The 127,719-nt window shown below is 31.6% G+C and overlaps 18 protein-coding genes across 38 annotated transcripts; 6 read left to right on the top strand and 12 right to left on the bottom strand.

Annotated features, from left to right (window-relative positions):
- Positions 1–7,141: 7,141 nt before the first annotated feature.
- Positions 7,142–11,569, bottom strand: LOC126678769 (phospholipase D beta 1-like). The gene is made up of 10 exons (XM_050373671.2): positions 10,270–11,569; positions 9,766–9,882; positions 9,462–9,656; positions 9,030–9,281; positions 8,885–8,953; positions 8,635–8,782; positions 8,405–8,553; positions 8,027–8,206; positions 7,720–7,917; positions 7,142–7,629 (listed from the first exon to the last, which is right to left on the bottom strand). Exons 1-10 carry the CDS (start codon positions 11,227–11,229, stop codon positions 7,336–7,338), a joined length of 2,562 nt encoding a protein of 853 aa, XP_050229628.1. The 5' UTR covers positions 11,230–11,569; the 3' UTR covers positions 7,142–7,335.
- Positions 11,570–12,861: 1,292 nt separating this feature from the next.
- On the bottom strand, positions 12,862–18,201 carry LOC126678845 (homeobox protein knotted-1-like 7). Of its 3 annotated transcripts, none has more exons than XM_050373757.2 (6): positions 18,114–18,201; positions 17,418–17,698; positions 17,189–17,309; positions 13,811–14,001; positions 13,452–13,583; positions 12,862–13,201 (listed from the first exon to the last, which is right to left on the bottom strand). In XM_050373757.2, the coding sequence occupies exons 2-6, from the start codon at positions 17,694–17,696 to the stop codon at positions 13,061–13,063; spliced, it is 864 nt and encodes a 287-aa protein (XP_050229714.1). In that variant the 5' UTR covers positions 17,697–17,698; positions 18,114–18,201; the 3' UTR covers positions 12,862–13,060. The 3 variants fall into 3 exon arrangements, with proteins under 3 accessions (XP_050229714.1, XP_050229713.1, XP_050229712.1); XM_050373756.2 differs by lacking the exon at positions 18,114–18,201 and adding an exon at positions 17,978–18,104; XM_050373755.2 differs by lacking the exon at positions 18,114–18,201 and having other exon boundaries at positions 17,418–18,104.
- A 7,846-nt stretch (positions 18,202–26,047) lies between these two features.
- On the bottom strand, positions 26,048–31,277 carry LOC126677647 (uncharacterized). 2 transcript variants are annotated; one of them, XM_050372371.2, is made up of 12 exons: positions 31,030–31,277; positions 29,828–29,946; positions 29,632–29,738; positions 29,437–29,524; positions 28,068–29,157; positions 27,911–27,965; positions 27,669–27,750; positions 27,414–27,494; positions 26,974–27,078; positions 26,832–26,881; positions 26,538–26,655; positions 26,048–26,321 (listed from the first exon to the last, which is right to left on the bottom strand). In XM_050372371.2, the coding sequence occupies exons 1-12, from the start codon at positions 31,220–31,222 to the stop codon at positions 26,232–26,234; spliced, it is 2,178 nt and encodes a 725-aa protein (XP_050228328.1). In that variant the 5' UTR covers positions 31,223–31,277; the 3' UTR covers positions 26,048–26,231. The 2 variants fall into 2 exon arrangements, with proteins under 2 accessions (XP_050228328.1, XP_050228329.1); XM_050372372.2 differs by lacking the exons at positions 26,048–26,321; positions 26,538–26,655; positions 26,832–26,881; positions 26,974–27,078 and having other exon boundaries at positions 27,448–27,529.
- Positions 31,278–50,216: 18,939 nt separating this feature from the next.
- Positions 50,217–56,737, top strand: LOC126679533 (agamous-like MADS-box protein AGL19). 2 transcript variants are annotated; one of them, XM_050374581.2, is made up of 8 exons: positions 50,217–50,236; positions 50,570–50,774; positions 54,804–54,888; positions 54,985–55,037; positions 55,243–55,342; positions 55,584–55,625; positions 55,749–55,790; positions 56,420–56,737. In XM_050374581.2, exons 2-8 carry the CDS (start codon positions 50,593–50,595, stop codon positions 56,540–56,542), a joined length of 627 nt encoding a protein of 208 aa, XP_050230538.1. In that variant the 5' UTR covers positions 50,217–50,236; positions 50,570–50,592; the 3' UTR covers positions 56,543–56,737. The 2 variants fall into 2 exon arrangements, with proteins under 2 accessions (XP_050230538.1, XP_050230537.1); XM_050374580.2 differs by having other exon boundaries at positions 50,234–50,323.
- Positions 56,738–69,195: 12,458 nt separating this feature from the next.
- LOC126677077 (protein STAY-GREEN homolog, chloroplastic-like) lies at positions 69,196–71,392 on the top strand. Of its 2 annotated transcripts, XM_050371525.2 has the most exons (5): positions 69,197–69,443; positions 69,570–69,743; positions 70,120–70,287; positions 70,572–70,932; positions 71,030–71,392. In XM_050371525.2, exons 1-4 carry the CDS (start codon positions 69,318–69,320, stop codon positions 70,926–70,928), a joined length of 825 nt encoding a protein of 274 aa, XP_050227482.1. In that variant the 5' UTR covers positions 69,197–69,317; the 3' UTR covers positions 70,929–70,932; positions 71,030–71,392. The 2 variants fall into 2 exon arrangements, with proteins under 2 accessions (XP_050227481.1, XP_050227482.1); XM_050371524.2 differs by having other exon boundaries at positions 69,196–69,443; positions 70,572–71,392.
- A 113-nt stretch (positions 71,393–71,505) lies between these two features.
- On the bottom strand, positions 71,506–76,042 carry LOC126677076 (protein FIZZY-RELATED 1-like). The gene is made up of 10 exons (XM_050371523.2): positions 75,290–76,042; positions 75,087–75,209; positions 74,884–74,988; positions 73,721–73,900; positions 73,439–73,501; positions 73,141–73,335; positions 72,399–72,500; positions 72,252–72,314; positions 72,050–72,118; positions 71,506–71,920 (listed from the first exon to the last, which is right to left on the bottom strand). The coding sequence occupies exons 1-10, from the start codon at positions 75,821–75,823 to the stop codon at positions 71,867–71,869; spliced, it is 1,488 nt and encodes a 495-aa protein (XP_050227480.1). The 5' UTR covers positions 75,824–76,042; the 3' UTR covers positions 71,506–71,866.
- Positions 76,043–79,143: 3,101 nt separating this feature from the next.
- LOC126678122 (uncharacterized) lies at positions 79,144–80,475 on the bottom strand. Its single transcript, XM_050373006.1, has one exon. The coding sequence runs from the start codon at positions 80,195–80,197 to the stop codon at positions 79,274–79,276; it is 924 nt and encodes a 307-aa protein (XP_050228963.1). The 5' UTR covers positions 80,198–80,475; the 3' UTR covers positions 79,144–79,273.
- A 1,188-nt stretch (positions 80,476–81,663) lies between these two features.
- LOC126678748 (expansin-A18-like) lies at positions 81,664–84,144 on the bottom strand. The gene is made up of 3 exons (XM_050373647.2): positions 83,837–84,144; positions 82,580–82,892; positions 81,664–82,443 (listed from the first exon to the last, which is right to left on the bottom strand). Exons 1-3 carry the CDS (start codon positions 84,081–84,083, stop codon positions 82,131–82,133), a joined length of 873 nt encoding a protein of 290 aa, XP_050229604.1. The 5' UTR covers positions 84,084–84,144; the 3' UTR covers positions 81,664–82,130.
- Positions 84,145–87,515: 3,371 nt separating this feature from the next.
- Positions 87,516–89,279, top strand: LOC126678750 (histone deacetylase complex subunit SAP18-like). The gene is made up of 6 exons (XM_050373648.2): positions 87,516–87,729; positions 87,829–87,861; positions 88,002–88,112; positions 88,198–88,293; positions 88,687–88,755; positions 88,839–89,279. The coding sequence occupies exons 1-6, from the start codon at positions 87,568–87,570 to the stop codon at positions 88,869–88,871; spliced, it is 504 nt and encodes a 167-aa protein (XP_050229605.1). The 5' UTR covers positions 87,516–87,567; the 3' UTR covers positions 88,872–89,279.
- Positions 89,253–92,137, bottom strand: LOC126678747 (PGR5-like protein 1A, chloroplastic). 2 transcript variants are annotated; one of them, XR_007640722.1, is made up of 11 exons: positions 91,867–92,137; positions 91,654–91,769; positions 91,159–91,255; positions 90,964–91,064; positions 90,797–90,853; positions 90,534–90,610; positions 90,398–90,449; positions 90,033–90,143; positions 89,852–89,949; positions 89,628–89,752; positions 89,253–89,500 (listed from the first exon to the last, which is right to left on the bottom strand). XR_007640722.1 is itself a non-coding variant. In XM_050373646.1 (11 exons), the coding sequence occupies exons 1-10, from the start codon at positions 92,036–92,038 to the stop codon at positions 89,683–89,685; spliced, it is 951 nt and encodes a 316-aa protein (XP_050229603.1). In that variant the 5' UTR covers positions 92,039–92,136; the 3' UTR covers positions 89,253–89,500; positions 89,677–89,682. The 2 variants fall into 2 exon arrangements, 1 of the variants encoding a protein (XP_050229603.1); XM_050373646.1 differs by having other exon boundaries at positions 89,677–89,752; positions 91,867–92,136.
- A 1,292-nt stretch (positions 92,138–93,429) lies between these two features.
- Positions 93,430–95,257, top strand: LOC126678744 (leucoanthocyanidin dioxygenase). Its single transcript, XM_050373641.2, has 2 exons — positions 93,430–93,923; positions 94,567–95,257. Exons 1-2 carry the CDS (start codon positions 93,430–93,432, stop codon positions 95,132–95,134), a joined length of 1,062 nt encoding a protein of 353 aa, XP_050229598.1. The 3' UTR covers positions 95,135–95,257.
- Positions 93,468–96,772, bottom strand: LOC126678745 (glyoxylate/hydroxypyruvate reductase HPR3-like). Of its 5 annotated transcripts, none has more exons than XR_007640719.2 (3): positions 96,257–96,772; positions 95,463–96,120; positions 93,468–94,059 (listed from the first exon to the last, which is right to left on the bottom strand). XR_007640719.2 is itself a non-coding variant. In XM_050373643.2 (2 exons), exons 1-2 carry the CDS (start codon positions 96,734–96,736, stop codon positions 95,596–95,598), a joined length of 1,005 nt encoding a protein of 334 aa, XP_050229600.1. In that variant the 5' UTR covers positions 96,737–96,772; the 3' UTR covers positions 94,427–95,595. The 5 variants fall into 5 exon arrangements, 1 of the variants encoding a protein (XP_050229600.1); XR_007640717.2 differs by lacking the exon at positions 93,468–94,059 and adding an exon at positions 94,427–95,196; XR_007640718.2 differs by lacking the exon at positions 93,468–94,059 and adding an exon at positions 94,427–95,169.
- Positions 96,773–98,168: 1,396 nt separating this feature from the next.
- On the bottom strand, positions 98,169–101,990 carry LOC126678746 (glyoxylate/hydroxypyruvate reductase HPR3-like). Of its 2 annotated transcripts, none has more exons than XM_050373645.2 (2): positions 101,486–101,990; positions 98,169–98,804 (listed from the first exon to the last, which is right to left on the bottom strand). In XM_050373645.2, exons 1-2 carry the CDS (start codon positions 101,921–101,923, stop codon positions 98,280–98,282), a joined length of 963 nt encoding a protein of 320 aa, XP_050229602.1. In that variant the 5' UTR covers positions 101,924–101,990; the 3' UTR covers positions 98,169–98,279. The 2 variants fall into 2 exon arrangements, with proteins under 2 accessions (XP_050229602.1, XP_050229601.1); XM_050373644.2 differs by lacking the exon at positions 101,486–101,990 and adding an exon at positions 99,289–99,825.
- A 3,175-nt stretch (positions 101,991–105,165) lies between these two features.
- On the top strand, positions 105,166–110,479 carry LOC126678003 (uncharacterized). 2 transcript variants are annotated; one of them, XM_050372847.2, is made up of 9 exons: positions 105,168–105,370; positions 105,854–105,958; positions 107,272–107,501; positions 107,578–107,829; positions 107,909–107,985; positions 108,097–108,436; positions 109,103–109,159; positions 109,913–109,974; positions 110,090–110,479. In XM_050372847.2, the coding sequence occupies exons 2-9, from the start codon at positions 105,868–105,870 to the stop codon at positions 110,142–110,144; spliced, it is 1,164 nt and encodes a 387-aa protein (XP_050228804.1). In that variant the 5' UTR covers positions 105,168–105,370; positions 105,854–105,867; the 3' UTR covers positions 110,145–110,479. The 2 variants fall into 2 exon arrangements, 1 of the variants encoding a protein (XP_050228804.1); XR_007640657.2 differs by lacking the exon at positions 110,090–110,479 and having other exon boundaries at positions 105,166–105,370; positions 108,097–108,484; positions 109,913–109,930.
- A 909-nt stretch (positions 110,480–111,388) lies between these two features.
- Positions 111,389–122,254, top strand: LOC126677445 (uncharacterized). 9 transcript variants are annotated; one of them, XR_007640520.2, is made up of 10 exons: positions 111,389–111,632; positions 111,709–111,824; positions 111,903–112,534; positions 113,011–113,071; positions 113,215–115,768; positions 116,664–119,080; positions 119,322–119,423; positions 119,937–121,111; positions 121,215–121,503; positions 121,623–122,254. XR_007640520.2 is itself a non-coding variant. In XM_050372060.2 (3 exons), the coding sequence occupies exons 1-3, from the start codon at positions 111,513–111,515 to the stop codon at positions 112,387–112,389; spliced, it is 723 nt and encodes a 240-aa protein (XP_050228017.1). In that variant the 5' UTR covers positions 111,389–111,512; the 3' UTR covers positions 112,390–112,871. The 9 variants fall into 9 exon arrangements, 1 of the variants encoding a protein (XP_050228017.1); XR_007640518.2 differs by having other exon boundaries at positions 113,212–115,768; XR_007640515.2 differs by having other exon boundaries at positions 113,011–115,768; positions 116,664–116,743; positions 116,892–119,080.
- Positions 113,404–116,529, bottom strand: LOC126677443 (subtilisin-like protease 4). Its single transcript, XM_050372058.1, has one exon. The coding sequence runs from the start codon at positions 115,761–115,763 to the stop codon at positions 113,493–113,495; it is 2,271 nt and encodes a 756-aa protein (XP_050228015.1). The 5' UTR covers positions 115,764–116,529; the 3' UTR covers positions 113,404–113,492.
- On the bottom strand, positions 116,930–119,240 carry LOC126677441 (subtilisin-like protease). Its single transcript, XM_050372057.1, has one exon. It carries the CDS (start codon positions 119,222–119,224, stop codon positions 116,930–116,932), a length of 2,295 nt encoding a protein of 764 aa, XP_050228014.1. The 5' UTR covers positions 119,225–119,240.
- On the bottom strand, positions 119,757–122,064 carry LOC126677444 (subtilisin-like protease 3). Its single transcript, XM_050372059.2, has one exon. It carries the CDS (start codon positions 122,062–122,064, stop codon positions 119,920–119,922), a length of 2,145 nt encoding a protein of 714 aa, XP_050228016.1. The 3' UTR covers positions 119,757–119,919.
- Positions 122,255–127,719: the final 5,465 nt, after the last annotated feature.

Here is a 127,719-nt window from a genome sequence, read left to right as displayed (position 1 = left end):
ACTCTAATCCGATTCAACCTGATCCTCAAAGGTGTTCTGTATTTCTAAAAGATTTTAAAAGTCTATATATTTTTTGAATTATACTATAACTCTTTGTAAATATTTCATTATAAGATAGATCTGCCTAATTTTTCAAAAAAAAAAAAAAGATCTATCAAAAATTTGGTAAACTTTCTTTTAAAATGGATATATCCTTGCTTTATGTAAGGCCATTCCTAAATAAACTTAATTTTCAGATAGCATTGCAATTACTCTTCCGTACATAGAATATAAATTTATTTTTATTTATATGTTCCAAATTATAGGTTTGTTTCCATTTTAAAAAAATAAATTAATTGCAGAAATATTTAAAAATTTCTTAATTAAATTAGTTTTAATCAACTAAATTAAATTGATTATGGTTTTGATAACAACGATAATTAATGTATTTTAATGATTTCAATATTAAAAATAATTTTATATTTTAATTTATGAGTCATTTTGGATTACTAATTAATCAAAATCAATGTTGTCAAAACCGACATGGTGCTTGAACCGGTGGACAATAAAGGGTCAAGGGTTTAAGGTTCAACCGGACTTCAATCGGAGTTCAACCCGTGTTATATCTTTTTTTTATAAGGATAATGAGCTGGTTACTTTATTAGGATAATGACCGAAAACCCGTGTTATGGCTCTAAGTGGACGGTTACCCGACCGATTTGACCCAAAGCCGGCGGGTTTCTAATTATGAGGGTTTTAGGTGCAACCTGAACAGGTGATCTGGCCGGTTTGCGGGTTTTCGGTCGAACCAGCTGGTCCGGTTCGGTTTTGCAACAATGATCAAAATACATTCGAAAGATAAATACATAAATTATTTAATAAAAATATTATAGATAGTTAGTATATATAATTCTAATCTATATCTATCTATAACTATCTTATATGTGGGAAGGAGGGGGGACATGCAAAATTACGATAATATGTTTCATTAAGTGTATAATTTTAATAGAGTAATGTAAACATAAAAGTTTAATTAAACAAGAGTTTAACTTTAAATAGAAGTTCAAATTAATTAAATTTGATGTAAATACTCTTAATTGTTTTTAAAGGCAACGTTCAAATAAAATAGTCTTAATTATTTCTGAAGGCAACGTCCATAATCCACCCTCCTACAGATCAAATGAATGTGCCATCTGCCTTGGAACTCTCGATGAACATGATATTTGTTATAAATATGGCATGAACATAAATAAAACATAAATAATTCTATACTGGACAATCATGCTTAATAAAACATATATAATTCTAATTTGTGCAGTAATAGTCTTTATCATTGGAAGTTTGAAAACATTAAATAAACAAATTAAAAAAATAAATTGAAGTATAAGAGTTTAATTTGTGCCAGAAAAAATAATTAATTATACAAATATTATTTTAAAAAAAATTACTATATTAGAATCAATATAAACCGATACGCTCAACAAGAATAATTTTAAATTAAGAATTTATCTTTAACAGAAAAAATTAACTATACTGGACAAATTTCTGAAAAATTATATCAAAATAAAAGTGTAAATTTAAAACAAATTAAGATATACTATTTTATATTTAATTAATCTATATACTTATATAATTGAGAGGACCAAGGGAGCCCTCTCATTCATTCTCACCAAATAGATTATTCTCATTAGTTCCCACTTTTGTTAAAATTCTTAATTTAAAATAAAAATATGACTACTGTAACTACTCATATTCAACGTATATATCTAGATAATTAAGGTTTTAAACTTATCACATTGATATATTTGAAATAAAAAAATCATCTATGTGGTTACTATTATATATTGATACATACGTACTGATTTGAGATTGCTTTGAAGTGTTTCAAAAATATTGGTCATCGTCTGCAATCTCTCTTAGAGCTCTTGCTAATACTATTTTCGCTCTTTGTAAACAACCAGGTAATATTTTTTTTTCTTTCAGTTTTTAACTTTTCTGCCTATTATTTTTTAGGATTTCTTTAAATATTAGCCACATACTTAAAATTTATTGCTATTTACTCTTCATTGTGCGCGTTCGCTTTAATTATTTATAGCTTTGATTTTAAGTTTGTTGTGATAAAAAAAAGGCTCAAGAAAATCCCTATATCAACAATAACAATTTCCGAAAATCAATTTTATCAGGATGTTTAAAATCTTTGAGTTAACTTTCAGGTGCTGGATTTGAACAACAATTCTTCCCTCACCGAGGTTTGATATGTTTTTATACTAAGTAAAGTTTATTTGTATTTAATTGTTCGCAACGATGTTTTTGTCGTCGTTTATGTTAACCCTATTAGTATTTTCGTTTTTATCATTAGAGATGGATTTACTTTTTATATTGTCCTCATTATCTATCATGCTTTTTATTGGTTTTATACCTATAATTTTATATTTTTGCTTTATTTTCTTTTTTAAAGGTTTGTGTTTATTTGATTTTGATTTATGAAATCTAGATTGTTGAGCCTTGCCGGTTCCAACCACCAATGCCGACGACACCTCTTTGGGGAGTAGTAGTACTGCTGCAAAGGGTAAAGAATTGAAGTTGAAAATATCATTTGTAAATCCTATATGGATTTATCGAATGTAGAATATGACAAAGTTTTAAAAAGATAGAATTGCTAATTATTGATGTTGGTGGTTTCAAATTGTTTATTTCTTCAGTTTGCTGTTTATAACTGTATAAAAAATTGATTAAACATTAAAGCTGCCAACTTTATGAAGTTAAACTATATATTAAATTATAAATATTGGATGGTAGATAAAAATATATATTTATATATCTTTTTAATTAATTGGTCGGAGTATTGGATATTAATTATTATAGATTAGGCATATGATCAGTTTAGGATTCGATGATTTGTCTAAAGATAAATATTTGCACCGTTTAGCAAACACTCATATCATATGATATTTGTGAAAAAAATGGGGTTTAATTCCCTCTCTTTATTTATCCCTTCGTGATTTTACTTTTCAATATAGAAAAATAGAATAATCTGAAGGGGTAGAGTTATTCAGGTTGTGATGAACAAAGGATTGATAGTACTATTTTTTGGTAATGGCGTAATTGAATTTCTCTTAATTGTTTTATATTTGTATCCATTGACAAAGTTTATATTTTTTTATTCTTTTTATGTTTTATCCATTACATGTACTACATATAATATATATATATATATAATTTTATTTTTTACTCAAATGCAAAATGATACATTAAATGATAAAATTATATTGTTCGAGTAATTATTTTATCTATATGCAACAAATGTAAATTATTCATCAGTTGTGGAATTTAAGTACAATTAATAATTAAATATTAAATTGTATATTTTTAATAAAAAGGATTTTTTTAGCTTAAATAATATATTAAAAAAAATTAAAAATTAAAAATTATAGTTAGAATTAAATAGATATAACATTTTTTGTTAAATAAAAATTAATTAATTAATTATTATTATAATTTATTAATTTACAATAAATTTACTTGGTATAACTATGCTAAATAGTACTATTAATAACAAAAAAATATAATTAACTTAAACATATATAAGCGTTTGGCATATTGCTAAAATTGGTACCAATTTTTATTTTGGTGACGAGGGAACCCCCAGCGGAGCCCGACCACCATTTAGGACGGAGCTCGACCACTTGGGTAAACCCCCGGGGAGACTAGCCTTGACATCCCGCCGCCCGGACCTCCCACTTAATATGGGTTTTTAACAACTCATTTACAAATGCTTCCAATAAATCCCATTTATGTGATATGGAATTCGAACTTTGGTTCTTTTAAATTTCATGCTTATTGTCCATAGTTGTGACCAATTGAGCCAACCCATGGTGGGTTAAAATTGGTACCAAATTTTGACATCAAATTTAACATATGTTAAAATTATTAAAAATTATGGTATTGCAAATTGCAATGAAACTGCACATTTCATCCTAATGTTAAATTTTAGCATTATGGGATCGAATTGACATCGTAATGGAGACATTTTTCATGTTTATTTTTTGAATCGGTTATTATCACTTTTATTTATATTTGCCATTCAGCGAAAATAAAACAGATATTATTCTATTCTCAATTGTAAAATAATTAAATTACACTAAAAATTATGCTACATGATCTATAGTAGTTTTAAACTAATTTGTGAATAAACAAATAAAAAAATCATTTAAGAAATCAGAATAAAATTCCAACTGAATATATATCAGTATAAAATGTAAAAAGTATATCATAGACCCATTATTAGAATATATTTTAATTTTATTGAACTTTATACTTTTACATATTACATATTAAGATTTTTTTTCATACATTTTAATTATAATAAAAAAGTAGTAAACAGAAAAATATGATAAAAAATAAAATTACATTAACTTTTAATTAATTTCGCGCAAATGCGCGGGTATACGACTAGTTTATATATATAACGGGTCATATAACATCATCCACATGCTACAATTAAAAATTAAAAAATTATATTTAATATATATTTAAAATCATATAAAAATAAATTTTCTTAATAACGGGTCATATAAAAACACTCACGCGCTACGATTTTAATTAATTTAGTTAATATTTAATAAATATAACGGGTCATGTAAATGCCGCTCACGTGCGTAGCACGTGACGAAACGCTAGTACTATCTATCTATACTATATATAAAAGCACGGATGGGGGGGGGGACATGCAAATTTACTGAATAATCCTTTTCAGTTTACTACTAAATAAAGGTTTTATAGTCATTAACTAATTAGTTATTTAATTAATCACTATTGCAATTAAAATCCTAATTAGAATAGGTAGCTAAATTATCTCCAATTTAATTTTTAATATGTAAAAAATAACTAAATTGCCTCCAAATTAGTAGAAATACCTATTTTTTAGTTTAATTGAACTACAAAATTAAAATAATATATTTGGTCAATATATTATTATTTAAATTTCTATTTTATTATTTTTAAAAATATTATTAATAAAATTAAGTTAATTATTTAATTATGGTTATTATGGGGACATGCAAATTTACTGAATAATCCTTTTCAGTTTACTACTAAATAAAGGTTTTATAATCATTAACTAATTAGTTATTTAATTAATCAATATTGTAATTAAAGTCCTAATTAGAATAGACAGCTAAATTATTTCCAATTTGATTTTAGTATGTAAATACTAACTAAATTGTCTTCAAATTAATAGGAATACCTATCTTTTATTTTGATTGAACTATAAAATTAAAATATTGTATTTGGTCAATATAATATTATTTAAATTTCTATATTATTATTTTTAAATATATTATTAATAAAATTAAGTTAATTATTTAATTATGGTTATTATAAAACCAAAAGAAGAATAAGTATTAAAAAAATTTAATAATCAAATATATTATATTTACTTTTATAAAAATTCTTAACTAATTGAATATTAATTATAATAAATTTGTTAATATGTTCATTGACGAGTTACGTTACGAGCCACGTGCATAGCACGTAATGCAAAACTAGTATATATAAAAGCACGGATGGGGGGGGACAGGCAAATTTACGGTACTATCCTTTATAATAATTTAATTTTTTTAATAATTAATTAATACTCCTAACTCTAATTCATAAGATATTTCCTAATTCAATTAAAACACTAATTCCGTATATCATAAACAAAAAGAGTCCAACTTGAGCACGTTGTCATTATATACATATTAAAGTAGAAAAAGAAAAGGATTGTTTGAGCACATTGCCACTCAATTAGTGTTAATCGGCAGATTCTTGTGGCTCATAGTAGGTTTTTTGCTGTTAAATTGTATGATCGTTGGGCTAAACAACAGCAGAAATCTTCTTTGTCTTATGTTATTGAGATTGCTGACTGTGATGATGTGGAGGTGTTTATTGAGACTTTGAGGTTAATGTATTGTAAGGATCTCAGACGAAAGCTCATGAAAGAGGATGTTTGTAAGGTTCTTGGCATTTTAAAGGTATTTTTTTTAATTATTTTTATTCCGTAAATTGGTAGCACAGACACGGAGACACTTGGGCACAGTGAAACGTTGTTATTTTAAAGTTTTATATGTAAAAGAATGAGATTTCATGTCCGAAGTGTTAAGTGTCCGATACATTTTCGAAACGGAACATGCTGATTAAATGATTAAATTTAATATCATAAATCATTATATTCTTTTTATTAGATTAAGAAATATCTTATTTTATTTATTATATTACTGTATTGCTATATTTTATTAATTTAATATTAAATTAAATAAAGATTAATTACAAAACTGTTAAATAAATGTTAATTATATTATTAAACAACAAGTGTTCTATCTAAATTTTAGCTAACTGAAATTACTTTTTATACAATTGAAATACTCATCTATTTTATGGTCTTCTACCATATCTATCACTGCAAAATTTACCATTCTATTATTTCAAGCCACATAATCTTCCAATTCCTCCACTTATTTTTCTGATTCTATAGTATTGATTTTAATTTAAAGCTTTTTGATGTATACATATGAGTGTTAAGCTGTTTTGAAAAATTTGATGATGCATATCTAAGATTCTAAGTTGCTAAATCAAAATATATAGAGCACAGTCAAAAATTACAATTATATGCTGCAACTTAATTTTTAAGTGTTCTTAAATTAGAATTAAATCAAGACTTCATTTATTTGTCTTCTTAAATAGGATTTGAGGGTTCTTTTTTTTTAAAAAAAAAATAAGAAGATTTATTTTTTCTTTTTGGCTCAGGAGAAGATTTGTGAGTTTTTAAAAAACAAATAACATATTTCTTTTAAATTAATAAACAAATGATTAATATTTATTAATTATAGATAAAATACATTAATATTATTATAATAAATTTAATTTAACTCATAAAATATTTTCTAATCCAACAAAAAACGCTAACTAATTTAACATCGATTATAATTTTAAAATATATTGGTATAATTATAACAAATTTAATTAATACTATATATATTATTATGTAAATTATTAATATAATTAGTTAATACAAATCGACGAGTCACATTACGTGCCACGTGCGTAGCACGTATTACAAAACTAGTTAAGTCAAATGAGCCTATTTTTTTTGTAGACAGGGAGTATAACTGAGCTAATTGCGGAGAAAACTATACTATCACTCAATTGAGTATCATAGACAACTATATTTGTAACACTCAACAAATGAAAATATAATTTTGTACATTTTTAGATAACCAATTAGTATCATGCAATCCACCTATGAGACTAAATAACCTAAATATTACGTAACACCATTACAGAAACACTAAGCATAGATAACATTGTAGCAGCACCTTAGATTGTGAGGTTTTCTCGAATGCCTGTGAATGAGCCTAATATGTTACCACCAACATCTGGGAATGTTTCACTACCTAGTAAAGCTCCGACCTTGCCTGTTCGATCAACTTCGACCGGATACTTTAGGAGATGACCCTTCATTTCTGTTACTTCATCTGATGCATACTGTTTCCAATTCATCTCACCGTGGAACCTTACGCGCCTTATGCATTCGAGAGTCTCCGGTTTCTCAAAGCATTCTTCTAGACCTCCAATATGCTCTGCCCACAGTGACATCCTATATCCATATATCTGAAATCATATGAAAAATGTCAGCTCTGCCGGCCCCGTAGTTTTTTAATAAATGCAGAGTTATGTTTCAGAAAGAAAAATATTTGATACCTGCCCACGTGGATGATAGTGTTGGCTTGCTAAGGTATGGTGAGGCTGATATGCACCCATTGCTATCTCGGTGTCTCTAGTACCGGCCATGGAGCGTTGGTTTATATTTGCAGATCCTATTATTACATACTCGTCGTCCGCTATCATTCCTTTGGAATGAATATAAATCTGAAATCTTCTGTTCTTCTGAGACAATGCCTGTTTTATATTAACAAACAAGGACGGGATGTAGAACAATTAGTTTGCCGAAAGAAGTACTGAAAATACAAAAATCTGATAATTACTAATAAGCATTGTATTTGTATACCTGAGGATTGTTTGCAGCATTTGGATCTTGAGCATTGTTGCAACTGTTTTCTGGATCAAATGCCTCGCGATTGCCTAGACAGAAGAAATTCAAGTAGTCTTGCGGCTCAAAGGTATTCTCTAGTCCTTTCTCCACCAAAGCCTTGTAAATTGTTTCGTACATCATCTGCATCGTTTTCGACTGCAACAACATTTTAGAGTTAGTAAAGAAAGGCTGCAATAAGCTCTGAGACACGTGAATACATCTCTCAGGATTTATCAAAAGTTTCAGGGTCAATCGATCCTGATTAGTGAACTCTCAATTGTTTTTTTCATTTCAGTTACAAAACTTTAAATTTCGGCTACCACCTAAGCATTTCAGACAGTAATTAGGTCTTACCTGCCAATACAGAATACTCCCTTCAGCAAAGCCTGTAGGGACACTTTCTGGCCACATGGGGATAAGAATATAAGCAGAAAACCTCTCGTTTGCTCTAATTTTGCTGGCAATTTTAAGAGCAATCTCCATCGGTATTAAGTTGTTTGCGCCTGCACATATAGCCGCGTATATTAAAATTACCACCAGGAAATAGTAGTATTGATTATAGCTAAAAGCATGGGGTTACTTACCTAAGTCCTCGTGATCATCCCAATTATATGATGATCCAATGAAGTATTGATTCTCTATATAGATGAAACTTTGGGCTGCACGGATCGCCTTAACATATGCAGTATGTATACTCATATCTATGAGTACATTCTTTCCACATAGCAGGTTCTGAGACAATGTAATAAAAAAAGTTCATTTAATTTTACTGCAAGTCAATGTCTATACTGAAGTGAAATGGAAAAGAGCTTTTACAAAAGGATGTTTACTTACCCTGCTTGGTGCATCCTTTGGGTCATCCGGAAATCCTTCGACCGAACTAGAATCAATTGAACGGAAAACCTATATAGTATAATTGTTGGAAAATTTAGTGAACAAATAAAATTTGAGAACAATAGCTAACTGACGTCGGACATACCTGAACATGCCAACACTCAGGGTCATTTTCATCCTGACAAGAAGCTTCTGCTATCCCGATGATTTGCGGATTTCTTTCATATCTGAGCAATGAATCCTCAAATGATGAACCCTTCAATTTGTGAATCCCACGAGGTTTTGAAGCCCTTAACCAACGTTCCTCGAAATTTTTGAGGACATCATATGCTGCAGGGCCTTCAATTTTACAGTGCAAATCATGCCATGGTTGTCTCAAACAACCAACACCGAACTCCTGATTAGCCATCGCAGAAACAGGATATAAGAACTATTACTATAAATATAATATATATTTTTCATTTCTTGACCCTGTTTGTCGTGTATTCTGAACGGAATAAAAAAGGCAGCCAGCATTAATGTTGACTATAATAACATAGAAATTATTATACAATCAAGTCTATTAGCTAGAAATTACCGCTAATGTGGGGTTATGGAAATCATCTCGATGCACAGTTTCTAATGTCCTGAAAAGAGAATGATCTGGTGTGTCGTACCGGCCCTTGCATATATCAAGGCCCCCAACAAAAGCTATGATCTTCCTTTTATGGTCACCAGCATCAGCATCCACTGTCACTGTTTTCTGGTGATGAGTATATATTGTTCCAACTTCCTGATAAACAGAATTAAAGATCTCGAAGTTTAGAGCAGGTACATTTCCAAAACAATTAAAATCTAAATCATGTATGTAAATGAACGTATGATGCTGATTTATATTTTACCCGCTTTCGCATAAAGTTGTGTCCTTCTCCAGCAGATCGAGGGCAAAGTAGCACTTTTACTGAAGAGTGCTTAAAAAATTGACGAGTTTCCTCATCATTTGTTTTCATGACCCCTCCCTGTATACAATAGATGTTATAATCAATACCCAGCAAAGTACAATAGGTGAACGTACAACCATATAATACAAGCATACTGCACATTGTCAGGTATCCATGCTGAACATATGCCATACGTTTCTAAAACACTGGATTACAAGAAAATGGATATATTTATCGATTTGCGCTTTCACTTTAAAGTAAAGAAAGAATCGCGGAAGACAGATTTTGATCCTTAACATATGTATCTAGAAGAAATGTGCTGCTAATATTAAATTCATGTCAAAGTTAGAAAAGGAAACCAGTTATAATAACTACTTAGTCATGAAAATTTAGTCCAAACAATGGCTCAGAGAAAGAAGAAAAAACGGAAGCATAATCTTTGAAAGTTTTACTCGAGCTTATTACCATTTTATTACCCAAAATACTCCAAGAACTAGGATCATCCCATACGAGGAGAAGGACTCTCGCACCTTCCTCAGATTTTACTTTAAGAAGATCACCTAATGTACAATCCTTTCCATCCTGTCCATCTCGAACCAATCTAACAAGGTGGTAAAGAGACCACCCAGTGATGTAGATCAAGCGTTGAGCCTGATCAATAGCGTTAAAAATATCAAGCCAGCAAGTTCCATGTTCGTACTGGACATGACCATCAAGCCTCACATTAGGTAGGCTATCGTCTTGAACATGAGCATCTTGATAAAGTGTAACTTTACCACCCCTCCTAAGGGGAAAGTATGTACCCGGAACCCTATCATAATCAGGACCAGAACCTACTCCATGCTTATAAATAGCAATTTGTTCGACAGGTGTAAACTGAATCGACAGGCTCAATTCAGCTGAAGGCTTGCACGAGTTTCCATTAACACCGAGAATCGGAAATCTGCCTTCAATTTTCATGCCACTGCATATCTGTTGTGCTGAAATTCCCACAGCACCTACAATCTCTGACCCGAGAACATCATTGTGTTTAACAATAAAGTGCACCTCGGATGCATAATGCGCAACTGGAGCATCAAAGTGCTGCATCCAAACAGGATTTTCACTATCAGGAATGACAAAGGTTGTGCCAACTACAGAACCAGATACTGAAACAGTGACATATGGATCAGTGGTTATCTTGGTGCTTACATGCCTTTCAATTTTCTTGGTTACTTTGGTAGTCAACTTGGAAAGCACATTCCCTGATGTTTTATGATATATATTTGGAAGGTTTTTAGCTTCCTGAACAAATATTTCAAGAAAACCATGTAAAAGCAAAACTTTCATGGACCCTGAATTGGTCCTGAAAGGCAATTCTTGCTGAGTCTGCATATGCTGTGAGCCACCATAAGAGAATGTGTGATCAATAACAGTTTTCGCCATTGCAGATCAACAGAACAACAGGGATTGTGTATCAGAAAGCACTCTATGGTGGCTTGAAAATGTGATATTGTAAGTAGTTCGGAAACAGACTAAATAAATAGACGAAAAATGAAGAAGATAGCATTGAATAATTTGAATGAACAGAGACAGGAGAATACATAATATCCATAGCTTCCATTACAAACTATGCTAGGTTAGAGGAGACCTGAGAGTCGTGTTGTTTTCTACGTCAACTAATGATCTGACAAAATTTAAACAACAATTATTGTTTGGATAAGAGGTGAGAAAATTCAACTTTGTTAGCAGCCAAGCAAAAGGACCAAAGAAAATCCAATTCACGTAACTTCCTCGTAGTAACGAATAGAGGAATTATGGGCCGCAAAGTGCAAATGGAGGAGTCAAAATGTTCAGTGCTGTATTTCCAGTACCAAAAATCATTCTTTTTAGTTCATTATTCTGCTAATTAAAGTTCTAATTCGAAATTTCACAACTAGGGACAATGAAAAAAAAAAAAAAAACTCTCACTTAAAAACTTTAGTGGTAAGCAATTTAGCACGTTTGTAACATGTGTTGGTTGCCTATCGGTAACACTTGAAGTTACGCAAAAATCAAAACACTGTTAGTTACTCATTCCGTTCAAATAAAGTTGTCCACCTTATCATTATACAATTTACGAAAACATAATGATTGTTATGAAATTTTTAATTTTTTTCTGCTTTTTTTTACTATACCCCTATTAATTGTTATCTATTTGAAATATTAAATAAATAAGAATTAGTGGATATATTAAATAGGGATATACTAAAATAAACGTAGAAAAAAAATTATCTTTTAAAAAAAATTATAATATTAATTTTTTTTAAAAGGTGTGATAATGGTAAAGTGCACAATTCTATTAGGACGAAGATAGTAATATTTTTCTATATTAATTTTGTTCAAAATTCTTAATCTAGTATTTACAATTATCAATTGAAATATGTAAAAGACGATAAGACTATTATCAAACAACGATATAATTAAAAAATGGATTCTTATGATAATAAAAAAAACGGACAACTATATTGAAACGAACAAAGTACTAGTATAATTATAAAAAATTGCTGTTAGATTTTTATACTTCAACAATTGCTAATACAGAAAACTGCATTTTGGAAGAAAAAAATTCAACTCAACTTCATTGATTATTTAGAAATTACTTATACCAAAAATATTATTTTAGAGTTATATGTGTAACAAACAATTTAGCTCGTTTGTTACACATATAGATTATCTATTGGTAACACGTGTCAGCTATCACCGCCAAAAAGTAGTTGGTAAAGCTCTTCGAGAAAAAGAGTAATTCGAAAATCAAATCAAACCAAAAAAATTAAATTGGACCAAATAGAAAATACGAGTTTGGTAGATTTTTAAATTTTTTGGTTCGGCTTCAATTTTTGTTATGAGAAAACTGAAAAAACTAGTTGACGAAATATATAATATTATATTTCTTCTTGTCATTTTTCACCATATTTGATATATATCGATAATCGAATTGATTTCTCTTATAATTTTAGTTGGTTTTCGGTTTTCTTGAATGTTAAAAACCAAATGGTTGGATGTGCATTGCAGCATTGGTCTATTTATTACAGAAGAAACAACTAAATACTATGTGAAATAAAAGTAAAAGTGAAAGACAAGTATCTTTTTGACCCTGTTAAGGGATATGAATTTACAAGCTTAGGTGTAAGTGAGCTTAATTGTAGAGTTGCATTGGCATTGATTACAAATGTGGCTGTTAGCAGAAGTAGTATTTACCCCAAACACCAATCAAAATCACAGACATTTATTTTGTCTACCTTTTGCGCTTGGATTTCAAAGATGTCACAGATTGAGAATTGCTGTGCCAGTTTCTCTTCCTTTGATTGATAAACCAGTTGTTGATTTGCTTCAGCTGCAATCCTGTTTCCTCCACCAGTTTTGCCTTGTCATCTTCCTGCAATATTGGAAAATTATATAGCACGGACACAGATACGGATATACATATACTTGAAATGGGGTACTCAGACACGAACATGGCGAAACTGATTTATTTCAAGGTTTTTCATATTAAAAATGAAGTTTTTGATCAGGAACGTCAAGTTTCTGACACATTTCCGAAACGAAAAACGTTGATTGAGTGATGTTTTTGGGCTACTTAGTTGAAAATTATCATTATGCATAGAAATGTGAAGTTGCATGCTTACTGTAGGGTAAGGCCACTTAGAGTGTTGCTGCCACCAATTTTTGAGGACTGTGGTTGTGTCACCGGGAAGTTTTCCGGCTCTTCTTTTTCTTAATATTTCCTCCCTCACATCTTCAATTCTCGATTTAAATCCCTGCATAAGCGGTGGACATTAGAAACTCCACGTATCACCGAAATTTCAATTGGTGTGTCGATTTGCCAAGAAATGGTAGTTGATGTATAAATGTAATAGCGAACGTGATTAAATAGAAAAAACGAATAAAATTGGTGAAATTACTAATTCTCTTACCGGACTGCATTAAAATGCAGTTGATTCAGTGCAGCTACTTGTCACTTAATGAAAAAAGTACTTGGACAAACCTGCTTGAGTTCAATCTTCAACTCCTGTCGAACTCTCTCCATCAAGGACCGTTCAGATTCTGTTGGAAGCAGAGGACCAAATCCCATGAGGTCGTGCCCATCACCAGCTGGTTGATCTAATGAAAAATCCATTGGCAGGTCATCCTCATCATCCGACATGGTTGCACCTGTGCCTTCACCCAGAGTCACTCCTAAAACAGAGAAATATTCAATTCAATTTTCCAAAAAGTCTTTTTTTTACCAAATTAAATTTCCTATTCTTCTGAATCCTGTAACAGTAAAATAAGACAGTTTTGCATTCATATAAATCTACTACATAGGCAAAAACTTTGGGGGGAAATCATTGAACAAAGGATCACTCTGGTCCTTTAGCTTATATGTTTATTTGAGGGAAAAATGAAAACCATCTTAAGTACTACTAGTATATTTTAACAAGCTAGTCTGTAACTCTTCGGAACAAGACTAATTACATGCACTTTTGTATTTTTAGAGCGCGTGAAAAATTGATTGTCAAGAGACTAAAAATAAACATGTTAAAAATGACATAAATTAATATTTAAAAATAGAAATATATTGAAATTGACATATGATATTAAATAGAAAAGTTTACCATTACTTTTTTTGCGCTTGAAATAAAAGAATTAACTTAGGATTAGGATAATAAGGAAAAAGTCTTCTTGCTTTATTATGACTGTTATGCATACCTTTTTTTATAAAAGAAAGAAGAGTTTTCTTTCATTAGCACTGAAATTTAAATTATTTATGTAATAGCAAACTTAATTTACTCAAGAAATACAAATTAAGTTTAGATTGTTTACTTAATTTATGTACAATATAGTTGAAGATTTCCATTCTACTAAAGATCGCCAAACAACACTAAACTAGTCTTGCATACGTTAAACTTCTTTTTTTAAAAATTTAAATCAACATGCAAATCATCTTTCTGAATCTCAATAATAGTAGACCAAGTTAAAAGAAAGCTATAATTTTAAGAGCCTCCTTTTTCCTTCTTATTAATTATGGGACGTAAGATTGATTTATGGTGCATTTGGTTGAAATTAATTTTACAAAGTTTTATAAAGTTATATTTTTAAATAAATATAATTGTGTTTAGTTGATTTAGAAATTCATGTAGTTATTCTATTCTTTAAAATTTATAGAATTGATTATGCTTATGTTAAATGGATGACTTAATTAAGTCATTTGTAAAATGAAATAAATTTTATCTTAGAGTTAAACCAAACAAAGGCTTGGAGTATTTGCAATAGATTAAATAAATAATTAAGATTCTTTTAATGTAAAAATTTATTAATAAATCCAGGTCTCACTTGATTAGGGTAAGTGAGTAAGGGAAGTTTAACTTTCCGGAAAGTAGCAAGATTTTCTTACTTGGTTCAACTTATACGTGTTACTTTCCGAGAAGTTAGCAATTTGACTTCCATTTGATTAGGGAAGTGACTTCCCTAACTAAATCTAGGTAAGTAGAACTTTCTTAATTAACTTAATAAAAACTACAACTATATCCCTACATTTAATTAGCCCAGTTAGTTATTAAAGATAATATCGTCTTTAAATTTTAGTTAATTAAAATCAAAATACAACTTTCCAGAAAGTTAGTAAAATAATTATCAATTTTCTTTCTACTAACTTCCTCAGCAATTAGCTTTCCGAAAAGTATACTTTCCGGAAAGGATACATTTACGAACCAAGTGAGGCCTCAGTCTTTAACTAGTTTTTTTTTATTATAGCTGATAAGCTTATTTGACTTACACATATTAATTTTTTTTAATTCTTCAAAATACTCTTATTAAATAATTAATATATTCACCACTTTTATCAAATAGTGATACAAAATAACACATAAAATTCATATAAAACTACTTTTAATATTAAAATTATAAAAAATAGTATTAATTATGATTATTATTGAACTCATTATCAATTTAATTTAATCAACTAAAACTAATTCGATTAAGGATATTTATCTAGTAAATCAATTTAAAAAATAAGCCTATAGTTTAAATGTTCAAAATGAAAATCAGTCTATTGCAAATGGAGGAAATATATAAAATTTATGACAAAGAATTGACTTCACTCTCCAAATGTATGGAGTCGAAATTCATTATTTACTGTTGATAATTTTTTAATTTTGTTTCAATAACTTTAAAAGAAAGAAAGAAAGGAGAAATAAATAAATAATATTTAATATATGTTGAAAAAAAAATCAAAATTTAAACTAAATTTGTATTTTTTAATTATATGTAAATTCTCTTTATTTATTTTTTATCAATAATCTGTCTCCATGAACATAAATTAAGCTCACTTGCATTTAAATTGCTGTTGTTTTCCTAAGGCTATATATAGTCCAGAGATTAAATGCTGAGAATTATATTGATTGTCATGCAGGCATGCTAATAAGAGGCTACTCGCTGTCCTAAAGAGTCTATCAAACCCTACAAAACAACTCTGGAAAAACCACCAGCTTTGCACCATTTTCACAAATCCAGAAAGCATAGTTTCCTTTAAACAATCGAACCAACCAACCAAACCTATTAGGAGGTTCAATTATTCCTCTATTTAATATAGGAGTAATCATGTACCGCATTATTTTACAACATATATATTTATTTTGCGATACTATTATCGTAATCTTTTTTCTATTTACTACATATATCTAAAATAGAATCCACATTTTTATAAACGATAAATATGTGTTATAAAATGACTTGACACGTCGGTTGCATTATTTAATTTGCTTAAGATAGAGGAAAGGATTGATAATGACCCCTCTACTTATGCAGTAAACTTACCTAACAGCACTTTGGAAATGGAAAAACAACTAAAGCTACTCTCATGCCTTATGTTTACTACACATTTTACCATCAACAACAAATTATTTTACTCCGACGACCTTTATATGTCCGGTTGTTGGCAGTTTGTTCATGGATGTGGCGGCGGGGGTAGCGGCGGTGGTGATACCCTCCACCGAACTAACTACCAACTAATTACCAATAGAAAATTTGTATTGGTAGGTCCCTATTACATTGCATCCACCTCCTTCACGGATTGTCTCTAAAACTTGCTAGAAACCCACCAAAAACTTTTTTTTATTAATCCTTCATTTTCCTACCAAACTCCATTATTTATCTAATCCCAAATAAACAATTCTGATGCACCAAAATCTTCTTCTTTATTCTAAAGCAAATGATGATAATTGCTTAATGATTAAATCTTAACCCTAAAACATACCAAAACTATTTACTTGTAATGAAATATTTGTTCTTTTTTTTTGTTTTCTTGACAACAACTTTGTTTCAAATATTTGTTTTTTTTTAAGATTAAGCACAGAAATTTTAAAAGAGAGATCAAAGGACAAACCAGTTAAAGCTTGTAAAGTGTTTTCAATTTCCCGGCAACCCATGACTGCTTCGACGGCGTGGACTCTGACATGCTGTTGCAGCTGGTCTTTGAAGCTACACAATACTATCAAATACTGTGCCTGCAACAACAAAAAAAACCTAAATCTTAAAAACCCAGAAACAAAATCTTGACTTTGTAAAACAAAACAATTTAAAACACGAAGGAAATTAAATTATCAATTACCCACCAAGAAATTATCAAGTTCTTGCCTTTCATGGGGATTGAGAGAATGAGAATATTGCTGAGAAGCATAAGCCCTAAGAAGATGATGAGAGTGAGACAACTGAGCATCAATCAGAGGCAACTGATCAATCGGTGTAGCAACACGAAGACACGACACGTGAGCTGCTAATAACTGTTCATATAACGGATGATTAGCTAGCTCCGCCTTTAACTGGCGGCTCTGATCATGACCTCCGGTCATATCTCCTCCACCGCCCATCATGCCCGCGTTCGGTTCTTGCATTACTATCACACCAAAGTATTAGAATATAATTTTGTATTTTACAAACTCAATCAATATAGTGTTCTTGGTTTACTCTCTAAAATTTATAAAGAATTAAAGCAATTGATGAGGACCACTTAAAAAAGAAGAAAAAAAAAGACAGTGATACAGTGTGAGAGAGAAAGAACAGTGGTTTCTTGTTACGAAGAAAAGAAAAAGTATGTGTATTTTGGGATCTGAGACACTAAACTTTCTGCACCACAGTCTGAAAATTTGCAGAAATTTGTAAAAAAAATTCTTACATATGATGAACACAGCAGAGAGCTATAAAAAGATGAATGATGATTCATAAATCAGCATGAAAAACAGGTGACAAAAGATTGATCGGGATTTATAATAATTTGTTGAAGAGAAAAATTAAAAGTGAAGAATCATTACTATGAAAGATAAGAGAGAGAAATATATATCATCAGATAAAGCTGCTTCTGGTGGCCTTACCCAATTTTATTGCTAGTTTTTTTTTTTTAGTTTTTACAATTCTTAAATTAATTTTTAAGATATATGATTGGATTTTTAATTTTAATTAGTTGGGGGGGTTTGATTTGGTATGTATTAGGTATATTAGAAGCAAATTCAATATTAGGTGGGAATTTTTTTTATTATTTTAATTCGAATTCTTATGAATTTATATAATTTTATAACTTAGAAAAAAAGTCAATATAATTTAAGAGTAGTCTAAAATTTTCTTGTTATCTTGGGTAGTATCCAAGAAATTTTGGTTCTACTATGCTTCTTTTATTTTAAAATATAATAACTCTTCTAGTTACTACTTTTATTATAATCTTTTCGGTTTTCTAATTTAATTAAGCAATGATTTGGACACTCCTTTATTATGACTAAAGGGTCATCTTAGTTTTTAAATTTATGAATCAAGTTCATATAAATCAAAACTGAATTATTTTAATAAATTTGTCTATAATTCTATAAAAATATCGATTACGCCCACTTTATTATTTTCAAACAATATGAAAAATTACCGTAAAAATATTATTCTTTAGCATTATGTACCACTTTTAGAATGTTTTTATATTTATTAGTTTAATTGTAAGTAAATTTGTGAGAACTACGTAAAATTGTAATATATCACGTCCTTTTAGAGTTAACGATTTCATTTACCGTCGATTTGTTTTTGTAATTCTATCACCATTTCAAAATTTAATAATTTTTCAGCTGGTATGACCATCGAAATTTTACATGACAAGACAATTCAACGACAATTCACCTATAAAACATTGTAAAGTAATTCATAATTTCTATATAAAATTACAGTCCTATCACAAATTTTGCAACGAAAAAAAAAGAGACGGTAAATGAAATTATAAACTTTAAAAAGACATGATAGAAATAGAAAGATTATAGATTATGGTCTAATCATTTAAAATATCTCACCTTTTTCCGTTTATTTTACAAACTTTCAAAATCATCACTTTATCTTATTTTCCAATTCCAGTTTCAATTATGCCTATTTTTCAATTAGAGTTTTCTCAATAAAAAATTAAACATGTCATTCATATTTGGCACGTAGTTTATATAAACTCTTAATATTTAAAAAAGTATCAAAAGATGAGATTTTGTATCAAATATAAAGGACATATTTGAACTTTTTTTAAATAGAAAAATTCCAATTTTCTAGAAAATTAATACAAAAAATGAAAATGAAAATTTATGGTAAAATTATGATTATGAAGTTTGGGATAAAAATGAAAAACGTCAAAAAGCGAAATATTTTTGAATTATTAAATCTAAATTCACTTATAATTATTTCTATTCTATCTAAAATTTCATATCAAAATAAATATTTTTATCTTTAATATCTTTGCGTTTGTGTTCTACTTGCTCTGAAAATATATGAAAATGAATTAAACATGATTTATTTAACAGAGTTGTGGACTAAATTATTAAAATAATAAAATTAGATTTATATGAGTCTAATTTATAAATTCAAAGATGTCAATGAATCTTCTGTACCTGGCAGTGACTAGCTAGTTGAAGTTTTGCTGACATTTAGAAAAAGATAAATGTGATATTGGATGTGCAAAAATGAACTTTTTAGGGTAAAAGGTATCCATCTATTGCTTGCTGCCAAGTATCTTTCTAAACCCTAAAACAATATGCTATTTATCTTTTACTTCTATACTTGTCTCGCATCATTCTTTGTACCCAATAACCTATAATCATATACATATTCCTTTGAACTACTTATTTTATTTATTTAACTTTCTACATTTTTAATCATTTTTAACATGGAGAGTTTAATTTATCCATTATGAGGTTGTTGATTTCTTCCTCTTAAGGCTATGTATGAATAGGGCAAAATACGAATAGAAAAATATTAAACTAAAGAAAAAATATTTAAATTTTAATTATTTTGTCCTTATTTAGCTAAATGAAGGTAATAAAATAATTAATTCTTCACCATGGCTCAAAAAAAATATAATTTTCCCCTTTTTTTATAAGAATAATGAATTTCAGTTCTAAGAAAAGCAAATAACTTTATTTTATCACTAGTTAAAAGAAAGTGATGAAAAATATTGTTTTCCAACTTATGAAATTCATTTATGAAGTAAGAATTCTATCTAAAGTAAATTTTATGCATTTTTAGATTTTGTGTTCGCTTGGTTCAACTATAGTGCAGTTAATAGTAAATATTTAATTGTGCAAAATTGATAAACTTTTTGTCTTTAAGTTAAATTTTGATATAATTTACTATAATTAAAAAAATGTATAATATATAATTACTTGATAATAATTGGATGTTTATATTTTAAAATAAATAATATCTATTAATTTAGGATAAAAGTTGATAGTTAGTCTATAAATATAAAAAAATGCAATGTATAAAATAATAGCATAAACTATACATATAGTGGAGTTTCATATATTTTGTTCAAAATAAAAACAAATCCATTTTTTCTTATTACATAGAGAAGTGTTTGTGGAAGAAATCAAACTCACGGTCCTAATAAAATATTTATTTAAGCTATATCTGCATTAGAATAAAAAAATGAATAAAAAAATAGATAAAATGGAGCAAAATGAATTAAAAAATAAGCAAAGTAGAAAGAGTGATAAATAGACAAAGAAGAAAAAGATAGAAACAAGATACAAAGCCATTCATTTAAGAAAGTCGGCTAGAAGGTTGAGCTGTCAGTGTTTAGCCTCCATTGCTGCTGCTTTCCTTTCTCTATTTTTATTTTATTCCTTTAATAATTAGCCGTATTTTTAAAATGAACCAGTGATTAACCGGTTCAACCGGTTTCATAGAGAAGCTTAACCATCAAATAAATCATTTGTCCGTTACAGATTATGCATCTATACAAAAAAAACTTTTCCCAAAAGGTCCCAAACCGATCGAGTTCATAGAATTTTATATATGGATAATATTATTATCTTTGTAATCTTTTGAAAAATGTAATGTAATTTTATAATTTTTACAGGATCTGTATATAATTTTTTTTCTTCTAAATGAACATAATTTTTCATAATAAATATTAATAAAATTCAATTATTCAGTTAATTAGAATAAACAACTAAACCAAACCATAATTTAGATTCGGTTACAATGTGGATTTATATAATTTTTGGTTACGATTCAATTAATTTTTTTAGTTATGGTTAATAAGTTTAGTTTGGGGAACGCACCGGCCGAATCACAACCTTATTCATGTAGTAAATAAAAATTCAAATAAATTTAATAGTTTAATACTTAAGTTTTAATTTTTTACAATCATTTATACTTTTAAAGAGGTTGATTTGTAATTTTTAGTATTTAGATAAAAAAATCAAGCTAGTCTGATCTCTAAATTGAGATCAAACTAGTTAAAAAGGTCAATCTGGTTCGATTTTTATAAAATATTTAATTAATAAATGAAGTCTAGAAGAAATTGTAAGAACCCTATTATTAATATTTTTGTTATTTATTTTTGAAGTGATGAAGAGGGTTAGATGTTAAGACACAAATGACTAATCACCAAATTTATATATATTTGTGTTGGTGTAGAAGTTGTTGGGGTCCATTAGTTTGCTATAGTTAACAACTTGAAGATCATGACCTTTATGATGGGATTATTTCAACCCTTTGATCAGTCACATCCACATTAATACTAATCAACTGCTATGAAAACTTCTTTTTTGCATGCATATTTTTTATTATTGTTATAGTGAAAATTATGTATGAACTTGAAAAATTTAAATTTAATCAATACATTTCTATCACTAAATTAAATCAAGAAAATTTATTAGCATCTATAATTTCTTAATGAATATTTGTGTACCCACATTTATTTTAGTATGTTATCTTCTTGTGTTTCTATAGAACTATATTAATTAGGGTGTAGCTGAAGATTTGAAGTGATGTCTATTTGATGTGCCTCTAATTAATTTTGTGAATCCAATTATATGAGATTAAATGAAAAATAAAGTAAGGAAATATTTTTTTAATAATTATTTACGAAATTGAAAATTCATCATGTTTTTCTCATATCAACAGAAAAAATGATTATGGGTAGATATAGATAATTAAGATAATCATTAAATAAGTAATCAAGTCTACCTTGTGAATCTCTTTTTTTAAGATACATGCACACGGCAAACTATTGAGTTCTTTTTGGTTTAATTGTCTAAATTTATTTTATTATTTTAACTTTTTTTGTTTATAATTAAATTTTTAAAAACTTCAATATTAATTTATTTTTTATTTTTTGAATTTAATGAAAGCCATTTGTTTAAATTCGAGTAGAAAAAATGTTTAAATATATTCTTTCTATTATTCCATACAATTCTAGTTTGTCTTTTACTATCAACAATTTCAAATAAAAATATTATGAAGAGTATTTTTCATTTCAATTTAAACAAATTGCTGTTTTTTTGTAACTAAAAATTAAAATTTTCAAAAAAATAGACCATAAATGAAAAAATTATGAAGCATGATCGAGCTTTTTTTGTTTTAAGAATAACAATGGAGTTATCTTTTTGACAATACTAGAATTCACTTATATATTATGAATTATTATTATTATTTTTGAATTTAAGCCAAAAATCAGCACACCTCAGGCAAACTTATCATCTATGTCATACTACTATTTTGGTATAATATGATATAATTACTACAATCCAACCTCAAGGTAATAATAGTAGTCATATCATATAATACCAAAATAGTAGTAAGACATATATAATAAGTTTGCCTGAGGTGTGGTGATTTTTAAAATTTTTTAATAATAAAAAAAATCCGTTTTATAGTTTGAAGGGATATTTAAGATAGTGAAATCTACCTCAGGTGGTTAAGGTTCTGCAGTGCATTTTAAACACTCGATTTCAAATTTCAATTGAATCGGCAATATTTGAGGATGTTTAAAATCTGAAAATCAAACTACTAGCAACTAACTGCTTGTAATTAAATGGATCTTTGACGGATTTGTTCCTTCGAGACTGAAGAAATTCTAATTTTGTGTCTGTTTGAAAAATAATGCCAATTTTGTTTCTGGACCCACCTAATTGGTATTCTAAAATTTGTAGTTTCCATTATGTGTATTGAGAGCAAGGAAAATTGTAATAATAAAAACAATAATAAATGAGTAATTTTTTTTTTTGATAAATATAGTTTTTTTTTTATATAAATAAATGAGTAATTTCCAAGAAAAATTAGACAAGGAAAAAAAAAGGATTGGGATTCCCTCAAGTTCATTTTCAACTTGAGGGGGTCATGTTCAGATCTACACCGTTTATTATAAAATAAACGGTGTAGATCAAAAAGATACAATTTTAATTAAATTAATCTACGCCGTTCATTTTATAATGAACGGTGTAGATTTAAACATGACCCCCTCAAGTTGAAAATGAACTTGAGGGAATCCCAATCCAAAAAAGAAAGGTCCCCCACAGCTGTAGGTTTGTCCTCTTTTCCCAAACCTAAATATTAAACAGCCTAAGCGGTGGTCCCAATACTAGATTTTTCCAAAAAAAAATCCTTTCTTTAGTAAAATCGAATTAAATATAAATTACAAAAAAAGTGGTCCCAAACAAAAAACACACAGAGAAAATGTAGAAATATATGACTAAGATAAGTCACTTTCAACAACTTCTTTTCTTCTTCTTTTTCGAGTAATATTTTCTTTTTCCTATTTCTTTGCTTTAATTCCATTATATCTTATGTTCAACATCCCTAACACACTGTATACTACGCTTCTTTTTTTTGGTACAGGTACATGAGGTGTCCTGAACGGGTCTCAACTATGAGACGGCACCTTTAAACCTTCCACATTCAGACTAATCCCCACTCGAACCGGGTAGGTCTCTTGCAGGAGGCAAAGCTCTGGCCCCAAGTTTTAAACGGCTGCATACATGAGTACGGTTCGAACCCGCGACCTCACTTAACCTAGAAGAATGTCTTACCAACTCATCTACGCTTTGGGATTTGTATACTACGCTTTTAGTCTTAATTAATCTACTAACCACTCTTGCAAAGCTACAAACTATTATTAGGAGATAAAAAGGATAAATAATTACATGAATTCAGCGTAATTTTTTCCGCCTAATGATACAATACTCTAGAATCTAGAATGTAATGGTCAAATATTTACTTTTAGTGACCAAATGAATTCAAACATATAATGAAAATTTCAATTATATTCAAAATTTTCAATTATATCAATTATAGCCTAGGAGGCACGGACATGGAAACAGAAAACCGGAACACTTGGACATGTACACAGGCGAACGGTATTATTTTAAAAAGAAATTGAGTAGAAAATGAAATTTCGAGTCCGAAACGTCAAGTGTATGAAACGTTTCCGAAACAGGATACTTGATTGAATGGAGTGTCTCTGGTATCTATATTATAGCTAATTTTAATGTATTTTATTTCAATTGTAACCAATTGAAACAAATAAATACAAACATTTGAATGAAATTGGCTACAATTGAAATTAAATAAAGCAAAAAATTGAATATAATTAATACGACTACTATAATTAAAATTCTCGCTGAACACAATTTATTCTGTCATGATAAATGTTACTACCACCTATAGACCGTAGAAAATTTGATAATTATAACAAAAAGAAAACGTAAATAAACTATATCATCACAATAACATGAGAAAGAAAAAGAAGAGTACTTGCAATGGGGCAAAGGTCGCCCCAACCCCACCCCCACCACCTAGCACATTATATTGAATTAATTTGATAGATGGATGGAGTAATGTTAAAACTTATATTTTCCTATAATTCATAAAATTTTATATTATATTCTCAAATAAATGCTAAGTAAATAAGTATAATTCTAATTGATTATCATTTTTAAAAATCATTACCAATAATATATTTATGAAATTATATGTATTCCTATAATGATATAAAAAAAGAATCTATATTGTCGCTGAATTTATTTATCATATTGCTCTAATATTAAATATTATATGACAATAAAATGGATTAGAGGTATTAGAAAAAAGGTAAAAAGATATTATTAAATTTTTTATGTATATATATTATAGAATGGAATACACATAGATTAATAGAATTACTTTTAAAAAATTGGTAATCTCAATCATATATTTTTGTAAGTGCAAATTCGTAAATTATTGCTATGATTCAAGAAAACTCTCTTATTATATGAGAACAGTTTGACATGAAATGACACCATGAAGACAAAACAAAATATTGATTTGAAGTCACTACTCATATTATTGCATTGCATGTTTCACATTCTTGTGGGTATATCCTAAACTCACTACAGCAATCCACGTCATCAAAATGCTCTTTTTGATATATAAAATTTGGAATTACATGATGAATTAAGGTTCCGGCTTTCTTGCCAGTCAAAATCATCTTTATGATTTTGATTGATTTTAGGTTTTAATAAAACGAAAAAAAGACAGAAAAAAAACACTATCAAGAAGTAAAAGATAATGCCGAAAGTTTTTCAAAGGTGCATAATAAAACTTTATAGATACGGACTTTGCAGGAAAAATCATTCACGCTCAACATGTTCACTAATTTAATGCTCCCTTCAACATTAAACCCCCAACTCCCCCGTAAGCCACATCAACATCGCCAGAAAATAACATCCTATGACTTGTCAAGCATGCCATTTATGCATATAGCCTTAGCAGATTATCGGTTCGATTAAAATCAATTGATTTAACCAAAGCCAAATTGGTTGAATAATTTTATTAAATTTAACCAAATTAGCCAGAATCTTAAAAATGCAAAACCAAAACGACCAAATTAACCTATTAATTCTGTTAATTCCATTAAACCAATAAAAATATAAAGAACGGGAGTTGGGGATTTAATGTTGAACAGTTTACCGAGGTAAAGATAAAAAGGAATTTTTTGGACTGTCAAAGGTCTAACAAAATGGTACTAAAAACTTTATACAATGGGGAACTTTTGATTTAAAATCAAGTGTAGGGTTACCTTAGTTTATTAAGGTCATGGACAAAAAGGAAGCCAAGTTACAAAATCATTTACAGTGCAGATTTGAATGCACGGCTCACATCACAATACACTTGTCTTTTGATTTTGATTCAGTCCTGGACGATGAAGTTGAAGAAGATGATGATTTTCCACTGCTTCTTGGCACCTGTCAAAAGAAATTGTATTTTACATAATAAGAAAAATAAAAGATATTCCAATAATGTTCAAGCACATATTGACATATCGATATATATTTTCTTTTAACAAGACAAAACTCAAGTTAAACTGTATATTAATACCGATTAAAATAATCAAGAGAAGCAAGTTAGCTTATCTCGAGCAGCAAAGATCCAAATGTAATGCGATATATGTAACAGCCTACCTGGGGACCTGTAACCATTCTTGAACTGCCACTAGTGGGTTGCTGTACATTCGAGTGTTGTGGCTGCTGTTGCTCAAACTCCTGTTGTTGTAAAGCTATTGCTAGTTGCAGATCGGAGCTGCCACGACATGTATTCGTATATGTAAATCTTAAAACTTAAGGGGTCAAAACACATAAAGAAAATAAAAAAGCTACATGCAGAGACCATTAAAAATGAGTGGTTTTTTTGTAATATGCGGTTTCCAGCAAAATGCTAAGTATATGCATCAGAAAGAAGAAAATCAGAGCAATTACTTTATATCCAAACCAGCTTGTGATGCATTGTCAATGCTGGCAATATAATCCTGAGCAACAGAAATTTCAATGAGATTACTAAATGCAGTTGAGGAAAAATATAGGCGGTTCTAAAAATGCTGCACCCAAATAAAACACGTACAGCAGTATTTGCCATGGCATTGCTCTCGTCCCATGTATCATTCGCATGATTTTCAACCTTGAATTCTTTAAAGTTGCCTGTCATGAACAATGTATCTCCGTTGACCTATGAAAAAGAAGAAGTTATAAGCTTCAAAAAATGCTGTCTAAAACAAATGATCTGATGAATAATCTTTAGGGAATAATATATGTAAAACAATAAAATGATGTGTGCTTATCCGTCTACTGCGCACAACATAAAATGAATTGTGAGAATAATGCAGCAGTTGCAATTTAAAATAAGAGATGAAAGAACTATTAGTGTAAATTACAATTTCGGTTAAGAACTACATTAATTTACTTTATTTTCTTATTTAACATTTGCAGAACAAAGATAGTCATTTGCACCGGCATTAATGATATTTCCATCGACAAGAAAATACTAGAAATAGACAACTTTACCTCATTAAGTTTCTCCCAGACCAAATCAGGCTGATTCAGGTAACCTTGGTCTGTAGCTAAAAGATAAAGTTCACCATCATACTGCAAAAGAGCTGAGCTTAAAATATACTGGATGACTGTTTAAAAGAGCAGAAAATAGAAATCAAATGACTCGATATCTTCTTCAAATTGGATAAATAACAACAATTGCTGGCAAGTCAGATCCAACAATGCTGGCAATTATACTGCAAAAGCACATTCTCGCTCATAACTAACCTTAAACATGGTGCTGAAGTGATTGTTACGGAAAAAAACACAAAGTTCACGTTCTTTAAGCCCATCTTGTAAGCAAAACAGACTGCATAAAGAACAATTCAAATGATTAAACATTTATACGGTCTAAAAGAGAGCTAAAACCAACTAGGTTATGAGATTCCTCCGCCCAGCAAAAAGAAGAGAACAAACGGGACAACAAAATGAATATAGACATTCTACAGTGAATTAGTGGCTCAACATACCCATAAAAGGTCAACTGACTAGCATTGTTCTTAAGAAAGTTCCTTATAAGCTCCCCTGTTATGAAAGTCAAGAATGTATCAATCAAACATAAAGTAAAAAAATGCATAGTAAAATCTATGAGGAGCAATGGACACAATTTCACGACATGAAAATCACCTTGCTGCGGAGTGATTTCATCATTTGACCTGAAATTTTTATCAGCCTGTTCTGCAAGAATGACCTCACCTTCGTACATAGGCTCTCGGTCTTCATAAATTGCAGTTCCTGAATCTAAAATACATTCCTCTCCTTCATAAATGGGCTCACTGCCGTCAACACTTGAAGTAAATGCATCGGGCACATCTAAATTATGCATTCTGCCACTAGACGAATTTGAATCTGGCGTTGGCGCATATAAATCTATTACTTCTGCTTGGTCATGCCCACTTGAAAAAACTGTTGGTTCATGAATATTATTTGTGGAGGATGATGGACTCTGAATCATTTCACCTCCTCGAGAAATACTCGAATAATCTTCATCTGTGGATACAGCATTTTCTCCAACAGAATGGAACATTATGTCCGGCGACGTCTCAGCATTACATATCTTAGTTATGTAATTAGAAGCACTGTGTTCTCCGGATTCCATATATGTTGACAGGTCAGGAAAGTTAATCTGATCAGGCTTTGAGAGAGAACATGCCATTTCCCCAGGACAAGTTCCTAAAGAGTTACTCAGATCAGTCATTGAGGGAGAACATGGCATGTCTCCTGGAAGAGTTTCTAATGATATGAGATCATTATGATCATTGCTCATGGCACTAGCACCATGATCAATTTCAATATGTGTCTTCACCATATCTAGAGATTCGGCAGAGAAAGTCTCATTTGAAATTGTACGTTCATTAAAAGGAGCAGATACAAACCCTTTGCTATCATTAGCTACAAGTGTATCATTTCTAGAAACAAGAGATCCATCCTCTGACAATTTTAAGGCCATCAGTAGCTCTGCTTCTTCTTCTAGGTCCCCTTTTTTAAATGATTGATTATCAGAGACTGAACGCGGAGAATCATCAAAAGATCTAGCTTTAGAAAGACAGGGAGAAGGAACGCCCAGAGTTGCGGTGGTAGCAGCAACAAAATCAACAGAATCTTCCTCAGCATTATTTTTCGTTTCACTATTCATGGCTTGTGTATCAAGGGCTACAAGCTCTCCCGTAATAGCATTATAAGACTTTGACCCAATAGCCTTAGCAGTTTCAAAATCCTAGTACACATAAAGAAAAGACATAACTATCTAAAACAGTAGATCCTAAAGTTAAAAGTAAGAAGGTAAACTTGACATTTAGTAAGAAGGAAAAAGTGTAATTTGGTTTCCTTCAAGCAGTCCATTTCATACGAAGTAAGGCTCTTTGTTTGGAGATATCAATCTTTTTGACAAGAAGATAACACTTCTTTAAATATCCAATAAAGAGAGAACATGCAAACCCAATTGAAAACATGCCTAATAAACCCAAATTATGTTCAAGGACAGCGAAGGACATACTTGGGGATCAATTATCCAACCATGATATAAAGGAATGTCAAGAAGATCAAATATGGCACATTCTCGGGTGAACTCGAAATCATCTATCCTGCAGTACATACATATTTGTTTAGAGCATGAAAGAAACACTAATGTGTGTATGTGGGTGTGTTGTTGAGAAATAAGATAGAAGGGAAGAGAGGGAGAGAGTACAACCTCCTAAACTTTATATTTACATCAATTCCAGTTGCAAGACGTGGAAGCAAATCAATAGCATCTGCAATATTCTGCTGTTGATTTTCAACATAGCCTGCATCCTTATTCTGCGTAACAGTCACAGCAGAGAAATTAACTTAGAACAGCAAAGATAAAATTCCTGATGCATCCAATAAAACAAGTTGTTGATTATTACATTTACATTACTGTTGGAATCAATCAAACGTTCTGCGACCAGCGATAACAGTTTCTCCTGTGAAACTTCAGCTATATCTGGGCTCAAATTTAGGTTGTTCCGCAAAAGAAGAATATTACCTATTCCAAGCATTCATAATAAAACAGAGCCAAAATTCAGAAAACTCCATTCTCTTAGAAAGAGTACACATAGAAAACAATATTTGAATGTTTAACTCTCCATAACTATAGAGTTAATAATGAATTAAGTAGATGAAGAATAAAATAACCAGTACTTCTATAAAATCTAATGAACAATACTCATAATTCATCAAATAACAAAGAATTAAATTGACATTAGATTCAACAGCCACTTCTAACTCACACTAAATTCTAGATAAAACAAAAAAATGTATTGAAATTTAACAAATTTCTGTGTAGCATGTGCAATTTACTTCAAATGACGCTTAACCCTAATACAGAAAACCCTATAAAGCTATATAAGGTTGTAGACAAGAAGTATAACATCAATACCACAAAGGTACAATTATTTTGGCTTTGCTATCACATAAGTATTTGGTACCAAAGAAATTAACCCCAGCAACAAAATGCTGAATTATAATTGCTGTATGTATGTCTACAATTGTGTCATCACTAATGTCACTTCACTTTGCTTCGTTACAAAACACCCTAGAAATCTTGATATCAAAACAACTATTAAGAAGCTATAACATTACCAAATCCATGTGCAAGAATCTCCAATTCCAAACCCTCTCTTAACCTTTGTGATTCATCCAATTAATCCTAATTTTACTAGTCCCTTCAAGACGATAATTTAACAAAATCTCCAAGTTTCAACCATGAACATATGGAAAAATAAAATAACAAATTAAGCTTGACAATAACTTCTTTCTTTAAACCGTAACTAATTGATTGATTCACATTTATTCAATTCCTTTCAATTATAGTATTTACAAAGTCCACAACCAAACCATTTTTAAAGAAGCAAAACCATGCAAGAAAACTGACATGATTCTTTTGCAATAATTCCAATTCAATTATATTATTCAACATTGATTAACTGCTCAATCATTTCATTTCCATTTCCATATATAAATAATCGATTCATTTCTTCATCAATCAAAGCCAAACACATTAAACGAAAAATAATTAAACAAGAAACCCTAACAAAACGACGAAGCAAAAGAGATTAGAAAATTTTACAGATAGCGAGCAGAGGACAAGGTCCATTGTCGTTTTGAAGAACAACCGGCGTTGTACGGCCTAAAAACTGTATCGTTTTAGTTTTATGAAACTCTGTCTCATCCTCTTTCTCCTTCGCCTTATCGTTCTCTGTGGCGGGTTGAGTCGGTTCTGCTTCGGCTAATGTAGAAGAAGAAGGTGAAGCCATTTCCATGGAGAATTTTTATTTTTTTTCTTCTTTGATCGCTGGAAAGCTTATAAACTACGACTCGTTTCTTAGTTTTTGTTAATTAGAGTTTTATTAGGTACGAATTTTCTTAGTTTAATTAGGGTAATTTAATATATCACTTGTATATTATTCAACTGAAGTCAATAAAATTTGAGAAGAAAGTGAGAGTCAGTTTCTTAGCATTTCTCCTTTTGGTGATGGCGACCAAATCCTTTGTTAACACGGTATTATCAATGCCTCATGGCTGTTTTTTCTCTGTTCTAGTGGTTGATTTATATTAGTTTAGTAACTTAATTTTGCTTAAACTAACGCTTACTTAATTAACCGCTTTCATGTTTCAAGAATTTACAAATTTCAAAGTATGTTTGTGGTCGATTTGTTGGTCTTGTTTTTTTTGTTGAATTATGTCGTTTGTAGAGTAGATAATTCCGCCATTGTTGTTCCCTTTTTATATTATTAATCAATTTTAACGCTAATCCTCTTCTTCCAACCCAATCATTAACACCGATCAAAAATTTGAAAAATCAGTGTCATTCCATAAATAGTGATCAGTGTCATTCCAAATTTGAGAAAATGACTTCTAAATCTGAAAAAAATAACTTTAATTTATGATTGTGTGTTTTTTAATATTTATGATTGATTACCCATAAAAAACACAAACAAAAGTTAAAGTAATCTTAGCTTGATGGTTTTTAATTACTGTCAATAAATCTGTTGTTTCTTCAACAATTGCAAATGATTTTAGTTATCAACAAGGAGAGTTAAAAGGAATGATAGATGTCAGAACTATAAAAATGCGATTGAAGACAATATTCAATATATCTTCATATCACTTCCCCTTTATGGGTGTATATAAATCAGTCTAAATATTTAAAAATAATATTAATTTATAAAATACAATGTCTAATATTTTCTTTGTTTGTGTTTTTTTTGACATATATTTCTAAACGAGAGGCCTCCCAAACACTTTTTACTCTCCATCGTCAATTGGCGGAACTCCTCTACCATCTGCTATGCGTACCACAAAAATCAAGTAGATAATTCGGGAATACTGCTCCAGTATCAGGTACAAACTTTTGTTCTGCCAATGGATTACAGGTAAGTATTCTTTTTAATATTATATTTTATTTTTCGTGCTACCGTTCGTTTAGCAAATTATTCAAGTTTGGAATAATTTAATTTGTTAAACGAATGTGTATTTGGATGGCTCTTATAATAGCCACAAAGTCCACATTGCTTTATTTATTTCAAAGAATGACTCATTTTCTTCATGAGATGGTCATTCTTCTTTCTATTTATATATTGTTATCTCTGGCAAAAAAAAAAAAAAAAAAATATGTCAGGTTAAGAAATTATGGATTTCGCATTTATTACAGTTTTTTTTTCCTTTTCTTTTTTTAATTGCATTTTGACGGTAACAACAAAGCCGTTTTGGCTTCTCCGTTATCTTTTACCCTTTTTGTGTTGAGCAAATATTTACATTCTTTCATGCAGTTAAAAACTTTAGTTTATAAAAAATATTTTTTGTTTATATCATTAACATCTAAAAGCAAAACAAATCAGATTAAATCTAATATAAAAACATGCCTACTGTCCAAGTGAGTTGTTGAAAGCTAATGGGTTTGGTGATTTAATTTTTTTATTATACTAAATATTTTATTAATTGAAAAATAAAAATATTGTTCAAATAAATATTTTGGACGGTCCATTTAATGGTTTTATAAACCCTCATCGATGACTGTTTTTTGCAGTTCTAATTATTTTATAGAATAATTCGCTCAGATGTGTTAAGAAACCGTTCATCTATGTATTTTTTGTTAATTTTAATGATTATGACAAAAAAATATATACAAAAATTTAATCGGATGATGATTTTTCTATATTTACTGCTTAACCATATTGACAGAATTTTTTATGTAATTTAAAAGATACAACAACTTAAGCATATGATACGGAAAACATCGATTTTTTTTAATAATGTATCTACTCTACTAACTTGTAAATGAAAAAAAATAACAAAATCATAAAAAATAATAGGCCTAATCACTCAAAAACCCCTCGCCTTTAAACTTTTTTTCAATTCCACCCCGACGTTGAAAATTTGTCAATTTTACCCACTTTTGAATTTTCCGTTTTCAATTGTACCCCAATATTTTAATTTTTGTTAATTTTTTTACTTAAATGATGAAATCATTCAATTAATTAAGTCTAAACATGAAATTAAATTCTTTTTTATTCAAAAAAGTACAAATAAGTCCTTTATTTTAAAAAACTAAATAAAAACCATAATCAAATTAACACTAATTTAAATTCTTAATTAATTTAACTAAATTTAAATAAATTTTAAAAATATACAATTAATATATGCGAGACATGGAGATTGTTTTAAACAAATTTTCAAACGCAAAAGACGTTAGTTTAATTTTTCAGGGTACAATTGAAACACAAAAATGCAAAATAGGGTAAAATTGACAAATTTTCAACGTCAGGATATGATTGAAAAGGGGCTAAAAGGTCGGGGTTTTTTAAGACATTAGGCCAAGATAATATTACAAATTTCACATCTTATAATTTTAGTATGAAAATGAGGTTAAATATATATTTAAACCACTAAATTTTAACCTATTGATTACTTACACACTCAAATTTAAATAATAATAATAATAATAATTTACATCTAAAATTAATATTTAGTTTGTATTTAAAACACTTCTGTCAAATTAGTAAAAAGAGAGAACACTTTTTGTTGACCTTCTTCTTTTTTTCTTAAATTTTCTTTTTCTTGATCGTTTCTTCTTCCACATCTTCTTTTACATGTTAGTCATTTTCACATATTGACAATCAATTTGTTTGTGATCCTTTTTAAAAAAATAGATGAATTCATCTGTTGCTGATGATAATTGTTTAATATATATTTGAATTATTTTAGAAACGTTTTTGAAAATTATTGATGAATTTGTTGGTACATTTTCAATAGAACTTTGGTGGATTCATCATTTTTTCACAATTTAATTGTCAAAATATATGTTTTGAGCTGTTTTAAATACATTTTTAAAAATACTCTTTGAAACCGTTTGACCCTTCTGAAATTTGTTTTAGCAACTATTTTAGAGACTGTTTTTTAGAAGTTGTTTTAAAAGCTATTGAAAAAAACAATTGTTTAGAGCCGCTGGAAACGATTTTTTGAAGCTTTACTTATGAAATGTTAAAATATATTTTTGAAAACCATTAAAAATTTATTTATCAGTATTTTTTTGAAATCACTTAAAATTATTATTTATTTAGATACGGTTGTAAATAGTGTTTTAAAATCGTTTGATTTTTTTTTTTTGGAAAACACGGTACCGTTTTGAATTGCATATTTAACATAGATTGCTTGGTAAAAAAAAGCACATGAACTTTCAATTTTTGCAATTAAGACATTGACAGCGTTTTGGTTGTGAAAAGACACCGTTTTAAATGTCAAAAGACACCGTTTTTTTTTTGAAAGAAATGCAAACATGGTCTTAATTATAAAAATTAAACATTTATATATTTTGTTGACAAAATTAAAAGTTTATATTAAATATGCATAACATGCGCAAGTTGGTAATTATTGACGAATTTAACCCTTTTATAAACACCCATTAAATTATTCATGCAAGAGGCCCAACGCTGCCCATCCTTTATCCCAAAGCATACACATAACCAAGCAGAATAGCGGTGTATCTTAGCCTAAGGTGAAGCCCAAAAATATTAAACAGTTTAATAAGGCTCGGGCCATTTGGTCTAGAATTAAGTGGAAACTACCCATTTGATAACTTTGAAAATATTTTCAAAAATACTAAATTAATAACTTTTTTTGAATAAAATATTTATATAGATTTTTTATATAATTATATTGGATCTAATATAAAATATCCAAGTTTATTTGCAAATATATTATTTGGTCAGTCCACTATATTTTCTTTCATTTTTACCAATTCATTCTTTATTAATTATCATATTATTTTCCTATTTTGTAAATTAATTTGAACTGAAAAAATAAATAAATCACTAAAAATCATTTTAATTTTAATTTATTTTATAATATATATTTACAGGCAGTGACGAATCCATGTAGGGTCTAAGGAGGACTTAAGTGGCAATTTGCCTCCTCAACTTGTAAGCAATGGGCAATTAACATATAAATTAATTTTGTGAGCATATTAATCAGGAACTTAGTAATTATGGACAATTAATCCCATGTAGACAAATTAGCTTACAAGTTGAGGGGGCAAATTGCAATTTAGAGAACAATTAGCTTACAAGTTGAGGGGCAAATTGCCAGTTTAGAGAACAATTAGCTTACAAGTTGAGGGGTAAAATTTCCAAAATAGAATTAATTTCCCATAATCAATAAATTCGTAACTAATTTGCTCATAATATTAATTGCCATTGTTTACAAGTTGAATAGGCAAATTGACACTTAAATCGTCTAATGATGGCATTGGGCCATCCTAAAATTCTAAAAAAAAAACAAGTAATATTAAAGACCACTTTAGCAAAATTAACTCTTATTTATAACTTTATGGCCGATTCATTAAAATTAAACATTATTTTTGGAAATTTTGATAAATTAGCTGATTCCATTAGATTGTCTTTAAATATTATTATTAAATATTAAAAATCACGCATCCAAATAATTTAATTTAATTCTTACATGTTATTAAATTTTTTTGCAATGTCTTAATATTAATATATTTAACTTATAGTCTATTTGAATAAATTTTTTGAAAAAAGATAACAAATGTTAGAAAGGCTTCAATATTATTTAATTAATTTGTTGTTTAAATATTATTTGAAAAAGCTAATGTTTGATACAAAAAAGTTATCCAGTATCCTAGAACTAGAACTAAATATAATAATATCTCCAAACGAAAAAAAATTGAAGACCATAAGATGGTAATTAAAATAAAGTTTATAGTTATTAATTAAATATTCATTAAGAAGTAGTTCAACGGTCTTTTTTACAATAAAATTCATTAAAATGTATTGCACAAACCGATGGGGATAAACAATTAAATGTTTTAATGATTGATTACATTGAAAAAATTATGTTGATGAAGTGTATCAGAAAAGCTACTAAATAGTAATTTAATAATATTTAATACTAAACGATAATATTATTGATTTATGTATATTAATTTATTTATTTTTATAATAAAACGTACTTAAGTTATATATTTTATATTTAAAATAGTATTTCATAATTTTTTTTTAAATTTAGACCTCAAGAGAAAAGTTTACGTCCGTCACGTCTTTTAATGGAGTATCATAATTGTAGTATTATTTGTGCGTGAATTTTTTACCTTTTTATCATTTTTTATTTCTATTTTTGGATGTTCACAAATTTTTGTTTATTTTTTGAATTGTAAGTGAAAGGTCGAACAAAAATTTGACTGAATGATGAAAATAAATGGAATTTGTTATTTGTTAGGGATATTGTCAAAAAAATCACGAATTTTACATGTTTTTTATTTTAATCACACAGTTTAAAATTTGTCATTTTCATACATGAACTACCATTTTTTTCCCAAATTCATACACGGTGCTGAGCTGTCACGGCTCCATTGGTGTAATTCGGTAAGGTAGTTGTCATTTTATACCAATGAATAAGTGCCACCTCAGCGCCGTGTATGAATTTGAAAAAAAATGATAATTTGTGCATGAAAATAACAAAATTTAAACTGCAAGATTAAAATAAAAAAAATATAAAATTCGTGATTTTTTTGACATTAAACTTATTTTTTATCTGCCATTAATTTCAACCATCATAACAAATTATTATGCATGGTTTCCACCGTCTTTTTACCATATAATTTATTGTTATCATTTTCACATATAATTTATGAAAAATTGTAATATAAAACTCAAAATTTAATACAAGAAAAAATAAATTAAAAGTAATTGTAGTTTTAACATTTTATTTATTAAAAACATTGATAACATTTAAAACAAGACAATAGTTTATTAAAAATAAACTATAGGTAATAATGAATAGTTATATTATTATTATATTGTATATTATATGTAAATATAGTTATGGTAATTACTAATTAGTTTACTAAATATTTAATTCTGAAATAGACATATAATAATTATATAATTTATTTTAAAATGTATAATACTGAAATTAAAATTTAGTTAAAAATATTTTATAATTGATGGCTATCTTCCACCAAGGTTTGCACCACATTCGCGGCATCGCGGTTTATGTCACTGTCGTGGTATGATATCACCAAATGTCCAGTGCAAACTAGTAGTATATTTTTATAAAAATACCAAAATCTCTCTCTTCTTTTTCTTCTCAAATAGAAAACCTTAACCGATAAAAAATTTCTTTTCATTTTTCGCTTCAGCTGCTGTCAATGGTGTATTATTGCCATTGGTCGTGGCCATTCCTTTTTTTTACTGCTTTATTTATATATAATAAAATAAATAACCGACTTCTTTTCTATCTTTTTTGGTTTGTTGGTAAATTTATCGATGAGACGCATCATATCAATATATATATCAAATAAAAAAATCAGAGATAAATCAATGCCTTAATGAAGATGAAATTGTTTAGAAGTTATATTAGTTTTTTTTGTTTTTAATACTTTGTATTATAGCAATTGTTTTTTTTTAATAAAATTATTGTCCTTTTTATATCGAGAGATTTATTGCCCTTTCTATATTAAAGGTTTATTTATTGTTTTTTTATGAATCTTGGTGAGTCTTCTGTTAGAAAGCGTAGAAATGAATTTTTGTGATAGTAGAGCAGTTATATAATTTTGATTTTGATTTTGTAAGACGATCTACGAACAAGGCTTTAATTTTTATTTTACATTTATAACTGCTTGATATTAGTGAAAGGTTATTTTGATTGTTAAAAAAAAATTATATTTTTTAAATCATCGGATATGTTTTATGAATATTTTGATAAGATATTTGATATTTTAAAAACAAAATCTGTAAAAATTATAAAACATATGGACCACTGTTTTTAATGGAGATAGATTGATCAACAGAGTTGATCCATATCCACAGGGCTTAAAAAATAACGGCCCTACTTCTTAGCATACCATACTTACGGTTGGCCCTTGATGTGATGGTCTTATCTTGACTAAAGCATTCCAACTTTTATTCCAACAAAAACGATAAATAATATAAACATGTTTTTTTCTTTAAAAAAAACATAAACATGTTTCTTTCTTAGAATTAAAATTTTTTAAATCTTGAAGTGTCAGTTAGTGTTAATATTGTTAGGAAAACCAATCACAAAAATAAGAGTACAACCTCTAACCTTCTCGAATATACGACGAGGTGGGCAACTACTTGGGTTACAGGTTTCATATATACTTTCTTAAACTTAGTTTAGTTATGCGTTAGTGAAATAAGAACAACGCCAAAAACATCAAACTTTAAAAATAAATATTGAAGAAATTATCTTTTTAAACTATTATCAAAATGCAAAATCATGAAAAAAATAAGAATAATGTGTATTATGTATAATGTTTAATATATGACTCCTAGCAAAGTTAAATCCAAAATTGGGATTTTTTTTAAATAAAAGTGTAAAAAATGTTAGCTAAAACAGCGAATTAACAAAGAAACAGTAGCTCGAGGCGTGAGAATTTTTCACTGGCCTAAAAGTATATTTCGCCGTTAAGCTTATACCCCAGGATACATCGAGTTCTTCAACTTATATGAAGTTGGAACAGAAGTAGCAGTGAACAAAATATTTGATACGATTTTCGTATCCCACTAATCCAGTCATGATCTGATTTGTATTTTAAATTTGTAACTAACAAGTAAAATGAATGTAGACATAAAAGAGGTTAAGTTAAATAAAACCGAAAATGTTAGTGGAGGTTCCTTAATCAAAACGTGGTTAATTAAATGAAAACGTTTTAATTAAACTCAGATAATAAAACTTAGTCAAAGTTTGTTCCGGATTTTTAGGCTTCAACCAAAATAATTTTACATATGCTAAAATAGGCCCTTCTCATATAAGGCTTTTATTATTATTAAATAAATAATAAAACCGGGTTGCAAAAAGTTTAGTCAAGTCTCGGACAAGCCCACTTGACTTTCATCCCGAACCCCAACCCACAAGCCTACTCCGAAGAGGGGGGGGGGGGGGGGCGCGAGCCCATTGCTTCCCCTTCAACACAATTATTAGCCTATAATGCCTTAACCATTATAAACACAAAAGAAAGGCTCTACACTTCCCATGTGGGATTTGTGTAGTTTTGAAATAACACAAAAAGCCAAAATAAGAATAAGACAAGTTAAAACAATTTTTACAACAATCCCCCACTTATTTCAAAACATAAAAATACTAGCTGGATTAGTTTCTTTAATAAATATAAATGCATCAGTTTCGGTGTCTTTTGGACTATGAACCAAAACCTGAATAGAAGAGGTATAACTCACGGTAAGCTTGGTGAAGTTTTATACTTCTATGAACCAAGAATTCCATTTGTAAGCTATAATTCTCAACCATCACATCATACTTTCCACAAACTGCTACTCAACGCGGTTTTGCGCTATTTAGGCCGTGCGCGTGCCTGGATATTCATGAGTGCTCTAACGACTTAGCCACGAGTCATATAGGAGCGGCCCCACTCCACACTCATATAGGTGATTTCATCAAGTTTATATAGCAACTAAATATAAACTATCCTTAAGGACTATGAAATCATTAAGAGTTACAAACTCAACCTCACAATAGTTGCTTCTAGTACAACACACACCATAGGAATGAACTAAATCAAAATTTAGTACTAGCAGGACTAACACATGACTTGTTATTACCCGTATGAACCAAATTCATGGGATCTCCAATCACAGAGGTCGGGTTACCATCACGGTTAATACTCAAATTGGCACAAGTCCCATTCCCCTCGATGTTTCAAGGATCATTTTCCTTCCCAAAGGTTTAGTCAGAGGATCGGCCAAATTCAGCTCTGACTTCACATAATCAATGGACATAATTCCATCCTTTTGCAATTGCTTTACCACATCATGTCTTAGACGTAAATGTCTATTCTTTCCATTGTAAGCCTTATTTTTAGCAATGGCTATTGCCGCTTGGCAATCACAATGCATAGACACTGAAGGAGTTGGTTTTATTCCCAAAGGAATACTGACTAAGAAGTTTTTCAACCACTCAGCCTCATTGCCAGCTAATTCCAGAGCTATAAACTCGGACTCCATAGTAGATTTGGCAATTAACGTTTGCTTAGATGATCTCCAAGCAATCGCACCTCCTCCAAGTGTAAACACATAACCACTAGTGGATTTTGTCTCATCTGAATCAGAGATCCAGTTAGCATCACTGTACCCTTCTAGTACAGCGGGAAATCCACTGTATAGGATACCATAATTCATGGTTCCTCTCAAATATTTCATTAGTCTGACAATGCCATTCCAATGATCACGGTTGGGATTATGAGTATATCTACTCAATCTGCACACAGCATAAGCTATGTCAGGTCGAGAGAAATTCATCAGATGCATCAGACTCCCAATAACCTGAGCATACTCAGTTTGAGCCACTGGATCTCCTCTATTCTTCATTAACTTAGTGTTAGCATCATAAGGAGTACTCACAGGTGTGACATCAAAATGTCCAAACTTCTTAAGAAGTTTCTCAACATAATGCTCTTGTGATAGTATTATACTATCACCCTTCCTTATGATTTTAACACCCAAAATTACATTTGCTTCACCCATATCTTTCATATCAAATTGAGAAGCAAGAAAAGCCTTTGTTTCATGTACTATACTAAGACAAGTACCAAAGATAAGCATGTCATCCACATACAAACAAATAATGACAGACTCACCTTCAAGCACTTTAGTATAAACACATTTATCAGCTTCAGTAGAGGAAAACCCATCACTAATCAAAACTTGGTCAAATTTCTCATGCCATTGTTTAGGAGCTTGTTTCAAACCATATAATGATTTTAAAAGTTTACAAACTTTATTCTTTTGATTTGAAACAACACAACCCTCGGGTTGAGTCATATAAATTTCTTCTTCTAATTCGCCATTTAAAAACGCAGTTTTAACATCCATTTGATGAATGAAAAGTTTATGAATTGAAGCTAAGGCAATTAAAACTCTAATTGAAGCAATTCTAGTTACAGGGGCAAAAGTGTCAAAATAATCAATGTTTGGTTTTTGAGAAAAACCTTTCGCAACCAATCTAGCTTTATATTTTTCAATTGAACCATCAGGATTCATTTTTCTTTTGAAAATCCATTTACAGCCAATGGGTTTTGCGCCAGGAGGCAAATCAACTAAAACCCAAGTATTATTTTGATTAATTGAATCAATTTCTGTTTTAATGGCTTCTTTCCAAAAAACAGACTCAGAAGAAGAAACAGCTTCATTAAAATTTGAAGGTTCATTATCAACCAAATACGTATAAAAATCATTTCCAAAGGAATTTTCAATTCTTTGTCTTTTGCTCCGTCTCAACTCCTCAGTAGAGTTCACTGTTATATTTTCAGTTTCATTTTCATTAACAGTGGGCATATGAGAAATTGACTCAGTTTTTAGTGGATACACATTCTCAAAGAATTCAGCATTCTTAGTTTCAACAATTGTATTACAATCAAGTACATCACTTTTCAATACAAGGAACCTATATGCAGCGCTATGTTCAGCATACCCTATAAACATGCAATCAGAGGTTTTAGAACCTATTTTCCTTTTCTTAGGGTCAGGTAACATTACTTTAGCTAGACACCCCCACACTTTTAAATATTTCAGGTTAGGTCTATAACCTTTCCATAGTTCATAAGGAGTTTTTCCAGTTTTCTTATAAGGTATTCTATTCTGTAAATGACAAGCAGACAGTATAGCTTCACCCCATAAGTTATCACTAGCAGAAGAACTAACTAGTAGTGCATTCATCATTTCTTTTAAGGTTCTATTTTTCCTTTCTGCTACGCCATTAGATTCAGGTGAATATGGAGGAGTTACTTCATGTATTATTCCTTCTTTTTCACAATATTCATTAAATGCTATATATTCACCACCTCTATCTGATCTAATTCTTTTAATCTTTCTATTAAGTTGGTTTTCTACTTCAGCCTTATAAATTAAGAACATATCAAATGCTTCATCTTTATTTCTTAATAAATAAACTCTGGCATATCTAGAGCAATCATCTATAAATGTCACATAATATTTTTTACCACCTCTAGTCATGGTTTGTTTTAGGTCTCCTAAATCTGTATGAATTAAACTAAGTAATTCAGATTCTCTAACTACAGAATGGCACGTTTTCTTAGTCGATTTAGTTTCAGCACATATTTGACATTTATCTATGTTCGTTTTATTTAGTCCAGTTATTATACCAAGTGTTTGCATTTTCTTAATATAGCTAGCATTCACATGTCCTAATCTAGCATGCCATAAATCAATAGAGTCTATCAAGTAAGCAGAAGTAGATGCATTTTTCATTATTTCAGCAACATTCAATACAAACAGACCCTGATTACAATAACCCCTGCCTACAAAGACATTATTCTTTGTCATTACAATCTGATCTGATTCAAATGACACCTTAACTCCACCCTTACCCATTAGTGCAACAGACAACAAATTAGCCCTAATATTTGGTACATGAAGTACTTCATTCAGAGCCAGTGTCTTTCCTGATGTGAGCTTGAGAAGAACCTTTCCTTTTCCAAGAACAGGAGCTGTTCGGGAATCACCAAGGAACACACATTCTTCTCCATCCCCTACTGGTGTGTAGGAGGTAAAAGCATCTCTGCTTGCACAGATATGCCTGGTAGCACCAGAGTCTACCACCCAGTTTCTCGCATCAGCAACCAAATTCACTTCAGAAATGACAGCAGCAATAATATCATCTCCTTCGACCAAATTCGCATTTGGCTTAGGAGGATTGCCATTTCTGAGTCTCTTTCTGCACTGAGATGCAAAGTGACCTGGTTTTCCACACACAAAACAGGTACTCTTTTTCTTGAAAGCAGTGGAGTTAGTTACCTTGGGTTTGTAATCAGTATTAACAATTACAGAGGGTTTCTGATCATACCTCTTGAAGTTCCCTTTGTTTTGTACCAGATTCGCCCTTGCATTCAGCGCCTTGTTTCGGGCAGCCTTGATTTCCTTTCGGTTCGTCTCCTCAATTATTATGTGTGTAATCAGTTCCTGCAATGTCAATTGTTTATGTTTATGTTTAAGATTCTGCTTGTAGTCATTCCATGATTGAGGCAGTTTCTCAATCAGGATTCCAGCAACAAATTCCTCCGGCAGTGTAATTGATTCGCCCTTAAGATCTTCGAGCAGTTTGTGGTACTCGTTAATCTGAGCGATCATGTCCTTGTCCTCAGCCATCTCCCATTTGTAAAATTTACCAATCACGAACTTCTGTTTTCCAGCATCCTCAGCAGTGTACTTACTGATCATCGAATCCCATATCTGTTTCGCTTCCTTGTACGCACAGTAAACGTCAAAAAGTTCATTAGATAAAGTACTAATTATAGTATGTCGGCAAACCTTATTGGCATAAAGCCATGTTTCGGATTCCTTGACAGCAGTTGGAAGAGGTTTCAGATCAGTAAGGGCAGAAGCCACGCCGTGCATATCAAGAACAGTAAAGATTCGTTCCTGCCAGCGCTTGAAGTTTTCACCATCAAAGACTTGAATCTTTGAGATGTCTGGGAACGGCTTCGCATAAGGTACAGCAGTCAGCATAGGTGGCGTAGGAACGCCGGTGGAAACAGCCACAGTAGGTGGCGCATCGTTTTTGTGACCATCAGCACCCTCAGTAGTTGACATAGTTAAATATACTTTTAGATTGTTAGCTAAAACAGCGAATTAACAAAGAAACAGTAGCTCGAGGCGTGAGAATTTTTCACTGGCCTAAAAGTATATTTCGCCGTTAAGCTTATACCCCAGGATACATCGAGTTCTTCAACTTATATGAAGTTGGAACAGAAGTAGCAGTGAACAAAATATTTGATACGATTTTCGTATCCCACTAATCCAGTCATGATCTGATTTGTATTTTAAATTTGTAAAATGAATGTAGACATAAAAGAGGTTAAGTTAAATAAAACCGAAAATGTTAGTGGAGGTTCCTTAATCAAAACGTGGTTAATTAAATGAAAACGTTTTAATTAAACTCAGATAATAAAACTTAGTCAAAGTTTGTTCCGGATTTTTAGGCTTCAACCAAAATAATTTTACATATGCTAAAATAGGCCCTTCTCATATAAGGCTTTTATTGGGTTGCAAAAAGTTTAGTCAAGTCTCGGACAAGCCCACTTGACTTTCATCCCGAACCCCAACCCACAAGCCTACTCCGAAGAGGGGGGGGGGGGGGGGGGGGCGCGAGCCCATTGCTTCCCCTTCAACACAATTATTAGCCTATAATGCCTTAACCATTATAAACACAAAAGAAAGGCTCTACACTTCCCATGTGGGATTTGTGTAGTTTTGAAATAACACAAAAAGCCAAAATAAGAATAAGACAAGTTAAAACAATTTTTACAACAAAAAATTCAAAATTAAATATTATTTCGTGATTCGCTCTCATATAGATAAAATATAATTTTAATTCAAACAAATTGTGGTCCTCGCATTTTATTAGAAAGCTAAAAAAACAATTAAATTTGGTTTGAAAATAAAAAAATTGTGTTACTATATATCCTCATCTTTTACGCTATTTTTCTGATTAAGACACAATTAAAAAAAATTGTGGCTTCATATATCGTAAGCTTTCAACTTGCGGCATATATAATTTAACTGTCTTATATGACATCATTTTGGTCATTCACGCAGCCAAAAACTATATGATTTTTATGGAAAATAACACATAAAATGTAAATCGAATTATAGGATGAAAGGTTTCAAAAGATTGAGATATGAGGTAAGACGTCTTGTATTCAAGTCGAAAGAAAAAAACACAAAAAATAGGATATATAATAAATAATCCAAAACAAAATTGTAGGGATAAAAACATGTTGTCTTTACATGTCCAAAAGGATATTCATGATCAACCACATCAAAAGGCCAGCAGCTACACGAGGTTTGCGAAGTCATCAAGCCATGTCAACGAAAAAATGGCAAAATGCATCTTTAAGTTCTTATATCATCACACTTTTTTAAATTCAGTCTCTTCAATGTAATTTATATACTTTAAATGCTTTTAATTTTACAAGCATAAAATTCTTGTCACATAAATATTAATGATGTCAAGTCACAAAAGTATTAGGACTATACACGGTTCAAGGATAAAAAAAGGGGTAAATTTTAAAATCGAACCAAAATTTTAAGAACCACACTAAAATCTGGATTTGCTCATATTGAAATTTAATTATTTTGATATGGGTCGATACAAAATTTAGGTTATGACGGATCTAAAAAGTTCGATATAAAATTTTGGTTCCAAATCTAGATAGTTTAACCGAAACTGCATAATTTAGCAAAATTGTACAATTTTACTAGAATATAAAAAGTTACAAATATGGTAACATAACTTAATCAATAAAATGAAACAATAGTAAAAATAAGGCCAAATGTTGTAAAAAGGCCAAACCTTTCACAAAAGTTTCACAAAAGTCACGACCTTTCAATTTTGTCGATTTTGGCCAAAAACTGATTATTTGGTTTCACAAAAGTCTCGACCTTTCAATTTTGTCGATTTTGGCCAAAAATGAATTATTTGGTTTCACAAAAGTCCTGACCTTTCAATATTTGGCATGCCACATAGGCGCCACATAGGCGTCACATAGGCAAATTGAAATCAAATTGAGAGTTGACCACAATTGAAACCAAATAATTTATTTTTAGCCAAAATCGACAAAATTGAAAGGTCAGGACTTTTGTGAAACTTTTATGAAAGGTTTGGCCTTTTTATGACATTTGGCCTAAAAACAATATCAGTTCTTCTTATTGCTAGCCAAACATAAGCTATAATTGATGATCGTTAAGCAGCTGTTGAAGAGCCAAATATCCAACAGAAAAAGTGGAATGCTGTCTTTTTCTTATTTTCAAGTGTGTAGATTGTTGGATTAAATTTATAGATGGAGTATATTTCTTTTGTCAAATAAAATTTATAATTTTCGAGAATTAAATTTTATAATTTTAAGAAAAGGACATTGTATATTTACAAACCAATGACATAATTAGTTCACATTATTGCATATTATATAATTGCATAAAATGGAATACTTGGGTCTATGCTTATTTCAAAGTGGAAAGTACGTCATTTTTAAATGGATTTAATTATAAAACGGCACATTAAATTTTTTCACATTTTAAATTAAACTTCACTCAAATAGTGTAGGTCCTTGCGGGAGGCAGATTCAAATAAGCGACATCACTTAAAACATGAAGACACCTTACCAACTCACCTAAACCTTAAGGTTATCATTCACTCATCATCTTTTACAATCTATTTATAAAATATACTATAAACTTATAAAAATTATATTTTATAATTGACCACTTAAATATTTTTCATTTTAATTTATAAAAATACTGCATCTAAAAAAAACACCAAATACATCAAAAATATACCGTTGGAGTCCAGTTAGCGGTCGTTAAAATTTGACCAAAAAGAGTGTCCTAGCATCAGCGATCACCGATGTTAACATGTGATCAACTCACTGTTGACCAGTGGACTTTTAATTTTGTTGACAGTAATCTATATGGTATTTTTAAGTGTTTATTAGGTGAATTTTAAGTGTTTTTTTATATTCTTTTGATTACTTTGATTGTATTTTTGGTATATTTCGTCATACAAATACCAAAAAATAACCAAAAACAAATAAAATAAATCAAAACAAACCATCAAAAATTGGTTTAATTTTGATCTAATTTCGGTTTATGGAACGTAAATCGAGGGTAATTTTTTTGATTTTTACTAAAAGTAAAGTGAAAGTAGAACAAAAAAATAAAAAATAAACCGGTTTTATTTTGCTTTTTTTTAGAATAAAATATTTATTATGTTTTTTTTCATGTTTTATCTCTATTAATGAATGTGCAATTTTTTTATTTTTTTTATAATTGGGGAGGTGGAAGCGCTTGTGGAAGGAATCGAACCCACGACTTAACAGTTTGCTGTCAGCGCTTATAACATTTGAGCTATAGCTCGTTGATATTTTTATATATTTTGATTCAGTACTTCTGTTTACATTTTTTTTCAGTACCTCAGAGAACTTACTTTTCTTGCCGTTATTTTTGTAGTTATTTCTTATTTTCCGATATTTTTTTTCTAAAAAATCCATTTTTATTATATAATGCACATATGTATATCAATATTTTAAGTAAAAATAAATAATCCCATCATCTAGGGGGCAACAGCTGCAGTGGTCCCCCCGAAACACCTCAACCTGAAAAGACTAGTTGATCTTGGTAGTGTATCCACTGACACAAACCAGCTCATAAAATATTATTTTTATACATTTACCTTTTTATTTTATTTTTATTAATGTTATTGTTTACTTCCTAAAAGGTTAAACACATCCTAGATCCTTGTATTATTAATCTTTATTTCATTTGATGTTTAATAAATATTTTGCATTCAAATAGACCCTTAATTATTTATAAAGATCTTTTTATGCATAAAATATCGTGGTTTCATGCCAATAAAAATGTCGACGGTTTTTATAATTTTTTTCCATAAAAAAGACGAGAAATATATAAAATAAATGTCAAAAGACTGCTTAAACGTAAATTATTTATTAAGACTCGAATGAAACAAAAGTTAATAGTATATGGATTTTATGATGAATTTAAACAAAGAGCAATTGAATTGTTGTGTTTCTAATTTTTATAAAAAAGTTTGGAATTTTAAAATTATATTCCCTTAATCGGTATTCGTCAACATTATTCAACACTAATTATTTTTATAATAAGAAATTGATTATTTTTGCAGTAAATAAACAAATATATTATATATAGTATAACTTTTTATATAAGCAGTCAAATATCTAATTAAATTACTTTATGGAGAAATTCATTCTGAAATTCATCGTACTTTATCATTTTTATTCAGAAAATTCCTACCGCAAACTTATTTATGTTCATTAGATTTCTCTACTTGCCAAATTTTAATTTGCATGCCTTTTTTTAGAGCCGGAAGGAAAAATACTTTAGAAGTAAAAGGATTGAAAGAAAACAAAAAAACACATGAAAATTAAAAAATTAAATAAGTAAAAAGATTGGAAGAAAATGTTTTTATAGTAGGCACCTTCTAAACAAAAATGGTACAATATAGGAGCCTGGAGAAGAGCTTACCTTTATTTTATATAAATATTTTTAATTTAAATTTTTAATAATCTAAATAAAAAATAAATGTTATCCATAAAAAAAATATTATTTATGCATTTTTTTAATTTACAAAAGATAAAATATGTTATCATTTTAAAATATACTTAAAATAATTTATATTTATTTATGAACTAACACTTTTTAATTTGAGGAAATTACATGTTTCACTTATATTAAAAATTTATTTATTGATATACATATAAAGTTTGATTAACTAACACTTATAATTATTTTTATTTGTTAACTTACACTTACACTTATAATTATTTTTTATTTTATTATTTAATTAATGTGTTATTTATATTTTTACTGAATTGGGTGGAACATCGGTTGACAACAGTCAAATGGCAGTAAACAGTCGCTTGATTTAGGCCAAAATTTGAGTGATTTTTGCCGCCATGCAACAGTTAGCGGTGGTTCGTTAACCGTTAACTGTTTCCCAATGGATTGTTGATTCATAGACCAAATATTTACACTTGAATATACAATAATACAATATCGATGAAAAAATCCATCAAAATCTAGATGTACTAAATTCACCAAAACTTACTAATATCTACCAAAATTCATTGACGAACTCCAACATCCGAATTTCAACAATAGCTTTTGATAGATTTTTTAAAATGCGGTATTTTATATTTTTAAATCAAATTATTTTTTAATTTTTTTTCAAAAATAAAATAGGTTTGTAATTGATATCAATATGCTTAGATATTTTATTATTTAAATATTATTTATTTATTTTATCATTAGAATATTTTAATATAATAAATATTTTATTAGTTTATTTTTTTGATAATTATTTTATTAGTTTGTTGCATAAATTATATGGAACATCGCTAGTCATGCTATAACAAAAAGAAGACTGATGCTCTATCGTGGCAAAATGTCATTGGATAAACCTAGAATATCTATGTACGAAATCTTTCTGGCGTGTTATATAACCTTGTACGGACACAGTTTTATATTTCTCTCTTTTACACAGAACTACTAACTTTTTAGTTTTATCAAATAAATTGCTCAAAGAGTGCTCAGATTTTCCATGCTACCAAATACCCGTCGGCAGTTGGAAATGGGAACTGTCTGGGAGTAACTGGCAACCGACAGGAATGTTCGGTGTCTACCCTTTCACATGCCCACACTTCGCAACTGCATACCGGAAAAGCAAGTTTATCAGTCTCCCAAAGTAACAGGTGTCACAACCTGAAAGAATAGGCATCAAACTTTTGGTGCAACCTGATGTGTCATTCACTGGATGGTCTAATAATGGCACTCACATGATAAGCTAGGGAAAATCCCAAAACAACCAAATAAAACTCTTTTTTTTTTTAAAAAAAAAAAGTACATTTCAAGCCCAAACTTTTTCAATTATCTTAAAAACATAATTTTAGCTTTTACCTTTTTATTATTTTCTTAAAAATTACATGATATATATATTAAATATTTCAAAGGAATATCGTTGATACATAATCGATACAGAGTATACAAATTAAAACTAAAAAGCGTATAATTTAACCGTATTATTTTTATAATTTTTGCATAATATACAAAAATAATAAATGAGTGGGCTCTACTTAAATCAATCCCACCATTTTCAGTCATATTCCCTGTTTTCTTTTTATGGGAGGTGTCTATTTTTTCTCCATAAATTTACCAAAAGGAGAAAGAGATTAGGTTCTTGATTTACATATAAATATTTTTCTCTCTTCTTATTCTTTCTTTACACTTCTCTTGTAGTAGCTAGGGTTATAGCCACTTAGGGTAAATCTTTAATCAATCTGCTTTTTTTTCCTTTTCTAGGGTTTCTATGATCTTCTAATTCTCTTTTCTGGGTTTGCAAACATTTCAACAAACTTATATTTGCTGTCAGCCATTTCCTGATTTAGTTTATCCCCTTTCTATTTTTGGAAACCTTATTTTAAGTGTCAGATAATCAAACTATATCATTTTTGTTGGGTGTTTCGAATTCAATCCATATACCCGTTTGATTTTCTTCACTGTTTTCAGGTTTTACAGAACCAAAAACAAGAATGGTGAGAGGAAAAACTCAGATGAAGAGAATAGAGAACGCGACGAGCCGACAAGTAACCTTTTCGAAGAGAAGAAATGGACTGCTGAAAAAAGCTTTCGAGCTCTCAGTTCTTTGTGATGCTGAAGTTGCACTTATAATCTTCTCTCCCAGAGGAAAGCTCTACGAGTTCTCCAGTTGCAGGTACTTAATTTTGAACTTAACTCACTGAGTCACTCTATTTTTGCATATTTTATCACTATATATATCAGATGCATAACTCGGCTATATTTTGAAAGGGAAAAAAGTTGATTTATGTGTCGATTTTGTAGAGGTTAAATAGATTATAGTACTGAGAGTACAATCAGGTTTCAGGCTTTATCTGTGAAAAATTGAAGGGTCTGATCTGTCCACTATTTTATTTTCTTTAGTGTGTACCATATTCAAAAATTATTGATTTTGTGCTGATGAATTAACTCTCATGTTAGTTTATCAGAATCTTATGGATTTAATTATGTCTACCTATTTCTATTTTTCTCCTCAGTTTATTTAATTTCTTGGGTCCATAAATGTCAGTGAATGGTTCAGAAAAGGAAAAAAGAGGGAGAGAGGGATCTTAAGCATTAATACTGTTGATTTCAAGGCTCATTTGTTAGATCTAATTGATTTATTTTTAGACAAAGATTACATTCAAATTGTTATTTTTTACTATCACATGGTCATCAAGAAACCAGTCAAAAAACCTTTTAAACCTAACTAATTTGATTAGAGTTTTATGGTTAGTGAGAAACAAGGTGGAATTTATGAAATTTTGAACTATGAACATGAAAATAAAGCAAAAAGAATCTGGAATTTTGCATATATACACACATTTTTTTATGTTTTATTTTACTATTTAGTTTGTCCAAGGTGGCCACTATCTGTTGGTTTTATTGTTCTTGATGTTAGTGTTTAGAGTTGTAATTGTTTGATTTGTGACCACATGATTAACTACATAAACCCCATTAAGGAATAATTAAGTTTATACTAAGTAGTATTTTATGAGTTCATAAAACAGATGCTCCCAATAACTTGGGACAACCAACACGTATGCTAAGTGGATTGTTGTAGAAGTTGTTTCTCCAAAGTATGATACGTATCTTTGATCATGAAATTTGATTGGCTTTCTGAGTCTCTCCATCGCTATTTGTGTCATGACTCTTATGACACAATTTTGGTTAGTTTTTGTGGATTTTATGAATCCTAATTCTCAAAGTATTGTTTTGTTGCTTTTGTGAAATTGTTATTTCACTTTCATCAGATGTAGCATACAATTTCAAATGTTTTAACTTAGAAATTCATTCTATTTTATGCTCAATTAATTAATTCACTAAATAAGGTTAAGAAAATTTGCGTTTACCGAACTGTAGTGTTTTTATCGAAAATTTGTGTTTTTATATTCATGTTTAGATGACGTGACGCGATATTGCATATGTAAAGTAGGATAAGGTTAGCATATGTGCACGTATAATATAGCTCTAAGTAAATTGTGGACATATTTGATAAAAATATTTGACCAAACTAATCAAATTTCAAAATTATGAAATATTTGACAAATGAACTATAATTGTCAAGATAAATTCATTTTTCCTTTTTTATTCTAGTTGGGACGAGGGATAGATCTGTCGCCGGATTAGATCTGCAAATGGATACTTAACATGCATCATTGTAGTTACATGCTGAATCAACTTATTTGGAAATTCTGTCAAAAAAAAAGTTAGTTGTAATTGCTGTTTGTTTAGGTCTTCATTGAACGATGGATGAAAAATTATTAGCAATAGTATTCTTTTGGCTTTTGCATCAACTTTAATATCGCATCTTCAATTCACCAGCACTGACTTGACACTGACAGACGTGATTTGAAGCTGTGATATGTAGCAACTATTTTGTGACAATTACTAATAATGAAACTTATAATGTTCTTTTTTTTAATAATTGAGAAAAAGGAAGCATTTATGGGAAGAATCTAATTAACGGCGAATATTTTTATAGGCCATAGAGAATATACAGTCTTAAATCTCTTGTTTTTAATAAAGTTATTTATCAATGTTTTGATTTTTTTCTTCTATTGGTTCCATCCTAAATAATTGTCTATTTTTTCATGTTCACACCAATTAAGAAAATGTAATTATTTTTGGTTTAAATTTGATTCTAACAGTTCACGAAGCAAATGTGGTCAAGAAAATAAATGTAATGACTGGTTCTCTCCTTCTCGTACGTCTAAGCTTTAAGTGTGGGAAAACAATTTTAATAGCAGAGATTCTAAGTTTGTTTTTTCATTTTCTGTGTGATAGCTTTAAATGATGTTTTTAGATGTTCGGATTATTTTGTTAAATCTGTCCAACTTTTTGTAATTTTTTTTGGATTTTTTTGCCTTTCATTTGTTGTTGGAGTGCTTTGCAAATAACCGTTTATCCAAAAAAAGATTCATAAATTAATTCATCTATCAATCTTATATGATTATTATATTTCACGTTTCAATTCTTTGTAGAAAATATTCATCATCACTTACTCACTGGGCATAGGAGGTTTGATAAATAGTCCAATATTTAAATCAGTTACTGACGTATGTTTTCCTTAAAAAAATGATTAATATGATCGGTTAATTTTTTTTTGGTTAGAACAAGCATATTCAGAATGAGAGATTCTTAGATAGACTCAGTCTATCACATCATCCATGGACTAATCTATTATATTATGACACGTCATTAAAATAATGGCAATATCGTAATTTTGTTTTTTATTTATTTACACTTTTGAATAGTAAATTACGATAGTGCCATTATTTTAATGACGTGTCATAATGTGATAGGTTTAGTCCACAGATGACGTGGTGGGCTGAGTCTACCTAAGAATTTCTCGAATGAGAATATATAGCTGGTGTAGATTGCTTATATAGATTTATTTGTTAAGTTAAGATAAGAAAAATAAATTTTATAATTTTAATTGAATTGAGATTAAAATGTAATTAATTTAACTCATCAAATCAATGGATTAGATTGTCCATTTTTATTTAAAAAATATATCTATGAATGTTTAAAAGGCAAAATGAACTTAACTTCTCACAATTTTAAAATATTTGTCAAATATATCATGATTCTTAAATCTTGTCAGGTTGATCTATCATCTTTTAAATCTTTACCAATATACCCACGATTCATTTGAAGTTGATGGGGTGCAAGGTTGTATATGCCATATAGGATAAATTTTGTAATGAGACAAACACCATTATGCCATCAGCTCAAAACAAGTTATGGTAATATCTGAAAGATGATGACCAAAATGGCAAGATTAAGAGATCATGGTATATTTGATAAAAATATTAAGATTGTGGATAGATAAGTTCATTTTGCCTATATAAAATCATTTTCCTAATACATATATGTCATATGATGAAGTATTTCCGAGTTCTTTGTACAATAGTAACTCATATTATCCTTATACAATAGTAATTCACATATACTTTTACAGTTCATGCATGTATGATATATCTGGTATTTATACTTCAGAAATAAGAATTCGATTACGATTACGATTTCTCATCTTGAGAGATAGGAATTCTAAATGATGGAAATTATTCCAAGTATATTTTTTGTGATTTCAATCTGTCATTTTTTTTTATCATGTGATGTATTGGAGTAAGCTCCACACTTACAGTTTTGTATCTTCTGATGAATAGGAGTAATCTCTACTCTTGCAGTTACCTTAGTTTTTCTACCAAAAACCCCATGCACACACCCCATTAGCATGGATTCATGCAGTTATGTCATTTAGATTAGTGCTAATAACTCTAACTTTTATTAATATATATCTCGACATAGTACTCACTATTTCAGCCTATTTATCAAATATAGCATGATCTTTATTCATCATCTTTCTGATCTTTATCAAATATACATACGACTTGTTTGAAGCTGAGTTGACGGGATGTTGTATACGTAAAGTATGCTAAATTTTTAACACATAGACATTTAACAATGCGCCAAGTCAGCTCCAAACGAGTTGTAGCTGTATTAGTCGCAAATTGAAAAGATTTAAAGATCATGGCATATTTACAAATGGATGAAAATTCCGAGCGACAATTATTTTGCTTTTTTTTTAAAGTGCCTTACACAGTTATACAGTGCATACAAATCTTCTACTCACTCTCTTTATATGTTTTGTTTATGTTTTTGCTTAATTTGGATGCTTCAGTACTAGTAAGACCATAGAGAGGTATCAGAAGAAAGCTAAGGATCTAGGGATAAGCATCAAAACTGCTCAAGATTGCATGAACCAGGTCAGTCATCACTTTCCAATTTGGCATAATTAACGTTACTTTAATGCTCTCATTTTTAAACAGCGAGTGATTTAAAATGGTATATATATTTTCAAGGAAGATTCTCTTAGCCTGGCAAAGAAGATGGAGATTCTTGAAGTTTCTAAAAGGTACCTTAACCTTTTCTTCTACGTTTTTTCATATCCGTAGTTTGGTGATCGAAAAATTGCTAAAAACAATCAGTTGATAGACTTTCGAAACACCAATTTAGACACTAAAATAGTATATTATGAAAAGTTTAAACACCATTGCTGTAATTTTCCTTAAAATTAGTTTTCTTGTAGTACTTAATAACATGGAACACGTTTGTCGCAGAAAACTGATGGGAGATGGATTAGAACCGTGTTCTATTGATGAGCTACAACAACTAGAGAATCAGCTGGATAAAAGCTTAACAAAAATCAGAACGAGAAAGGTATTTGTTTATAATATAATTAAGTATCAAATAATTCTGTGATATTGATTCACATGACGTGTTTAGCTGCAGACTTGAGGCTTACGCTATTTGTTCTTGACTTCTTGCTGCTACTAATCTACTACAAGTTGTTAGTTTTTTTTTTCATATATAAAAGATTTCAGGAAGGCATGAAGGGAGAGTTTTATACATAATTATAATTTTTTTTATTTTGTTTTAATTAAAACTATTGATATTGCAGAATCAGCTGTTCAGAGAGCAGATTGAGAAGCTAAGGGAAGAGGTAAACCGTTTGTTATTTATATGTCTAATTATTTACATTTGTATACGAATTTTTAGGTCTAATTAGTGGAGTTAAAAATTGCTAATTATATTGTTACAATGTTCCTTTTACGAAACTGATCAGGAGAGAATTCTGATGGACGAAAATAAGAAGTTGCGAGAAAAGGTACTTCTCCCTCCCTGCTTCAAGCTTGTTTTTGGTATAGTAGAGGTTCATTTTGTCCCTCCAATTTGATATACAAAAAATTAAAATATTAAAATTTTCATTTGATGACTAAAACACCTATAATTTGTCAATTTTAAATTAGTTTATACTCTAAATTGAGGCTGGACTTGATGGTCTAGGGTGTAAATTAATCCAAAATTAACAAAATATAAGATTTTTTTTATATTTTTTGATCTTTTATGTCGAGTTGGAGGGGTAAAATTAGTGTTTGTTGATTCTAATTAAGGTGTGCATTTCTGTGTGAATTGAATTGAACTTTTTTTTCTTCAAAATCAACCGTACCGAATCATTAAGTTCGATTAATTTCTTTAGTTCGGATCCTTCTATCTGCTCTAAAATTCAACTGAATTGTTTTCTTCTGAAATCCAAACCAAAGCAATTTTTTTGTAGTATCAAATCAAATCAAACCAAACTAAATTAATCAATTTTTTCGACTATTCAATTCGATTATGCGTTTTGCAGACTCCTTGTTCCAACTTCCATACCACAAGACATTTATTTATCTAAATTTTTATTATGCATTTTAGACATTTTGATTTGGCTGATGAGTATTATATATGAAAATGTAGTATGGGATAAAATCAACGGAAGAGACAAAGAAGCAAGAAATAGCAGAGAGATCAGAAAGCATGGAGGTTGAAACTGGACTGTTCATAGGTCCTCCCGAATCAAGAAAACCTCAAAAACCTTAGCGGAACTATTTCATTTTATTTTAATTTTTCTACTCTCTTTTTTTTTCCTGGTCAAGATAGTGGATAAAAGGAGTTGATCCTTATACAAATAATGCGACCAATAAGTAAAGCAAATTAATTTGCGTCGATTAAGTGTACAATTTCTTGATAATGTGTATCATAATAAGCTATAAACGTGTAGCATTATTTCTGTAACCCCAGGTGTTTCTTGGAGTGGAATTCTGGTTTATAGAGTTGCGTAAAAACTGAACTAACAAATTCAATTCCATATGGTTTTTAATATTATAAAAAAGAACAGTGTTTCGGCTTGATAATGGAACTAAATTACAAATCTACCGAATCAACCAAACAATTTTATTGTATAAAATTTAATTTGATTTAAGTTAAAAAGAAATAAATTTTTGTGTTTTGATATTGATTCCATTCAGTTTCAACCAAATGCACACCAATTAAGATAATTATAGAAAAGCTTAACGTCTTAAAGAATACTAATAGTATTTTGTTGTTGGGATCAGTTCTAATCAATACTTTCAAAATCATCATATCTAGTTCAATGTTATATTTATTATTTATTATCATGTTTAAAATAATCTGAATTTTGGCTAAAAGATCAGTCACATCACTAATTACTCAACATATATGTACTGAAAAGTTAAAGTACCATTAATGAGTTATAGTTAAACACTGATAGCATTTTATTAAAGTTGTGTGTTCAATTCTTTCTATGAATGCTCACATCTTTCCCCAATTATAAAAAATAAATAAAATTTCTTCATATTATCTTAAATTTCATTATCATATTATTAAAAAAATGAATGTAACAAATTAAATATTTTTCTGTGTAAAAATTTAAAATAAAAATTATATCTGCAAATTTAAAATTTATTTTTAGCATTGTTAGTAGTCTGATGTTCATAAAATGATTAAAAACACTTGTCTGATATACTTTTAAAGAACTGTAATATTAATTAAAAAAATAAAAGTGTGTACTAAAGTAACAAATTTATAGAAATACCGACACTGTTGATGTAATAATCCCCAAAAAAAAGTAAAAGGCATGTTTTTCATTTTTGATCATTTTGTGTTTGCACATTATAAGGAATGTTATGACTGAGAGACTCGAAATAGTATAGAGAGATGAATTCTTTGACTACCGGCACGCCATTTCTGTCTCAACAAAACATTTTAAATTTTAATTTCCTTCTCAGTTCCAAGAAGAACAGAACCCATAATCAAGAAAAACAAATATCTTCTTACTCCTGTAAGTATACTTATGTTCATTTTCTTGACATATATCTTTCATAAAATGCTCTGTTTACTGTCTATTTAATCAACATTTTTGGGTTTGGCTGATCAATCAATATTCATTATCAGGTGGCAAGATTATTCGAGGCTGCAAGCTTTGAGTCTCGGAAGAAAATCGCGTTATCTTTAAGATTCGGAAAGGATGAACAATTGAAGCATACTCATAGCTTTGCCCTCTTTATGATCTCCAACATTAAATATCTTGACACAGAAGCTTTCTTATATTCTTTCATTCTCATCTCGCTTATACTTCTATTTAATTTTTCATTTAATTAGTTATGTTTATTATACAGCTTTCTTTTTCTGAATCAAGCTATTATTGCCACCTAGCTAAGTATTTGACTTGTAATTTGATCTTTATGGAGTATTAGTGATTTGTTTTTATTGGAATTAAAGGTTGAGTAAGTAAGGAGAGCTTTTATTAGCTGAACTAATTAAAACAAACTACTTCTTTGAAATGAATTTCATCACAAAAAATAATGAACTCATCATGCATCTCACTAATATACTTCACGATGATCACACTGAAGGATACGTACGACAATTTGCTCATTGCATCATAAACATAATTATGTATTTATTTAGATTGATAATTAATCTATTTTTGAAAACAATTAAACGCTCTTTTGTCAAAATAGAATAAATGAACCTTTTCATCCAACACCACTAAAAACACCCGTTAATTGCCGACAAATCTCTCATAAACATATAAGAAAGAGGTTAAAAAATAATTTTACTATTTAAAACATTTACCAAAAACTTGAGAAGCTAAGTTTCCAAAAAGTAAATTAAAAGGGCTTAAATGCTCTATCCAAAAAATTAGAGGATTTTTCTACACAATTTTAAAACATTGAAAGCTTAAATGACGCATGAAAAATTAAAGTACTTATATGTTCTTTATGAAAAACTTGAAGCGTTTTTTATACCTTTTGCCCTAAGTTTATCTAGTTTCATTTTTCTTTATTTTTAGATCCATTGTACAGCCAGCAAAAATACATTGATTTTAGAGAAGTTTACATATTTACCTAAAATAATAAAATATTTATAAATTATACATCAACGCGGAAAAGTCAATAAAAATACCTCACGATTTTGACGCTGTTATGTTAATACTTTCCGTGTCTAAAAGAATTAGAATTCTACTCTGATTATATGATGGGCAATATGACATATACTAAACTTTTTCTCTCTCCATGTGATTGCTGACATCTTTCTCTCATATCATCAATTGGACTATTACAAATTGCAAATTCCACTTTCATTTGTTTGCTCAAATGTTCATTTTTCTTTATTTATTTGTTTTTTCATTTTTTGAATTGACGAATGTGCAGATTAAAAGTTATCTATAAATTTGACAATTTTTTCTCATTTATTTATTGTTAATTTTTTTCTAATAATTTTAAAATATATGCTATTGTTTTAATATTTTATTATATTAATAGCAGATTTAAAAATTTATATGAACTGAATAAAATAATTAAAATTTAACAGAATTTATTTATAACAATTATATATTAATTATATATTATGATAATAATAAACTATTATTTTACTAATTATTTTTATTGTATTTTTTTCATAAATTTTTCAATAAATTTTTACATAATTAATTCATGTTTAATTAGATAACATTTTTATAACATAACAATGTGATAATATTATTATAATTTTATCATTACAATATCATAAATTTATCATAGTCTTATCATAATATTATTATAACCTTACGTAACTTATGTAAAAATAGATAATATTTTTAAAGTAGCACCATAACTTTATCATAATATTATCATAAATCATAACATACTCTATCATAAATATCATCATAACCTTATCATAATTTAATTATAAAAAGTTATTTTATATACTTTATCATAACATTATCAAGAACCTTATCACAATATTTCCATAATCTTTCTCACTAATTTGCATAAACAATTTCACGTAACTTATGAAGAATTAGATAACATTATCATAACCTTTATTATAACCTTATCATAACCTTATTATAATTTTATCATAATAAGATTATGCAAATTTGTTTTATATATTTTATCATAAATTTATCATTATATTATCATAATATTATCATAACGTATTTTATCATAATATTATCATAACATATTTTATCATAATATTATCATAACATATTTTATCATGACTTTATCATAATAATATCATAACCTTATCATAATTTGTGCATACTTTGTTCATTAATTTTGCATAAACTGTTTTATGTAATTTATGGAGAATTAGATAACTTTATCATAACTTTTATTATAACATTATCATAATACTATCATAAATGTATCATGATAATATTATAATATTTTTTTTATAATATTATTATAATCTTATCATAACATTATCATGATATTATCATAGCATTATATATTATTTCACGTGATTTATTATAACCCATATCTGATATTTCCAAATTAGTAAACATAGCTAAAGAATCAGGCAAATCACCAATATAATTATATGAAACATCAAAATCTTCATGCTATTCATTTTCAAAATTTTATTATAATACAATCATAATCTTATTATGAAAAAATATTTTACTTATTTTATCATAATCTCATCATAATATTATCATACCGTTATCAAAACCTTTCCATGATGTTATTATAATATTTTTGCAATGTTACCATAACATTTTCATAATATTATCATTAACCTCATCATAATATTATCATAATTTTATTATACTCTTTGTTTTACATACTTTATCATAACTTTATCATGACTTTATCATAACATTATCATAATTTGCGCATAAATTATTTTACGTAATTTATGCAGAATTAGATTATATTTTTATAATAATATCATAATATTATCATAACTACGTACCTTATCATGATATTATCATTATATTATCATAATTATATCATGATATTATCATATATAAAAAATTATTTTACATACTTTATAATAATTTTATTATAATATTTTTATAACATTATCATAATCTAATAATAAGATTATCATTTTTTTAATTGTTTCAATTATTTAATATAAAAATATATTACTAACAAAAATACATTAACAGAAAGGTAACTTAAAATTAAAATATTTTTCAATAAAAAGCAGTACAACCCACATAAAAAAAAAAAAAAAAAACTCCCACAAAGCCAATCAATTAGCACTAAACATAAACAAAAATGGGTTAAATGAACACAATTTTTTTGCATCTTTTTGAACATTTGAATCTGGAAGCTAGTCTCCTGGGCACATCAACGTGTAGTCAAGCCTTGTAAGTGGAGAGGGTTTATCCCTCCATGCCAATTCAGCATCAAAATGTATCACCAGCTCCAACTCTTCCTTCTATTCTTTCTTTATGCAGTAGTAAAGCCGAATTACAATGGATAGATTAGCACAGATTTATCATTTACTGCATCAATAAAAAACAGAAATTAAAATGATAACAACCCACATAAAAATAAAGAAATAAACACAACAAGAAAAGAGTAAGTTGGATATTACTGATGTAACTGATATATCATCCATCCATCGCTTCCGCTGAAAATTGCCTCCATTGTCGCCGCCTCCAGAGATCGCCTTCACTGTCGCCGCCTCCGGAGATCTTCTCCACATTCGCCGCCTTCGGAGATCGCCTCCACTTCTGCCGCCGCCAGAGATCGCATCCATCGCCGCCGCCAGAGATCGCGTCTACCTCTACTCCTCCTTTAAGCTACCAACTTAATCGAATCTATTATCCATCCATCGCTTCTAGTTTCACTGCCGCCACCGTCTCTGAACAAATCGAAATTAGATTTAAAGATTAGCACAGTTCAGAGAGAAACATAGAAAATGGTGAAAAAGAACAAAAGAGAGTAAAAAAAATAAACACAGAGAGTATTAATCTTAAATTAGAAAAGTAAAAAACAATTAAAATGAAATTTAGAGTAAAAATATAAAATATAAAAACTTGAAAGTATTTTGTTTAACTTTTTTGAAGCGAGGTAGATTTTATAAATATTTTAAAAATTAGAGTATTTTTCCTAAATTTCTCTTGATTTTAATTGAGAAACAGCACAACGGCTATGCTAACTTTGTACAAATAAGACAAACTACCACAACGTAATCCACAATGGGATAAGTGCAAGCCCAAACCTTGTGTTCTACTAATTAAAAGAAGGTCTACACTCAAAAATCTCTCACCTTTAAACTTTTGTTCAATTCCACTCCGACGTTGAAAATTTGTCAATTTTACCCACTTTTAAATTTTCCGTTTTTATTTGTACCCCAATATTTTAATTTTTGTTAATTTTTTTACTTAAATGATAAAATCATTCAATTAATTAAGTCTAAACATGAAATTAAATTCTTTTTTATTCAAAAAAGTACAAATAAGTCCTTTATTTTTAAAAACTAACTAAAAACCATAATCAAATTAACACTAATTTAAATTTTTAATTAATTTAACTAAATTTAAATAAATTTTAAAAATATACAATTAATATATGAGAGACATGAAGAATGTTTTAGACAAATTTCCAAACGCAATAGACGTTAATTTAATTTTTCAGGGTACAATTGAAACACAAAAATGCAAAATATGGTAAAATTGACAAATTTTCAACGTCAGGATATGATTGAAAAGGGGCTAAAAGGTCGGAGTTTTTTTAAGACATTAGGCCTTAAAAGAACTACAGAGAAAACATAAAAGAAAAAGCTAAATATCCAGAAAGCAAATCAGAAAATCCGGCAAGATATATTAATAGCATTTCATTGATTAAGCTAGCAAATGCTGTAAGCGATCATTTATAATAATAATGATGATGAAAATAATATATATTCAAACTTTAAAAATTATTAAGTTGAATAGAGATCATAACATTTCCGGCTATGCTATTATCATGTGATGTAAATGTGCTAATTATTTCAAACAATGCAATATACCTTTTTTTTTGCCAAAATAATGCATTATAAATTGAGTTAATAAAATTAAATTTTTACTGTAATTTTAAAAGTTTCAGTTCTTGAATTTTAGTAAATAATTCTTTTGTATTAATTTTAGTCATTTCGCATGAAAGAAAGGAGATTGTAATAAAAAATTGCTGATAAATTATTAAATTTTGTATAATTGTCAACTGCACTTTTCTATAATCTATTAAATAAAAAAATTACTATAAATATAAGGCATCTAATACCGTTAATTTCAAAATCACCAAATTATAAAAAAACAGAAAATTATTTTGAAATTAAACTTAGCTATTAACTATCTTTAAAATTAATTTTAGTTATCAATAACAAAAAAAATACACCGACGAATTATGTCTCAAATGACATAAGCGATGGACAACAAACTGTTTAAGCGGCGGTTTCTCCACAAACGCTCTTCTTTTTCAATTATATAAAAATAAATAAAAAAATAAAAATAAAATTAAAACTTCAATACTCAAAAATTGAAGATGTATAATTTGTAAGATGGCACTACGTGTCTAAGTGTAAATACGGTTTATAAAAAAGAAGGCAAATATAAATTGTATAAGGTGGACCAAATAAAAGAACTTGGTACATTTATTACGTCTGCTCCTAAAACGGTTAAGTGTCTGCTCCTAGCAGAAAAGTTTTCTCTCCTCTCCATGTTTTGGAAAAAGCTGGAGAATTGTTGAGCTAAGATGGATCTTGTATCTCTTTACCAATCTCTTTCGCTGTCTGATGATGAAGACCTGGTCACTTGCGATCTTGGGGAGACGGCGAGAAAAGTTGGTGAGAAAAAAGTGGCGAACTCCCTGATTGGGAAAGTGATGGCGACAAAGAGAGTAAACCGGGAAGGGTTTATCTCCACAGTAAACTACCTTTGGAAGACGAAGAAGGCATTGGTGGTGGAGATGGTGGCTGAAAATATCTTTGTGTTCCATTTTGAAACACAAGAAGACAGGAAAAGAATTTTAACCGGGGGGCCATGGAATTATCAGGATCATTTAATTGTTCTTGAGGTACCAACTGGTACAGGTAATCATGCAGAGTTAAAATTTGACTCAGTCCCTTTCTGGGTGCAAATTCATAACCTGCCATTGGTGTGCTTAACCAGAGAAGCAGGGCTCTCCCTAGGAGCTCAAATTGGGGAGGTTATAGAAGTAGATCCGGGAGCGGCCGGAGATTGCCTCGGGAAATACATTAGAGTCCGGACGAGAGTTAACATTTCAAAACCGCTAAAACGCGGTCTGAAGGTGAAAGTGGATGCAGCTGGGACTCTCATCACAGCGGTATTAAGGTATGAGCGTCTGCCAGACCTTTGCTTTTGTTGTGGCATTATTGGGCATCCTATGGCGGAGTGTGAGGTCGGTCAAGGAGATAATGTTAAAACCCAGAAATACAACAATCTCATTAAAGCAGGGCCATTCCAATGGTTAAGCAGTAAAGGTAAACGGCAGAGGAATGAAGGAAGTAAATTCGAGCCCGATCAGGGCAGGCCTAGTTCGCCATTGTTGAAGCAAGATGGGGTTGGAACTTCGACAAAGATGATGGGGGAGAGGTCAGGAGAGGCCATCATTACACACCATCAAGCAGAAAAGGTCATTGATTCTGGTGCCATTACTCCAGGAGATAAGGTGGGGAGTACCGAAATGGCGGCTGGAGAGTTGGTAGACGTGAGGGTGCTTTCAGAACATGACCCAACAAGACAAGACCGGTTGGCGCGAAACAAAGGAAAATTCAAAAGTGAGAAGTTCATGGATATTGGGCTTAAGCTAAATGGGAAAGGAAGAGGGATTAAAAAGCCCAGCGGTAAGAAAGCCCATGGGAATGGTAACATCAAAACGCTACCGTTCTCGGACATTACCAATGTGTTAGAAGTTGATAGAGGGAAAAAAGGAAATCTAGGTCTCGTGGAACAGACATTAACAAAATCAAACTCAGAAATTCTGCCTTCGTTATCTTATGGCAAGGACTACGAGGTGGGAAGTGTTACGGTGGGATCCCCAGCGGTGGTGCCTGCGGAGCAGGACCACCGAGTATTATGACGACGCTATGCTGGAACGTTCAGGGACTGGGCTCCCCTAGAACGTTCCAAACTCTGTGCAACCTGGTGCACAATCAAAAACCAGGTATAATATTTCTCATGGAGACTAAGATGAAGGTGGAAAAGCTGGAATGCATTAGAACAAAACTAGGAATGGAGGGCATGCATGGGATCGACTGTGAAGGGAAGAGTGGAGGGTTAGCCGTTTTTTGGGACAGTAGCAGGAGAGTAAAGGTCTTAAGCTCTGCTTTTTTCTACATAGATTGCTGGGTGGAGGAAGACTCAGGAAAGAGTTGGAGATTTACGGGTTTATATGGTAACCCAGCTTCGTCTCAAAGGGTTCACTCTTGGACTCTCATCAAGAGACTAAGTATGTGTATCAAAGGGCCATGGCTCTGCGGAGGCGATTTTAACGAAATTTTGAGTAATGATGAAAAACAGGGAGGAGGGCCTAGGGCAGGGTACTTAATGAACAACTTCAGAGAGGCTCTTGAGGTAAGCCTTCTGTTTGATGCTGATAGCAACAATACGACCTGCACCTGGTGGGGTAATAGGGGAGGAGGGATTATAGCAGAAAAACTTGACAGATTCGTGATAAATCTAGATTGGCAGCGCCATTTCCCCAGGCATTCTGTTAAGCTGCTGGAATTCGCTGGGTCAGATCACAGGCCAATTGTAATGCTGAATGATGAGAAGGAGGTAGATGATAGAAATGAGCAAAGAGGGAAGAAGAGGTTCCACTTCGAGGAGCTATGGACCACCAGTAAGGAGTTTGAGGAAATAGTGAAGCATGAATGGAGAAACAGCGCTTCAGAAGGGGACATTTCTTGTAGACTAAATAAATGTGCGAAATTTTTTGCGAGATGGGGAAAATCCACTTTTGGGGATCTCAAGGAGAAAATCAAGAGGAAGAAGAATGAGCTGACAGCTTTGCTAGAATCATTAGACCATGATGTTTCTTTTGATTCAGTCAAAACTGTGGAATTGCAATTGAATGAGTTGCTAGACCAAGAAGAGATCATGTGGAGGCAACGTGCTAGGGCTGATTGGTTGTCTGCAGGAGATAAAAACACCCGTTTCTTCCATCAGAGGGCCTCTAAAAGAAGAGCGAGAAACAGAATAAGGGGGCTTAACGATGATTTAGGGGTGTGGAAGGAAGAACCTAAAGATGTGGAGGCGATTGTGCAGAAGTATTTCGAAAATCTGTTCCAATCTTCTCATCCCTCGCAAGAGGAGATTGAAGCAGTCACAGATAAAGTGCCAAGAAGAGTAAGCGGGGCAGACAATGAGATGCTGGACAAAGACTTCACCATGGAAGAGATAGTCAAGGCCACGAAAGATATGTCGCCGACTAAAGCCCCGGGCAAGGATGGCTTTCCAGCCTTATTCTTTCAGAGATATTGGCCGGTGGTGGGTTCAGAAATCAGTAAGGTTTGTCTAAAACACTTAAATGATAATGTGAATGTTTGTGTTTTGAATGAAACGGTAGTCGCATTGCTCCCTAAGGTCAAAACTGCAACTAATATGAGTATGTTTAGACCTATTAGTCTGTGTAACGTCATTTACAAAATCATTTCTAAAGCTATTGCCAACAGATTTAGGAAAGTCTTAGGGAATGTGATAGATGAGGCCCAAAGTGCGTTTGTCCCAGGCAGACAAATTATAGATAATGCACTTATAGGTTTCGAATGTATACACCAAATTAAGCACTCTGTTAAGAAAAAGAATGGGCCTATTGCTTTGAAACTTGACATGTCCAAGGCTTATGATAGAGTAGAATGGGTTTTCATTGAGGCGATGTTACTGAAGTTGGGTTTTAGCAACAGATGGGTGGTCAGAATTTTAAATTGTATCTCTTCAGTCAAATTCTCCTTTAAGATTAATGGCAGTGTCAAGGGAGAGGTTGTCCCTCAAAGGGGGCTGAGGCAAGGGGACCCTTTGTCCCCTTACCTGTTTCTTGTTTGTGCACAGGGTTTATCTAGCATCATCAAGGATGCGGTGGATAAGGGGGAGTTAACTGGAGTAGATTTCGGTGGAGCCTGTCAGGTGTCTCATCTGTTCTTTGCAGACGATAGCCTTTTGTTTGCAAGGGCTAATGAAGAGGAATGTCTCAGGATCAAAGGCCTGCTGGAATGTTATGCTAAAGCTTCAGGTCAAGTCATAAATTATGAGAAGTCTGCCATCTCGTTTGGGAAGGGTACAGATGCAGGTACGAAGCTGAGACTCCAGAACATCCTGCAAATGGAAGTAGTTCAATGTCACGAAAGGTATCTTGGGTTGCCCTCTTCGGTTGGAAGAAGTAAGAAGGATAGCCTGAAGGCTATTAAAGAAAGAATCTGGAGTAAGCTTCAAGGGTGGAAAGGGAAACTGTTCTCTTGTGGAGGAAGAGAAGTTATGCTTAAGGCGGTTATTCAGGCTATCCCCAATTATTACATGAATTGTTTTCAGTTTCCTAAAACGCTGCTTATGGAAATTGAGGCAATGTGCAACAAGTTTTGGTGGGGGAGCTCGAATGGGGTTCGAAGGATGCATTGGGCTAAATGGTCTAGTCTTTGCAAAAACAAGTGTGACGGGGGACTCGGTTTCAGGGATTTGCAATGTTTTAATCGTAGCCTGCTAGCAAAACAGGGATGGCGCATTTTGACTCAACCTACAAGCTTGCTGTCCAGAATCTTAAAGCAGCGATACTTCCCTAATGGAACGTTTCTTGAAGCCAAGGTTCCAAGACGAGCCTCTTTCACTTGGAGAAGTATCATTTGGGGCCGGGACGTGCTGGAGGCAGGGTTAAGGTGGCGTGTAGGAAATGGGGAGAAAATAAAGGTTTACCTAGATAAGTGGTTACCCAGAGAAAAGACCTTTATGCTATATGGTAGACCTAACTTAGATAAAAATTTGTGGGTAAAGGACCTGATTTCTGAACAAGGCAGGTGGAATAGAGATTTAATCACTAAAGCCTTTAATGAAGAAGATGCTGCGTGTATCTTATCTATACCTCTGTCTGTGTCTGAGCAGGTGGACGCGTGGAGATGGCATTATGACAAGAAGGGAATCTTTAATGTTAGAAGTGGCTATAGGGTGGCAATGGATCTAAAAGGAGAGCCAACGGGCTCAGACACTACAAGCAACTCCAAGTGGTGGAAGTTCATGTGGAGCCTCCCCATTCCTCCAAAAGTGAGAGTTTTTTTGTGGAGGTGCTTTAATAACTGGTTGCCTGTCAAGTCAAGCCTAATCCAGCGAGGGATGCAAATTGATAGTTCTTGCCACCGCTGCAACAGAAACAACGAAGATCTGCTGCATGCACTCTGGTTTTGTAAAGAAGTAGGCGTGGTGTGGGACAAATGGGAGTTCTCTGGCGTGCTAAATCCCAGAAAGGACTGGAACATGAAGGATTTGCTGCTCAAAGGGTTCCACTGTCTCACAAAAGAGACTTTCAGTGTGTTTTCTGTCATGATGTGGGTTATCTGGAATAACAGAAATTGCACCCTGTTTGGGTCTCCCCCGAAACCGATAGAGCAGACTATAGAGTGGGCAGTTTGCTACGTGGAGGAGTACAGAAATGGTGGAGCTAAGGGAAGAATGTTGCAGCCACATATCATGGGGAAAGATAACACTAGCAGTGACAAAAGATGGGTGCCACCTGACCCAGGAACCTTCTGCATTAATGTAGATGCAGCTTTTGACAGGAATGCAAGAAAGTTCAGCACGGGATTCATAATAAGAGACTCAACAGGCAAAGTTCATGCAGCTGGCTTTAAAAATCACGAAGGAAATAGTGCTGTGGATGCAGGGGAAGCGGCTGCGATCCGAGAAGGTATTTGCATAGCCAAGAAAGCTAACCTAATTCCTTTTGAGTTAAAATCTGATTCAAAAGTTGTAATAGAAGCTTTCGCTAATCACAAGGGGCTATGTAATGATGTGGGATTAATAGTGGCTGATTGTTTAGCTTTAGCTAGTAGGGAGGAGTGCTTTCGTTTCTCTCATTGTCCTAGGGGTGCTAATTCCCTTGCTCACTGCTTAGCTAAAGAAGCTTTAGCTTCTAATGTGAAGAGCTGTACATGGAGGGATTATATCCCCCATAAGTTTCAAAATCTTGTACTGGCCGATATCTTGGCTGTTGATTAATGAAAGTCTAGTTTTCAAAAAAAAAAAAAAGAAGGCAAATACTTGAAGCAACCGCCAACTGCCACTTTCGCGTTTGGCTTTAAAAAACAACTGTTGCCCGCACGCAAAACTTGCTTATTCTTCTTCCCAACTCCATTTTGCAAAGTTGATGCTTCCAAGTCTTCATTTCCACATCATTCCCACGTAATAATCAAACCAGTAAGAATACAAAAACTTCAAATTCCAAATATTGTTTTAATATTAACTTAAAGATTTCAACTCAAGAATCAAAATTCAGAATCTTTTTTTTAGAAACAACACTTTTACTTTAGCTTTCACTGTTAAATTAAGCTTCAATTTATTGATGCTAAGCTTCAAGGTTTAGTGAAGATGGGTTCCTTGGCTATAGTTCCTCTAGTACCTTCTAAACCCAGACCTTCTGTTTTTGAACAGAACACCCCTTTTTCTCCTTCTAAAACAAAACCCAGGAAGACCAACCTCCTATCTTTTAGTCCTGTAAGTTTTTTTTCTTTTATTTGAGATTTTTTTGGTTATTTTCGGTTTAGTTTGTGGTTTTTGATTAAAGGTGCAATCTTTATTGATATTAATTTGTGGGTTTTGATTGAATAATAATATATTCAGGTGGCAAGATTATTTGGGCCATCAATATTTGAGGCATCAAAGTTGAAGGTTTTATTTGTAGGAGTTGATGAGCAGAAGCATCCGGGTAAATTACCGAGGACTTATACACTAACGCATAGTGATGTTACTGCCAAGCTTACTTTAGCCATCTCTCAAACAATAAATAATTCGCAGGTCATTTTGTTCCAACTTTATTTTTAAATTTTCTTTATCAGAAGATGCTTTTTTTAATAGACTTTATTTTTTTCTTCTAAAGATGGAATTTTTATATTATAACTTTAGTTAAATAACAGAGAAAACGGGGGTATCTTGAAAGTTCTTTAATTTTGTTAATTATAAAAAAACAAATAAGAAGTGAGTAATTTATAATATATGAAAATTGAACTATATAGTAAAATTTTATAATATATGAAAGCAGAGGAAGAACAGGGGATTTGTATATATTTGTGGAAAAGAATTTTGTTGGTAGAGTTTAGTAATGATTGTAAATATATTAATAATTTTTGAATGATGAACTATTTAGGGGTTTTGAATTGGGATTTGGTTGCAGTTGCAGGGATGGTCCAACAAATTATACAGAGATGAAGTGGTAGCAGAATGGAAGAAAGTTAAGGGAAAAATGTCTCTTCATGTTCATTGTCATATAAGTGGAGGCCATTTTCTATTAGATTTATGTGCTAGGCTGAGATATTTCATCTTCTGCAAAGAACTCCCTGTGGTAAATCTTTCCTTACAATATATTTTATAATTTTAATACAAATATCAAATTTGTATAATCGCAAATACCAATATTTTTTTTTTACAATTCAAAACACCGACCTATCGGTGTTGTTATGGAATGTCGAAATTTCTTTTACTCTGTCTCATTTTTTTAAGTTTTGGCGTGTTTTGCGTCTTGATTGTAAAAATAGAAAATGTATATATTTAAAATAAAAGTTTGCATCTAAACCTTAATTTATCTAAAATTAGATTTTTATTTTTTGGTATTTTCAAATTTGGTAGGTACTGAAAGCCGTTGTCCATGGAGATGGGAATCTGTTCAACAACTATCCAGAATTAGAGGAATCATTAGTTTGGGTTTATTTCCATTCCAACTTACCAGAATTCAACAGAGTGGAATGCTGGGGTCCACTCACAGGAGCAGTAGCATCTTCTAGTGGGCTATATGGGGCCCAGAATGAGAACAATGAGCAAGCAAGTGAAGCAAGTAATTGGGAATTACCTGTGCCATGCCAAGACAAATGTGACTGTTGTTTTCCCCCAATCAGCTTAGTTCCATGGGCACACAAGCCTCCATTGGATCCTCAAAATAGCCAAAGGGCCCAGCAAAGCTTTGGACAAGCACCTCAAAAGAACTAGATTTGTAAATCATTATGTTAAAAATTGATGATAGATTCTTATGTAGACCCGGTTTTTAAAGATATATCGACCTAATCAATTAAATGCTAATATTTCATTAGTTCGGAATCGGTCAAAACTGAAGCAGGGCGAAATGGGTATTGGAACTGCGCATCTTTTACGGACTAGATCTAGGTAAGAAATTTCCGTGATTGCACATGTATATGTATATATTTGGTAGATTGTGAATATAAAATGGATTGTAATTTGTCTATAAAAGACGGAGCATTTCTCATAGAAATTAGAACCCCAACATGGGGGAAATGGCGGATCTATCAATTGGTCCCTTAGTAATTGATTATTTGCGGTGCAGACGTTATTTTGTAAACCCTAGTTTTTTTTTCCATGCCCATTATTATTTATTTTATTGTAGGGAAAATAATTGAGATTAATATTACAAGTTTATGAAATATATAAAATTTAAATGGTATTGCATTAGTGTAGTTTCTTGAATTATGCTACTGTTTCAAATATAAGTATAACTGAACCTGCTCAAATTTGAAAGTGGTACAAAAACTTCCATTGTGGATCAAATAAATGTAGAAACAATAATTTATTTACAGAACTTATGAGTTCTCTATACCAAAAATGTGTAATACATCTTTTTATCTTTGTAGATATACAAATGCAAGGAGCATTTTGATAATACTAAAAAAAAGAATCTCCCACGGCTATACAGTTTATAAATCATAGGATGTAAATAAGGTAAAATTTGCCGGTAACCATTAATGGTTCCATCGCGTGTAATCTAAAAAAATTGGGCTAATCGCTGTTGGGTTTGAGAAAACCATTATTCTGCCGAGCTTCATTTTGCAGGGGTGCGTCAAAAATCATGACGTTATTATCTCTTTTACCATGCTAAAGAGCCCGGGATTCTCGGAACGGAAATCCTCCAATAGTTACCGGATTGTAGTTCTTCCAAAAGATGATGCTCCAATTTCACTATCAGTGTTCTGCGTTAATAGTTAATACATACATGAGCCAATATTGTGCAAAGATATTGAAAGAAATACAAACTAATTATGATTCCTTAACTAAGAAAAGACAGTTTAAATTTTTCATAATCAAAATGATAAAATTACTTGAGATTTAGGGGAAGGGAAGACATTCCAAAACCGCAAAGTTTCATCTCCTGCTCCAGTGACAATTGTCTGAAACATAAGAAGTTAATAAATAACTTAGAAGAGCAATTACAGTTAAAGTTATAAAAGATACTATTTTGGCGCCACTTACAAATGTACTGTAATAATAGAGGTATAACAGTTAAACATTGAGGGTAATTACCTGTCCATCTGGTGAGATTGCAAGATAAAGAACTCGGTATGAGTGACCCGTGAGAGTTGCCAGCTGAATGGGACGAATTAGTCTTAGTTAAAATACATTAAAAAAAAGCTAATTTCTCGCAATCACAAACATACAGTTAGTTTGTACCTTCGACATGGTAGGATATCTCCAAACTATTATTTGGTTTTGAGAATACCCATGTGTGCTGACAAGCTCATTGACATTCTTAGACCAAACAAGATTGCACACCTGCCATTAGTAAAACAGGAAATCAGTACACCATTTTTTGGTCAAGTTTCCACCACACAGGTATTCACAAGAGAAATGGTGTATTCAACACGATGGATAATGTTTTTTGCACAGGCTGCTTTCTTCCTCTAATAAACAATTTTGAGCAGAAAACATATAATGAAAGTAAAAATATTCATAGAACAGCTATAAGCAATGGGAGAAACCATGATTTGTAATCCGGTGATCATGCAGAAACATGCACACATGAAATATTTGCTAGCATGTTTTGAATAAAATCAACAAATATCTTTCATGAAACAAGCGATGCATAAAGGTCTGTTAAAATAAGCTCTTTTAAGCATGCCATGGTCCCATGAATAGACAACTAGAGATCACTGTGTGATGACGAAATCTATTGAGATCTCGTTCAGTATTTTTAGTTCCCCCGCAACCCAAATCAATTAATTGGGATGTAACGAAAAATAAGTAGTTGCATTAGTCCAATCTAGTTGAGGTATAATTTGCATGAGTTTACTTGCATGATGAAAACAAAAGAATAAGATTACGATAGAGTTGTCTGTAAAATTCTCCCATAGTCACTCCAAATAATTTTCCACAGGAGCTTAAAAATAAAAGAACTACTGAACCAGTATTCTACCTGACTGCCAGTGTCCATGCAGCTGAGATGTGAATTAGTAGTAGTATTCCAAAATCTTATACATCGGTCAGCAGTACCACCGCCAGATGCTAGAAGTCCATGCAGATGGGGTGACCACGCAATTGCTTTTACAGCTGCTGTATGCTCACAATATTTTAAAACAGGCTGAGTTGAGTGTTGATTCCATACAAACAGCTGCATAGTAAGAACAACTTTAGACCTCGAAAAACATGGAAAAAAAAAAGTATTCTTGTGTGTGCAGCAATCACAACAATGAGCAAAAGGCATCAGTACTTACTCTATTATCATTCCCACCAGATGCCAACTCACGATTATCATAAGACCATTTCAACCCGCAAACCTAATTACAATCAATAATTTAAAATTCAGTTAAAAGGAATGATAGGAAGCAAATATCGTTCTTGAGAGGGTTAAGAAAATTAATGATGATTGGTAGAATGAATTCAACAAAGAAGTGAGCAAACATAGATCAAAGTTCCTCAGTGAAGTCCGCATTAATTATTTAAAAAATTAGTTGACCAAGAGATCTAATTAATCTAAAGTTGTTAGAGAGTCTAACCTCTGATTTGTGACCAGAGAGTTTGCTAACAAAGCCTTCCTGAGTGCGTATATCTCGTTGAAGAATAGTCTTATCCCGGCTACCAGAAGACAATAAAGATGAACTCCAGGCCAATGCCCCAACACGTAGTCGATGTCCTTCCATAGTTCTCACTCTTTTACATCGAGCTGCATCCCAAATCTATAAACAAGGTGATTAGAGGCTTTTTTTTTTTTGAAACAATGCAAGTTCATCTAAAGCATAGGAAATCCAACAAGAATGCAAAATGGGACTATTTTTATATAACTGCAGTAATAAATATTAAATGTTATCTTGTTACAAACAAGCAAGCAAAAATACGATGGACCTAGGACCATTTATCTTGTCACCTTACGCTGTAAGATGTTAAGCAGGGAGCTTTACAGAAACAAAGGTCTTGTTTTAGAACACAAGATGTAATTTCCCAACAAGGTTACATCAACTACTATGGTATAAGGTATTGTGGCAAAAGACTATTACTAGCACATCCTGTTACGCAGCAATTACCATAGTTTGGAGATGTCCTCTTCACTTAATAGCGAGAGCATCTTAAAAAGTGACGTGCCAGCAAACAGTCTTTCAATAACAAAAACCAATTTGGTAACATAATTATCCTTCTAGTGAAGCCTATTTGCAACTTTCATCTTTCTTTCTTTTTCCTTACCAGGTTTGGGGTAATTCAATGGGTGATTCAGTTTATTATATGGATTGCTTTTCAGAGCATATCATATTCTACCAAACTATTTATGTTACGCAGAAGCTTTGAGCTAAAGTAGAAAGATACATAATGCACAGAGATGCTAAACAAAATTTCGTAATTCTCAGGTTATGCCTGCTGGAGCTCATAGCAGAAAATCCTTTAAGACTGGCGCTTAAACTTTAATCAAACAGTTAATTTGTAATGTCGACCAATAAAGTGCCAATGTCTAGGTTACATTAATGTCAATATCTAAGTCTGTGATCTTGCTAATACTCTATGACTTAAAGACTAGGATTCTTCTCATGTCAAACCTTGTTTTGTATATTCCCTAACATCAGGTTCAACATTGTTCCTACATTACTTTACAACATATATATATGCATAATGAAACATCAATACAACTAAACAATACTGAACCAAGTTCAATCTTGCGGATTCAACTAACCTGGACTTTTCCATTGTTAGTTCCAACAGAAAGATGTGTTCCACGCTGAGCCCATCCAACTGAACAAACACTATCATCAAACCCCAAATCACACAACTTTGTCACCTGATTCAATCAAAACAAGCAAGCAAAAGCAAAACATTAAACCCAACACACTATAACAAACATAAAATGCATCAAACTCGAAAAACTCCAATACTCACCTTACTACTACAAGCATTCCATAAATACACACAATTTCCCAACCCCACCGCCAATACATTATGCGACGACCAATCCACCAGATTGAGATAAAAATCATCTTGCAATGCAGGTGCATCCAACACCTATACACAAACAAATTAACTTTCTTGAATTTGATCTAAAAAAGTTAAATTCAAGAAAAAAAAAGAATCAAAATATTAACCTTATAAGGCGATCTTGGAACCTTTCTTGGAGTCTTAACAGGGGAATGAATAACACCGGGTCTCTCCTCATCGAACCCGAAAGGCGAAAGTGAATGCATTGACTGTCTAGTCTCCGACTTAAACCGGAAAATATTCTGGCCAGCCGGCGAATCTCTTTTATCCGGCGTACACGGCCCAAAAAGCGCCGTCCTAAGAAGTGCAGCATAAGCACTAGAACTGTCCTCTTTTCCACCGCTGCCATCAGACGCCGGAGAATTAGACGCCGTGGAGGGCGGCGGAGGGGAAGAGGATGAGATATTAAAAAGGGCAAAATTGGAACTTGATCTACTGGGTATAAATCGGTCAGAATAAATAGTTCTTGACGGCGACACGTAATGATTCGAATTAATCAAACGGTTGACATGACTCGTAGTTGAACTTAGGGTTTCAAGATTGAGTGAAGGACGTGAGAATGTTGTTGGAACATTCAGCTGAGTTGTTGCTGTGGATGCCGATGGTGATGTCATCAATGGCGAAACTTTCGGATCTGCCATTGAAGACTCCGACCCGAAAGAAAAACCTTGATTAAGAGAGAGAAATTGGGTTCTGCTGCGATGCGTGATGAAGAAGACGAGTGAGAATGGGTTTGGGTGTTGACGGGTATAGGATTAAATTGGGTGAGATCGGGTTTGTTGGTGAGTGATGATGAAAGATTGATAATTTTTATTTTTTATTATTATAATTTTCCCGGGAAATTAAGAACAGTTACGGACAAAACCAGAAGGGCTACGCTTGTTTTTATTTTTTGCGCGAAACTTAGAGTTGTGATTTGATGCGGTTAGTGGATACGAGAAATGCGATCGATGAGATCTACACCGTTGATATGTTTATTTTCAGATTTCCTAGTGAGATAGGAAAGTGGTTTTACCCTATAATATCTGGGTTCAGGTAATTGGTAGTGCAAGTACTCCAGATTTAATAAATATACGAAATACAATTATATATCAAAAACATTTAATAAGTAAAATAAATATTTTAGTTATTTTTATTTAATGTGATCCTCTACAAAATTAATAATTAATAAAAGTTAAATTTATTAAAATTAATATTTATAAATATATTAAAATAATAAATAATAATTCACCGTTTATAATTTAAAATAATTTTTTATTAACTTAAAAAATTTATTTAGCTAGATGATAAAATGGAGGGCTGCTCGAGAATGAGTAAATTTTATATTATATGGAAGATCTGCAATTTTGTTTCACTGTCTTATTCTTATAAATTGATGTTAGACAGGCTTAACCTTAACTCAGAAGCACACTCGAATACAGATGTACTTTTGTTTTTTAATTAATTTGTTGAGATGGTCCAATTTGCATGATTCTTGCACACCTTTTGAATGATGTTACTCTTCCCTATACGTGATCACGGTTGGTGTAACTGATCAATGGGCCGGGTATTCTCCCTCTCCCACCCGTTTGGATCCAATATAGATGCTGGTTTATGGTTTATGAATTTTCCCATAGACAAATCGGAATTAATTCACTTTTTATGGGCGGATTTAAGATTCTAATTTAAGTAGTATAGCTATATATAAAAGAATCTATAGTCTGATCCCCTATAAATTTATCATATCGACTGGAATTGAATAATATTAGACTCGAATCAAACTTCGTTTATGTACATAAAAAACCGGCAAGACAAGAACCATAATCATGTCTAGTAAGTTGAGCTTGAACATTTTTAGGGGTCGATTGGTTCGTCAAGAAAGAAAGAGGACAACCCATGATCAATGTGTACTATGTTTATTGTTAACCAATGAACTGTTGATTTTTGTTGGCTTTTTATGAAGAAGAGTTATTTAGATGTATCCCATGTTTTTTGTTATAACTTTTCAATGTTTTTCGATGTATTTTTGGTGTTTAATTAGTTGTTTTTGTGGTTTTTGAGTGTATTTAGGTTATTTTTCATAATTTTGCATATATGTTTCACTATTTGTTTGTTGTACATTTTTTCTGATGTTCTTTTTATACCTCAATTTTTTTTTTTGACCAATTTTTTTATAAATATATTTATTTTCAAAAAAATATGAAAAATTCCCTTAAATTTATGTGGGTTCTAGTTTTCAGAAAGTTTATGAAATCTTAGCTAAAAAATCTAAACTCACCCGCTAAAAGTAAATTTAATACTGATTCACATCTAATTTTAAAGTAAAATCAAATAGAAAATTTTCACCATGCACCTCATTGATAAAATAATTATCCGACATGTTTTTCAAAACATCTTTTTTCTTCTTTGTATTCTGTACTGCCTTCTATCTATTCACATGTTTTTGTTCTTCCTCTCTATTATTTTTCTTTTTCTATAAGGCTTTTTTTCTTTTCTCAGCGATAAAAATATTGAGGAATTTAAAAATAATAAAGACAATGACAACGAGGATGAGGAGGGTATAGTACATAGTAAAACAGGAGCAATAATATATTGTGGGATTAAAATTTGTTTTCTTCTTCTAACAATAATGATAATACTCTTATTAGTTATTGATGAAGATGAAAATGAAAATGAAAAACTTTTTTATTGGTAAATTCAACTACTTTTTGTTGTTTGTATGAGTTTACTCTATTTTTCCATTTAATTTAAATAATTACAACATGTTTGATGGCATGTTTCAATAGTTTCACACTAATTATGATATACTTTTAAATAGATTTTAATATATTATTTCAATAGATTTTAATGAGGTATCAATATAATTTCAATAGGTATGATTTTGGATGATTAGTTATGTTAATTTGAATATGGTTTTGATATATGTTTTCAGTGTCTTACTATTTTCACACCAATTTTGATATGGTTTTAATGAGATTTCAGTAGATTTCAACGATTTTAGTATAGATTCAGTGTATCTGAAGTTAGGTTTAATAGATTTTAATGCGATTTTGTTACGTTCTTTATAATATTTATATTATCTAAATAACTTTTGAAAAACATGCTCCAATTATTTTGGGGTAGTTTTGATATAATTTTAGTGGAATTTCCGTGTAATTTTTTTAGTAGAATTCTTTTTATTGTTTATACATTTGATATGGTTTAGACTTGATTTCAGCGTGTTGCTTTGTGTTTCATTATTCGTAATGATACTTTTAGTATGGTTTCAAATTGCTTGCAATGCAAGGTCCTACCCAGCTAATAACTAATTATCCATTCGAAAAGTTTGATTTCTTGCCCCTCTAGATAAATTCGACCATGCATTGGAAATCTGCAATTTTACAAATCCGACTCAATAAATTCATTCGCAATTGCAAGTATGGTTGCGGTAGTCAGGGCGGTTTCCCCTTCCACATTATCAATGTCGTCTTCTTTTTTTTAGTTATATTATTTTGTTGTGCGCTCTTTCTTATATTTCATCCAATTGTTTAAATTTCTCGCTACGTACATATAGCAATGTATGTTGTCAAGGAGGAAAATATTTACATTTATTATTTTCTAAAAAAAAGCTTAAGTAATGAAAGACATTTTGAAGATCCGCAAAAATAGAAAGGCTATAATTGTGTTTTTCATCCTCTCATGAACCTCATGCTGCATGAGGTTTGACTTTCTTAGTGAGACCATGACCAAAAAGCAACTTCTTTAATCTTCAAAATTGAAATTATATTTCAAGAAAGTAGAACACAATCATTTATGAACAAGAACAACATTGCATTTCAATATTTTTCAAGAAAACTTTGACTCTGATAATTTAAAAAACATAAAAAGAAAAAGAAAACATCTAATAAAATTTGAATATGTTTGTTACTTCAAAATTCTAAATAAAGCTTCACTCTTTACAATAAAATGAACAAAAGAAATGGGAAAATTTACAAAATGAAACAGAGATCAAGAAACAGAGTTCTATCATCTTCTTCAAGTGATAAAAAAATTTGTGTTCATTACAGTTTTTGGATTAAACTAAATTAATCATCAACAAAAAGAATAATAAAAATGAAGAACAATTTAATTAATCAAGAGGGACGATAATAAGATTTATACTCATGTTCAATGGAAGGCAATGTTCTTGTAACAGTAGCAGTAGGTGCCCTAACATGACCCACCATTGATACCTGTAAAGCTTCTTCTTCATAAGCTCTCCGTTCCATTTCTTCAATTCTTGCTTTCTTCTTTACCTTCACAAACATGGCCACCAGAAGAAACCCTAACAACATAACCGCCAATGCACTTCCAATTGTGCCACCTACAATCACCTTCCACCGGCTGATCTTCTTGTTAACCTCCCCCGGTGGCGGAAACAACGGCGGAGATTTGATCACTAAACCGTAATGGCCGTGCCTTGTTGCTACACAGACATGGAGGGAGTCAGGGTTTTTTAAAGTTACCTTGCCGTTATTTTCAAAACTGGCACAAATTGGAGATTGGTTTTGAAGATTGGTTGTTAAATTGGTGAAATTTATAGTAATTTGTTTTTGTAAAGCATGAATTTCAAGCTCAAATGGGTTGGTGAAATTTACATCACTGCCACCATTATAAGCTAGAAGACCTAAAATTGGTGAAACTAATTGGTATCCTGAGAAATTGTAGTTTGAGAAGAAAATAGAGGACCAATTATGCCCTAAGTTTTGTCTGATTACCATTACTCTTTCTACACATGGCTGAATTGTAACTCCAATTCCAAGGTGAAATTCCTTAACCTGAGCGCCGTATCGTCGAAGACTACCGCATCGGAATCTCGCTGTATCGGCTCTGATTCCTGAGAAATTCGCGGGTAGTCTTACAGAGTGAAGCTTGCCTGTCCTGAAGTTTATGTCGTAGGATTTAAATGTGTAGTCTCTGATGAGAAGATCAAGTGATTTGATGGTTTGGTCTGAAATAGTACTAACAGATGTGACAGAGCAGAGAATTATCAAAGAGAAAAAGAATTGAAAGCCCATGTCAGAATGTGGAGCTGATCAGGAGAAAATGGTGTAATAATTTGCAGGCAATGGGTCATTAAAAGTGTAAGGATTTGGTTTCTGTGGCTAGCTATTTGGGAGAGGATTTGATTTTTGTGGGTAGCCAATTGTATTGTTCTTGTGGATGTGAAACAAGAATGAAGTTGCAAAGAGGAAAGATGAAATTGTTTGAGTAAATTTATCATCAGAAAAGCAGCTTTTTTGGTGGATTAAAGAAGAAAAAGTTAAAGAGATAAAGAAATTTCTGTGTTTCCTTTTTGATTGTTATCAATTAGTATAGAATTAATATATGTTAGTTGGTTATAATGAGCATGCTCCTAATTTTTCTCCTCTTGTAATTTTAGTACACAGAAGCAAAAAATTTGCATTCCTTTTCGATTATTAGAATTTACGGATATATAAATCTATGCATGAGTTCAGGTATTCATCCAATTAGCCGTTCAATTAGACTGGTTTGGACACATTATTCTAATTTTAAATACACTTCAAAGCCGCATGAATTTAAATTTAGAAGAGTCAAGCCTCGTTAGTCAGAAATCCGTGACGAAAGTTTATGTTTGTTTGTATTTTTAGAAGGTAAATTTTGAAGAGGCAAAATGAGTGAGATTAGAAGTAAAGAGTGAGGTGGCAAGAGTTTGGAAGAAATGATTAAAAGCGTGGGTTGATGATGGGAAATGAGATGAAAAAGAATATAAAAGAAAGGGATTGGCGTGCTTATGGGATGAAATATGGGTAATACATTGAGGCCTCATTATCCTTTAAATTCTCATCTATGTCTTCATTACATGTCTCCCACATCAACACCTTTGTGGGTCTCATGCTTAGCTGCATTTTGCTACTCATTTTTGTTTTTTGCTCTGTTTTTTTTCTTTTATCTTCACTAATTGCCCCTAATTTCACATGCTAGGTCAACCTATAACAATGAAACTATTTCTTATTTTTAGTTGCCCATCCGGTTTTCAGGGATTCGTCCTGACTAATTCGGATCCGAACCGCGTTGCGCACTTGGCATGGTGGACGACTCTGCCAGCGAAAATTTTCTGCATTTACCAGACTCGAATCTAAAACTTAAATTAATCGATATCAAACCGCTTAACACTTGGACCGACCCCTTTGGTAAGAATGAAAGTATTTCTAAGTCATTGTTTTCATTCCTTTTTAATCTTTTTTATAATCTTATTATGTCGATTATTCATGTCAAAATGACAAGCTACCAAACACTTCCAGCTGTGCTATTCAATATTTTACATTTGCCATTATTAAGCAGTACACTTAAACTCAACATAGAGGTATTGATACAGTAATTTCTTGTGGCAGTCAAGTTCTACACCTATAATATATAATGTGTTAATGAAATTTACTTTATTTATTGGATTCGATTTGGTGAGTATTCGATCTGAAAATTGAAGTAAAAAGAGGCAGCATTGGAAGAGAAAAACAAAGCAGAAGCAAAAATCAGCATCAAATTATAAATTATCTTGAAATCTTCTACTAGCTCTCATTAAAGTAGGTGAAAATTTCATAATCAGAAAAACAAAAACAAAGACAAGAGACAGAGTATTTAGAACAAAGAAAATTGTCCAATGGCAAACAATAAAGGCCAACATAGGACTTTCCAATGATGAAATAGATACATTAAAATAAACCTCCTACACCAGATACATTACACCAACTTACTAAATTTTGGATGTACATGTCCGGTACATATATGAGCGCACCTACATAGAATATATTGTATGCAGTCTCTCATTTTATAGAATTTAAATTTTCAAGTATGCATTTAATTATATAGTTTCGTCTTCCGGATCCACTACCACGTACAAATGCTCCGATAACATATAAATTTAACATAACTTTCTTGAATCGTATTTTTTGTATAAAAACTTTTTTTCTTTCTAGTTTGGTGAAAGGATCAATGGAAGTTGACATTTGCTTTATAAGTCATTCCAACCTTCCAATCAGCTGGAGCAACATCCGTAGCTATAATAGTCTCCTTAGAGGTGTAAGAAGTGAGCTTGAAGGATAAAGATTGGCCTCCTAAAGTAGCAAAAGCTTGGTAAGAAGCACCCCAATTATGGCTCATGCTTAGCCATCCTGTTTTGCTCCCTTTAACCGACATGCTAGCTATGTCACCGCCTCCTCCCACATTCATTACGTACACCAACAGCCAGTATCCATTTCCTTGGAATGAAAATCTCACCCCATCACTTTTCCCACATGATACCCTGCAACAATCACACATAACATTGTTTTTAAATAGATGTAATTGTGTTTGATATGTTTTAAAAAATCATTTAGTAACTCTAATGTTTTAATTTATTCGATAAAAAATTAAAAGGTTAGTGAAAGATGGGTGCACACCTGCGATACATGACGGGGACAATGCCGGCTTTCCATTGCGCAAGTTTCATGAAAGCCGGTTTCGACATGTCGAAATGAACCCTAGGAGGGTTGCACCATCCACCATTGTTGGAGTCTTGGCTCCAATTTGGTGGGCAAATGTTTGTAGCCGTCACTGTAGCAACGACCCCTGTATAGCACCAAGGCGATTGCACACATTTTATTTGGAAACATTCTCCACATGCGTATCCATCGTTGAATAATACGGTACTCAATGCTGCCGTATCGGTTCCATACCCGTTTTGAATTAAATTTCCATATCCACATGCGCCTCCTGCAATCAATTATATAATTCACATCACAATAAATAAAAAGGCGGAATATTTAAATAATTTTGATTTTTTTTCAAAATTTAACAAAAAATATTAATTTTAGAGATTAATAACATATCTATGCCAATTTAAAAAATTGTTTAATTGAAATGTGAGATGCTGTATTAAACAAAATTATTCTTAGAAGTCATCTGTGTAAGCTACAAAAATAAATCAAAAATTTAAAAAGATACATTTTTTTTAATTTATTATTGAAACACTAAAAATTTATGTTAACTTAATAATAAGTGAAATTGGTTTAAATTACTATTAACTTTTTATGTTGTATGAAATTGACAAGATTAAAAGTTTTAATTTGTTAATAATTTTTTAAGAAATTAGATTATTAGGCCATCTTTTGGGGGTTATTTGCATTAAAAAAACCTCATTTTTACTTGTTTTAGCGCTTTAAACTCCACATGCAAAAATAGCGAAATAATGGTACAATGTTTCATTTTTTGACAATTTCTGGTCCAAAAACAATTTTTGTCACCAAACATGTTGATAATTTTATGATGAACGAAACAATTTTGATTACAGCCTAGCGTTAGGCCGAAAATTGACAAAAAAAATAAAAAAATAAAATATTATTTAGCAACTTTCATAAGAGGGGCATTTGCCCCTCTTATTTTTTCAAAAAGTATAATTTCCTATATAATGTTAAGTTTTATTTATATTAGTTACCTAGAAAATATTATATATTAACCCCCTTAATTTTAATAAATTTTAACTTTTACATATTATTTATGAAAATAGTACATCTTACCCCTCTTAGATTTAATTTCTGGCTACGCCACTGGTTTAAAGCGCTAAAATAGATAAAGATGACGCTATTTAATACAAATTATCCAAATAATTATTTAATATTCGATTACCGAACTATTAATTCGATCCGTAGATAACTTACCCATAGTTGCGGAAGCGGTCTCGTCGCCATAAAATGTAGCATGAGCAAGGCTCCATTGGCTTGGCTGGAAGACTGATGCTTTAGGAGTACCATAAGTTTTAGGAGTACTACCATAAACCTTTGGAGTACTACCATAAACTTTGGGAGTACTACCATAACTTACAGCCATGGATGTTCCGATCAATGCTGACACAAATGCTACCAACAAGAAGCGAAGTCTCCATGAATGAGTGGGATTAGAAGCCATGATTTTTAGTTTTTTCAATGAGAATTGCTAATTAAGTTTTTTTCTAATGCCTCATTGACTTGTAATTGTGAGGCTTAAATAGTGTTCAAATGTGCACAAAAATAATGCATTTCGTGAGTGCACGAAGATAATGGCTCCCTCTCTAAGTCAAATTCTTGTTCTTTTGTTTTAATAAATTGTATAAGGGTTGATATTAGAATTGCTTGTGATTGTCAACGTGCAGGCAGGTAATGTATATGAGCATAACATTCTGTGTTATTTTATTCGTATATTCCTCCTTTGTTCCATTTGTTATACGTCTATTGGTACATGTACCAATAGGATATTTCAATACATGTATGATGTACTGTCCAATATACGAGTCATTGCTCGATCCAAATAGAATCCATTATAACGATAAAACTCTCTCATAATTTTTTTCAAAAAATATTTTATATTTAAAATTCAAACCGATATCTCATATTAAGAAGAGTAAGGTTTTATGTTGCTGCCTTCCAACTCCCGCTATTAATGTAATAATTCAAATTTTAAATGAACAATCATGTCATTTAAGAGGAAATTAAAATATTATTTAATACCTTTTGATGTAATATTTTACATTCTAAAGTATGAAACTTGACATCTTCGATGCGTACCAAATTTGTAAATTAGTGTATCTATATATTAAAAAAAATTGAAGTCACCAAGTAAGAATTTAGACATCACCTACTAAATTGGCGTTTATACAAGCCATTAGAGGTACCAAGTTTTGGAAGCTTTCTATCAAAAAAAAAGTTCTGGAAGCTAATCCCTAACCGACCATAATCATAACTAATTTATTTTAAATGCATCCAAAAGTTTGACGACAAAAGATATAACAAAAATAAATAAATTTAAATGAAATTATAATATTGAATTAAATATTAAATATCATAATCTTTTTAAGAAAATTTCATTTCAAATCTATAATATATTTTGAAGAGCTTTTTTTAGGATTCATCAATTTATGAGTCAGATTCGAACAGCTTTGGCCAAATTCTTCAGAATTAGTTTTTTTAAATATAACTCAAAATGTAAAGAGCATTTGATTTAGATTTAATATTTACTATACAAGTTTGATCCAAATATTAATTTTACATGAGTTTGGTTAATTTTTTTTATTTATACTTATTCAGGATTTAATCAACTATAAACGATATACAGCAAATTGTTAGGTTGTTGTTTCGATTTCTCCCACAAATGCTCTCACTTTTCAACTATATAAAAAAATTCATTTACAAAACATCAAATTCGTTATGAATTCAGATTCAAACTGAACTTGAGGTAATAAGTGTTCAAGCCCGGTCCATTGCAGATACCCAATCCTAATTCATGTCTAATCCTCATCCACTCTTGAGTAAGATTGGGCTATCAGAAAGAAGAGAAAATTAGGGAAAACACTCTATTTTCTAAAATAATAGCAAATTATACCTCAACAAGTAAAAGATAGAAAAAATACCTCACTTTTTTAGCAATTTTATTTTTTCACTCTACAGTCTTTTTTTATTATAATAATACTTATTTCTTATTATTTTTTTACTCTATGCATTTTATTTTTACTCTCACATGTGTATCTCCTTTTTTTCTCAGATTTTCTCTCTCTCCTCTCTCTCTCTCTCTCTCTCTCTCTCTTTCTCTTTCTCTCTCTCTCTCTTTCTTCTTCTTCTTCTTCTCCATTTTTTCTTCTTCTCCAATTTCTTCTTCTTCTTCTTCATTTATTTTTTTCGTCTTTATCACGCCGTTGCTCCGCCTTCGCCAATCCGCCATTGCTCCGCCTTCGCGCCGCCTTCGTTTTGTCTTCACTCCGCCATTCTTCCACATTTTAGCGATTTTTTTAACTCGTGGTGATTATTACGATTTATTTTAACTCTCAGATCTAAAATAATTGTTCTTAATTTTTTTTATTTTAAGATCTGAAAATCTGCATTAAAAACGATTTCATAATGAAAAAATTGATTTTCTGCAGAAAAAACGATTTTCTGCAGAAAACAGCGCCTGATTATCATAATGTTATCACTATGACGTTATCATATTATTATCATAACACTGCAGAGAAAAACGATTTTTCTGTCAAGAAAAATGCTTGATTATCATTTCGGTATCATTAATGTTAGCATAACTGTATCATAACGTTATCATATCAATACCATAATATTACGCGGTTATGATAATAATATGATAAGGTTATGATATAGTTATGATAAAGTACGTCATGATAATGTTATGATAATAATTTTTAATATTGCTATGATAAAGTATATTGTGATAATGTTATGATAATAGTATGATAAGTTTATGATAAAAAGTTACGATATAGTTTTGATAAAGTACGTCATGATAATATTATGATAATATTCTATGATAATGTTATGATAAAGTATATTATGATAATGTTATGATAATTTTTATAAGAATATGTTATGATAATAGTATGATAATGTACCAAAAATAATTTTTTATAGAAAAATTATGATACCGAGATGATAATATCACTGCTGTTTTACAGATTATTTTTTTATATTTTTAAATCAGTGATTAAAATAATCAATTTTAATTAATTACAAGCTGAAATTAACATAAATTATTAAGAATATTTATTTTTAAAAATGATAATGCGATGATGAGGTTATGATAATGTGATGATAAGGTTATTATTATTAAAAATGATAATATGATGATAATAGTATGATAATGTGATGGTAAGGTTATGATGAAACTATGACAAAATTATGTTAAGGTTATGATAAAGTTCATAAAATTATAATAATATTATGAAAAGATACAAAAAAATCATTTTTTTAGGATTATATATTTCATATTTTTAGATTTGAAACTGAAATGATTATTTTATAATTAATTGCAAGCTGAAATTAACATAAATTGTGAAAGAATATTTATTTATCATAGAATTTTTTTTTTGATGTATTATTTTTTATTGCAGCTTTTTTAAATCTAGAACTAAAATAAAAAAAATCAAATTATAAAATAAAATATAATAACTCAGAATTGATTGTATATTTTTAAAATTAAATTACATGCTTGAAGATGATATTATCTATAAAAAGAAAATAAAAGAAAGGAAAATAAAAAATTACAGCGAAAAAAAAGTGGATTAAGAAAAGGAAAAGAAGAGAAGTGAAAGGAAAGGAAAGAGAGAAAAATAAAAGAGAGAAAACATGTGAGATGTGTGTAATATTACATGTGTTATGCACTGAGAGTAAAATAACAAATATTTTATACACGGGAAGTACATAAATGAATAAGCCAAAATTATGAGGTATTTTTGTTAACTTTGGCGTGTTGATACATTAATTCATATTATTTTTATTTTTTTAGGTAAAATCCTAAAACTCTCCAGAAAGAATTCACTGAACAGGCCCATATAAGCAAATACAGTAAAAAAAATCAGCTATAACCGAATCGAAGGAAGTAGAAGAAGGAAAACGGCAAATACAGAACAGAAAAAATGGCAGCAACGGCGGCGGCACAACCATCTTACCACCACGAACAGCTACCTCCACCACCACCGCTACCACCAATACAGTCCAGAAAACCGTTCCCATCTCAGGACAGAGCTCATCCTCCTCCCCTTTACCGACACGGCCTCCATATTATCGACCGCGAAAAGGTTTAGGGTTTTAGATTATTTTTTGTATTAAATATTTAACTTATCAAGCTCAAAGTCTGGCTTCTAATTTGTCCTTTTCTTTGTTTTAATGCAATGCAGACTTGCCCGTTATTGCTTCGAGTTTTTGTTAAGGTAGTTGATTTTTGAACTTTTTATGAAATTATTTTTTAATTAGGTTATATTATGGAATGGATATTATTAATCATTGCATACTAGTGTGAGAATTGATTGGGTTAACATTGCTTGTGATTTTCCATTTTAATGCTTGGCAGCCTGGAGGTCACCACAAGATGGAAGAATTTTCTGTGAGAGGCAAAGAACCGAAGGAGGAGGTTCAAATTTATACGTGGAGAGACGCTACCCTTCGTGAATTAACTGATCTCGTATGTTGTTTTAGTAGTTGGCTTTGAGCTATTAAATTTGACTTGCTTTGTTTATAGTTAAAAGAAAGGCTGGTTCTTTGGTTAGGTCAAAGAGGTTGTCCCTGAGGCAAGGAGACGAGATGCGAGATTGTCATTTGCCTTTGTGTATCCTGATAAACATGGCCGTCATGTGTTGAGAGTGGTATGTGAATGTGGTATCACTGAAGTGTTTTCATATGCATCTCGTAGAGTGACTTCCATTGAAACTCATTGATGTTTTTCAAGCCTATCTAGATTTTTAAATGCCACTTCTCTACTTGTATATCTTTTTAAGTTTTAGTTTTTTTAATAAAAATTATAGAAAATAGATTCTATATAAAAAAAAGTATTCTGTTAATAGAATATCTGGTAAATTTGGTTAATTCTTTTTGTTGATAACTGCGAAAGCATTATCTTCTTGTTCTCAGCTATGAATAGGAATATCAGACTATCCTCTCTGCTCGTACTATCGTGCAGAATGAATTTTTCATCTTACTTTAAGAACTTGTTCATATTATAAACCTATAATCGTTTGTTGGTATTCTTCTATTTACAGGCTGGAGTAACTCATTCAAGTGCAAGAAGACCAGATGATTCCCAAGCATTGGGTCAACTAGGTTTTCAGGTTTGATTTAATGTTACTAACTTACGCATGATTGAAAACCTCTAGACTTGGTTTCTAACGTCAATTTTGTTCTTATATTATAGATTGGAGATTATTTGGATGTGGCGATCTTGTGAAGGAGAAAATATCGGTGAATGAAGCTTGATTGATTTTGGGCAGTTCTGGCAATTATAAAAGTTCAAGTGAACACTTATGATGTGCATTTATCTTACTATACACTTATGAACACTTATGTCATTGAACCGGTTAAACCGGTTGAACCGGAAATCAATGGCCTCACCGGTTCGGCTACTGGTTCGGTTTTTAAAACACTGGATATTAGTATGATAGTTTATGCTAGCTAGCTTATGTAAGAATGTTAGGATTATTAACTAAGCAAAGACTAACTTTGATGACTCCAGTATTCATCATGTGCACTGGCAGTGCAGATACTTAGCGTCAATCTGCCTTGTTATGCGACAACATTCGACTACCACCTAATTGAATGCGATCCCATGTGGCTAAACTGTACATGATTACATTTATGCTGTTGTTCTTTTGTGAATAAGCTTTTACTAGGACCATGTATGAAGCATTTACATATTGTTACAATATTAACACAAAAATATAGATCATTACAGAGTACACAACTGAAAATTTCCTCTCAACATTTGATCAGCCACATTGGAACATAAGGTTAAATTTCCTCGCTTCCAACTTTAATTGTTAGTAGCATTATTATCTGCATTCCATATGTTGTCTGATCCTGCATTTAGTAACCATCATCAGCTTTAGCATTCAGGCTGAATATATGAGATTCCAATAGACTTAGTGTCAATTGTTACATATTATCAAAATCTAAAGTGTTAATTTCATCAAGCATGAAAACGAACCCACTCGGGTGTCTGAGAAGATGGACTCTAATATAGACAATGTATGCACCTCTAATCAAGCATTACTTCCTTCTGGTAGTGTAATCAATCGTGTCTTTGAATCATACACCATTTCAGTTCCACAACTGCAGAAAAACACATAGCATCAATGTATATTAAACCAAATATTGCAAGTTTGTTGATGGCGAGTGACGTGGGAGGCTAGCAAAAAACTGCAGACTTACTTTGAGCATTTTACATTGTTGGTTGTACCGCCACTCGAGATCGACAATATGGTTCCGAAGAAGGACTGGTTCTCAGTACCACAGTTGGGACAAGCACCCTATATCAATTTGAAATCATGTAAATGTGCAAGAGTTTTTCTTATCAGAGGCTTAAAAGATGCATCAATAATGCGAATTCTACCTTCAAGATCTTGAAGTCTTTCACTATTGCATTTGTGAATGACAGGGATAAAAAAACTATGACGGGCACTGCAGCAAACCATGTGAAGATAAAGCTGAATGGCTCCGGAAGCTGTTGATGACATAGATAACAAAATAAAAGCCTTAAACTGAATGATCATATGGAAGCAGATAGTGCAATGATCACAATTAAGAGTGTAAAAACCAAATCATATTGAACCGATATATTCAGTTTAGTTTGGTTTGGTTTGGTTTGACACTATAACAATGTTCACTTATAAATACAATCGAAAGATCAACCAAACAAAATGCATGCTCCTAATATTGATGTAATGATTGGTCTATAAGAACTAGATATTTGCTTACCTCCAAAAGATATGTAATCTCAAATCCTGTTACATCATCCAAGAAGAAAAACCTGATAAAAACCGAACAATTTGCGTAGAGTAGATCAGAATCAGTATATGAACTCAAGCAGAGAGAAGAAAGAAATATTACTTACAAGCCTAATGCAACAACAGCTGCAGGAACATTCAGCAGGAACATCTTTAAATAGTCAACAGATAGGTCACTGTAAACCTGTAGTAAGAAAATTAAGCAGCACAAATTAAGTTTCTTCTGCAGCTCAAATACATGATAACGTGAATTTCTTACCTAGCTCCGGTTCATTCTTCATTTATGGATCCGACCAATCATAAATTAACATGATCTACATATTTTTCTCGATTTGTTCTTTTAATTCTAAACAACAATAGCAACACAAACCTTTCTACTACGCAGACTGCAACGCGGACCCTCAACTACAATATCGCTGCCTTCTTGCTGCATTACAGTTACAGTCAAAATCATTATGTCAATCAGATTTACTATGATTCAAGGTAAAAGTTTTAGTATAAGTTTTTCAATTATGGATCCAAATTCCAGGCACTAACCTTTAACCTTAGCTTCAATTCATCAAATTCTTTATCATTCAGGATCGGATTTCCAGATACATAAGCCATTGAGGCTTCCAAAAACTTCTGTTCATCAGAACCTGAAATAGGATTTTGATTGATTACTTGCTTAGCATAACTAAAATAGTGTAATCAAATTTATAACTAAAGTAGAGTATTTGATTTAGTACTTACTTAGCATAACAACACTGCTTCCTTCCCACATTAATTCTTCCTTTAGATTATCAAATTCTTCATTTGACATTGTAGCTTTTCCCTCATAGTAAAATGACTTTATAGAACAAACCAGAAATTAGCTAACAATGATTTTTTTGTGGGGTTAAATATTATTGGGGTTGCTAAACTATATACTTTTCGACGTTTCATTCGTTATATTTATAACGGCATTTTCATTCTTTTATTAATGAAAGGTTGCCCAGTCAATACCGGTCAAAAATTGCCTATAGAATGGCTATGTGGCAAAGTTGGATACCCAGCAATCCTATTTGCAGAATTGATTGGATAACTTTCCGTTGATGGGAAAAATGAAAGTTCGTTACCAAAATTAAACAAGTTGAGTAACTATATTTTGTTAAAAGTATATAATTGAGTAACCGATAGAACTATTTAACCCTCATATTGTGATTTCATAAAAGAAAATTGAAATGATTGGCTTTACAATTGACATACTTGCAGAGCTTGGAGAAAATCCTGCTCCATTTCACCAATTGATTTTTTATCTTTCTTGTCTATGCTACAATACTGCAGAATCTTACTGTCAACAACCTCATCTTCTCCAACCTTACCTGGAAATTAATGATCAATACTACGTCAGAACGTGAAACGCATTTTATTTTTTTTTGAAATTTTCCGTTTAAGCGAATCAAAATATCAAGTCCAAACCTGGTTGGTCAGCGGTGGCTTTGATGGGCAGCAAAAGAAATCTGCGGCGAACACAAAGATTCCTTCCATGGGGCTGAACAGAGTGAAGTCTTGAAGAAGAAGTGAACGGTTTTTGAATGGGAGCAGAGTAGACACGAGGGATTGTTAAAGAGAAGGCTAATTTGCTACCCATTGAATTTCAGGTATGGTTAGCTCAGTGAATTGCAATTAATTTTGTGATGTTTGCTTTTGTTTGGAGGGAAATAAGGAGAGAGAAAATTAAAGATAAGGCAATGAAGAAATGTGTGGGGGAAATATAACGGTATTTTCAAAAGATCAAATACTTTGCTCTTGGGCCTCCACAAAATCTGCCTAGTCATCATTATTTTAACAGTTTATATTTTTTTTATTCTATTTTATTGAGTTTTTTCTATAAAATTATTAAAAAAAAGTTAATAAATACTCTATAGTTTTACTTGATATTCTCTTATCACAATAAAAAATCTTATTGTTTACATATTAAAGATTGTATTTAAGAGACAATAATTAAGCGGAATACTAGAAAAAAATTTAAATGTATTATCAATTATATGAAATATTTTAAAACAAAATGCTATTTGATAAGATAATTATTAGTTAATTTAAATATTTATGCCCAAAAAAATTGGTTTTATGTTGGTGATTAGATCATAGGATTGTCTAGATTGGACAAACGGATGGTTGTTAATAAGCCTGAGGGTGGCATCAGGTCTATCACGTGGACTAATGGGTCATGTTTGTGTGTTTTGAGTGCTGATATTGAGTGGCGTTGGATTGGATCTTCTTGTTGTTAGGACAAGAAATAGTCCCATGTATGAGTTATGTTTTCTGCCTCTGTCTTAAATTAATAAACACGTCATCCGTAGTTTTAACTTTTTTTCTTAGTAATAAGGGAATTAGATTTTCAATACACTTTAGCAAAATTTCTTCCTGTCAATTTTTTTTACTTATATGTTACATGGTTAGTAAATCAAGTAAGCTGGAAATTTCCTATAGCTAGAGTTTACCCCAGGGTGTGTAAGCATAAGCTCTAGCTATATGTAACCCTTCCTTAAACGAAAAATACTTATATGAACTTTGAACTTAAATTGAAGACCGTTTATTGATTATATGATGTACGTTATAATTTAATGAAATTGAATTAATAAATATTATATCAATTTATAATAATTTAATTAAAATTAAATATGATTTATCAATTAGTTATTAGATTTAACAATGAGACGTGATCACACAACTAATAGATAGTATAGGATCCTATTTGATTAACTAATTCATGTAGGAATTTCCCCCATAAGTGTAGCTATATGTCTCTATCTCTCATCACGTGCAACACTTACCAGTTAATTACCACCCATAAGCACCCATCACTAATTAGCTTTAGACCATTTTAATCCTATTTATACACTAAAACTCCACTATACAATGCCATTATATTCATACTCCATTTCAGCTTCCATACACTCTAAAAACACCAAAACGACTAGATTTTCAACACCAAACGACAGCATTTTCATACCCTTTTCCTGCTAGCTAGAATTAATAATGGCGACTGCAAGAGTAGAAACCATATCAAACAGCAATAACAAGTCAATCCCTAAAGAATATATTCGCCCACATGGAGAATTAGCAGGCATCGGAAATATATTCGAAGAAGAGAACAAAAATGACGGGCCTCGAGTTCCAATAATTGATCTAAAAGAAATCGATTCCGAAGATATAGAAATAAAACAGAAATGCAGGGACAAGCTTGTAGAAGCAGCGAAAGAGTGGGGAGTTATGCACTTAATTAACCATGGAATTTCTGTTGAACTTATGGGTCGGGTCAAGAAAGCTGGAGAGGGTTTTTTTAGTCTTCCTGTTGAGGAAAAAGAGAGATATAGTAATGATCAGAATTCAGGAAAGATTCAGGGTTATGGAAGTAAGCTTGCTAATAGTGCTAGTGGACAGCTTGAGTGGGAGGATTATTTTTTTCATCTTGTTTATCCTGAGGACAAACGGGACTTGTCTATTTGGCCTAACACTCCGACAGATTACATGTAAGTTTAATCAAATTGCACATTTAAATCTTGACCGGTCCTCTATCTTGCACGAAAATAATACCTGATCATTAGGTCAGGTTTCATCCGCCTCGCTTGAGCCAGAGTGAGGATTACTGGATTAGACATGATCCTCCTGCAAACATTTTTACATTCCAATATTTATTTATAACATATATTAATAAAAAATATCATTCTACCCCGTTGATGTTTAAGATATCTTTTGTGGGACAGTGTTCCTAACTATACACTTCTTACAAAACGATTATCAACATTTTATTTTAAGTCATAGCTTAGTGACCGGACTTTTATTTTTCTAACAACAAGAGATTATCTAATTGATTCTGGTAAATAATTATCTATGTGGCCTGCTGGATGTCCAACTTTATCATGTAGACAATCCGTTGTCCACAGAGACAATTATTGGCCGAAATTGATTGAGTGGCCTCACGTTGTTGGAAAAATAAGTTCAATGATTAAAATGTAACAATGAAAACGTTAAGTAACCATTTGTAAAGGAAGTATATTTCAATAACTGTAAAAACATTTAACCCCAAAACATATTGAGTCTCTTTCGGTGACATACAAATATATAACTAACACTCTCTAAGAACTAACAAATCCAAGACAAAAATATTTGCAGAGAGGTGACAAGTGAGTATGCAAGGAAACTAAGAGCACTAGCAACAAAAATCATGTCTATATTGTCACTTGGATTAGGACTCGAAGAACAAAGACTCGAAAAAGAGGTCGACGAGCTACAACTACAAATGAAAATCAACTACTACCCAAAATGCCCTCAGCCAGAACTTGCACTCGGAGTCGAAGCTCATACTGATATAAGTGCACTCACTTTCATCCTCCATAACATGGTTCCTGGTCTGCAACTTTTTTATCAAAGCAAATGGGTTACAGCAAAATGCATTCAAAACTCCATCATCATGCACATTGGAGATACAATAGAGATCTTAAGTAATGGAAAGTATAAAAGTATTCTTCATAGAGGGCTTGTTAATAAGGAGAAGGTCAGGATTTCTTGGGCAGTTTTTTGTGAGCCGCCAAAGGAGAAAATCATCCTTAAGCCATTGCTGGATGTTGTGACTGAGAAAGAACCAGCGATGTTCCCTCCTCGCACTTTTGCTCAACATATTGAGCATAAACTTTTCAAGACGATCCAAGAGACCGTCCCTAACACTGAACATAAGCCTTGACCTTAAACTTGTATTATGGCGGGTTAACTGTTTCACTGAACAATATACAGTCATTCTGACTCCTATGGATGAGTATTGGTGGTCAATTACTATGTCTGAATTCAGAAATTAATTCAATGTATATAATAAAAATCAGTCAGCCTCTTTCCATTCAGTCTTTCAGACTCGTGAAGCTCTTCTACATTTTGTTCTTAAAAACCTCTGCTCATGATTATTTAATTTTTAACAATAATTTAACAGGCTAATCAATAGAACAGGACATCAGAGCAAAATATATCAGAGATTTCCGACATATAAACCTAGAAATACCAAGTTTTGAAAATTTTACCTGTAATTTCATTTCAAGAAGCTGCACTTTCCAATTTCCATGCTACTCTGCATTAGCAGTGAGGCATAATTTCTACTGCCCTCACTATAGAAAACAGCTTACAGATGGAATTTGCAGAAGAGAAGCCTATACTTTAGTCAAGTTTGACAACTGACCGCAAAGGTTTGTCTTCAAAGAAGGCCTTCAAATTGTACATAATCAATTCTTCCACAGCATCAATGCATTCTGGAGTGGCAAATGCCAGATGAGGAGACAACACAACGTTATCTAACGCAGATAACTCACTCGGCACCTGAGGTTCATTCTCGAATACATCAAGCCCTGCACCACCCACTTCACCTCTCGCTAACAACCTTACCAATTCCTTCTCATCGATAAGTTCCCCACGCCCAACATTAACGATCACTCCTTCCTTTCCTAAAGCAACCATGACATCTTTATTTATCATGTGATAGGTTTCCTCAGTCAATGCACAGCAGAGAATTAAAACATCACTATTGGTTGCAAGATCACCAACATTCGAGTAATACGGAAATGTAACAAAAGGCTTCTTCTTTCGCGATGTGTAGGAAATCTTGCAGCCGAATGATACGATCCTTTTAGCAACTTCCGAGCCTATATTTCCTAGTCCTACAATCCCAATTCGCTTTTTTCCTAACTGCAGTTGTTAAAATCGTGATGTTACAAATCAGTTGTCAAAATTCAATTGGGTATTTTGGGTATTAATTGAATGCAGATCAGAATATTTTCCTAATTGAACACCAAATACATAAAAACACTGAAAAGAATCAAACCTTAAAACCAAGAGGATAATCTCCCTGACCAGGCCAGCGGCCGGCTCGAACGAACCGATCAGCAGAAGAAATTTTCCTCAACACATCAATCAGCAAACCCACAGCATAATCAGCAACATCCTCAGAGAAAGCAGAGCCAGCATTAGTAACTTGAATTCCCCTCCGCCGGCACTCCGTTAAGTCAACATGGTCAACGCCGGAACTGGACCCCACAATGAGCTGAAGAGATGGGAGTAAAGAGAGGAGCTCCTTAGAGATAGCAGTGGGGAGGCCCAGATAGAGCAAGACACGTGCGGTTCGGGCGTTGTTGAGAAGAAAGAGATGGGTCGGGTTGGGATAATGGTCCTGTGGGTCGAGGAGGTTAAAGTGACGCTCGAGACGGTCTCTGAATGGGTTGTCGGAGGACGGAGGGCGGTGAATTACTACTAACGGCCGGTCGTCTTTGCCTTGTTGTCGTTTTTGAGTTTCTTCGACGTCCATTTCGCAAACAGTGCGAACCTGAGATGCACGCTGAAATAATTGTTCTTTTAAAAGGCAAAAGGTACAAAAGAACCATTGAATTTTTTCAGTTTGTACAAATAACACATTATACTAAAAACAGAACATACAACCTTCTGAATTCGATTTTTTGGTACAAATAACCTATTGCCACTAACAGAATGTTAACTCCGCTATAGTTTAAATACAAAAAAACCATCATACTTTTAAAAAAGAGCAAATAAAATCCTATAAAATATTAGATCTTATAATTTTTTTAAAACATTTCTATTATTGCCTTAAAAATGCTATATATCCGTTTAATTTTAGAAAATACCATATAAATTATATATATAGTATTTGAAATATAAAAATATTTTTCATTCACTAATGTCTTATATACATTATTAATTTTTACATATTCTTAAAATATCTATTTATATACTAATATATTATAAATGTATAATAATATTAAATTCTAAAAATATAATATATATATATATATATACACATATATATATATATATATATATATGTATATATATTATTTTATATATTATAATAATATATATTAACATACTAGTCATATGTAAATTTAATATTATATAATATATTTCTTTATAATTGAGGGAGGAGGAGCGTTTGTGAGAGGAACAGTTTTGTTGTCCAACGCTTATATCATTTGAGCAACAACACGTTGGTTATTATATAATATTTTTTATTAAAATAGCTGTGGTATATTGTTATTATTATTATTACTATTATTATATTCTTAGAAATGATAATATTATTATATATTTATAATATTTCAATATATACATAAATATTTTAAAGAATGTATAAAAATTAATAATTTATATATGTTATTATTGATTGAAAAATATTTTTATATTTCAAATACTATATATATAATTTATATAAAATATGCTAAATTATAATGAATATATACCTTTATTAAGGTAATAATATAATTGTCTAAAAAATAAATATAAGATTTAATGTTTTATAGGATTATATTTGTCCATTTTAAAAAGTATGATGGTTTTTTTGTACCTTATACTTATAAACTTAACGGAGTTAAGATTTTGTTAGCGGCAGTCAGTTATTTGTACTAAAAAAATCGAGTTCAGGTGGTTATATGTACTTTTTTAGTACAATGAGCTATTTGTATCAACTGAAAAAACTCGATAGCTTTTTTTGTACCTTTTGCCCTTTTAAAAAGAACAATTATTTCACTGTGGTGTTTGTTCGTGACGAGATAATTTTGTCGCTATCTACCTTCAGCGACGGACAAAACACAGATACTTTATTAAATTTAGCAATAAAAATGGATATATAATATCTTGAAGTTTAAGGGACCCCATCTTTTTTGGCTAGAAATAGAACAATTACTTCTCTGCTTTGATGCAATGTTTGACCGAATGCATAGTTAGAATTACAAATACACTTTTTATTTATGTCTCCATGTTCCATTAGGAGAATCCAAAACACTGTTTAATTTAAGTATCGCAATGTTATTGCGAAGAATGATCAAATAATACCAGCTCTACTCGAGCTGAACAACTGACTTTAGAGGTTCATTTGAAAAAAAAGCCTCGACATTTGCAACAGTTAACTCAATTACTGCATCCAAAGATTCTGGAGTCAAGGCACCGCGATGTGGAGAAAACACAACATTTTGTAAAGAAAACAGTTCTTTCGGCACATGGGGTTCATTTTCAAACACATCAAGTCCTGCACCCCCAATTTTCCCTTGCATCAAGAACTCTACGAGTACTTTTTCATCAATAAGACCACCGCGTCCGACATTAATGATCACTCCGTCTTGGCCTAATGCTGTGAGCACACCCTGATTAATGATATGGCGCGTTTGTTCTGTGAGGGAACAAGCAAGAATGAGGATATTACTATCTGCAGCAAGATCATTAACACTAGTGTAGTATTGGTAGGGAGCAGATGGCTTCTTTGTCCTTGAATTGTATGCAATTTTGCAGCCGAAAGATATTAGTCTTTTGGCAATTTTAGAACCGATGCTTCCAAATCCAACTATCCCAACCCGTTTGCCTCCTAACTGCATTTTCTTGAAGCGTCAGTCCCAAGTTTTTACTGATCCAGATTTTGCAAGACAGCGGAAAAGAAGAGGTTTATTAGCCCTTATGGTATCAAATTTTTATCCTTAAACTTGTGATTGACTCAAAAAAATATTCATAATCAACTCGATTAAACTCGTGAGCCTAATCGGGCTTTAGTTATTTATATTTGTACCCTTTATAATTATATTTATTTACAGTATTATCTTTATTTTATATTGAAATTAAATCTTTAATTTTTTATGCAAAAACTGGGTCAAGTCGAGTTCGAATTTCAATTAATCTACTGAGGTAGAACCAAAGTCAAACTTAACGTGATTTAAATCAAATTAATATCCTTAGTATTAATTTGATATCGAAATTTTAATTCGTATTCAAATAAAGATTTAGCTAAAAGTATGTTTATGAGCAAAATCTGGGTACTATAAAAGCTAATAACCTGAAAAAAGAAGAATTAGATTAGACCTTAAAGCCAAGAGGGTAATCTACTTCCATTAGCCAGGAGCCCGCACGAACAAACCGATCAGCCGACGATATTCTCCGTAAAACATCGATCAGTAATGCTACAGCTAGATCAGCAACGTCCTCCGCAAAAGCCAAACTAGCGTTGGTAACAGTAATTCCACGGCGACGGCAGTCCTGCAGATCGACGTGATCAAGGCCAGCACTGTTTTCCACTATGAGCTCCAAAGAAGGCAGGAGACCGAGAATTTCTGAGGTGATCGGGAGCCAGCTGGCGCCGATGAGGACTCTTACAGAATGAGCATAGGCGGATAGGAAGGAGCTGATGGAGTTTTGTGAATCGGCCGAGTCAAGGAGGGGGAAATGAGACGATAGGCGGTCTTTGATCGGAAGATTGAATTCTGGGCGACGGTAGAGAAGGACAAGGGGATGGTTTTCCATCGAGTCCAAGCGTTGAAGACAGCAGGTGAGTTATATGGGCACATGTGGTTTATGTACAATAATTTTATTGACAAAAGGCAGGACAAGACATATACTTTATTTATACAAATATTTAAAAGATTTATAATTTTAATTAATTTGTACAAAATTAAAATGTCAACTCCTTTGAGTCATGAATATTGAATTAAACAAATAATTAATATTCTATAATTAGGAATTGATGTGAATTTACAAAAAGAAAAGAAGAAGAAGATGTTGAGGTAGACATAAAAGCACTAGGCAAATCGCATGAATCACAATCAAAATTTAATATGCGTAGTAGGCCTGGCTCATTGGTTATGCTGGAGTTCCAAACGAAGACTTCAAGTACTGTTGATCCCCTTCAAACACCTCCGGCCCCTTTTATTAATGGAAGGCGCCCCCTTTTGATGAAACTAATTGATTTGAAAACTGATTTTAATTTTTAATTTTATAGAGAGCCACAACGACGTTGTTCTGGCCTTTAATATCTTTAAGAATTTAGAAGTAAAATAATATTATTTTAAACGAAGTCAAAACGGCATCGTTTTAATGAGTAGGGAGGCTAAATTAGTGAGCCCCTAACTCAATGTACATAATTCCAATTAGTACATTTTCTTATATTTTTTATCTTCTATGACCTAATAAAAAATCTTAAATTTAATTTCTAAAATCTTAATTATTTCTCAATTTATTCCATTTAAATTTTCAAACTCGTTATTTTTATTGCTTTAGTGCAAATTTATTATAATTTCATCCTTTTTTAAAAATATTTTTTCTTACTTTTCTTATTTTTTATTATAAGTATTTTTTTGTAAATTTTTAAATAATTAAATAAATTTATTAATGATTTCATACTTAATAAATTATTGATGAGTTTTTTTATTAGTTGATATTTAATAAATTATTGATGAGTTGATACTTAATAAATTAACTAATTGTATAAATAAAATGATAAAATTAATATTTATTTTTTAAAATTTTAAATAGGGCGATAGCTTTTTTCAGTATTTTTTAATTGTCTAACGACGCATTGTTTGGCCTACTTTTTCATAAAAAGTAGGTGAATGATATTTCATTCGGCCAAACAAAATTTGACAACCAAGTGAAAATTCTAATTTCGCCACTAGACAAGAAAGCAATTGATATTCCGTTATAATTTGAATTTGATAGTGTTTCAATTCTACTTCATTACATCCTGATTCTTATTATTAATTTGATACTATTATTTGTCCGGTTATCATATATTATCTCAACTTGTATGAGTCTGGGTTTTTTTTTAATCACTTCAAATGTAAATTTACTTATACTTTCATATAAAACGAAGTTTCCATATCAAATTGAAATGAGGTTTAATGGCGTAAAAAATCATAAACTTTAACCTGTTTTGCAAATTTAATATAAACTTTCAATTTTGATAAATTAATACACAAACTTTTAATTTTTTACAATTTTAGTACCGATCAATTTTCCTTTAAAAAAATAGGAAAAAATGCTGATGTGGACGCCGGAATAGTGGTGATTCCGGTGTACACATCAACATTTTTTTCACGAAAAATTGATCGGTGCTAAAATTGCCAAAAATCAAAAGTTTGTGTATTAATTTGTCACTGAAAGTTTATGTTAAATTTGTAAAATACGCTAAAGTTTGTGATTTTTACGCAATTAAACCTTGAAATTATGAGCAAAAGTTTGGTACCATGAAAGCAAATAACGTGAGAAAAGAAGAAGTAAATTGGACCTTAAAACCAAGAGGGTAATCTCCTTCCATTAGCCACGAGCCAGTACGAACAAACCGATCACCCGATGATACTCTGCGTAAAACATCGATCAGTAACGCTACTGCTATATCAGCAACGTCCTCCGCAAAAGCCAAACTGGCGTTGGTAATAGTAATTCCACGGCGACGGCAGTCCTGCAGATCGATGTGATCAAGGCCGGCACTGGTTGCCACTATGAGCTCCAAAGAAGGTAGGAGACTGAGAATTTCTGAGGTTATGGGGATCCAGCCGGCGCAGATGAGGACTCTTATAGAATGAGCATGGCTGGATAAGAAGGAGCTGATGGAGTCTTGTGAATCGGCCGAGTCAAGGAGGGGGAAATGAGAAGATAGCCGGTCTTTTAACGGAAGAGTGAAATCGGAGCGGCGGTGAAGAAGGACAAGGGGAAGGTTTTCCATTGAATCCAAATGTTGAAATTAGTAGGTGCCCAAATTTAGTTTATGCCAAGTAATAGACGAAAGGAAGACTCCATATTTTAGAGCATCCCCAATGGACTCTCTAAAATTGTCAAACTCTTTAAATTAAAGAGTTTAATAATAAATTAAGAGTCCAATGGACTCTCTATTCTAAATATTTAGAGTAGAGAGTGAAAATGGCTCTCCACACTCTACTTGATTTTTCAAATAGTAAAATTTTAAATTTTAAAAAAATAAAGTGGTTATTTTTACTTTTAAATATTATATTTTTAATTTTAGTCAAGAAACTGAATAAATAAATGAATAAAAAATTAAATAAATAAAAATTATTTTATTAATATTTAATATTTTATTAATATTTTATATAAAAACAAAATAAAATAAAATTTAATATTAAAGAGGCAATTAATTTAATATTATTATTTAATATTTTTATTTTATTATTAATTATTAAAATTATATACAATAAAAAACTGATATTAAAGAGTCCATTGGAGTAAAATTTTAAATATCACTCTTTATCTTTAAGATGCTCTTTATTTTACAAAAGATGCTCTTTATTTTAAAGAATACCTAACTAGCCAATTAAATATTAAATGAATGGGGTAATGTTAATAAATTATATATGTTTTCTCAAATTAATCATAAATTTTAAAAACGTCTCAAATATATATAAGAACTTTCATTTTTTTTTCAATTTGATGCATATGATGACGTGACACTCATTTATTTGTGTAATTTTGTTGAGGTGGACATCATTTTTGGCAGCCACATCATCATATTATGACTCCATGTATCGAATTGAGAAAAAAATGAAAGTTCATGCATACAATTGAGACGTTTTAAAATTTGTGATTAAATTGAGAACACATGTATATTTTATGCATTTTGATAACATTATCCCTAAAAAAATTTACATATTTTTAATTTTTATTTGAATCTTTTTGTCCTTTTCTACAAAAATCAATTTCATTTGTCATTTGCATACACTTTTTAATAATAATATTACAAGAATACCCTCATTTTAATGAGGTGTTATGATATGTTTGGTTTATTCCATGGATGACGTGGTAGGCCGAGTCTATCTAAAAATTTATCCTATATTATATATAAAAGCACAGACGGTGGGGGGGAGGGAACATGCAAATTTACTGAATAATCTTTTTCAGTTTACTACTAAATAAATGTTTTATAGTCAGTAACTAATTAATTATTTAATTAATTACTATTGTAATTAAAGTTCTAATTAGAATATGTAGCTAAATTATCTCCAATTTAGTTTTTAGTATGTAAAAAATAACTAAATTGTCTCCGAATTAGTAGGAATACCTATCTTTTAATTTGATTGAACTACAAAATTAAAATACTGTGGTCAGTATATTATTATTTAAATTTCTATCTTATTATTTTTTAAAGATATTATTAATCAAATTAAGTTAATTATTTAGTTATGGTTATTATGGGGACAGACATACTGAATAATCTTTTTCAGTTTACTAATAAATAAAGGTTCTATAGTCATTAACTAATTAATTATTTAATTAATCACTATTATAATTAAAGTTCTAATGAGAATAGGTAGCTAAATTATCTCGAATTTAGTTTTTAGTATGTAAAAAATAACAAAATTGTCTCTAAATTAGTAAGAACACCTATCTTTTAGTTTGATTGAACTACAAAATTAAAATATTGTATTTGGTCAATATAATATTATTTAAATTTCTATTTTATTATTTTTAAAGATATTATTAATATAATTAAGTTAATTATTTAATTATGGTTATTATAAAATCAAAAGAAGAATACATTCAGTATGGAAAAAAAAATTTAATAACTGAATATATTATATTTATTTTTATAAAATTTTGTAACTAATTTAATATTAATTATAAATAAAAAATTAATATAATTATAATAAATTTACTAATATGTTTATTGACAAGTTGCGTTATGAGCCACGTGCATAACACGTAATGTGAAACTATCCTCTTTAAAAGCACAACACCAAGATCATAGTTTTGACGCAACAGTTTTTGGCCGGAAATTCCCTCCCCTGTTTCTTTGCTTAGTTTATATTTTATAAATTAAGAAGTATGTTTTATTTAATTTATAATTTATAAAATTTTATATTTCTTGTTTGCTATAAAAAAAAAAAAGACAACCTAAAGCCAATTACACAAGTGCATCAAGAGATGCGTGCAAATCATGCCTCCATAACTAACAATTATGACAAAAGAAAAAAATTTACACATACGTAATACGGTTATGAGATATTCATATATCGTGGTTAAGCTAATGGATTAAATTAGGAGGAGGCCTATCATGATAAATAACAGCGATCAGCTGCAAAATTTGCTTTTCTGTATACATGGATAACACGAACACACTAATCCCGAGAAGTTAGAGTACGAATCGCAGCTAAAATATTAAAATAATTCCCAGCATGAATATTTTTATTCATAGCTTCTCATATCTATACGGTAAGACAAAATCTCTCCTACTTTAAACGGCTGAATGATCATTTTTTAAAAGAGATGATTTTAGGCGGAAAACTATCTACTAACTTTAACTAAATTAAAAGTCTATAATTAAGGTCTTTCTTCTTTTGAAACGATTAGAAAGATTATCAGCCTATTAAAAAATTGGAGATTTTCTTGATCAGATTAATATGCTCAACTTAAAAATTAGAAGATTTACATGCAAATTATATATGATTTATTCATGAATATATTAGTGAAACAAAAAATATTAATTGATGATTTTTTATCTAATTATATTTTTTAGAATAGAAATACACAAGTAAAATATCAAACATCTATCCATAAATTTATAATTCAAGATCAAATTACTTATTTTCAGTTATCTTGATTAATTAAAGATAAATTTTTCTATTTTCAAATCAATTAAATATAATTTTCTCTATCTTTAAATCAAATAAGGATATTATGATATAATTGGATTCTACCGATTGCCAAATTTATTTAAATTATACAATTTTGTCCTTAATATACTTAAACTTATGAGGATTGTTTTTAATCGATCAAAATTGCTGGAAGTAAGTTATTTAATTTTAGTTATAAATTGAAGAATCGATTTAATTTTTTGCTGGAAAACAAACACATTTTAAAAATATTTTAATTAAATAAGTAGTCATATAGACGATGGATGATACTACTACATAAAGTAAAGTACTCCAAAGATGCGTGAAGCCTAAAATAAATAAGGCATGAAGTTTTGTTTGACGGGACGAGAAATACAAATATTATTTTGACTGTAGTACTACTGAATAGCGCAAAAACAAAACTAGGGCTTGTGCTTTCAACTGTTTTTTTTAACAGACTTATCACCAAAAAACGAAGAACACTCTCACTCTCTCTACTCAACCGCAACACAAGATTTTACTCTAATTCATTCTTCACGTTTCTCGAGGTACTGTGTTTTTGAGCTGGTAGAATTCGTGTTCCTGGAAATTCTATGCTAATTATTAATTTAGCTTACTGTGGTTCATTTTTGAATTCTGTAGCAAGACCAAACTAATTAATTAGCTAATGCTTGTATTTTGAATGTGTTCATGGTGATGAATTTGCCTACATTTATGTTTATTAATCTGCTTTTATGCTAATTGTGAATTTTATTTTGTCAAAGACTAATTGTGAATTGAAACTGCTATAAAATGGCTATCGTGGTAAATAGTGCGTATGTTTGTAGTTTATTGTTACCACTGCAATTAATTTCTAAAGATTTTCTTGTTTTTACCTTCGAGTTCGGTGCAGGGTTTGCTAGAACACTTGTGTTTTGGTAGTTTCCTAATGTATTCGTTCAATTGCAATCAGCTTTGCTTGCGTGCTAAACTGTTGGTTTTCATAAAAAATGAACTAAAATCTTTTTTCGCCTTCTATGTTTTTGATGCAGGAGTCGGTAAACACATGTCTTCTGATACTACAAAAGAAAATGCATCGGTGGTAGATTCCTCAGTAACTGACTGGAAACATGATATGGGGAATTTTGATGATCCAGGTAATATTGCGAGATCTTATTTTCCCATATGAATATATGATGTACATTCTACTGTTATTATGTTACAAGAACGTCGGTGCGTGCTAACAATCTTTAAATCTTTGTCTTAGTGAAATCGTTTCTTTTTGTGTTTCTTCACTGTTTCGCTAGTAGGATCTCTTGATGATTCTTGATGCGTTTTTATGTAATTTGGAGCGACTTTCTTCCACTTTATGAGTAAAGCATTTGTTAGAATTCTTCTCAAATGAAAGTAATAGATATATATTGGATGTAATAAATTTGTATATTTTCATTTTTTTTGCTGTGGATGATGTTTAGATAGAGGGCAAATATCTATTTTGCTGGGAACCTACTATGTTTCATTTTTTTCTAGGGAGTCAGAAATTGTCAGTAGTTGCAAAAATATGAAATTAACACAAAAGATTGCCAGATGAGTGCCCAATAATTTCTAAAACAATGCCCTTAAATGCTGTAAACATGAGAGAGAATTAAGTATAGCGACCAAATGGATTTGTTAAGTCACTGCAAGCTGAGTCACATCTAGTCTAGGAACAACATTGTGAATCATTCACATCAAGGAATTACGCTCTGTAAATTGGTCTTCATTAAGCATGTGCTGGAAAACAGTTCACTACTGAATGACAAGACGTCTGTGTCTGCTTATCATTCACACACCATTTTAGAGAAATAAAAATAAGCTCGCATCTAAATGTAATAGATTCTTGCGTTAAGAACTCGTTTTTTCTCTTCTTTTTTTGTGGTCAATTACAGGCCATTTCACTCATTTAAGCTTTTACTGTTTTAGACTTCTAGCTTCTTTTTGAGCTGCGAACATGAACACTTGATATAAATTGAGATCATTATGTGCTGTATGTCTATTTTTTACTTCACATTTCCTCTTTTCCCCTCACTGAAACTAATTGTAAGTACTGCAGAGCACATTTCCTATATGCTGTATGTCTGATAGCGTATTTAAATTTCGTTGCACTTTTAGAGCTCATATCTCTATTTTTGTAGTTCTCAGTGTGAATTTTGCAGACCACCTTAACCTTCCATATAATTTCCAAGGATACGCTTTCTAGTTATACTTAATTATTCCTGTATTAAAATGTTAATAGTGACATAGGAGGCGGAAAAAAAAATTCTATCTTAGCCCTCATGTCTTTCAGCTTTACATTTCCTTCCTTTTTATTATTTTCTTCTCTCTTTATTCATTATTAGATATGTATACCTAAGTGTTCATATAAAGAAAACTTAAAAGTTAAAACTGTCTAATTAAGGATTAGGTTAACCTAGTTTCTGCTCATTGTCAGAGAGCCCGATCTACAAAGGTGACGAAGATTGCTATTCTCTCAGCCTCAGGGCTGAAAAAGCAGGTCACAATCAGGCAAAAAATCCACCTTTAAACAAAAAGGGTAAATTGTATAATGCAAGGTATTTCATCATTAAGAGTTTGAACCATCATAATATTCAACTCTCAGTTGACGAGGGAATTTGGGCTACTCAAGTCATGAATGAACCAATTTTGGAAGAGGCCTTTCGTGTAAGATCATGCTATTTTAGTGTCATATGCTGCTTTGTCAACCTTGATGCTTTATAGAGAAATATATGTCTTGCAGAATTCTGGTAAAGTCATTCTTATATTTAGTGTCAACATGAGTGGTTTCTTCCAAGGATATGCTCAGATGATGTCAACAGTTGGATGGAGGCGTGATAACATCTGGAGCCAAGGGTGCAGTAAAAATAATCCTTGGGGCCGCAGCTTTAAAGTTAAATGGCTGCGGCTGAATGACCTGCCATTCCAAAAGACACTTCATCTCAAGAATCCACTAAATGACTTTAAACCTGTTAAAATTAGTAGAGATTGTCAGGTATCATTTTCTTTGCAGGGTGTGTTTTTACCCTTTCAGCACTTTGAAATTGTTATATGACTGCAATTCCTTATTGAAGGAATTACCAGAAGATATAGGAGAAGCCCTTTGTGAGTTAATTGATGGGGAAGGTGATATTGATGACATGCTAAAAAGGTATAATTTCCATGCAAACTGAAATCATATGATTTTGTCTAATTTAAGTTGATGAGTTTGCAATTTGACTCATTGTAATTGCTGTCCTGGGGTTGACATTCCTATAAAAAGGCCTTTTACGGACCCTCCATGCTCGCTTGGGGATGGAGAATATAATGTCCTGCCGATGCATATGCCATGGGTTAGGACACCCAGCTCCTATCCTTCCTTTCTTTATCAACATCGTGCTGGAGCAAGTAAATCTCATTTGGCATACCAGGGATCTAGCGGTGTTAATCTACCTCATTCTGCCGGTGCATCGAAACTATCAAGGATGATACATCCTCAAGTGACTGGAAATCGTGCCAATTTGCAAGTACAGCACGACATGCCTTCTCAAACTGATGCCTGGTGTTTGACAGCAGAAAGTCCTCTTGCTGGTACCCTGAGCGAGGATGATTTTCTTGAAATGGTATATGGGGTTCCATCTTAGCTTCTCTGTGCTTACTGAGCATGATTGGTATGAGCTATGCGGTTTTCTTATTGAAGTTGTATTTTAAGTCTTGTCAACCTTCCTAGTAATTATCCATGCCATCATGAATGAAGATAGTGTAATATCTTAAAATTAACTATCTGAGAAGATAAACAGGTATCCGTGAAGCAAATTATTGAAAGGAATAGTTATTGTATGTTATTATTGGTGTTCTTTATTCTTCTTGTTCTTACGTATCAGTTTCTGTTCCCATAGAAAGAAAAAATTAATTGAAATTTCTCAGAAGTATAATAAGTAGAATTGCTTTCTCAAGTTTCCGAAATGCTTTGCTAATTCATAAGCTTTTCCCTCAACAAGAACATAGGACCCCTACATTCTGATCAACATAGCCAGGAGCACCTAGTCATCAATTCCAAAATTTCAATTTCGTGCATGCTCTTTCCACAACTTGGATGATGCATTATGCCCATGAGGAGTATATTTGTGTACAGAAAAGTGCTTTTGGTATACTTACCATTGGACATACTTGTCCCTTGTCAGTCAAATATGTATTCTGTAATTTACTCCCATGCATCAAAATAGTGATAGCACCATGTTGTTGTCATTTCTTATACTTGTATGCTGTATCTTCTACCTATTTTTCAGACTTATGAAGAGTACCTGGAAGAGCATAGCAGGAGCATCAAACAAGTAAATCTCCCGGTCAGTATACTTTCTGATGCTTTTAAATTATAGTTGGTTATTGGCAGGTATACAATGTTCTAATGATGTTTGTTTCTTATCTCAAAAATGTCTGATGCCTATAGAATAAATTTAATTATCGACTTCTCGTAGATCAGTTGATGAAGTGCTGTTTCTGAAACCCTGCTACCTCATGTTAGATTCTCTGATTTCACTTTATTCACTTATTTGCACTAATGGCCTGCCCACATATTGCTTATAACCGATCTAACTTTTCTTCTTGTTGTTTATATCTTGTGGTTTTTTTCCGCATTAATACTTTTGTCCTTGGTAAAAGAGATAAATGAGATAGTTGTGCTAGAATGATAGATTTTTATCTGCTCTAGACACCAAGTTTCTGCTTATAAGATTGGAATGTGGTTGATAATGACTTTATAGTATCTTATCGTGTTTCTTTCTTTGATCGATTTCTCCCGTCTCATATGGATCTGGTTTAGAATCTAAAATAATGATAGATGTGTACTGCACATTTAGTTTAATTAACTTTAGTGGAGCCTGTTTTATGCTTGTGCGCGGCATTCAATTGGGCCACTAGTGCTTTTCGAGATTAACTGTTTGAGTTTAGGAACACAGTTTAAATAAAATGGAAACCAAATCAGACGTGGATGTCGATGAAGTTTTAGCGATTAAGCTTTAGCGTACTTTATCTAAACCTTGTACTAATTTTGTGATATACTTGTAGTTTTATATTCCATTTCATTTCTTTCGTGGCAGGTAGTCGGATCATCCCGAACTAAAGAGGAGCCATCAAGATGTGTTAAACATGACGATGATTCGTAAGTTTGTTTCTTTGATTTTAATTTCAATCCTGCAAGTCTTCCCGTCATCAATTTATCATGGACTTCCTTTGATTCATCACGAACTTTCTTTGATTCACCACGAACTGTGCAGAAACTCGAGTTTTGCAACTGAACGGCGCCACTCACGGAAAAGGATACATCATTAAACGTAGAAATGATTGAATAGTCAGATGGCGTGCTATTCTTGGATCTTTTACCTGATGATAGTACTTGTACATTTAGAGGAGAGATTCCAATATGCTGCAGAGATTTGTTTAAATCTCTGAAATTGTTATATCATATATGTTCTGTTGTCATATTGTACACTTAGATGTACTTCAATTTTATGTTCTGTTGTCATATTTGTACAAAATTTAAACAAAAGTGAACGGGATTGGTCGATGATAATAACTCCTGATTTTAGTGGGCGTAGCAGTATCTACTAAAAGTAGATACTAGAGAAGAATGTAAATAAAGAAATAGATTATTGTTTTTTTTTTAATTCATTGGCCCGTGTGAGGTATATATTTGGTCTACATAGAATAATATATGAATGTGGTATTAGGAGGCTCGAACTTGTGAAATATCAATGGAATGCTTCTTTGCAACTTATGAAGGAGCGAGAGTTGAAAAAAATTAGGAACTTGACATGTAATATTTTCTTAATGAAATGTTTGAAAATAGTTTTTCTTGCCATGATGCTTTTCTATTTTCATCAATTTTAGTACATTTTTTAATTTTTACTTTCAATTATAATTATTTGTTTAAATTATATAGAAAAATGTTCAAATAAGTCTCCTGTATTGCTGTATTTTTGAAATTATTTATGATAAAAGTATAAATTGGAACAATATAAAATGATATAAACAATATTTGAATTTTATTTCACTCAAATTTGGACAAATGACTATAATTGGAAGTAAAAATAAAAAATTGGATTAAAAGTGAAAATTTTAAAAGATAAAGCCATAAACAAAAAATAATAAGATGGAATATTTTTGGCTTAATCACCAAAAAAAACCCCACCTTTTAACCCCTTTTCAAATGCACCCTGACGTTGCAATTTTATCAATTGCACCCTAATTCGCACCTTTGGTTTTCAATTCCACCCTCAAGTACTAAATTGATCTCTTTTTCATTTGAAAAAAGTTAAAACAAGTCATCCATTTTTAACTTTTTATGTGGAAAAGAGTTCAAACGAGTACTTTATAAGGGTTTTTATGAATTTTTCCCGAGTGAAAAAGAGTCCAATTTGATTTTGAGGGTGGAATTGAAATCCAAAGGTGCAAATTAGGGTGCAACTGACAAAATTGTAACGTCAGGGTGCAAATGAAAAGGGGCTAAAAGGTGAGGGTTTTTTTGGTGATTAAGCCAATATTTTTTGGTTACTAAGCCTACAATTTTTATTCAAACCAAAATAAATTTGGTTGAATACGATTAGAATTTAGAACACAACATAAATTTTTATGAGCAGACGCTGCCAGTAGGCTTACCAACTGTTTGGTCAAGGTACAATTTGTTGTTAGCAATCAAGAATGGCTATGGAGAGAAGCAAGAGACCAGAAATCAACAAAGAAGAAGTAATCGCCAAACTTAAAGATGACGGCGACTTCGATAATCTCCGTCTCAAAGTTATCCGCAAGCTCAAAGATAACGTATAATTCATTTCCCATTTCTTTTAGGGTTTTCTTTTGATTAATTAATGATTTTAAAAATCATCCCAATTTACAGGAAGAATTGCGCAATAATCTTATTTCCATTATAAGGCAGTCAGCTGCACTTAATCGTCCAGGAGCTGACAATATGAAACCTAGACAACTCTCTGATGCTATCTATGAAGAGGTTGGGTAAGTCTTTTTTGTTTAAATTGAAGAATATTGTTTTCAATAGTGTGTCTGAGCTGTGTTTTTAATTTTAATCGTTAGGAGTGAAGCTATGAGCAAGATTTCTGATGGTGTTTGGGAGATAATTAGATGTGCTGATGGTATGAAAAATGAAATAACTGAGACTGTACAGTCTGTTTATGATAAGTTGGTGGAGCCTGAAAGGAAAGGAAGGTGTGAATCTTCTAATCGTGATATAATGCAGGCTGACAATGATGTCACTGTGAAGGCGGCGGCTGCTTCTGCGGTTGCCTTGGGTGGTGAGTCTTCTGACGATGAACCGCCGGGGTTTCCTTTGCCCGGTAGTCGTCAGACCAACCATGGAACTGAGGAGTTAGAGTTGCCTGTGCATTGTGGGGGAATTTTGGAGAAGGAGAAGGAGAAGGAACAGCCACGGCACTCGAAAGATATGATGGAATCGGATGATGCTGATCCTAGTGTACCACCAGGCTTTGCTGCAGACACTAATGGTAATCAGCCATGCCATGATAGTGATGAGGACTCTGATGTGCCCCCTGGTTTTGGTTGATGAATCTGCTTTAAAAGCAATTTTGCTGCTGCTATTTGTCAATCTGAGTTCTTGATAACAGCCGTACATGGAATGATTTAGCCCTGAATGCTTTGTGGAATTCTCTTTCCCCTCCTTTGAAGTGTAGACAGAATGATACTTGAAGGTCAGATGCTTCAGATGATTTGATACCTGCTGATACAGTAAATGTTTCTGTTGTATGGTCTTTGATTCAGAATGCTTACTTGGAGTTACAGTAGAAAAGCTAATTATGAGAGTCGAAGTGCCACTTGATTATTTTTTTTCTCATGGATTGATGCATTATACAGAATATTTGAGGGGAATTACAAGGAACGGAAGTTCTTCTCCCCTGACTTTTTGGTTTGTTAGTATTCAGTCTCATTTTTCATTTTTGTCCGCTATTATTCCTATTAGCCAATTGCTAATAGTCAACTGTAGACATTTCTTCAGTTAATGCCTGATATGGAATATTAATTTTGCAAGTCGACCATATTATTGTAAATTGATTTCATTGCATTCGGTTCTTGTTGCTTGTGCATTTGAACTTTCAGCATTTCCTAATTTAGCGAAGCCCTTAAGCTGGCTTATTTGAACTTTATGGCCTGATGTGTGAATGAACAGATATAGTAGCCAGGCTTTTGAGGGCAAAGAAGCTTAATACTGTTCAGTAATCCTTTTTAAGGTTAGTTTTACATACTATATTTTCCTAATACTACATATCTGCTTTGTGGCATTGCACATAGAAGGGTGCCAAGCTACTTCTCTGTATTCTGATGATGAGATATTTTTGGTAAATATGAATGCATAATGCTTTTCTTACAGCAGGGTTCGCCATTTGTTGTTTTAAAGATCACTTGCACTTGTTCATTATCTACAAGAAACTTTGAATGACTAGTGGTTCAGAAGCGTCCTTCTGTTGTAAAACACCAGGACCATGAGTTCAGACCATCATGTTGGGGTTGTTATGAGAATATGTTAAAGTTCGAAGGAAATTTTATAGCTGAAAAATATCACTGTTTGCAATGAAATTTACCATAGGGAGTTAAAGTTGTTCAATGCAAATCATTGCTTGTCTACTAAGTGTAATACAAGTGCCTCATTTCTCAAATGAACCCCACAGATATTGGACTCCTAACAGAGTAGTTAGCAGAATCCCAAGTTATATATCCCTGAACAAATTTGCCGGTTTTGGCACCGGATCCAGTATGGCTGATTGTTACTGAGTACGTCGCTTTCTGGTTCACCTTGGAAAAATAGAGCCTGGAGGGTTTGACACTTATAGCGACTCCTGGTGGAGAAGTAATTGTTACCTTGTAAACTGAATTTGCATAACCCACATTTGTGACGGTCCGTGTGAATGTCTGTGAAGTTCCCAATGTAACAGAAAATGAAGGATAATTCAGCTGCCCTTCAGGTATGGCTGGATATTTTGAGCACGCAATTGGTTTATGTGCAATTATGCTTACTTGCTTGTCCGCGTAGCCCAGGCCACACAAATAAGGTATATAATCATCCGGTTGGATGTCATAAACTAATCCTGGGTCATTTGCCTTAGATGGGTTCACATGGCCTGCACCAACGGCGAAGAAATCTGCAGGTTGATCTGTTTCATCAACAATGTGTTTGTCTTCCAAGTTTAAGATATCTGCAGTAGTCATAATGGCAGATTTAATGGCAGCAGGTGACCAGTGAGGATGAGAGCTCTTGAGCAAGGCTGCAATGCCACTAAGATGCGGGCATGACATTGAAGTCCCTGACATTATGTTAAAGGTTGATACTGTTTTTGTATTATTATCAAGCGGGAAGGGCCATGCTGCTATAATGCTTACACCGGGGCCAATTATGTCTGGTTTGAGAATACCAGGGCTTGCGATGCTGGGACCTCTCGACGAGAATGAGGTAACAGCGGGAGCTGACGGGTCTCCTATGACAGTTCCTTTAAATAAGATTGTTGCCATTGGTGTTTTTGTCGAATTAATGTACGATTTGATCTTCAAACCTGCATCGAAGCTTACATGGGTTGCAGGAAGGACATGAGCATCAACTATTGTACTGAAGCCATTAGGCTCGTCATTCATGAGTATCATCACAGCACCCCCAGCATTTTTCACTTCGTCACCTTTAGCGATTCTGCCTATTCCCGCTCCTCTTTCACACAAGACCACTTTGCCTTTCACATCCATGCCTTCCAGCGCTCCCTCACCGCAAAAAGCCGACTCTGGTTTATTGTTACTACCAGCATAAACAAGGGGTAATAGTGTCGTCGGAAAGTTGCTAGGTTGGAACATAGATTCTCCAACTAGTTCTTCTCCGTTTCCAAGCTTTGCGGTGGCAACAATTTTTCTATCAATGGTACTTGCTCCAACAGTGAGGATCCATGGGGCTTCATTAGATAATGTGCTGTTGGAAGGGCCAGAGTTTCCAGCTGAACAGCTCATAAATATTCCTTTCTGAATTGCAGCAAAGGAGCCTATTGCTGTATTATCTTGAAAAAAGGGTACTGACACGCCACCGAGGGAGAGCGAGAGCACATCCACACCATCCTCCACTGCTGCATCGAGACCAGCTAATACATCACTTTCAGGACAATCATCATCAGGGTCTCCAAAGCACACTTTGTAAATTGCCAGATGAGCATAAGGTGCCATGCCAGCTGCTGTGCCTTTGCCATTTCCGAGCACGTCAGCATTGTATACAAAGCTACCAGCAGCTGTACTCGCTGTGTGAGTCCCATGGCCATCAACATCAATTGGTGTTTCAGCCAATGACCCCTTTATGGCCTTAGCTGCAAGGTTGAAACTTCTTGCTCCAATAAGTTTGTTGTTACACGCTGATGCATTGAACTCACATCTGCCTTTCCATTTGGCCGGAGGTGGCGGCATTCCTTTGTCATTGAATGAAGGATGGCTGGGGAAAACGCCACCATCTAGTACTCCAATTATCACACCTTTGCCGAAATTTGATTCTTTCCATAATCCCGTTTGCTGGTGCAACCCCAAGAAGGTAGGAGTATGTGTAGTCTGTAGACGTAATTTTCTTTCGGGACTTGCAGATACAAAGCCATCAATCTCTTCCATGGCTTTCACTTCCTCCGGTGTCATTCTTGCTGAAAAACCGCTGATTATATTCTTGTATGAGTAAATCATACGACGCTCCTCCTCCTCCTCAGAGCTTGCTGTGCTAAATGATAAAAATGATTTGTGCCATTTCTTCAGATCTTCTAGCTGCGAAAAGGTTTTTCCTTCTGGTTGACTGACATGGATAATGTAGGTCTGCAAGTTGCTAGTTTCTTTCATTTCATCTGTGTATTGAGCTGATCGAGCAATCTGAGGATAAAAGTTGAACAAGAAAATGAGAAAAAGTCGGACAGCCATATTTGGTAACAAATTACTTTTCTTTTTGAAGTGGAATAGAGCAGAACTGCTCAATTGCTGTTGTTTTTGTACAATTTGAAATGTTGAAAGACCAATATATATAGCTAGGGAGGTTGAAGAAAGACAGCCGGCAAATTTTAATTTTTATCAAAGTGTGGTTTGAGCATTGCTGTTGGAGCATTATGACCTGGCCGGTCTTTCTATTTTATCTAATCCATTTAGCAATCCAAAATTGATCTTTTGTTCATGTTGTAACTTGTCTATAGTTTAGTTGCATGTCTACATCATCTCAGTTTAGCAATTAGAGGTTTAGTAAAGTTTCTGACTTGGTCTTGAATTCTCGAATCATAAGTATCAAGGTCTTCTTCTGATTGTTTTTATTGTAATCTTTTACATGATTAGAACATTCCTCTAGAAAAGCCTTTGCAAAAACATCTAAATGTGGAATATTAATACGGCTTTTGCCAAAAATCTAAATTACACAGAAACCTGTCGAGGCCTACGTCTAGCCGTATTGTGTTCAGAAACACCTCTAAAATTCAGATTTTTTACATTGTATTCTAGATGAAGAAATCAAGAATACTGACGTTAAACCTAATCATTTACTTCCTAAGAATTCTGATAAAAAACGAATGTGTTACACTGAAAACAAATACAAAATGATAAGAAATGTGAGAATTGGCCTGTTTTTTTTACTTGCTCTGATGATATGCATTTAGAATAACCAGATGGGGCCCAAAGAAAGGTATCTTTTTTAAGTTGGGACATGGGATAGTTCTGTAGCTATGCCGTAAGAATAAAATGCAGAGATAGTTTTCTAGGATTGGAAAAGTCAGGTCATAGATGCTCATTTAAAAATTCATTTTCATTGTTTGATCCATTTTTTGTCTGTTTTCTCAGAATAAGTAAATATCAGTTCCTGTCATGTCGATCTTAGAGAAATATTCTTGCTAATCGATTCCGATCCTAATTATTGCACGGTATGGAATTTTATCCCTTATTAAACAATGTAGCTTCGTAGAATATGCTGTCTGCGTTCTGATGATTTATATAATTTGTAATTGGATTTTTACTATTGTTGTTTATTTGATGCTGTAACTAACAGACATATCATTTTAATTATTAAAGATGTCGGCGTCTTCCAAGATTGCCATCGCCACCGTGACCTAGTCTTCATTTGAGAACAAAACTAGTATTGGACTTCTAACAGAATACTGATCAGAATCCCATTTCAGATATCCTTGAACAAATGGATCACTGTATACTTTGCCTGTGTTGGTAAATGTGACAGTGTATGTTTCTGTTTGTTTCACCTGAGTGAAAGCAATCTTAGACGGTGTGACAGTGACGTCCACTCCTGGCGGTGGAGCAACTGAAACAGTGTAGGATGAGGTAGCAGGGCCGACATTGGTTACTGTTCTGGTGTATGTCTGAGTTTTGAAACCAAACACAATTGAGAAAGAAGGGTAATTAAGTTGTGCTTCAGGTATGCTTTGGACTTCTGAACATTTGATTTTGCGCTGCACAATGTATGTAATGTCCCTGTCTGGGTAACCTAAGCCACACAAGTACGGAATGTAATCGTCGGGTTGGATATCATAGACGAGCCCTGGATCACCGGCTTTTGATGGATTGACATGGCCGGAACCGGTGGCCAAAATATCAGCAGGAAGAAGCCTTTCATCAACAATTGGTTGGCCAGCTAGGTTTACTGTATCAGCAGTGGTCATAATAGCGGATTTGATTGCAGCGGGAGACCAGTCGGGATGAGCACTTTTCAACAAAGCCGCAATGCCGCTAAGATGGGGGCAGGACATTGAGGTACCTGAGATCATGTTAAATGTTGCTTTTGTATTTGTTTTGTTCTCTACAGAAATTGGCCATGCTGCTAGAATGCTTACGCCTGGACCGATGATGTCTGGTTTTAAGATTCCCGGGCTTGAAAGGCTTGGTCCTCTAGAGGAGAAGGAAGAAACCATTGGAGCACTTTTCACACCGATTACTGTGCCTTCAAACACAAACAAGGCTGTTGGTGACGATGTTGAGTTTATGTAGGCTTTGATTCCCATTCCATCAGAGTAACTTACATGCGATGCAGGAAGGACATGAGCATCGGCTATGGTGTTGTAGCCTTCATCCTCCTGATTCACAAGAATCATACCAGCACCACCAGCATCCGCTACTACCTGTCCTTTCTCGACTCTTCCGGCCGACCCGCCTCTATCACACAAAACTATCTTGCCTTTGACTTCAGAACTTTCCAGTGATCCCTCTTCACATAAAGCTGATGACTGATTGCCATTCTTGCCTGGATAAACAAGTGGCCAAAAGTTTTGGGTGGGCTTCTGTGGCTGGAAAAGTGACTCACCAAAATATTCTGCGTTATTTCCAAGCTTTACTGTTGATCTTATGCTTCTATCAATGGTGCTAGCTCCGACAGTGAGAATCCATGGAGCCTCATTTGATAAAGAGGAATTCTCTGGGCCAGAATTCCCAGCTGAACAACTCACGAAGATTCCATTTTGAATAGCTCCAAATGCACCCACTGCAATGCTATCCGCAAAAAACGGAGAGGAACCACCACCGAGTGAAAGAGAAAGAATGTCCACACCGTCATCCACGGCAGTATCCATAGCAGCTAAAATGTCACTTTCTGAGCAACCGAAGTCCGAGCAAACTTGGTACATGGCCACGTGAGCCAAAGGTGCCATTCCTACTGCTGTGCCATTGGCATTGCCAAAAACATTGGCACCTTCTACAAAATTACCCGCTGCTGTGCTTGATGTGTGAGTACCGTGCCCTTCATCGTCGAATGGTCCTGGAGGTCCATATCTATGCTCATTTGATAGGAAAGTTCTTGCACCAATGAGTTTGTTGTTGCAAGCTACAGTTCCATTAAATTCACATTTCCCTCTCCATTTGGCTGGTGGAGGCGACATTCCTTGTTCTCCGAACGAAGGGTGATCTGGTGTTATTCCGGTGTCTAAAACTCCAATAATCACTCCATTACCATAAGTTGAGTTCCTCCAGAATCCTAAATTTTGGTGCAGCCCCAAGAAGTTGGGACTATGAGTTGTATGCAAGGGCAATATCTTTTGAGGACGCGCCGACACTAACCCGTCGTTTGCTTCCATAGCTTTTGCTTCATCTGCTGTCAGCTTCGCAGCAAATCCACTAACCACATTTCGGTAAGAATATACTATGCGTTTTTGCTGATTCGAATTTGAGATGCTGGTTGGCAAAAATGATTTATACCAGCTTTCCAAATCTTGAGACTGCTTCAAAAATCCGTCCTGTGGCTTTGTTACAAACACAATGTAAGTTTCTAACTTTCGCTGGCCAAAGAATTTGTTGCTCTCTGTTCCTTTACTAATGATTGCTTGAGAGAAACTTGATAAGCAAGTAAGACAAAGAAGGATAACTGCCATGGCTGGCGGCAGTTTAAAGCTGTTGGTCTCCATGGTGATAGAATTAGGATTTTAATGGTTGTATTCACTGCAAGAACCTCATTCAAGTATTTATAGTAGAATGTTAATATAGGAATATTTCTGTTTGCAGGAGGCAGAGCTGTCGATGATCGTCGATGATAGTTTCTTGACATAGTTTTAACCGAAGATGCAAAGAAAGGACAACATCTTAGAGCTTCACACTTGCAACTTGGTGAGTTTTGCTGAACTGTTTAGTGAAAAACAATGTGGTGATAATACTTAGAAATTGTTGTTTCTTTATCATTGTTCTTTTCTGCTGCTTTATTGCTGATTGGCGAAGGAGTTAGTGAACAATAAGTTGAACTTTCATGTGAGGCATAACCATTTGGGTTCTTTTGACTAGCTTCCACTATTAGAGAAATTAACATTATACTGCTGCTAGCCAATTCCTCTACAAGTTAGAACTATGAAATAATACAGTAGCAATGGATGATAAAATAAAAATGAATCAATCATTTTATAAAATAATAAATCTCTCTTTTTGGATTAAAAATAATACGTGTGTGCTCAAAATTTAATTTCCAAACTGAATCGAAAGGAATCCTGTAATTTTAGAAAAACTCAATTTTTTTAGCTTTCTTTGATCTTGAGTTTGTTTAACATAATTTATTAGTCAATTAAGTGCAGGCCACTCTATTCAGCATTACAATTATGTCATTCTAAACTTCTTATTCAAATAAAACAGCAATTGGACTTCCAACACTATACCCATCAGCAACCCATTTCAGATATCCCTGAGCAAAAGAGCCATCCACATTTTCATTTCTACTAAATGTTACGGAGTATGTTGCTTTGTTGCTTGCTTCACTGAAACTAATAGAGCGAGGGATCACCTTAACATCCACACCTTCTGGCTCGATAATTTCAACGTTGTAAGTTGAATTCGCCCGCCCAACATTCGTAACAGTTCTTGTATACATCTGGGGAACAAAACCCAATTTGATGGAGATTGATGGATAATTCAATTGGGCTTCCGGTATGCTCCCAACACTGGAGCACCTCACTTTGTGCTGAATAATGACTTTTACTTGTTTGTCAGAAAATCCCAAACCACATAGGTAAGGAATGTAATCATCAGGTTGGATCTCATAAACAAGCCCTGGATAGTTTGCTTTTGATGGATTCACATGGCCAGCACCCATGTCGAAAACTGTAGCTGGAATGAACTGTTGATCAGAAATGGGCTTATCTCCAATGTTATTTAGATCAGCGGTGGTCATGATGGCTGATTTTATAACTGCAGGAGACCAGTCTGGATGGGCACTTTTGAGTAGAGCAGCAATGCCGCTAAGATGAGGGCATGCCATTGAGGTGCCTGACTCTATATAAAACCTGTTGGTAGTATAATCTTTTGAAATTGGCCAGGCAGCTAAAACTTTGACCCCAGGACCTATAATGTCTGGTTTTAAGATTCCAGAACTTACATTGCTAGGACCTCTCGAGGAAAAAACAGCAACTTGAGGAGCCTCTTGCAATCCAATTACAGTTCCTTTGAACAAGATTGTAGCTGTTGGCGATGATGACGAGTTTATATAGGATTTGATTGCTAATCCAGCCTTGTAACTCACCCGTGATGCAGGAAGCACATGAAACTCTGGCTCCATAACAAAGCCATCATCCTTGCTATTCATCTCAATCATGGCGAACCCACCATTGTCTTTCACTTCTTGGCCTTTGTAAATTGTGTCGATGGAATCTGTTTCCACCTTGCACAACACTATTTTGCCTTTGACATTAATATTTCTTAGTGATCCTGTCTCGCAGAATGCGGATGATCCTGAATTATCGCCAGCATAGAGAAGGGGTAACAATCTGGAGGAGAAGTCATTTGGCTGGAAAAGAGATTCGCCGTTTAACTCGGTATTATTTCCAAGTAACACTGTTGCTCTAATTTCTCTATCTATAGTACTTGCTCCTACTGTTAAAATCCAAGGTGCTTCATTGAACATAGAACTTTTCCTAGGTCCAGAATTTCCTGCCGCGCAACTCACGAAGATCCCTTTCTGAATAGCTGCATATGCAGCTATGGCTATCACATTATCATAAAAAACATGAGAACTAACTCCAAGAGAAAGTGAAAGAACATCAACACCATCCTCAATAGCAGCATCCATTGCAGCCAACACCTCACTATCCTCAATACCTTTATACATGGCCAAGTGAGCTAGTGGCGCTACGCCACTTGCAGTTCCGTTAGCCTGCCCAAAGTAATTAGCATTTTGCACATGACTTCCGGCTGCTATGCTAGCTGTGTGAGTTCCATGCTTGTACTCGTCCCAAGTGTTGTTGCTCTTCATGACAAAATTTCTTAAACCAATAAGTTTGTTGTTGCATAGTGTTGTATCATCACATCTCCCTTTCCATTTTGCAGGCGGTTGAGGCATTCCATCGTCGCGGAATGCAGGGTGATCAGAGGCTATTCCAGTGTCGATAAGTCCAATAATCACTCCTTTTCCGTAATTTGAACGCTTCCAAAATCCTGAGTTTTGATGGAGCCCCAAGAAGCTAGGACTATGGGTGGTAAAGAACTGTATCTGTTTTTGCGGACGTGCTGACAAGAACCCTTCCTTCATCTCCATTGCCTTAACTTCTTCCTCCGTGAGTCTGGCGGCAAAGCCTGTTATGACATGGCGGTACGAGAAAATCAAACGAGAGCTCATCTCATTCGGCAAAAAGGATGTATACCAGCTTTCCAAGTCGTATTGCGTGTCTGGCTTGTCTACGATGATAATGTAAGTGTCAATGTTTGCTTGAGAGTAGAAAGCAAGTAGCATCAGGAAGGTGAAAATGATGATTTTTTTGGTGGTCTGCATTTCCTTTTCTTGGATTTTTAGTTTAGGAACTGAGAAATAGAAATAAAAGTGAAACAAGGTATAAAAGAAAGTTGGAAGAAGACGAAGATTAGAGGCAGAATGCAAGAAAAAGAGAGCTTATAGAGAAGCTAAATTGAACTACTTGTTTATACATTACAGAATATGATCAAATGCATCTATTTAACAATGATCAAGTTGCCTACTTTGGCTTCATTTAATTTAAACTGCTAGTGCTATTCCAAATTTAAAAATAAGGCCTTTAGTTGTTATTCCACAAATGTATAGGAATACTTAAAATGACTCGACATTTGGTATGCATATGAAATCGTATATTGCCAAATTAAATGTGTAAAAGTGACTCATTGCTGTAAATATTCTATATTGACTAATAGTGACCGATAACGTTTTTGATACCCCAAAATTGATTCATTGATGTGCCAATGCTTTATCTTTAAAATTCATGTAAAGCCGTGTTTTATAATTTGATTTCATTCTTAACAAATAAGTATTTTTTGGTACCAGGGATGGTCCGATGTGTGGGAGTTTTCGCGACTAATTCGGACCGAGTCAAATAGTATCCATTACGGTGATAAAAAAATTTAAGAAGATTTTTTCTTTAAATTGTTTCATATTCAGAGGTTAGACTCGAGACTTTTAACTAAAAGGAGTGAATTTTATAAATAGAATAATTCAGATTTTTGATATAATTGTCTCAATTTATGAATTTGACAGATTAGAATGTGCAAATTATTTCTAGTGAAAAAAGAAATAGACGTCAGAGTTTTTTTTTTTCTATTTGTCTTTTGGCTGCTATCATTGGTTTATTTTTACATTGACAGTTATGTAGTTTTACTTTTATTTAATAAGGGATCTACAAATAGTGTTATGAAAATAATTATCTATACAATTTTTTCTATATTAGGTTATTTAGGGATGGTTACTTTAGATCGACTCAAAAAATTCTAACCTTATCAATTAAGAATGCTTGTGACGCTCACAAATTTAAACGGGTCTAAATGAGTTTCATATAACATAAAATAATAATTTGTTTTTTTATTATATTAGTTTTGTGTATTTTAAAATTGAGCATATATTGTCTTCATTAGTTACATACTAAAGTTTAAAAAAAAAAAACTTGAACTCTATCAAATATTACAATCCTCTAATTTTAATTTTACTTTTTATTGCATTTAAATCGACACAGTCACACTTTTCTCTCTTTTTCTATTTTTTTCCTCTCAAAATTTTATTCTCCTTTCTTCTTTTCATTTCTTCTTCTCTTCCGTTCGTTCTCTCAACTTTCTCTTTTTTTTTCATCCATTTCCGCTGCACATCGATTTCTTCCATCTCAACATCGCGCGTCTTCCGGTGAATTTCTCGTTGTGGTTTTCTCGTTAGATTTCTCATCGCCGCGATTCTTCCATTGATCTTCTCGTCAACGCGTTTTTTCTGATGAATTCTTCGATATCTTTTTAGATTTTTTTATAATTTATTAGGTTTTTTGTGATAATTTATATTTTTTGGTAAAGAGATTGTTGTAAATCTATTATTTTATTGATTTATAAAATTCTTCTATTTTTCATGTAATTATTTTATTTTTCTCTTATTCATAGATTTGTTTTTTTTATTTTGAAGCTACTGATTTTATAAAAATGAATTGATTTATGGTGTATTTACGTTGTAGTGTATGTATGGTGTATTTTTAGGTTTTTTCTGATGTATCTATATTTTTCTGGTGTATTTACAGTGTTTATGGTGTATTTATTGTATTTTTGTGGTATACAATATAAAAACGGGAGTAGATCCCCTCAAGTCCAAATTTTCTCAATTTTCCTCAAGTCCATTTAGATGAATGACACATAAAAAAAATGATAAAAAAGATTATTACATTAAATATTTTTTTTCTTATGTGTCATCCATCTAAGTGGACTTGAGAAAAATGGAGAAAATCTTGGACTTAAGAGGATCAACTCCCAATAAAAATACTAAAAAAAAATACTATAGTTACATTATATATACACCATAAATACACTATAAAAATATTATAATTATACTAAAAACACCATAAATACACTATAAAAACACCATAGTTACACTAAAAATACAATTAAAAAAATACCATAAAAATTTTCAAAAAAAATCTATAAAAAAGCACAAATCAATAAAAAGGTGAAAAAAGTATTTTAAATTTTTTAAAAAAGGTATTGTTGGTAAAAAAAAGTATAACCATTAAATAGATTTGAAAACAATATAAAGTTAAAAATAAAATATAAAAAAGTGTATATAGGAAATTGCCTCACTAATTATTTCAAATATATCATACCATATATACTATATTTCTCAATTAATTATTATTATTTTTATATAGATATTAAATGTTTATCTTTCCTTTTATATTGCTTAATTAATTCTAAATCATTAAAAATATCAATTAATTTCTATATTTCTTTGAAAGATATTAAATTCATTATTTTGATTTTATATATAAATCAAACATATATATATATATATATATATATTTCTTTAATTATTATTTGACAAAATGCATATATATAGCAAGTATTTAAAATCTTCAATATACCATACAAGAAGCATATTCTTCAATTCTATAACTTCAAAAGTTTAAAAACGGTAAAAAATCTTAAATATCCATTTCAGGATTTCATTTTCCTACTTTTTCTCCGATCAAATATGGTAGCTAGAGTATTAATAAGTTATGAATAAAAATTTCCTCCTACCTTGGCAGCAGGAAACTCCTACAACTTGATATGTGGCTGCCTCCTATTGGTTGCTGCACAAGCCTCTTCCTTTCTCATTTGAATGGTTAATTAGCTACTGTGAACCATACATTTCGTTCTTTTTCCATTTCTACTTCCTATATAGTATAAATCAATGGGAGGCTCTACCATAGTGTACAGTATAGTTTATCTGAATTATACAAAAAGAACAATAACCATATAAAAAAGCTTATCTGGTTACAATTTATTATTGCTAAAAAATTTAATACAATTATAAAATTACAAAGTACAATATTTTATACTTCCTTTATTTTTCTATTATCTAATTGAAAGAATATATTTATTTATAGATATTTGTCTTTTTAGAATTTACAATTGATTTAACAAATATTTTTCAAAATAGTCCTTTCTAATACTCTCTCTGTTCCAAAACGATAGACCGGAAAAATACAATAATAATATATTACATTGGTCAAAATTTGTTAGTTTGTCTATTTATTCAATTTTATACTTTGATAATTTTTTTAAATATATAAATAATACATTAATGATTAATTCTTTATTATTAGTATTAAAATGACATTTATTTTATATTTGAATATGAATCAACTAATTCATTTAGGAATAATTTTTCATATTTATTAGAGAATAAATAAGACTTTAATTTTAAAATTGCTCACTACAAATAAACGGTGACATATAATTTGAAACACTAAAAGTAATAAGATAGCATATCAATTCGGGATGGACGGATTAAATAATTTCATAATTTAATTTATCAAGCATTTATTAACTAATAATTTAATTAATAAAATTATATTAATCTTTGTATTTGTACTTTAAAATAAAATTAACTTTTTTTAATATATACTGTCTTAACTAGATGAATAAAAAAAGTGGAGAATATAATAGTGGAAATGATTAATTAACAAGCATTAGACCAGTTAATTAACCACTTAATTAGAGAGGCATGTGCAGCAGCCAATAGTAGGCAGGCACATGCCAAGTTGCAGGAGTTTCCTGCTGCCTAGGCAGCAGGAAATTTTTGTTCATAAGTTATAACATCAAATCACTAACTATAAAAAAACTATAAAAAGAGACATGTATTTGTTTTGTCAAATCAGTAGACTCAAATAATAATAATAATAATAATAATAGCATATTCTTCAATTCTATAACTTCAAAGTCTAAAAACGGTAAAAAAATCTTAAATATCCATTTCAGGATTTAATTCTCCTACTTTTTCTCTACCAAATATGGCAGCTAGACTATTAATAAGTTATAACATCAAATCACTAACTATAAAAAGAGACATGTATTTCTTTTGTCAAATCAGTAGACTAAAATAAGAATAAGAAAAGGAAGAGCTCTCTATAATTCTCTAATCTCATGGCAATATTAGCATCAAAGGTAGTTGCAATTTTATTTATTGTTATAGCAATGGCAGGTCTACTCTCACCAGGACAAGCATTCGAATTCCCACCGTGTTGGTCCCCGATTAGCAGCACTGGAATGTGCATCGAATTACTTACAATGGGACTTATAAATAACGATCCTACTCTGCTACCACCTAAATGTTGTTTAGGTCTCAGGAAAATAACTCAAGATTGTTGGTTTCAGGTCTATCCTCCATCCTCAAAATATGCTTACCACCTTACATATTTTCAAGATCATTGCTCTATCTAATTCAATTTATATAGTGCTATGCTATCGAAATTGTGGTCCGTTTGATATTATCAATAAATGATTTTACTTTGTTGCAACAATTTGTAGAGCGATTTTTCTTTTTATCTTTCTAAATATTCTAGCAAAATCACTCTCTTCTATTCTCTACTAGTATTGGCCATTTCTGACATCACGAGTCCCTTAATGTCAGTTTTCAAATGTTTTTAATTGTTAAGATTTTCATTTGGAATGGTATCTAGAATTATAACCGAATCTGAGTCAACTCACAAACTAAGCGAAACTGACTCATAAAAAATTTCAAAGTCAACTTGAATAATATCGAATCGAATTCGAGTTTGAACTACTCGATTAATTGTCGAATCAATTTCGAGCTTTAAAAATACCGCTTACTAGCTTACGAGTGTAGTTGAGCTTCAACTACCTTTTATCTATTATAATTATGTACATTTACAATAATTAATATTTAAATATTTTATAGATAATAGAGTCGAGTTTGGATTCCTAAAATGAAATCCGATTGCATTCTAGTCTTCTTACATGCTTTAAATTTTAGAGTCGAACTCTTGAACTTGATACTGTTTAACTCAACTCGATTTGATTACATCCATAACGGTACTCGTATTTAGAGTCGAGTTCTTGAACCTGACAATATTTTTCTTTTAGTATGTATTTTAAAAGAAAAATGTTGATCGAATATAGTTTGTGTATTACTTAACTTGTTATGTTATTTATGTATTTTAATAAAAAAACAATTAAAAAACAATAAATTTTAATACCATATTATCATTGTATATAGATAGAATATAAAACTAATATCGAAATTAAGGTAAATAAATAATAATAATCTTAGGCTAATTTGTGTGTATAGACGAGCAGAATAGAAACCAAATTAGGCTAATTTGAGGTTAAATTTGAGTGTGTTATACAAGTTCGAATTTGAATAGGTTAAAATTAAATCTAATGTTGAACTGTCCGATCTCTAATTCGATATGGAATTTTTAAGGAATAAAAAAATCATATTTTTGATTTGATTTAAAAAAATATTATAAATTACTATAAAATTAATCAATTTGTCACGACCTAAATTTCAGACCGAGACCAGCACTAAAGAATGAGAGTGGAAGCACCAAAATCCATATGAAGTTTGAAAATCACTATAATTTTTTTTTCTTAACAATATTTAAACATTAAATAACTTCGGCATAACAACTGCTATCAAAACAAGCATCGA

The sequence above is a fragment of the Mercurialis annua genome, linkage group LG4, assembly GCF_937616625.2.
Source record: "Mercurialis annua linkage group LG4, ddMerAnnu1.2, whole genome shotgun sequence".
Classification (NCBI taxonomy): Eukaryota; Viridiplantae; Streptophyta; class Magnoliopsida; order Malpighiales; family Euphorbiaceae; genus Mercurialis; species Mercurialis annua.
Note: the sequence above shows the minus strand (reverse complement) of the source record. Positions and strands in the feature narration are given on the sequence as shown.

Bases quoted from the DNA above. Each gene is read 5' to 3' on its own strand.
- LOC126678769 (XM_050373671.2), bottom strand. From the start codon at position 11,229: ATGGCGAAAACTGTTATTGATCACACATTCTCTTATGGTGGCTCACAG. The intron at 8,954-9,029 runs GTATGTCCGACG...TATACTATATAG, and splicing joins CTGAGTGTTGGCATGTTCAG to GTTTTCCGTTCAATTGATTC. The intron at 8,554-8,634 runs GTAAGTAACCCC...CTATATGTGCAG, and splicing joins GGATGATCACGAGGACTTAG to GCGCAAACAACTTAATACCG.
- LOC126678845 (XM_050373757.2), bottom strand. From the start codon at position 17,696: ATGCAAGAACCGAACGCGGGCATGATGGGCGGTGGAGGAGATATGACC. The intron at 13,584-13,810 runs GTTTGTCCAAGT...CCGCTTATGCAG, and splicing joins TGAAGATTGAACTCAAGCAG to GGATTTAAATCGAGAATTGA. The intron at 13,202-13,451 runs GTAAGCATGCAA...CCAATATTGCAG, and splicing joins CTAAGTGGCCTTACCCTACA to GAAGATGACAAGGCAAAACT.
- LOC126677647 (XM_050372371.2), bottom strand. From the start codon at position 31,222: ATGGAAATGGCTTCACCTTCTTCTTCTACATTAGCCGAAGCAGAACCG. The intron at 29,158-29,436 runs GTATGTCCTTCG...TATGTGTACTAG, and splicing joins GTTGGATAATTGATCCCCAA to GATTTTGAAACTGCTAAGGC. The intron at 27,079-27,413 runs GTAAAGTTGTCT...TCTTTTTCATAG, and splicing joins TCTGGGAGAAACTTAATGAG to GTCAACGGAGATACATTGTT.
- LOC126679533 (XM_050374581.2), top strand. From the start codon at position 50,593: ATGGTGAGAGGAAAAACTCAGATGAAGAGAATAGAGAACGCGACGAGC. The intron at 54,889-54,984 runs GTCAGTCATCAC...TATATTTTCAAG, and splicing joins CTCAAGATTGCATGAACCAG to GAAGATTCTCTTAGCCTGGC. The intron at 55,626-55,748 runs GTAAACCGTTTG...GAAACTGATCAG, and splicing joins TTGAGAAGCTAAGGGAAGAG to GAGAGAATTCTGATGGACGA.
- LOC126677077 (XM_050371524.2), top strand. From the start codon at position 69,318: ATGGGTTCCTTGGCTATAGTTCCTCTAGTACCTTCTAAACCCAGACCT. The intron at 69,444-69,569 runs GTAAGTTTTTTT...TAATATATTCAG, and splicing joins ACCTCCTATCTTTTAGTCCT to GTGGCAAGATTATTTGGGCC. The intron at 69,744-70,119 runs GTCATTTTGTTC...ATTTGGTTGCAG, and splicing joins AAACAATAAATAATTCGCAG to TTGCAGGGATGGTCCAACAA.
- LOC126677076 (XM_050371523.2), bottom strand. From the start codon at position 75,823: ATGGCAGATCCGAAAGTTTCGCCATTGATGACATCACCATCGGCATCC. The intron at 73,502-73,720 runs GTTAGACTCTCT...GATTGTAATTAG, and splicing joins TCTCTGGTCACAAATCAGAG to GTTTGCGGGTTGAAATGGTC. The intron at 73,336-73,438 runs GTAAGTACTGAT...CTTACTATGCAG, and splicing joins CTGGTGGGAATGATAATAGA to CTGTTTGTATGGAATCAACA.
- LOC126678122 (XM_050373006.1), bottom strand. From the start codon at position 80,197: ATGGGCTTTCAATTCTTTTTCTCTTTGATAATTCTCTGCTCTGTCACA.
- LOC126678748 (XM_050373647.2), bottom strand. From the start codon at position 84,083: ATGGCTTCTAATCCCACTCATTCATGGAGACTTCGCTTCTTGTTGGTA. The intron at 82,893-83,836 runs GTAAGTTATCTA...AATTGATTGCAG, and splicing joins GACCGCTTCCGCAACTATGG to GAGGCGCATGTGGATATGGA. The intron at 82,444-82,579 runs GTGTGCACCCAT...TGATTGTTGCAG, and splicing joins GTCCCCGTCATGTATCGCAG to GGTATCATGTGGGAAAAGTG.
- LOC126678750 (XM_050373648.2), top strand. From the start codon at position 87,568: ATGGCAGCAACGGCGGCGGCACAACCATCTTACCACCACGAACAGCTA. The intron at 87,730-87,828 runs GTTTAGGGTTTT...AATGCAATGCAG, and splicing joins ATATTATCGACCGCGAAAAG to ACTTGCCCGTTATTGCTTCG. The intron at 88,756-88,838 runs GTTTGATTTAAT...CTTATATTATAG, and splicing joins TGGGTCAACTAGGTTTTCAG to ATTGGAGATTATTTGGATGT.
- LOC126678747 (XM_050373646.1), bottom strand. From the start codon at position 92,038: ATGGGTAGCAAATTAGCCTTCTCTTTAACAATCCCTCGTGTCTACTCT. The intron at 91,065-91,158 runs GTAAGTACTAAA...ATCCTATTTCAG, and splicing joins AAGCAGTGTTGTTATGCTAA to GTTCTGATGAACAGAAGTTT. The intron at 90,854-90,963 runs GTTAGTGCCTGG...ACTGTAATGCAG, and splicing joins AATTGAAGCTAAGGTTAAAG to CAAGAAGGCAGCGATATTGT.
- LOC126678744 (XM_050373641.2), top strand. From the start codon at position 93,430: ATGGCGACTGCAAGAGTAGAAACCATATCAAACAGCAATAACAAGTCA. The intron at 93,924-94,566 runs GTAAGTTTAATC...AAATATTTGCAG, and splicing joins AACACTCCGACAGATTACAT to AGAGGTGACAAGTGAGTATG.
- LOC126678745 (XM_050373643.2), bottom strand. From the start codon at position 96,736: ATGGACGTCGAAGAAACTCAAAAACGACAACAAGGCAAAGACGACCGG. The intron at 96,121-96,256 runs GTTTGATTCTTT...TAACAACTGCAG, and splicing joins ATTATCCTCTTGGTTTTAAG to TTAGGAAAAAAGCGAATTGG.
- LOC126678746 (XM_050373645.2), bottom strand. From the start codon at position 101,923: ATGGAAAACCTTCCCCTTGTCCTTCTTCACCGCCGCTCCGATTTCACT. The intron at 98,805-101,485 runs GTCCAATTTACT...AAGAAAATGCAG, and splicing joins ATTACCCTCTTGGTTTTAAG to TTAGGAGGCAAACGGGTTGG.
- LOC126678003 (XM_050372847.2), top strand. From the start codon at position 105,868: ATGTCTTCTGATACTACAAAAGAAAATGCATCGGTGGTAGATTCCTCA. The intron at 109,160-109,912 runs GTCAGTATACTT...CTTTCGTGGCAG, and splicing joins TCAAACAAGTAAATCTCCCG to GTAGTCGGATCATCCCGAAC. The intron at 109,975-110,089 runs GTAAGTTTGTTT...CGAACTGTGCAG, and splicing joins GTTAAACATGACGATGATTC to AAACTCGAGTTTTGCAACTG.
- LOC126677445 (XM_050372060.2), top strand. From the start codon at position 111,513: ATGGCTATGGAGAGAAGCAAGAGACCAGAAATCAACAAAGAAGAAGTA. The intron at 111,633-111,708 runs GTATAATTCATT...CCCAATTTACAG, and splicing joins TCCGCAAGCTCAAAGATAAC to GAAGAATTGCGCAATAATCT. The intron at 111,825-111,902 runs GTAAGTCTTTTT...TTTAATCGTTAG, and splicing joins GCTATCTATGAAGAGGTTGG to GAGTGAAGCTATGAGCAAGA.
- LOC126677443 (XM_050372058.1), bottom strand. From the start codon at position 115,763: ATGGCTGTCCGACTTTTTCTCATTTTCTTGTTCAACTTTTATCCTCAG.
- LOC126677441 (XM_050372057.1), bottom strand. From the start codon at position 119,224: ATGGAGACCAACAGCTTTAAACTGCCGCCAGCCATGGCAGTTATCCTT.
- LOC126677444 (XM_050372059.2), bottom strand. From the start codon at position 122,064: ATGCAGACCACCAAAAAAATCATCATTTTCACCTTCCTGATGCTACTT.